Raw genomic sequence first — 144,179 nt, 5'->3', positions numbered from 1 at the left:
CAATTAAAATGGAAATAGAAATATCCTTTTCACCATTATGCCAAAAACTATAGGGTATATGAATAAATTAAGAATATATTAAAATGTTTTATAATAAATTAAAAATATGTTAAGGTGTTAAAGATATTTAATAATATATTAAGATGTTTTATAATAAATTTAAGAATATAAGATGTTTTACTTAAATATCATAAAGCATTATAAAAGAATATAAGGTAACTGAACGAAATAGTGAGCTATATCATGTTTAATCATGGGATGGTACAATACAATTCTGTACAGGGATAACTTTCTAAAAGCAAGGCAAATTCTTTATCTTCAGTGTAATGATTTTGACATGCTTGAAGGATACAAAATTGTATGTGGGATTATGTGCACTGTTTAATACAGATAGGAAATAGAATTAAATTACTTTGCATATAAATGGGATCAAGCCTGTTGGGGCAATGTATAGAGGAATACAGTACCCTGGAAAGGAGGAAGGAGAAAGAGAGCAAAAGAAAAAGAGAGAAAAGGCAAAGTGTATGACTGAGAGGAAACACTTGAGAGAGGAAAACTAATTTAGCTGTTGTAGGGCTGTAGTTGTTTGTTTTTGTTTTTGTTTTACCATTATAAGGCTGTGGTTCCTGTTCAGTACATCTGTCTTCTCTTTACCTATCACAGCTTCTATTATTTCTACCTTACTCACTGATGCTGTTGCACGTGTGAAATTTTATTTGGGCAAAGCTTGCAACTGAGGAGGATAAGGTGACTGATTATCGGTTACAAATATAAAAATAAAGAAGGACACAGTTTATTAATAGATTGGTGTTGTGCTTCCCCTACTGTATCAGGATTCTTAGAGAAACAGAACCAATAGTATATGACTATATATATATACACACACACACATATATATATGTATGTTTCATATATATGTATATGTGTTTCATATATGTAGGAAACAGAACCAATAGTGCATGAGTGTTTGTGCGTATACATATATATGATTCATTTTAAGAAATTGGCTCTCATGATTGTTGGGACTGGCCAGTCCAAAATTTGTAGGGCATGCCAGCAGGCTGGAAACTCAGGAGGAATTAACGTAACAGTCTTGAGCATAATTTCCTCTTCTCTGGCAAACCTTAGTTTTTCTCTTAAGGCCTTCAACTGATTGGATGAAACCCTCTCACATTATTGAGGGCAATAGCTTTTACTTAAAGTCAACTGATGGTAGATGTTAACCACATCTACAAAATACATTCACGGCAACACCTAGATTATTATTTGATTCAATAACTGGGTATAGGCTAGCAAAGTTGACACATAAAACTAACCATCACACCTACTAAATAACATTGAATACATAGTTAAGAAATACCCCAGATTACCTGTATATACCAATTAATATATTCCATTCAGTTATCTAAGTAATTTACATATTTTAACCATTTAATCCTCACAACAACCTCATGAGATGATTATGATCCCCATTTTATAGAAAAGAAAAATGAAATTTAAAGATATTAAGGAATATACTTATGATGACAGTTAATAAGTGTCAGGGCTGAGATTCAAACTTAGTGTGCAAGCTTTTCCAATCTTAGAGCAGCTCTGTACACACACACACACACACACACACACCCCTCACATTGGAAGAAGAATCTATTGGAATCCTGGTTAATTAGGGTTTTCTTTTACCAACAGTTCTCCCCTAACCTGAGTCCGATCATTTTAGAACATTCTTTGGATAAGACAATGCCTGGCACATAACAAGTGCTCCATAAAAATTTACCAAATAAATGCTTGCATAAACAAATGAGGGAACAAATGAATGAATGCCATGCTAGTGGGTTGTGCCATTTTCTCAGTGAGAGACACAGACTACAGCTTTAGCTAGACATTCATCCTTTCCAAGGAAGAAGGGAAATATTTTGCAATATAGGACAAAATGTAATTCCATCAATTTGTGGCTGTGTCCAGATAAGCTAAAATTACAAAACTGAAGGAAATATGTTAAACCTCTGTACCAACATTTCATTGTGCTAGAATACATGATATCTTTGTGTAGCAGAAAACCTCCACAAAATTATCCTTCTTTCCACCTCCTATCTTAAGTTATTTTGATAAGGAAAAGCACATTTCACTTCACACTTTGAGACCAAAGTATTAAAATGCATATATAACTCACTGAGAAATAAGCATAAATGGCTTTTACTCAGAAGATGATGCTGTATCAGCAAGTCCATTGTTTTTTTTTGCAGAAGTGGTAGATTAAAATGTTGGAAGGTAGAGCATGGAATGGTAATGAATAAAAAAAGACAAATGGGATACATTGAAAACTAACAACAATTATGCTAATGAATTTTTTAAAAGGTGCCTCATTTGGTGTGGCTCTGGGTGCACTATGTGCAAGGAATGTGGAGCAGCTCTAGAGCATAGGGTCTGAGCTATCAAGCCCAAATAAGCATCTGCATAATACATATAAAGAAAGAGCCAGGGTCCTTGTAGGAGTGGAACTTTTTTCTTGCACCAAAGCTGGGATGCACGTTTCTCTACGGTAGCTTATTTGTATTTGTTTTAAGTTTTAGGTCCTCTGTTTTACTTTTGGTCTGTGGTTTTAGACTCTGTTTTTGGGGACTGGTGGGAGATTTCTTTCAAGTGGCATTCTTAAGTTTAAAATGGATTGATAAAGCTAGTTGAAACAATAAGAGTATATCTATATCTATATCTATATCTATATCTATATCTATATATCTATATATCTATATCTAATCTATCTATCTATCTATCTATCTATCTATCTATCTATCTATCTATCTATCTATCTATCTATCTATGTCCTTGGAATAGATATACCGAATTCACAATAAGTAATTTATTTCGTTGAACATTGCAGCATGACATACATCTATATTTCTCATTTTCCCTTTTATTTTCAATTTTAATTAAGCTGTGTGCCTTCTGACTCATAAGAACAGAAATTCAAGAGCATATACGCCATCCCCTTTAGGATGCAGCTTCTGGCGGGTGGGTTCTGATGTGCAGGGGTAGTCGACAAGATTGATGCCCAGCCTGAGGCTCCTGCACAATGACTATAATAGTAGAGTCTGTTCTTTTAATAGTCCCTGCAGCTGTTGCTTTCAGGCCCAACACTCTATTGATTTTGCAAATAGTATAATTGTTTCCTTAAAAAGAATGTCTGGCTGACTTGTGAAAACTCGGATAGAAAATTTCCAAATTTCCCTATCTGGAGCCAGAATTCTAGGTTAGGTTGTACAAATTCTCTGCACTGAAGATCAAGATCTTATTTTTCAGCGTGCCTTATTTAGAAAGTTCAGCTGTGACTTCTGTTGCATTTATATTCATAACCTAAATACGACTAGTCAGGTAAACACTATTGTTGGTAACTTGCTGAATATTTAAGTTTTATGCGAAACGGGGCCCTGGAGTGGACAGTATCACTAGAAGAGAAAACGAAGCATGAATGCATTGTTGAAGTAAAAGATGTGCTCAATCTGGTCTAGAATTTCTTCCCAAATTGAAGCACTTTCGAGAACTGCCTAATCCCAGGTGAGCCTCATTGTGATTTTTTTTTTTCTTTTTTTGAGAAACAGTCCAAGGGAATGGTTTTCCTAGTGCTTCTGCTCACCCACTCTCTAAAAATGAGTGGTGATAAAATAAATAGACTTCACAATATGTATTTTCTCCCAACCGTCTATTTAACCCGGTGAAAAGATGGCAAGCAGAACAGGTTTTAATCAGCATAGGGCAGTACACGGAAGAATAATCAGAAAAATCTGAGGATTATTTCCTGGCCATTGAAATCTTGGCATATGCTGGCTATTTAAAAACCCTTTCTGATATTGACTGAATGACTAAATGGAAAAAGAATATGGCGACTCTTATTTCTGGTAAATAAAACCAAATCTAATCAGTTCCATCATTTCAGCCAGCCATATTTATGAAAAATGATGAAGCTGTTTGTGAAATATTTCTTCTCAAGTACATTCGTAAGATAATCTTGAAAAGAGCAATTGAAATGAGTTTGCTTTTTCTCTTAACACTATTTGGAGGGGAATGATATTTCTTTAGCTCTCATTTTCCCCACGAATGCTATAGAAAATATGTAGTTATTTTATTTGAATTCTCCCATAAGACACCATGGAGGCCCTTAAAGTGAAACGAATTGCTTCTTTTCAATTAGAGGGTTTTGATACCTAAATGATACAGCAACTTTCATGCTTGATGTTTGAATAAACACGGGATAAACTTAAAAACAGGAACGTATCTCATCTGAAAGGATGCCAGACTCCATTAAGAAAATTGAAACAGAGAGTTTGGTATGCACTTGAGGTTGGGCTTGCTTTTTATCAGTGGTAGATGCTTGTTTTTCTGTTTTTCCACCTCCCTGCTGTGAATCTAGATGTGGTTTTTCTGAATCTGTTCTCCATAAAGTGGAAAATTAGGCTGTGTAAAAAGGCATTTCTTAATTATGATATTCCTGAAGTAGTTTTAGCGTGACTTAGTAACTGTATACATTAACCAATTTCCTATATTTTATAATCTTATATCATTTCACTTTTGAAATGCTGGTCTATAACACTGTATTTGCATTTCTAAAATTCAAAAAGTGGTGGTAAAAACGTTTTTTTTTTTTCATAAGTCATTTAGCAGCAAAACGTGATCTGACTTGACATGGATCTATTCATGGTCTTTAATCATCTCATGTAGTGTGAATATTTACATATTTATCTAATGAATGTTACTGTAGTCTATTACAGTGTACTGCCCTACACTCCAATGTATAGTAGTTACGTCATATTAGCTTTCTAAAACCCAAAGAGGACTCAATTCCACAACATACCTAGTCGTGAAGGTTTTCTATAAGAAGTGTAGAATTTATATTTTCATTTTCCAAATTTTTTGGTGCAGTTTATTGTGAGCCTAATTAACTAATTTTGGTAATTATTTTTGAGAGACTCTCAGTGTTATTATTTAACTTTTCATTTATTAACACTGTGACCATTTAACCCCAAGAATATCTCTTTGTTTATGATTTGATTTGAAGAGGCACCGTAATTCAATATTTTAAAAATGGGAAAACTTGAGGAAACCTTAGTCTATCCTAGTACAAATGGATCTGAACCATAACACTCAGATTTGACATTAAAGGTCTGAATTTTTATAGTTGACAGGAGGAAAGAAAAGATGCCTTAATCTAGAGTTATTTCATGATTTAGATAGCAAAAGAATTTGTCATTTTTTTTCAGTCCATTCATCTTTGACATTTCTTTCTTTCTGCTCAAATACAAAAAAAAAAAAACAAAAAAAAAACAAAAACAAACCAACAAGAAAGAGTATTAGTATATTAGTACCTATTTGAAAAGATCAATTGTATTTTGGCATGTTTACTTCTATTCAATTTAAAATTTAGAATTAGGTCACATTTTTTATCTTAACATAATTAAAAGCAATTATCCTTGATAGAAGGAAAAGAACGAGGTATTTAAATTTTTTTTCTTTTTAGTGACAGGATTCATGAAAGATTAATAATTGTTATTTGTATCTACATTTACTTCATTTCACTTTGAAATATAAGTTAACAAGTTATCCAAGGCATTTGAATGAAAAGTAACATAATCTTAAATAAAGTTCTGGTAAATTTTTATGAGCCAATTTTCAAACATCTTTACCTTGGTTACCAAAGGGTAATTTTCACCAATAAAGATTCAGAATAGATTATTAATTTTTTCCTTTACACAAATGGGCAGCAAGATGGATTTTTCATAGAAATGTTAATAAGTATATTTAAAATAGTTTTACATTTGAGTACTCTCAAAGAAGTCATTCGTTATTTCAATGATGCTCTCATCAATGGTTTCAGAGCATATATTTTGAAGTTGCAGTACAAGAACATCTATATTCTGTTTTAGAAAAGCATATGTACATTTACAAACCAGTTTTTGTTTTTTGATTAGCCTAGTTAAACCTTTATTTACTGTATTTGCCTCTCAGTGACTTTTATAAATTATCAGCCTGAATTTTCTTTCTTTCCTTTTTTTTTTTTTTTTACTGGAAAGATTCATCCTGAACTAACATCTGTTGCCAATCTTCCTCTATTTGTATGTAAGCTGCTGCTATATCATGGCTGCTGACGAGTGGTATAGGTCTGAGCCCAAGAACCAAACCTGGGCCGCTGAAGCAGAGCACACTGAACTTAACCACTAAGCCACTGGGCCAGCTCCTGGATTTTCTTTTAAAGGAAAAAAGATTTGAAATAACTGAGTATTTTCAAAAAAATTCATTCGTTTAATGAGTATTTGTTGAACATCTACTTTATTCTGGCACTGTTATATCATTGGGAATACATCTGTGAATGAAACACACAAAACAAATTCTAGCTTCAATGAGATTAACATTCTAGGAGGGCAGGACAGTGTGCAAGACAGACAGTGCACAAAATAAGTAATGCAGATAAGAGGTTAGGTAACGGAAAGAGCCTTAGAAAGAGATAGAGAATTCCAAAGTGGGGGTTTGTAATTTTAAATGGAGTGATTGGGGAAGACATTACTGAAAGGGTAACATTTGAACAAATATCTGAAGAAAGTCAATGAGTGAGCCATATAGATAACTGCAGCAGAGAGAAATCATCAAGTGCAAAGACCCTGAGGCAGGAGCATGCCTTCTGAGTACCAGGAAGAATATAGGAGCCTGCATTCATAATTCATGTTTCTTTTTTCACAAAAATTTGAAATTTCAGTTTCTGAAATGTTGTTCAAATTGCTATTTATAATTAATGCATCAATAAAATAAAGTTATACATATTCTCTGAAAGAAAAACCTTTGATATTCATTATGGAGGTTCCTACACTAGAAGAATAACACCTAGAAAAAAGGGAAGTGAGAGTCTCATGCTGGTCAATACTAGTCAGTCTGCTTGTGAAGTGTTGCATGAAATTTTACACATTTTGTTTTAGGAAAGCTATGAATAACTAGGAGCAACCCTGAGGAAGAGGTCAATATAGTGAGGCTACTAAAAGCTATCACATAAAGAACAATGGAATGATCAAGAATGTTGGGTCTATAGACAAAAAGCCTTCCAAGAGGGAGAATGAACAGAGAGGAGATGATAGCTCTTCACTATTTGATGTTTTGCCAGAAATAATCATAGAACTTGAAATCTGGAAATTATACTTGAGCTGTATAGTTCAACTTTTTATTTGCATGTTGCTCTTGTGTAGCCGTAATTAGACTTTCTACAAGTGGCCAGAGAAAGTATGACTGAATAATTACTCTATAAATGTAATGTTTCTAGAGCCTTTAATAAATGCTTAGCACCTGTATTCTTCATCTCAGTTAGTCCTTACAATAACCTGATGAAGTTGTCATCATCTTTATTTTACAGCTGAGGAAACTGAAATTTCAGGGCATTAGTCGCCTCTCCAGAGTCACACTCATGTTGAGTATTGATCATCTCCAAACTTCACATTCCTAAACCCTTCACTGCCACCCAGGAATCCCATTATAGTGCAATTTAAGGAAGAGCTTTCTAACCATGAGAGCCATCTCAGATTGGAGCTACTAACCTCCCAAGGAAATAAAAGCATTATTACTTTAGGTGGTCATTGACGGACTATGTGACCATTTATTGAGGATTCATAGGTTGAATAAGACATTTCACTAATGTATTTCTAAGATCCCTCCTATTGCTAATGCTTTGTGATTGTGAGCCGTGTGTGTGTTAAAAGAATCAGAATACTTTATAGTGAAAACTTGTAGATAGTCTTGTTTGTATCTTGTATATATTTTTTAGTCCACTTGATTTTATTTTTATATATTACACTCTTAGCTGTTAGGCCTATTTCCCCAAATCAAAATTGATATGTTAGTTACAAAACAAAAATCAAAGCTAAACTTTTGAATATCTGTTTATTATTTTTGAATTGTATCAGAACATAAAGGCATCTCCTGGTGAATATGCATCTTAACATCTAATGATAGCTACTTTACAAAAGGTTTATTTTTCATATTATCTAGGTTATTTGATTTAACCAAAACCTGCTACAAAATCTATTCCTTACATCTATCGCTTCACATGGTGCATTCCCTAGAGATATAAGGTGTGATGTTCAAACTTTTGCAGACCAAAACATTTTCCACTAAAATATTAGAATATATTTTCCAATGTATTTTTAATAAATAGAGACTTGCTTTATGATGTTAGCTTATGATTCCCTCTGTTTCTAAATGAACAGCAGCAGGAATCCTTAACTGCTGCTTGGATTCACCCCAGAGAATAGAAACCTCAAAAACTCATGCTTTTAGGTTTGACATAAAAAGGAGACATAGGTACATATTTTATAAATGGTATTCAACCCATGCATGCCAGATTAGAGCCTGATAGACATCTCATTAAAAATGTCCTTGCTGCTTGGTTTTATCAAAATATTGATGTCATAAAATGTTGATTTTCATTTGCTTTAATTTTCCCAAGCTTGTCTAATTATTAATAAGTGTTTCTACCTCCCAGATGTATGTTCTCATGTCTTTTTCATATATGACAAAAATAGCCTCTCATTAAAATGAAATAATATTCATATTTATAGTAATAGCTAATACTCATTGAACTTATTTTGTGTGAAGAATTACTTCTATTGAACTTGTTCCTATTTTTGTCCCTTGCTTATATGCAAATCTATGATGTCATCTACATTTTTCAAATGTTGCCTTGTCACTAAGCCCTTCCCTAACCGCCTTATTTAAAATCACAACTCTTAATACTTTCTACCCCCAATTCTGCTCTTTTTTTTTTCTTTTTGATGAGGAAGATTGGCCTTGAGCTAACATCTGTGCCAGTCTTCCTCTATTTTGTACATGGGATGCCACCACAGTATGGCCTGATGAGCGATGTGTATGTCCACGTGTGGGATCCAAACCCACGAACCCCAGACCACCAAAGGAGAGTGCATGAACTTAACCACTATGCCACCTGGCCAGCCCTAATTTGGCTCTATTTTTAATCAAAGGTATTTATTACTTCCTAATCAACTGTATATATATATATGTATTTTATTTTTATTTATTTTTTTTGCTGAGGAAGATTTGCCCTTAGCTAACATCCACTGCCAATCTCCCTCTTTTCTTTGTATGTGAGCCACCCCGACAGCATGGCCACTGACAGACGAGTGGTGTAGGTCTGTGCCTGGGAAGCGAACCTGGGCCACTGAAGCAGAGCACACTGAACTTAACCACTAGGCCACCGGGGCTGGCCCTATATATATTTTTTAATATGGTTTATTTTTCACTTCCACCCTCTAGAACATGCTCTCTTGTCCTTTTGTTCAAGGGGCAAGTGCCTCAGAGCCTGGCAAGTGTCTTGCACATGGTAAAAGTTCAGTAAATATTTGTTGAATATCCCCATTTTACCTGTGAGGAAAGTGAAGTAAAGCAAAGAAAAATGATGTCATCAGTTTCCTCAACACCTCTGTGTGCAAGGTACCATGCTACCACGCCAGCAGGAATGGGAACAAAATGGTAAGAAAAAGAACTGATATGTGTCTCGCTTTCTCACTCCCTTAAAATTGACTCTAAAGGGGAAGACATTGGGACCAGCCTGGTGGCCCAAGTGGTTAAGTGCGTGTGCTCTGCTGTGGTGGCGCGGGGTTCGCAGGTTCGGATCCCAGGTGCCCACCGATGCACTGCTTGGCAAGCCATGCTGTGGCAGGCGTCCCATATAAAGTGGAGGAAGATGGACGTGGATGTTAGCCCAGGGCCAGTCTTCCTCAGCAGAAAGAGGAGGATTGGCAGATGTTAGCTCAGGGCCGATCTTCCTCACAAAGAAAACAAAAAAGGGAAGACATTAATCAAATAGTTGTAGGTTTGGTTGTGTGTGTGCGTGTGTGTGTGTATGCGTGTGCTCACACAACTGCAATAAGGCCTAAAATAGAGAGGCATAGAGCATTTAGACAGCCTGAGTGTCTCACCTACTATGCGGGCAGTGAGGAGTGGGTGAGAGATTAACGCCTCTGACACAGTGATGAAACATTAGAGGACCCTTGGCGGCAAAGAAAAAAAGAAAAAAAGAAAAGAAAAATAGCCTCATTTTATAAAAACCTTTGCTCATATTCTGGTGCATGTTTTAAACAGAGTACAACTGTGACCTTAATGTCCATTAAGTCGCATATAATAACACTAATTCACGACTTCTTTATGTGAACTTTGGAAACTCTAATTACTTCTTCCAAGGTTTCTGATAATTTCTGGATGTCTTCCATTTTCAGGATCACCTTTGGCTCTGAGCTCAGGGCGTCTACCTACTGATTTAGTTTAGGGATTCTCCACTAAACTTATTTTTTCCTGTTCACACTATGTCAGCCTAGATAAGAAGCCCTGCCTCTTTCCTTAGCTGTCATCAAGGCATTTTGTATGTATAGGAGGTTTCATGGAGTTATTAGGGAGACAAGGATTTTTCCTGCAGCAATGAAAATGCCATAATGTTAAATTCTGGGTATCCCTGTCCCTAACAGCTATTTGGTTGTTTAAGCAGCTGGGACTCCAACTTCCCATCATATTGCTTGGTCTCCTTGCTCTCAACTCTGCTTGGTCTCCAATATTGCCTTCTATTTTCTCTCTCTGAAATCCCTGTCCATTCATACAGTGATGGCATTTAGGTGTCTCTCTCTCTTTCTCTTTCTTTTTTTTGTCCTCAATTCCTAGTGTTCTATAACACGGGGTTCCACTGCTCTCTCAAGAGATTCTTTTAGCTGTCCAGTCACCTAATTCAGTGTATCTAGGGTTTTGGGTTTTGTCTCAGTTTTAGTTATTGCAAGTCATGTGATGATGAACATCTTTGTGTGGTAGTAGGCTCTCTTATAAAATTAAATGGAAACCAATTTCTTTGATCTTTATTTCTTCAGACATCTTAGGTCTTCTGAGGCCGGTTCCTTCCTTCCTGGATTATATCCTTCGTAAATTATTTTAAGGAGAGGCTAGTGAACTCTTGTTTTTTAATATGTCTGAAAATATGTTTACTTTAATTCTGAGGTTTGGTTGGTTGTGCAATTCTAACTTGATGGTTATTTTCTCCTAATACATTAAAGATATTATTTTATCATCTCTAGCTTCCGATGTTGTTGTGGACAAGTCAAAATTAGATTCACTTGTTCTACAGGTACTCTGCCTGTTTTCTGACTACTTTGGGATATGAAAAAGCAGTAGCAAGGATGGTAGAAATAGGCTCATGTAGGGATGGGCAGAACTTTCCTAAAATTCCAGTGTGGTGGATCTGCTTAATGTTGGCCAAATTCCCCCTTCAAGTCTGAGAAGCTTACTGTTCCAGATGCTGGGAGTGTTGGCAGCTAGAGCTCTTAGTTAAGCTCCTCTCTGGGAATTGTCCTTAAGTAAAAAAAGCATCCTTGACAAAAGTCATACCCTCTGCCAGGAGCGTCCTCTATCCAAAGCTCTGTTTTTCGGTCCTTTTCACATAGCAATTGCTATGTCTTCTTTCAGGGGGTAACACTTTTATCATTTTATAATGCCCCGCTCTCTTTCTGGTGATGGTTTTTCCTCTGAAGTCTACTTATCTGATATTAGTATAATCACTTCTCCTTCCTTTTTTTTTTTTTTTTTGTGAGGAAGACTAGCCCTGAGCTACCATCTGTTGCCAATCCTCCTCCTTTTGCTGAGGAAGACTGGCTCTGAGCTAACATCTCTGCCCATCTTCCTCTACTTTATATGGGACACCGTCACAGCATGGCCTGACAAGTGGTACATTGGTGCGCAACCGGGATCCGAATCTGCGAACCCCGGGCTGCTGAAGCAGAGCACGCGCGCTTAACCACTGTGCCACCGGGCCAACCCCACTTCTGCTTCCTTTGGATAAATGTTTGCATGGTGTATCTTGTTGCATTCTTTTACCTTAAAACTGCCTATATTATATTTGAGGTGAGTTTCTTATAAACAATATATAGTTGGGTCACATTTTTTTTCATACACTATGCAAATCTCAGTCCTTTAATTGGTGTATTAAGAATATAATGTATAAGATATATTAATATATTATAAGATTATATAAATTATATATTAATTATATTATATTTATCTTATATCTTAATTTGTTATATATTACTTAATTTCAATTATATATTATATGCATCATACTACATTTTATATATCAATTATTTACATTATTAGTAATTATATAGATAATATTATTATTGAAACAAAATATTATTTATAATTTTAATTAATACTCCTAATTAATAATATAACATTTATATTATATAAAATATACACAAATTTTTATTATATTACATAAATTATATAAAAATATATAAATATAAATAAATATATACATATTTGTTTTAAGGCATTGTGGGGGCTGGCAAGTCTGAAATCCGTCAGGCAGTCTGTCAAGCTGGAAACTCAGATTAGAGTTGATATTGTAATCTTGAGTTCAAAATTTTACAGCAGCCTAGCTGATTGGAAACACAGGCAAAGATTACTGTGTTATAGCCTTGAGGCAGAATTCCTTTCTTTCCAGGAAACTTAAGTTTTTCCTCTTAAGGTCTTCAACTGATTGGCTAAACCCTGCCCACATTATCCAGGGTAATCTCCTTTATTTAAAATCAACTGATTGTAAATATTAATCACATCTATAAAATATGTTCACAGCAACATCTAGACTAGTGTTTGACTAAACAATTGGCACCACTGTCTACACAAGTTGATACATAAAATTAACCTTCACAATATACGTGTTAAAAGTTTTTCTTCCAAAGGCAAATATAATCTAGAAAACTCAAAAGGAGTGGGAAAGTCTATTTTATTTATCCATATTTTTATTATTTCCATTGTTTGCTCTTTCTTCCTGGTGTTTCAATATTCCTTCTTTTACCATTTCCTTTCTGTTTAGAGAATTTTCTTTAGCAATTTTTTAGGTTAGATATGCTGACCAAAATTTCCCTTAGTTTTCATTCATCTGAGAATGTCTTGATTCCCCTTCATTATCAAAGAATATTTGTTTTGGATTTAGCATTCTGAATTGACAGTTCTTTTCTTTCAGGACTTGAAAAATATTGTGCCATTTCCCTCTGGCCTCTGTGGTGGTTTCTGATAAGAAACCTGCTATCATTCAAATACTTTTTGCCTATAGGTAAGATGTCATTTTTCTCTTGCTGCTTTCGAGATTTTTTCTTTGTCTTTAGTTTGCTGAAGTTTGACTCTGATGAGGTGTGAGTTTGCTCAGCTTTTTGCCAAATTTGGGGAGATTTATTCATTATTTTTTCAAATACTATTTAGTCTTGCCCCTTTTTGCCCCTCCTGTGACTCTGAAGGCATGAATGTTTGACCTTTGTTTTAACCCTGTGGTCCCTGTGCATTGTTATATTCAGGGCACCTGGAATAGTGCTGTGTATTTAGTAAGCACAAAACAAATTTTTGTTGAATTGAATTAGTTACTATTTTTTATGAGCAAGCATTTTGATTTGTTTTAAAGTGCAAAGCACAACTGAAATAATTTCACGGGGAGGAGGATGGGCGAAATAAGAGGGATCTGTCCATGTGGAGCACAAGTATATGCCCATGTTGGCAAGGCATGGTGTCACAATAACTGCATTTTTGTAGATATTATTATTTCCAGTATGTAAGTGAAAAAATAAACCTTAGCGACATTAAGAATATTATCTATGTTCACACGTGAGTTAAATGACTATCATGGTATTTAAGTGGTATTTAAGTTTGGGACTTTTGGAGTGCCAATCCTGCCTACCATGCTATATTAATTCTCTTTCATCCCTAGGTCAGAGAAAGCTGCCTAAGGGGCTTTCTTTGCCTTACTTATATCATATAAAATTTTAGTGGGTTCTTTCTTTGCAATATTTTAATAGCTTTATTGAGGTATAGTTGGCATTCTCTAAACTATATATGTATAAAATGTCCAATTTGATGAATTTTGACACCTGTGAAACAATCAAGGAAGTGAACATGTATATCACCTCCAAAAGTTTCCTTGTACCCCTTTGTAATTCTTTCTCCCACTGCTTGCCACTGCCCAACCCAAAGCAACAGCTGAGCTGCTTTCTGTCACTATAAAATAGCTTATTTTTCTAGCGTTTTGTATAAATGGATTATAAATAAGCATTTTTGTTTGGCTTCTTTCATTCAGCACATTATTTTGAGATTCACGCAAGTTGTTGGGTGTATCACTAGCTATTCCTTTTTATTGCTGAGTAACATTCTATTGTATGAATACAACACAGTTAATCCATTCATCTGTTGATGGACATTTAGGTTGTCTCTACATTTTAGCTTTTACGAATAAACCTAGTGTAAACATTCATTTACAAGTGTCTGTATGAGCGTTCATTTACTTTTCTCCTGGGTAAATACTTAGGGTTAGATTGGCTAGATGATGAACTTTTTAAGAAACTGAATCTTTTTTAAAAAGCCGGTTGTACAATTTTATATTTTCTCCAGCAATGTATGATAATTCAGGTTCCTTCACACCCACTCCAACACTTGGTGTGGTCAATCTTTTTAACTGTACCTATTCTATTAAGTATGTAAAGGTATCTAAGCAGTTTAAATTTGCATTTCCCTAATTATCATTATGTTGAACATTTTTATGTATTTATTTGGCATCCATATATCTTCTTTGGTGAAGAGTCTGCTTATATCTGTTGTCCATTTATTATTAGGTTGTTTTCTTATTATTTGGTCTGGAAAAGAATTTATATAATGTAGAGGCAAGTCCTTTATCAGACATATGCTTTGTAATTATTGTTTCCCAGTCCATTCCATGGTTGATCTTTTCATTTTCTTAAAATTGTCTTTTTTTTTAGGTGAGGAAGATTGGCCCTAAGCTAACACTTGTTGCTAATCTTCCTCTTTTTGCTTGAGGAAGAGTGGCCCTAAGCTAACATCTGTGCCCATCCTCCTCTATTTTTGTATGTGTGATGCTGCCACAGCATGGCTTGATGAGTGGTGTAGGTCCATGCCTGGGATCCGAAATCACAAATCTGGGCCACTGAAGCGGAGCACGCTGAACTCAACTGCTATGCCACCAGGCCAGCCCCATTAAAATTGCCTTTTGAAGAGTCAAATCAATTTATTCTTTTATGAATTACTCTTTGGTGTAAATCGAAGAAATCTTTGCCTAACTCACAGTCACAGAGATTTTCTCCTAGAAGATTTATAATTTTAGGTTTTATAGTTAGGTCAATCAACTATCGAGAGTTAACTTTTGTATATGGTTTGAGGAATGGAACAACATTTATTTTTTCTCCTATTGATATTTAGTTGTTTCAGCATCATTTGTTCCCTAAAGTTAGAGGCTACAGGGATCACTGGATTCTTATAACTTATTTACATCAGGGTCTAACACATCTCTAAAATATTTTAGCCAATCAGCATTTCATCAATGAGAACTATTTTTAGTATCCATTATTCTAATTCCAAGTCAGGGCCAAGCTCTGTCCTAAATTTCTCTTATCACTGCTGAGATCCAGCTGAGATTTTTGGAACATTTTATAGAGGCTCAGCATAATGGAAATGTAATTTAACTAAAAGATAACTTATAATGCTGGACTAGCTCCTTGTCTGACTCTATGTTGGTGATTCTCAACTCCATTCGATTGAATGCTCTTTTTGATAACAAATATTTTCAAATTCCTATTTAGTATATTAAACTGAAATTCAGGCATAATATAACATAAACACATACTTTCACAAAACATATTTAAAGACAAGAATAAAAGGAAAATAATTAAAATAAAGCATGCACCTTAAGTAGAATCAGCAGCTGTAATGTAGCCAGCAATGAAAGCAGCAGCTACAAATGCAGATGTGTTGTGTTACCATACCCTGGCAGTGTTGTCGTTAGTAAACAGCTGATGTACAAACTAAAGAACAATTGACTATGATTTTCATAATAGTGGCATTACAGAACAAAATATGTATTCAATTTACCAAAAAATGCCTTGGTTTATCAGTAAAATGGAGTAAGGTTCCAAACGCAGATGATGTAAGCAGGCTTTTGACTGCAGTGAACATCTCTCCATACTGTGTGTGTGTTACAGAAAGGCTAGCATCTCTGGTTTTCCCTTCTAACTGTCAAGGTGCTTGTGTTAAATGGCAACCGAGAAATTGTACTTTGTTCCTTTGCAAAATGCCCACTAAAGAGTAGTATGACTCCCAGTGAAAACCATCCCCACCACTAGGATTGCTCCAAGTATCCTTGACAGGCCCAAATACCATGACACACAAGGAAAGTAAAAACTCCCTCTCTTCCTCGACAATATGACTCACCTAATTAGTTCTCATTTTCTGCCTTGGAACCACGCCCTTCCCAGGACAACTGCCAGAGTGAATAATTCTTCCTTCAGGGGAAATTCTAGACCCTTACACTGTGCTGTGGATTTGTCCTCTGGTCCTCCAGAGGAAATTCCCTCCCCCAACCCACCACAGATCTCAATCTCTCTCTCTCTCTCTCTCACACACAAACACACACACACACACACAAACACACACACACACACACACACACACGATACCACTGAAAATAGATAAAGATAATAGATAGATACATAGATGAATAGATGATAGGTAGGTAGGTAGGTAGGTAGATAGACCAAGTATTATGGTGCCAACTTTAATTAATTCAAGTAAAAACATTTACCTTACCTAACAGAACAATTATCTTCTCAGCCTAAAATATTTACTTTTGAGTCACTCCAATTTTCTCTGGAACAGTGAGTATGCCCTTGCTTTACATTTATGTAAGTGCCTGCTCATCAGATTTGCCCAAAATAAAGACAATCTAATGGGAATTCAAATCTCAATCTTTTTAGATATGAAAACTTGGACGTGGCTTTTAAATGAAATATTTCTTTCAGCTTCAACCATTTAATACCTATAAGGCCTCAGTCTAGAAAAGAAGTCTTTTGTTTCACCCACTGCACACCATTATGTTATTATTATATCAAGAAAAAGGCCTTACTTAGACAGAACATAGTGTTATATCCCATTCTCATCTTTCTCTGAATGGCATCATTGATATAATATTTCTGAAAGTTTTAAAGCAGTTCCAGAGTACTATAAGGTAGCAGAATCATTGCTTTTTACTTGCTCGCCGAATTGCCTTGACCAAATCTTCTTGCTTACACACGATGTTTTTTTAAAGTGCTGCCAGTTCTTCATAGTGAGTCTTCAGGTTTACGGCCAACTGTTTGCTACAGTTTTAACTCTAAGTAAGTTCTGGGTTTCTTTACACATGGCAATGAAATTTTATCATGCTGTGAATTTGAATGCGGTTGTCAATTCTGTTGTATAGTCTCAGGTTTGCAATGTCCTTATTCACGTTTGATTTTCTGATGGTTGTTATAAATCAAGTTCCAATTTCTCCTTAATATTTAATTAGAAAACATAGAATACAGGATTTTTTACTTATTACTCAATATCACTGCTCACATATTAAGAAACAGGCCAAAAAAATTCTAACAAAATGAGTACTTTAAAAATTGAATATCTGGGGCTGGCCCAGTGGCATAGTGGTTGGGTTTACATATTCCACTTTGGCGGCCTGGGGTTCACAGGTTCAGATCTCAGGCGTGGACCTACACACCCCTCATCGAGCCATGCTGTGGTGGCATCCCATGTACAAAAAATAGAGGAAGATTGGCATAGATGTTGGTTCAGCGACAACCATCCTCGGGCAAAAAGAGGAAGATTGGCAACAGATGTTAGCTCAGGGCCAATCTTCCTCACCAAAAAAAAAAAAAAATTTAAATATCTTCAAAGCAGTGTCATAGAGGAAATGTAAGAATCAAGGTAAGATGGAAATTTCCACTATAAAGTGGCCCATTGAAGCCATCACAGGAGAGGACTAGAATAATGCAGTATATTGATCATCATAATATTTTGTTCTTCATTCAACCAAAATTACAATTGAGTGCTTAAGTTAAAACTTGATGACATATAAGATAAAATATTTGGAGTAATTATTGAGAAAGTTGAGGGAAGCATTTTTCCACATCTGGACTGCTCTCTGTATATACTACGACAAGATGCTAGCATAACATGGGTCAGGTCTGTGGGCTGCAGTGCATGGGGCTTTGGGAAATTAAAAATGAAACCAAATAAACACAAAACTGTCACCCATAATCGAATCACTTCAGTCTTTTGGAATCTAAAACCTGGGAGGCAGGATTGCTTCTAAGAAGTATTTTGTGAATCTGTGAGAGTCATCTGGTTTCAAGAAGCACATATACATTTAAATAAACATTATTTCATTTAAAATTACTATTCATGCTTTATTTATAGGTAAGGGGATTATATTCAATGTTTTTGAAATTATGTGTAGGAGGTGATATTATACATAGATTTCAATTAGGGAGATTAAAGGGAGCATTATGAAATATTTATCTTACAGAAGGGGGGACTTTGAATTTCATAAGATTGAGGATCATTGCACTACTTCAGACAATGTCTCCATCCCTTACTATGGTCCACTGCTATGAGCATACTGCTATAAGAGTATGCTATGAGAGCAACTGCTATGTGCATACTTCTGAAGAAAGTGCCTATATCTTACTCTTGTTTAAGACAGCAGCTTCTAGAACTGTTTCTGGCATACGGTAAATTCTCCATATATATTTGTTGATTTGGATTAATTGAGTTAATTACCTCGTGCCTATTAATTTAGCCAAGCAAATGAAAACATTATGTAAATTACTATTGGGCATTTGCAGACAGAATCAATATATTAGAGTACCAGTGTAAACCAAATGCTTAAATTTAAGACTCCTGGCTTCTTTAGGGCCAGCTCAAAATAAAAACATGGAGGAAAAGGCCTCTCGTTGGCTTTGATGGGTCATTTATGTTATCCTGAACCAATCACGATGGCCAGAAAATTGAGTACTAAAATTCAGTGAAACCTTGGTCAGGACTGAGACATAGTATGATTGGAAGTGTGACCAAAATCATGTGATTGTAGTAGAAGAGCATCAGTAACCCAAAGGAAGGTTGGAATGGGTTGTGAGATGGATAAACTATGAGAAACCTTTGAGAATAGTGCGAAATGAAAAATTTCCACATGTACTCACACAGAAACACACACAAATTATGTTTTATTACATATCAAAAATGTCTGTTTCAAAAGCCAGCTTCCCTCCCTCTCAACTAGGTTACAGAGCTGAATGAATGTGAAGGAGCAGCTGGTGGTATTCAGGCTCCTCTCCACATGAAGAAGCTTGATCTACAGAGAAGAGAAGGATGCTGGGCACAACAAGGCAGAACTAAGAGAGAGAGTGAGCTGAGTCCTTGAACCTAATTGTGACTGAGACTTGTTTTGCCCCACAATTTCCAGTTGTACGAGGCAATACATTTGGCTTTTGTGTAATTGGGTTGAGTTCTGTCACTTCAGAACCAGAGTATTCTGTTCAATACTGATTGGTAACTCTCAAAATATGAAATAGAGTAACTGCATTACCATATTAGCAAAATCATTTGGCCACAAAATCGACAAACAAAACTGCAAAACTCTTATCCTTTAGTAACTAATTTTAATTATTTTTGTTTTTAGCCAAACAGAAAAAGAGAATACATGTTGTGGGACATGAGTGCACCCAAATTCACCTTGAAATGATTATGGATCTCTTTTCTTTTATGACAGTGGTCTGCTAATTTTGTTATGAAGTATATGAAAACTGTTCCCAATAGGATATTAGAATAAGGCCCATAAAGGATAAAATATTTAAACTCAGCCTGGGTTGTGGAGATGAAGTTTATTGAATGCTGACACCTAGAAATATGCTGGCAAGTCTGTGTCTGCCTCTTTTAGTGGGGGTTGTTGTCTTGATTATTGTCACAATAGGATGTGTATAATTTTTTTGTCTATTACATGTTTATTCAAAATGTATTTTTTATTTGTTAACATTAAAATATGTGATGTTAAGCACAACAATTAAAACATGTTCTTTAATTTCTGAGCAGCTGTACTTTTTGGAGGGGTGTTGGGGGAAAGTAGTGTAACTTAAAAACTTCAAACAAATCATGAGCCTAAATGGTCTGCAAATCCAATGTTTCTGTGGCAATAGACCTTCTCAGGCACACCTTCATAGAGTTAGTGATGATTTTCTTTACTGATGTCTTAGCTATACATACGGAAAGTGCTTTCAGTTAGAAGCTGGTTTGCATGTTTTTTTTTTTTTCTCTAAAGAGAAATGTAACTATGATACTAAAGCAAAAAGTATAAAATAAAGGTGCAAAAGTTTGAAACATTTGGTCTTATAATAAATTAATTGAAACAAATTAAAATTTTTATTCTCTAGTTTTTACCAGTTCTTGAGATTCTGTATCGTGTTGAAGAAATAAATTCACACCATATGTATGTGTGTGGCTCTTATCATATTGTTGATCTTCACGGAAGATGATGGCTTCAATGGATCATTCATGAAATGTAAGTAAGTTATCATTACTTGACTAGACTTACAAAGTTACAGAGCAAGCCTTGATGGCCTAGGAGTTACAGTTTGGCGTGCTCCACTTCGGCAGCCTGAGTTTGGTTCCCAGGCACAGAATCACACCACTCGTCTGTCAGTAGCGATGCTGTGGTGGCGGATCACATAGAAGAACTGGAAGGACCTACAGCTAGAATGTACAACTATGTACTGGGGCTTTGGGGAGGAAAAAAAAAAAGAGAGGAAGATTGGCAACAGATGTTAGCTCAAAGCAAATCTTTCCCAGCAGAAAAAAGAGACATACTATTAAGAAAACAAAAAATAGAATTACAAAGTTACATAATAGACATATCCTTACACAAGATTTGCTAAGATCTTAGCATTTCTTCATTCTTTTCTTTCCGGTAGATGTTTTTGTGAGAACTTGACTTAGAAATAGGATGTCTTTCTTCAGATTTACAAAGACATGTATTTTTTCCAAAAAATTCAGCAGTATGTGAAGTAATCATTCAAGCACTGAGGTCAGACATGCAATAGCTTCTGTAGAGATGTCTAAAATCTACTGCTTCCCACACATTCCCTGTAGTCTTTAAATTAATTGAACTGCAAAAGCTGCAAGCAAACATATAGAAAATTATGTCAATTTTTTTTCCAGAGTTAATTTTCCCCCAAGTCAATTCCCTTTCATCTTAAATTCCAAGTAAGACATTTTAAAGAACTTTTAAGGTAAGTGTATTTCTTTTCTTCTGTTATATTATTCCATATCGAAACACTTAGATAACAATAGAGTCCCATGTTAGTTTTTTTTTTTAAATATGAACCATATGGTTGATGATAAAATTAAGTAATTTTAATTATGAGATCAGAAAAGCAAATTTTACTGTTCCTTTAGTCAGCCTAACACCAGTCTCCATTAGGTTCTTTAAATTAATTGAACATATCATACAAGTCAATTGCCTGAATGACTAAATTTTTATTGTTTTTACTAATTTAACTAGTTGGTTTTTTTGAGACATAGAGAAGCTAATAGTGTAGTAGGAAGTTGATAACTTGAGTCCCAGACAGAAATTCTCCATAGCAAAAAAATTAATTAATCAATTAATATTTCTGGCTTAAGTCTACAAGTATAACTATTTTGATCACAGAGATATTCATATCAAAGACTGCCCTCTTTTCTCTAAATTCCCAGGGTGTTTAACACACTTCAGTGATTTTTGATTGTCTTAAGGATCACAATGGTCAACTAATTGTGCACGTTGCCATGGTTACCAAGCATCTCTTCTTTGCCTGATTAAACTTGCAAGGTGAAAAAAATTATATTTCCACTGAATATTCATTATACACATTGGAGGCTGAAGGTTAAAAATATCACCCATATTCTTATTACTATACCACCTGGGGTAAGTAATTTGAGTATTTCAATGAGTGCTGATCTCATAGTTCCATTGGTCTTTATGTACAATTTGATACAGCCCTGAAAATGCTTAATATGTTTTATTCCAGTTGGTTGGTCAGTTGAGGTGGTTGAATACATGGATAATGTGATAATGAATTTCTTACTTTACCAAACTAACTTCATTTACAAATACCACATTCAGTGTTATCAGAAGAAATTTTGTATTTTGGGGGAAATCTTTTGTTTGAAATGGAGACAAAAGGATAACATTAGCTAATGTGGTTTAATCCTACAATTATGAACTTTAAAATATTGAAATCATAATGACCACAAAATCTCATTCTTGGAGAGAAATTTCATTTTTTTTTTTACTTTTAGTTGTGTTATGAAGGAGAAAAAATGCTCGGTGCTACTTTCTTTTCATTGTTTCCATGGGAATAAAAAGAACATATTAATAGATAAATGATCTTAAAGGTGATTATTTAGTAAGATTTTAAACTCCTCGAATTACAGATTTGTGAGTAGTTTGAATGTAAAAACTGACATCACCATTCTAACTATTTTCATATTGATATTGATGTATAAAGTCAAGAAAATGCACATTAAATAATTTTAATTGACAAAGTACTTCTTATGTTTAATATTTCTAAAAGGAAAACAGATGATTCTTTGTGTATTTTATACCAAGTCCATATGTGGATGGCTTTGAAAATGCACGTTAGGGTCTAGAAATTGATCTAAATGATGTCTACTGTCCTATTTTGTACAACTTCCACTTTTCTTTTTTAGATAATGAAGAGACTCTATCTCCACATTTTATCTTGCTTTTTTTTTTGGTAAAGAAAATTCTATTTGTGGGTTATGAAAAAAATTGTTTTTCAGGCCTCCAACATTTCAGTCCAAGTACCCAGCAGATAAGATCTGTGATGGTCACCACTCATCCCAGGCGTCACAGGATGTGAACATCCTTCTCTCCTTACACATGAGAAAGTGCCTATTCTTACAGGAACCAGTTAATGACAGTTAATGAAACTGTATCTGACAGTTAATGAAAACTAAATGGTGAGTCAATATTCCAAATAGACTTCTGTTTCAAAAGTGCAGTATCTTAAAATGGAATTTCATCATGTCCTCATACTTTTGCTAACGTGGCCACATTTCAGGAGCAGTGACTATTTGAATTTCATGTAAGACTAGCACCATGATGCACAAGCATCTCCATTAAATGGAGTTTAAAAAATGTCTTTTACATTGGTCATAAAGGAATCTTTTCAGATGACATGCCTACCCAGACTAGGGAAACTAAAGAAAAAATAAGCAAGTGGGACTTTATCAGATTAAAGAGCTTCTACAAGACAAACAAAACCAGAATCAAGATGAACAGACAACCCAGAAGCTGGGAGAAAATATTTGCAAAACATATATCTGACAAGAGGTTAATCTCCATAACATATAAAGAACTCACACAACTGAACAGCAAAAAAACAAACAACCCGATCAAAAAATGGGCAGAGGAAATGAACAGACACTTTTCCAAAGTAGATATACAGATGGCTAATGGGCACATGAAAAGATGTTCAACGTCACTAATCGTCAGGGAAATGCAAATCAAAACAACACTAAGATATCACCTCATGCCCATTAGAATGGCTATAATCACCAAGACAAAAAACAATACATGTTGGAGAGGATGTGGAGAATCAGGAACCCTCATACACAGCTGGTGGGAATGCAAACTTGTGCAGCCTCTATGGAACACCGTACGGAGATTCCTCAAAGAATTAAAAATAGAAATACCCTATGATCCAGCTATCTCATTACTGGGAATCTACCCAAGGAACCTGAAATCAACAATCCAAAGAGGCTTATGCACCCCTATGTTCATTGCAGCATTATTCACTACAGTCAAGAAGGGGAAGCAACCTAAGTGTCCCTCGACTGATGATTGGATCAAGAAGACATGGTATGTATATACAATGAAATACTACTCAGCTGTAAAAAAAGACAAAATCGTCCCATTTGCAACAACATGGATGGGCCTGGAGGGTATTATGTTAAGTGAAATAAGCCAGAAAGAGAAAGACAAACACTGTATGATCTCACTCATATGTGGAATATAAACCAACACATGGACAGAGAAAATTGTATTGTGGTTACCAGAGGCAATGGGGGTGGGGCGTGGCACAAGGGGTGAAGGGAGACAATATATGGTGATGGACAAACAAAAATGTACAACCCAAAATTTCACAATGTTATAAACTATTAAAACCTCAATAAAAAAAGTCTTTTATTTTTTTATTTTTATTTTTATTTTTTTTTAATTTTTTGTTTATTGCAGTAACATTGGTTTATAACATTGTAAAAATTTCAGGTGTACATCATTGTACTTCTATTTCTGCATGGACTACATCATGTTCACCACCCAAATACTAATTACAACCCATCACCACACACATGTACCGAATTATCCCTTTCACCCTCCTCCCTCCCCCCTTCCCCTCTGGTAACCACCAATACAATCTCTGTCCCTATGTGTTTGTTTATTGTTGTTATTATCTACTACTTAATGAAGGAAATCATACGGTATTTGACCTTCTCCCTCTGACTTATTTCACTTTGCATTATACCCTCAATGTCCATCCATGACTGGATTTCATCATTTCTTATGGCTGAGTAGTATTCCATTGTGTATATATACCACATCTTCTTTATCCATTCGTCCCATGATGGGCACTTAGGTTGCTTCCAAGTCTTGGCTATTGTGAATAACGCTGCAATGAACACAGGGGTGCATGTACCTTTGCAAATTGGTGTTTTCAAGTTCTTTGGATAAATACCCAACAGTGGAAGAGCTGGATCATATGGCAGTTCTATCCTTGATTTTTTGAGGAATCTCCATACTGTTTTCCATAGTGGCTGCACCAGTTTGCACTCCCACCAGCAGTGTATGAGAGTTCCCTTTTCTCCACATCCTCTCCAACACATATTGTTTCCTGTCTTGTTAATTATAGCCATTCTGACGGGCGTGAGGTGATATCTCATTGTAGTTTTGATTTGCATTTCCCTGATAGTTAGTGATTTTGAACATCTTTTCATGTGTCTGTTGGCCATCTGTATATCTTCTTTGGAGAAATGTCTGTTCAGGTCTTTTGCCCATTTTTTAATTGGGTTGGTAGTTTTTTTGTTGTTGAGATGCATGAGTTCTTTATATATTTTGGAGATTAAGCCCTTATCAGATGTATGGTTTGCAAATATCTTCTCCCAATTGTTAGGTTGTCTTTTCGTTTTGTTGATGGTTTCCTTTGCTGTGCAGAAGCTTTTTAGTTTGATGTAGTCCCATTTGTTTATTTATTCTATTGTTCCTCTTGCCCGGTCAGATGTGGTGTTTGAAAAGATGTTGCTAAGACCGACGTCGAAGAGCGTACTGCCTATGTTTTCTTCTAGAAGTTTCATAGTTTCAGGTCTTACATTCAAGTCTTTAATCCATTTGGAGTTAATTTTTGTGCATGGTGTGAGGTAAGGGTCTACTTTCATTTTTTTGCATGTGGCTATCCAGTTTTCCCAACATCATTTGTTGAAGAGACTTTCTTTTCCCCATTGTATGTTCTTGGCTCCTTTGTCAAAGATTAGCTGTCCATAGATGTGTGGGTTTATTTCTGGGCTTTCAATTCTATTTCATTGATCTGTGTGTCTGTTTTTGTGCCAGTACCATGCTGTTTTGGTTACTATAGCTTTGTAGTACACTTTGAAATCAGGGAGTGTGATACCTCCAGCTTTGTTCTTTTTTCTGAGAATTCCTTTAGCTATTCGGGGTCTTTCGTTGTTCCATATAAATTTTAGGATACTTTGTTCTATTTCTGTCAAAAATGTTGTTGGAACTTTGATAGGGATTGCATTGAATCTATAGATGGCTTTAGGAAGTATGGACATCTTAACTATGTTAATTCTTCCAATCCAAGAGCACGGAATATCTTTCCATTTCTTTGTGTCTTCTTCAATTTCTTTCAGAAATGTTTTATAGTTTTCGGTGTACAGATCTTTCACCTCTTTGGTTAAGTTTATTCCTAGGTATTTTATTCTTTTTGTTGCAATTGTAAATGGGATGGTATTCTTAATTTCTCTTTCTGCTACTTCGTTGTTAGTGTACAGAAATGCAACTGATTTTTGTATGTTGATTTTGTATCCTGCAACTTTACCATATTCGTTTATTACTTCTAAACGTTTTCTGGTGGATTCTTGAGGGTTTTCTATACATAAAATCATGTCATCTGCAAATAGTGACAGTTTCACTTCTTCCTTTCCAATTTGGATCCCTTTTATTTCTTTCTCTTGCCTGATTGCTCTGGCTAGGACTTCCAATACTATGTTAAATAGGAGTGGTGACAGTGGGCATCCTTGTCTGGTTCCTGTTCTTAGAGGGATAGCTTTCAGTTTTTACCATTGAGGATGATATTAGCTGTGGGTTTCTCATATATGGTCTTTATTATGTTGAGGTACTTTCCTTCTATAGCCATTTTATTCAGAGTTTTTATCATAAATGGATGCTGGATCTTGTCAAATGCTTTCTCTGCATCTATTGAGATGATCATGTGATTTTTGTTCTTCATTTTATTAATGTGGTGTATTACGTTGATTGATTTGCGAATGTTAAACCATCCCTGCATACCTGGAATAAATCCCACTTGATCATGGTGTATAATCTTTTTAACGTATCGTTGTATGCGATTTGCTAGTATTTTGTTGAGGATTTTCGCATCAATGTTCATCAGTGATATTGGCCTGTAATTTTCTTTTTTTGTGTTGTCCTTGTCTGGTTTTGGTATCAGGGTAATGTCAGCTTCGTAGAATGAGTTATGGAGCTTCCCCCCCTCCTCAATTTTTTGGAAGAGTTTGAGAAGGATAGGTATTAAGTCTTCTTTGAATGTTTGGTAGAATTCCCCAGGGAAGCCGTCTGGTCCTGGACTTTTATTTTTGGGGAGGTTTTTGATTACTGTTTCGATCTCCTTACTGGTGATTGGTCTATTCAAATTCTCTACTTCTTCTTGATCCAGTTTTGGAAGGTTGTATGATTCTAAGAATTTATCCATTTCTTCCAGATTGTCGAATTGGTTGGCATATAGCTTTTCATAGTATTCTCTTATAATCTTTTGTATTTCTGAGGTGTCTGTTGTAACCTCTCCTCTTTCATTTCTGATTTTACTTATTTGTGCCTTCTCTTTTTTGTTCTTGGTGAGTCTAGCTAAAGGTTTGTCTATTTTGTTGATCTTTTCAAAGAACCAGCTCTTGGTTTTATTAATTTTTTCTATTTTTTTTTGGTCTCTATTTCATTAATTTCTGCTCTGATTTTTATTATTTCCCTTCTTCTACTGATTTTGGGCTTTGTTCGTTCTTCTTTTTCCGGTTCCTTTAGGTGCATTGTTAGATTATTTATTTGAGATTTTTCTTGTTTGTTGAGATAGGCCTGTATCGCTATAAACTTTCCTCTTAGAACCGCTTTCTCTGTATCCCATAAATTCTGGCATGTCGTATTTTCATTTTCATTTGTCTCCAGGTATTTTTTTTTTCTTCTTTGATTTCTTCGTTAACCCAGTCGTTGTTCAGTAGCATTTTGTTTAATCTCCATGTATTTGTGGCTTTTCTGATTTTCTTCCTATAGCTGATTTCTAGTTTCATACCGTTGTGGTCAGAAAAGATGCTTGGTATTATTTCAATCTTCTTAAATTTATGGAGACTTGTTTTGTGGCCTAATATGTGATCAATCCTGGAGAATGTTCCATGTGCATTTGAAAAGAACGTGTATTCTTCGGTTTTTGGATGGAATGCTCTGTATATATCTACTAGGTCCATCTGTTCTAGTGTGTTGTTTAAGGCCAATGTTTCCTTATTGATCTTCTGTTTGGATGATCTATCCGTTGGTGTAGGTGGAGTGTTCAAGTCCCCTACTATTATTGTGTTACTGTCTATTTCTGTTTTTATGTCTGTTAATAATTGCTTTATATATTTAGGTGCACCTACATTGGGTGCATAGATATTTACAAGTGTTATGTCCTCTTGTTGGATTGTTCCCTTGATCATTAAGTAATGCCCTTCTTTGTCTCTTTTTACAGTTTTTGTTTTAAAGTCTATTTTGTCTGATATGAGTACTGCTACCCCAGCTTTCTTTTCATTGCCATTTGCGTGGAGTATCTTTTTCCATCCCTTCACTTTCAGTTTGTGAGTGTCTTTAGGTCTGAAGTGTGTCTCTTGTATGCATCATATATATGGGTCTTGTTTCTTTATCCAGTCAGCCACCCTATGCCTTTTAATTGGAGCATTTAGTCCATTGACGTTTAAAGTAGCTATTGATAGGTATGTACTTACTGCCATTTTTTAACTTTTTTTTTTTCTCAGTGTTTTAGTAGTCTTTCTCTGTTCCTTACTTCTTCTATACAGAATTGATGGTAACTTTAGTTTGACCTCTGTCTGAAAGCTGTACTCTTTAAATCCCCTCCTCCCTCCTTTTATGTTTTTGATATCATATCTAACCTCTTTTTTGTGCATTTGTATCCATTACGTTCTTATCATGGAAATAGATAATTTTTCCTATTTGTGGTCTTCTCTTTTCCCCTTAAGTCATTCCCTTTAACATTTCTTGTAGCACTGGTTTCTTGGTGACAAACTCCTTTAATTTTTGCTCGTCTGGGAAACTTTTGATCTCTCCTTCCATTTTGAATGATAACCTTGCTGGGTAGAGTATTCTTGGCTGTAAGTTTTTTCCTTTTAGCACTTTAAATATATCATGCCATTCTCTTCTAGCCTGTAAGGTTTCTGCTGAGAAGTCAGCTGATAGCCTTATGGGGTTTCCTTTGTATGTAACTTGACATTCTCTTGCGGCTTTTAGGATTCTCTCTTTATCTTTAATTCTGGACATTTTGATTATGATGTGTCTTGGTGTGGGCCTCTTTGGGTTTATCTTGTTTGGGGCTCTCTGTGCATCCTGTACCTGGATGTCTGTTTCCTTCCTTAGGTTAGGGAAGTTTTCATCTATTATTTCTTGAAATAGATTCTCTGCCCCCTTGTCTCGCTCTTCTCCTTCCGGGACACCTATAACACGGATGTTAGTGCGCTTGATGTTGTCCCAGAGGTCCCTTAGACTGTCCTCACTCTTTTTAATTCTTTTCTCTTTTACCTGTTCACCTTGGGTAATTTCTTCTAGTCTTTCTTCCAGCTCACAGAGCTGTTCTTCTGTATCCTCTACTCTGCTTTTGAGTCCCTCTAGTGAATTTTTCATTTCCAGTATTGCATTCTTCATTTCTGATTGGTTCTTTTTTATATCTTCCATTTCTTTGTTGACATTCTCACTGAGTCCATCTATTCTTCTCCCCAGATCAGTGAGCATCCTTAACACTCTTAGTTTGAACTCTCTGTCAGGTAGGTTGGTCATTTCTGTTTCACTTAGTTCCTTTTCTGGGGTTTTGTCCTGTTCCCTTACTTGGAATGTATTCCTTTGCCTCCTCATTTTGCCTCTTTCCCTGTGCTTGTGTCTACGTATTAGGTAGGTCAGCTACGTCTCCTGCTCTTGGATAGGTGACCTTATGTAAGCGATGCCTTAGGAGGCTTCCAGTGTGCTTCCCTCAGTTCTCAATGTTCCATGGGTGGCCCCTATGTGGGCTACGTGTGTCCTTCTATTTTGGCCTGTTAGCTCTCCCTATAGGCGCCCAGGGAGGCTGAGTTATGCTCCTGGCCAGCTGTTGTTATGCTCAGCTGCTTGTAGTTGTTGTGGGCCCTTCAGTCTCTTTATCAGGTGTGGGGAGCCCCAGCACAGTTGGCTGCAAGTTCTAATACCACATTTGTGTTGCAGTATTTCTTTTAAGTGAGTAGGCCCCCAGCGTGGCAGGTTGTTAGGCTCAGGGCCTTACAATTGCTGTAAGCCTCTAGACTATTAGGTCTCTTGTCAGCTCTCTGAGGATTGCAGCTGGGTGGGGCTGGCCTCAGGCACAGGAGCACCCAATTGTTTCAGGCTTTGGGAGGTGGGGCAAACCTCCTATGTGGGTCTTTGAGAAGCACAAGTCTTCTGCAGCTGACAAGCCCTGTTGCCCACAGGTCCACACACACAGTCAACACAGTCCTGCCCCGTGCGAGCGCCCTGACCTCCCCAAGCAGACCCAGTCTCACCACAGTGGGAGCCCCACACACTCCGCCACCACCCCACGCTCTCCACCCGCTCCTTGTGCACACCCTGCCCCACTCAAGTCGGCTCAGTTGCCAGGCTGCAGAGAATCCAGTCACCAATCTATGCAGGCCCACACATTTCCTGAGGGCTTGTTGTTGGGTGGGGCCAGTCTCTAGGGTGGGCTGCCCGCCCTGGCTGAGCTGGATTAAATCGGTGCTCTTGTGGGTGGAGCAGACCCTGGGCTAGCAGGCCCCAGGGAGAACTCCAATGGCCTCTGTGTCAGCACGCCCACACCAGGCCACAATAATGGCCGCCGCCAATGTCCCAGTCCCTGGAGAGGTCTCACCCCTCACCGAGATGCACTCAGGGCCTATTAGGTGAGTCTCTTTTCACCGTAGCACTGTGCACCTTTCTTTCTGGTGATTTTAGGATGCTTTCTGAAACAGGTGAGTTTGTGTGCAGGCCCTTTAAGAGCCAGTTTTAGTTTCTTTGTGAACCGGGTTTTCTGGGGGTGCTCCCCATGCTTTAGTAGCCGGCAAAGTCAGATATTATGCCACTGGTCTCTACTGTGCTGGGTCCACAAAATGCCCACAGCGGGGGTGCTCCCGGCTCAGGACCCCGCGCCTCCAGGGAGGGTGCGTACCTGTGAGCTGCTCCCGGCGGCCGTGACGCTGGCGGCTTGTGAAGGCGACGTTTTTCCTCTCCGGAAGGGAGTCTCTGCCTCTTCCACCCCAGTTAGGATTGTCCGTTGTTGCAGGAGTTCCTCTTATCCAGTTTTCAGTGCTGTCTCAGGGGTAATTTTTCCACGAGTAGTTGTAAATTGGCTGTGTCCACGGGAGGAGTTGAGTTCAGAGTCTGCCTACGCCGCCATCTTGACTCCGCCTCCCAACCAAAAAAATGTCTTTTAAAAGAAAATTTTAAATGATGCTTTTCTCAAGTTCAAATTATTTTCTTGCCGTATTATACATCATAATGTGATCTCACTATTGAAGACTCCACATACCTGCAATGGCCAAGTGAAAACAATGAGCTAATCGCCTAGTGTCTGTGAGATACCCCCTGATGGCTATGTACTGAATTAGACCATCCTCAAAGATACTTATCCCTCCTCCGTTAAGGTTTCAGTTGGGTCATAATAATTTTAAAACACCCAGAACAACAAAAACAGTAAAAGTGCAAGTAAAAAAGTGTCATCCAGGACTTTATGTATAAATGTTTGCTCTTCTTCTCTTCTTTACTCGGATCTGAGTGGGATAAATTGCTTCATTGGGCAGGTGTAGGCCAGACGTACTAGGGATACATCTGAAAAAATGAGCTATCCAATCTCATGACCAATGGCTTTCTTAAATAGATTAATATAATTGGCATGGTGGTCAGGGATAAATAAATGATTATTTAGACAAGTAAGAGTAAAAGGAGTGAAGATAGTGGTAATTATAACAAGGAAACAGATTAAAGGAAAGAAATACTATAAAAGCAGTGCAGATAATGAACTTTATCTGAAAAGTAAGGAAACATTTGTCTATGGGAAAATATATAAATGGAAACAAATGCTATACATAGTATGAGAATTTTTAGAGGAGTTTATCATCTGATTTAAAACATAGCCTGTGTGCTTGGCACAAGACAGACGCAAGTAAGTACTGAACAAATGAAAGGAAATGAAAAACTTTTGCATAATTACAAAATGGGAAAGAGTCATAATATCTTCATATGTTTGTTTCTTAGCCAAAGAGGTGATACAGTTCCTAATAAAATTACCATAGAAATAATTTCTTTATATTGGTTTCAGTATGAAGAGTTTCAATATATGAAATAGGCTAATAGTGGGGAAACATAGAAGGTAATATGTTGTAAGTAATTACAGAAGAAAGTGGCCTTTATTCTCATCAGAGGTCAGTGTTAGTCATATCATTATCATACAAGTTTATTAATGATCTGGAAAACTCAGTAAATGATATATTTAAATTTACAGATGGCTCTAGTTATGACTATTTGCTCATAATATGGTGCAGTAATTATATTATTGTTACTTGAATTTAATGTTGATACTGTTTTATGTTGATATGATAATGCAGAACTAAAAAAATGAAATTGAGCAATGTATTTAGAAGGAAACAGAAGAACACAGTAAGAACAATTAAACATTTCTGGATGAATGCAGCTCGGATAACCTTTGATTCTAATCTCTTCTCGGAACCTTCACTGGATAAGTAAAGGGAAGATAGTATTTCCGCATTATACTAAGTAAGCATTTATTTTCATCTTTCCATATTTTACTCCATCAAATTAATCTCTATTTTCATTTCAATTAGAGGAAAGATAATGAAATGAGTGGAGCTCTCTATTTTATGGGGTGCCAAATCAAGTAATAATAGTAGTGGTGATGGTCATGTGGTGATATTCGTGTGGTAGTACTATTATTACCACTAGTACCACTACTAGATAACACTTATCCATACCTCTTTATGTGCCAGGTCCTGTGCTAAACATTCTGTATGCGTTAAACTGGCTTAATCCTTGCAATAATGAATATAATATTATTATTGTTACTTCTATTATTATTTAAATTGTTGTAGGCTTATAGCCTGTTTAATAGAAACACAGGAACACCTCTTCTAGATCTAATCATTATTTTGGGAGGACTGACACATCATATCTAACAAGTCCAAACATATTAAGGGCATCATAGAAGCAGGTTGTCCACAGCTTTCCACTACCAAGGATTTTTTTTGAGAAATCTTATTGTTATATATCTCATATTGAATGTTTACTATTTGGAGATCAATATTTTGGAAGAAAAACACCTTGTCTAAGGGAGATAGAAAACTCACTGTATGAAATAGGACATTCAGCCTGTGTCCAAGGCTGGAAATCTGTGGTTGATTAGAATGATGATTTGCAAATCAATTGCTAGTAATTAAATGCTTATACCTACAATTGATGAACTAATATTGGTTTCAATATGAAGGGTTTCAACATATGAAAACAGACTAATGGTAGGGAAACATAGCAGATAATAAGCTATAAATACTTAGAGAAGAAAGTGGCCTTTATACTTATTGGGTGTCTGTGTTAGTCATATTAGTCATATGCTTGTTAGTCAAATGCTCATTTAGACAATCATGCGAAATTGAGAAAAAAAGTTGATTGAATTATTTATATGTATAAACTTTCGAGCCTCTCACGAAGTCCTTTCTGTCTGCTATAATTTGGCATTGGCGTTTGGCATTTTCCTTATAGTATGGTATATTGTTAGCTTTGTGTTACTATCTTAAAATATAACTCCAAAATAAACTTCATAGTTCTTGACTTCTGGATATATATATAAAAGTAAGGCAGAATATGATATGCATTAAATGAATACCTGATCAATTGCTCAGTTAATACCAGATTGGATTTTATAGAATTTCTAGGTCAAACATTGAAAATTTCAGAGTAACAAAAGAGATAACCCAAATTTTATTCCTAAATTTATTATTAATACATTTTAATTTATATATGCATTTATGCAAATAGTAGACAGTTGAGCTAGTGTCAACAGTACTAAAAAATTTCTGGTAAAGGCAATGAGGAAGAAAAAACACTGTTTTTAGCCTTTTAGAGTTTTCTCTAGAATTGTCTGATCCACTGGAGTGTAAACATATCTCATCTTTTGCAAAGAGATCAGTCATGTTCTTAAATAGGCTATTTGCCAAGTTAATTTAAGTGATAACTTCCCTGAACTGAAGTTGGGATCTACCACTTGGCCTATATAGTATATAGATTTACTAAAATGTTATTTCAAGCATATAGCCCTGGAGGTCACTCAATTTAACTGTCCCCCAAAGTTATAATAATTGATTATAGTAGAAGTCAAATGGTTAGCATATGAAACTCATAGCCATAACTGAACTCCATTAAATGCATTCACAATGTCAAAGTCAATTGCTTCTGGCAGTGCCATTCCTGTTAACATGTTGATCAAAAGGTAATGGAAAGTGACAAACAATATCACACACTCCATCGTAAACAAAATACTCTGCAAACACTTAAGTGACCACGCTGATAGCCTGTTTTCATAATAGTCAGATCCAGCAAAGTCTTTTACAGCTTTCAGAAACATGCCTATGTTTTACAGTCATTTCCCTAATGACTTTGAATATGAACTGGTAAGGGACTCTGAAGAATAAAGGCAGAGAAAAGTTCGTGTAAGGAGTCAGTGTAAGGAACCCACTTCCATACGCAATGTAAGTTTGTCTGGTTGTTTTTATTCCCCACATAAATAAAGATGCTGGTATAGATGTAGTACCTCCTCCCTGCCCATATCATATACTTTCAGGATTTTATGAATTTATCATAATTTCCCTGCCTGGAATGACCTATACTCTATTCTTGTCACTGGCCAATGTCACCTCATCTTTCACGATTTGCCTCAAATATACTTTTCCTCTATTGCTCTCCCTAAACTTCTTCACTCCCAAACACGAATAATTGGCCTTCTATTTGTGTTTATAGCATTTTATTTATTTAATTTTTTTTGTGTGAGGAAGATCAGCACTGAGCTAACATCCATGGCAATCCTCCTCTTTTTGCCTGGCCCTGAGCTAATATCTGTGCCCATCTTCTTCTACTTTATGTGGGACGCTGCCACAGCATGGCCTGACAAGTGGTGCGTTGGTGTGCGCCCAAGATCTGAACCTGGGCCGTCAGTTGCAGAGCGCACGCACTTAACCACTATGCCACGGGGCCAGCCCCATTTTATTTAATAAATATAGTATAATATACCAAATATCTCAGTCTGTAACTCAAGGCACATTATACTCAGTATATGCAAAACTGAACTCAATGTTTTATCCTTCCCAAGCCAAATCGCTCATACTCTTGAATTATGTAAGTGATTGGAATTACCATCTATCTATCTTAGTCACCAAGTCAGAAACTTGGCAATTGTTAATAACTACATTCTATGCCTCATCATCAGTTGTACTTGTATAATTGAAATCTTGGCATTACTTCATAAAAAGGCATGTCTGAACCCTCATAAGTTTTCCGTGTCAACTCTGCCACCAGTATCAAATATCTATGGCCTTGCCAGTAGCTTCCTTTCTAACTGGACTGTCTGAAAACCGTGCTCTCTTTATTCCACTACTTTGCCATCGCTATTTTCCCAATAAACAAATATGATTTGATGGCATCATCAGTAGATCTAAAAATACAATATCAAAGTATTCATGGACTCCACATTGCCCACAAGATTAATTTTTTTTTCCTTGATGGAAAATAAATGTCCTGTCATGTATCCAACCCAAATAATTCTCCAGTCTCTTTACTTGATATTTGCTTCGGGTATATACACTCTCCTTATTATTACTCCAAAAATTAAATTATTCATGCATATATCCAACAGATATTTATTAAGTGCTCACTGGTGTTGGGCATTGTTTTAGGTTCTGAAGTTACAGCAGTGAACTCAATGCACAACTCATCAGACCTGACTTTATCTCTTACCTCCTTCAGATGTTACTCAGATGTCACCTTCCAATTCAGGTCTTGCTTGACCATTCTATTTAAAATTTCACTCTACAAAAACACACTTCCTTTCTCTCTTCCCAATTCAGCTTTTTCCCACAGCTCTTTTTTTGTGTGTGTGAGGAAGATCAGCCCTGAGCTAACATCCATGCTAATCCTCCTCTTTTTTGCTGAGGAAGACCGGCTCTGAGCTAACATCTATTGCCAATCCTCCTCCTTTTTTTCCCCAAAGCCCAGCAGACAGTTGTGTGTCATAGTTGCACATCCTTCTAGTTTCTGTATGTGGGACGCGGCCTCAGCATGGCCGGAGAAGCGGTGCGTCGGTGCGCACCCGGGATCTGAACCCGGGCCGCCAGTAGTGGAGCGCATGCACTTAACCGCTAAGCCATGGGCCAGCCCCTCCCATAGCTCTTTTAATCCTAAAAACACTACATATGTATTCTAGATAGTTTGTTTATATCTCTTCCTCCACCGTAAGGTAAGCTCAGTGAGGGCTGAGATTTTTGTCCTCTAGAAGTCAATAAAGAGAGTGAACCACTCTAATATGTGAATTTTCCTCAGAAGAAAAGTAAATCTGACATAATTCAAGCCAGTATTTTATAATCCAGTTACTGCTGTCCAAGTGGAGAGTTTTTTTTCTCCATTGTCAATCCTAAATGATCTTAGCTTTATTTTATTAACAGAGGTAAAAGATTTACGTAAATCCCCACATACCATTTTCCATATTCTAATTATATTTATTTCATATATCAAGCCCTATCCCAAATAACTCCTCCTCTATGAAGCCCTTTTAGATACTCCTGGTAGAATTGCTTTCTTACTTGTCTGTGACACCAAATAATAAGTAACGCTTCTATACAGGCATTTATCATAGTGGATACACAATTTATTTTAATTTTTTTCACAGTTATGTAGCATTAGGTGGGGTAAAGAAAGAGTAAGCAAGCATTAGCCTGCATAATCAGAAGTTCCTGGAGAATATTATGTTTTTTTTATCCTAGAGAAGAGATGTAAAAGTCACACTAACTATATTTGTCGCCTAGGCAAGAACATTTTAGTTTAAAATTTAAAATACCAATATGGGGCTGGCCCCGTGGATTAGCGATTAAGTGTGCATGCTCCGCTGCTGGCAGCCCGGGTTCGGATCCCGGGCGTGCACCGACGCATTGCTTCTCTGGCCATGCTGAGGCGGCAACCCACATACAGCAACTAGAAGGATGTGCAGCTATGACATACAGCTATCTACTGGGGCTTTGGGGGAAAAAATTAAAAAAAAAAAATGTTTAAAATACTAATATGATAAAAAGTTCAAAATATAGTGTTATTTTGAAAAATAATGAAGATATAGAACAATGCATCAGTTTTGCTTAATGAGAAAAATTGTAATGAGACTCTTTATTGCTTATTCTCTATACTTTTTTGATTTGGACCATATGAATATATTACATATAAAATGAAAACAAACAAGCAAATACAACTATACCCTCCCTTTTTGTATTGGTCAGCATAAAAAGCTAGAGACATATGCTTATTTCTAGAACAAGTAAAATTCTGATTCTTTAGGATGGTTGAGCTATTAATGATGAGCTGATATATTTAGACACCAAGTCCTAAGAGGAAATAAGCTAATGAGAGTTAAGTACTTGATTTGTATGTGTATATGTGGAACACCCTTGGGGAATATTTTAAAAAATGTTCATTCAATTAAAAAATACTTATTGAGCTTCCATGTTAAGTGTTTGGTATACAGTAATTAACTTGATGGCTATATTTCCCACCCTGTTGGAAATTACTGACTAAGTAGGAAAAAAAAATTACAAAAATGACTAAATACCGTATGTAACAAGTGCTATGTAAGGAAAGCAGAGGGGGCTGCAGTAAAGAATAGGTCTAACTGGGAAGACCTGTGAGGGGAGGTAATATCTATGCAGAATCCCACAGAATGACAGAGAATCATCCGTGAATAAATAGTGGGGGATCCATGTTCCCCGAAGAAGTAATGTCTTGTTTAACGTTCTGCGGCAGTAAGGAGACCGTTGTGGCTCTACTGATGTTGGAGAGCAATGAGAAAGATAAGGAGAGTAGCACAATATGAGGTTGAAGGTGTTTGCAGACACCAGATCCTGCAGGGTCTTGTCTTGTAGGAGTTTGGATTTTACTCCAAATTCAATGACCCTTATGAACCCAGACGCATTCCTGCTCATGATGCTGTTTCAGGCAATGTTTCGCAGTTCTTGCTACATCCTCATGGCACTTTCTCCTACACATCATCTATTCTTTATTGCCCTCTGTCAAATAAGCTAAAACTGACTTTTGGACTTCTAATCGTTGTTTCATCCTCAAGGAAATTAAGAGAGACAAAATTTATAAATCCATGCAGCCTTCACAATATTGCCTGGATTTCAAAGAACCAGATAACAAAGGTCATTTAATAATCCACAACAGAAAATTGATTCCCTGCAGGGCAAGGATTCATGGGTGCAAATGCACTATGGAAATCTGCTGTTTTCAGCATGTCTAAAATATATAGTTTATCAATTATATTATATTCATGCATTTCTCTTATAATAACCTATAGACACTGTTGAAATTCCCAGAAACCTTGTAAAATAAGATGAAACAAAACATTATTTTCCAAGAACAAAATTTAAGTTGGAAATAGCAAATTATATAATAGCCATCCTTTATTCTTATTATATAAATATAATTGTTGTGTGGGTAAAAATTTGCATATCATTAGCATTTATTAAGCATTCCATTGCTGGGTCTATAATTTTGTAATAATTGCCAACAGCATATAAAATATTATAATAATAATTGAAATCACCAATAAAATTTTTTATGTGTAAATTTCAATCACTAATTTGATAATTTCTTAATCTGATGAGTGCATCTAGTCTGAATTACATTACTATAGACCAATTTGTACTTTTCACATGTCAATGTCTCATTTCCACAGGAGTTTTTCTTTTAAAGAAAAAGAAAAACAAAAATGAAAAATGGCATTCAGTGAGCACATTAAAATTAGTTCTCAATTTTCACATCTCAAGGGAATAGACACATCTAATTAAAGTTTCCATCAAGTCACTTTAACTATGTGTAGCCTGTAGCAGTTTATTCAATTTACATGGAGGAAAAAAATAGTTCTGGCAGTATTTCCTCAAGTGTAGTATTAGGAGCACCTGAAGCGATTTTGACCCTGCAGATTAGCAGATATTATGGTTCCCTAGATTTCCTGGAATCTAGAATCAGAATTTTGATAAGTACCCTTGTGATTCTGCTTCAGACTCGGATGGGCTACCAATCAGGCACTGAGGAGTCCGTCCTCCAGTGAAGGCTCTCTAAGGTCCTGGCAAATACCCGAGAAAGCAGGATTTATAATTTTGCCTTTACATAGAGGCAAAAAAAAAAATATCCTCTGATATAAACAGTTCTCAACTTATTCTTCTTCTCTGAGGTCTACTGGAGGCCCACGGCTCTGGGCAAAGCCTGTTGGAGGTGCTTTTCGTTTTTCTCTTCTCTAGCTCGTGGCTGTAGAATGAAGGATTTATACTAAGTACCTTCAGCTATCTTCTATTATAGAAACTTAGTGGGAATTACCCATGTCCTGTTCAAAGTCAGACATGAAGAAAAATAACATTACATTATTGTATTGAAAATGAAAAATACACTCCACATAATTACAAAATATGAAATAGAAGCAGTCCATATGCCAATGGCCACATTAAAAATTTGCTCTACTGCTAAAAAAAGTATAACTTCCAAAGAAAAAGAGCCTGAAATGGAACAATCTAACAAACAAAATTTGAATTGTGTTAAAACAAGCGAACGCTTAACCAACCAGAACTTTTGGATAATAATAACTAGAACTCGTTTAGGCTTTACTCCATGCCAGGCGGTGTTGTAAGACTTTTTAGAGATTAACTCAGTTAATCCTCACAACTATCCTAAGCAATAGCAAATATTATTTTCTCTAATTTACCAATAAGGAGACTGAAGCATGAGAAGGTTAAATAAATTCCTGGTATGAAGCTTACACACGCTACTTATTGTCAGAGCTGAAATTGAACCTAAGCAGTTTGGCTCATGACAATTTCACTATACTGACTAAATAAATGTAACCCAAAACTTATTAACCACTTATGCACACATTTAAAGAAAAATTCCTTAATCATTTGTAGGTTTTACACAGATATATTTAAAAATCTTTCAAAATTTCATAGGAGCTAATATTCCCGGCTGACCAGTTTGGTTATTTATCTAAAATAAAAACACAATCCCCAGACTAATAAACCAAATGTAATGTTCATTTTCAGTCATTTTATGTATCTACAAATAGATAACAGCAATAAAGAGATACACATTATTAAAAAGGACCAAACGGACATTTGCCACTACTCAATTTCTCTGACAATAATGCCTTAGTTGATTCTACCCTCCATATCACGCCTGGAAAGTTACAATATTCCCCATCCCCTACTAGCCACCTTCCTCAATAGTTTATACACATCTTTCGTCTCCCTTCCAATCTTTTCTTTGCACTTCAGCCAGTGACCTGATCCAAAAGCAAATCGAATCAGCTACCTTCCCCTGACTCTTAGCATCTCACATCAATTCTCATTACCTCAGGAAGGACTTTCCTGTTCTTTCTGAACAGAACACATCTTGCAGTTATACAGTTCTCATTGCACCATATATCTCTCATTCATAGGACTGATCACAGTTGAAATTTTATTATTTTTATATGATTAAAATCTGTCTTCTATCCTAATGGAAAGATCCACGAGTTCAGAGACTGAGAATTTTTAATTTTTTGCTTGGCATTATATGTCCCATATTTCCCACTGGAAAATAGTGCTCCATGAATATTTTCATGTTTCTGTATGGTTAGTGCTTTCTGAGAAAACATTACTGGCAACCTGAGTTAAAAGATGATTAAATGATAACCATGACTTGGAAGTTAGAGATAGGGAATTGTGCTGGAGAGATATGCAGGTTTATCTGGCCTGAAGCCATTTATTTGCATTCCAAAGAGCTGTATAAAAATTTAGGGTTTTCCCCCTCCTCTACCTGGAGAGAATTTGTTTACATTAGAGAGTAAAGCTTTTTCTCTCCTCTTGGCAGAGATGAGGAGAGGCAGATCCTCTGGCAGCTTCTATATAAGTCCTGAAGTTCTGAGATTCGTGATTTTGGGGAGATCCTCTCCTGAAGTACAGACTCCCCACTACATGCAGGGTCTATCTGGCTTTCCCAGCACTGCGCCTGTGGGGGAGATACAGGGCATGGCGAACAAATTTGAGGATTGCTATGTAAATAAAAAATTGGTCTTCCTCCTATTCAGAACCTTCATGTTTATTAACAGGATATCAGGATAAAATAAATCAATATAAAAACTTATCATTGGTGTTTTGTACATGGTAAGTAAATTCTTTAACGAATAATTTATATATATAAATATAAATATATGAGGTTTCATACCAATTATATATGTGTAATTATATATAATTATATTCTTTTTCTCTAAATTATATATATATATATATTTGGAATGGAACCACATAATAGATTATATATATATGTAATTGGTATGGAACCTCATAATAAAATAATTATTTTATTTCTAAATAAATAAATAAACGTGTTTATTTAAATGTAAAGAATTATATTATTTAGATACATAACTATTTTACTTTTATATTTATTTCATATGCATAAGCATTGGTTATTTTAAATGTCACGCATTTAATTCTTTCTTAGATATTCAAATCTAGAAAATCTGAAATTTCTTCTATTAAATTAATGACAAAATGTCATTAAAACATTAAAGAACTGTGAAAAATCTATAAAATTGATAATACAATTATTGTATCAAATTGTCAAGAAATTTATGTTAACTAATGTAGAAGATAAATTCTGTCACACTACCAAGAATTGGTTAATAGACCAGATATAATTCAAATTAGTTTTTTAAATATTTTAACACTTGTATTTTGATCTAAAATGATCATTTTTCTTTATCATATACTTAGCAATATATCTTTCTCCTCCAAGAATTGGTTTTATTGTTGCTTCCCTATTTAAATATATTTCACGGTAGTATTTTTATACTATTTCATTTACTATTTGAAATAAGTATAAAATATTTATATCCATCCCAGCCATATTGGAGCTTATGTATAATATGTTGCATTCAGTTCTTCCCAAGTCCCATAAAACTGTGCATTATAACATTGAGAATATGCATTCTTACCCTTAAGATTACCTTGTCCTAGAGGCAAGAAAATATTAACACAGTTATTCATTCATTCAATAAATGTTTATTGACAGGCTATGAGTTTCCAAATATTCTCTTATATCATTAGAAGCTGTCGACTGTAATAGTATTTGCAGTCCTTACCCTCAGAGGTCTAAAGCTAGCATGGAAACTGAAGTTAATAACCACAGTATAAACCCGACATCACAGAGCTATTTGGAGGACTAAGTGGTATAACGCATATGAAGCACTTGGTTGACTATCTGCAGACATCAAGAGCTTAATACATGTTTAGTACCATCATTATTTTTCATATTCAGAGTACAGTGGGAGGTAGGTGTTCAGATGGAGTTAAAGTATAGCTGCCCAAAATACAGCTCATAGCACTTAATCCAGACTGAGAGCAGGGACTAGGGAAAATCTTACTGGAGGCAACAAAATGACAGGTATATTTTTCGTGATAAGTGCACAGCTACCATTTCATGCTTCTCATATCTGCTTCCAAATCTCACATGGTCACATGGACATCCATCTTTGGAGGACTCTTTGTCATACATAAAGCTTCATTGCAAGAGAATATTTTTTCAGATTTCCAGGTTCTATAGAATAGGAAGACAAGTTAGAAAAAGGGTTTTGAATAAACATCCATTGAACTAACTTATAGCATCTGCACAGTCTACAGTTTTGTCTACTCATACACACATACATATCTGCCTTATCATACTTGACTTTGAAATAGCAATAATAACGTCTTCACTTATCACAATACAGTCATCTATTATATCAGTGAAAACATACACACTTTTTACCCTGAAGTGGAGCTCCAAAGTTTTGTCGGTCACTGCATCCATCTCTGGGTGATGTTCGCTTCTTTAGTTCAGTTAAAATCTCATCTTGATAGATCGTAGCCCATGAAATAAATTATAAATGTAAGCACCTCCAACCCATCGTATATAAAATTATAGAGGGAAGTTAGTGAGAAAGTTTAAAATTAATATAAATATAAACTAGAACAAATGAAAAATATGGTATCTATTATGGTCCTTGCTCCTGCAACTAGGGACAACTTGATAGTTGGTCTTTACAACTTTCTTCCTCCATTATGCATTTTTTCTTTGCCCTCATAAAGTACCTCATGTGATCTGGTCTCTATCTGATGGAGTAACCGGAACCTTCATTTCTCAGGGTTTTGCTTTGCTGGTCCCACCTATATTAGCTTTCTGGATTCATCTATTATCTTTTACCACCATATATTACAGCATTAAAAGGTGGCTCAAAGGATTCCCCCAGGCCTCGGACATGATCTACTATGTAGCTACACTCAGTTTTCCATTAAATTATGCACCCCAGGCTACACAGAAGCCCTGTGCTTCCCTGTTCGTCCAGTGGAATGAGAAGTCTGAAAAGGTCAAGTGATAGGCTCAACTATTAACTTAGTGGACCCGTTCTTCTAGTGGAGGCATTCCTCTTTTGGGTTCTAAGATCTGTAAACCAGCATAGCTCAGCATCAGAGGCATTGACAATAAACAAACAAAAAAAAACAGAGCAAAAGAAAATACAATTAAAAATTCTAAGTGACTCATTGAATATAATAGTGAGAGATATCTCTACTTTATTATTCTTTATTTCCCAGACTTATAGATTCTGGCTGTCAGTTAATAAAACAAAGCAAAACACAACAAAACATATATTGTTAATTCTTGATGGAACAAGATATGGTATTTTGTGGAAAAATATTAACACTGAAAACGATTCGGAAGACAACTGCGAACGTCAAGTATTTTAATAAGAAATGCAAATAATAAGAAAGCGCCATGTCATAGGTTTATTGGTGGTGTTTTAAAAATTTCTTTTAGTGTTACATAATGTAATGGTGCAATTACAATAATTGGCATTTCAATTTTGTGATGTTTGGTAAAAAAATTCATCAGTCCTTGTGGCAGCCATGCGCATGTGCCACTTAGATCTGCCTTTAAGACAGCACCTACAGGGGCCAGCCCCGTGGCATAGTGGTTAAGTGTGCGCCTTCCACTGCTGGCAGCCTGGGTTCGGATGCCAGGCACGCACCGATGCACCGCTTGCCAGGCCGTGCTGTGGTGGCGTCCCATATAAAGTGGAGGAAGATGGGCACAGATGTTAGCCCAGGGCCAGTCTTCCTCAGCAAAAAGAGGAGGATTGGCATGGATGTTAGCTCAGGGCTGATCTTCCTCACAAAAATAAAAAAAGAAAGAACCTCCTGTTAGGAGTGTAGTTGGCTGACAGACTCCAGCTGTGGCAATTTTGGTATCCATTTCAGTTTTTCTTCAGAGGCCAGATTCTCTAAGCTCCTCTCAGTCAATGCAGAGCATGGTGGGTTTACTAGGGATGGGCCATTTCTGCCAGATGTGGAATTTCTTTAATGAGAAATCTTTTCTCTAGGGTTCTATTGACTTAACCAAGACTTTCTCAGATTAGTACTCTGTGTCCCTCTTTCAAGATGACAAAAACTACTTTTAGGCTATCAGGCTAGAGTGGGAAATTCAAGTCTTTAATCTGACCTTTGCTGAAATATTGGGATTTACATGGGCCTTTGCTACTAAAAAGCATTCTTAATCTTATTTTTCTCAAAAATTTAAGTCTAGAAGCAAACAACTTTTACAATCCCTTGAGGCCCTATTTTCTGAATTCTATCAATTCCCTTTCCTTTACTGTTGAAAACCATTAAATTATCACCCAAGCTGGGCCGGTCCTGTGGCTTAGCGGTTAAGTGCGCACGCTCCGCTACTGGTGGCCTGGGTTTGGATCCCGGACGCGCACAGACGCATCGCTTGTCCAGCCATGCTGAGGCCACGTCCCACATACAGCAATTAGAAGGATGTGCAGCTATGACATACAACTGTCTACTGGGGCTTTAGGGGGAAAAAAAAAAGGAGGAGTATTGGCAATAGATGTTAGCTCAGAGCCGGTCTTCCTCAGCAAAAAGAGGAGGATTAGCATGGATGTTAGCTCAGGGCTGATCTACCTCACAAAAAAAAAAAAAGAAAATTATCACCCAAGCTTATCTTTTTCTTGTATTTTCTTGCCAAATGCAGACTGTAGTTGCCAAAACTACATGTTCGTTCTTTCTAATCACTTTTCCTACAGCTTTTGGTTCAATACACTCAGGATTTGCCTTTCAAGTTATCATGATCAACAGTTTTACTAAGTGGTTTTCCACTGAATAACGCATATTGTTCTATATCCAGTCTGATCTGTGTTCCTTTAATGCCCCCTGTATGACCATTACGCCAATACCATTTGAAAGTATTATTGTCTTTAGTAGTCAGAGTAGGATAAATGCAGAAACAAACAAGCCCAGTTCTCAGTGACTTAATAAAATAAGATAATTATTCCTTACTTACATCACTGTTTAATATGGTTACTGAAGGGGTCTCTGCTCCCTAATCATACATGTACTCTAGCCCCTTACATCCTATTATGCTAACATCTTCAACCATATAGCCTTCATGGTCGAGGTTAGTGGGAAAATGAGTATTGAGGGGGTATACCCACTCTTAACTCTCCACAAGAAGTGATGTTTCACCTCACTGTTGGTGAGAGTTAGTTACGTGTCTGAAGTTAAATGAAATGGAGCTGGAAAATGATACCTAACTATTTTTCCAGAAAGAGGAAAACTGCTTTGTTGTACATCTAAACAATAACCATTATGAAGAGGAAATTCTTTTTGTTGAGCCCGTAAAAAATCTCAATTATTGCCTTTGTGGTCACTTTGATCAAGAGTCTATTAAGGAAACACTGGGGTGACTGAGGGTAGAAGCCAGCTGGGAAGCAGATAGGTGATTTTCATCCTGTTATTATTGAGAGCATTTTGTGTGGAAAGGACCTATAGGTGAGCATTCTAGGCTCATTTCAACAGATCTAGCCACATAATTATTTATTACACATTCGGGTCACCAGTCTTATCTCCTTCCTTACAAGTAGCCAACCATCCACATAAACCATTACCACTTTTCATATATATTCATATATATTCATTCATATACATATATATATCCACACACATACACGTATACACCTCTGGCCATCTCTTTTTCCATGAAAATCGGTCAGTTAAAGGGATAGCTTAATATTCTGCCAACTTTAAAGATTTCCCTTCTGTACTCTCCATCAGAGTAAATTAGTGGGACTCCAAAGCTACCAGAGTTCACTTCTGGCTGGTGATAGCATATTCTGAAGAGCCTTTTGTAAACCAGGCAGAATTATTTTTTTTCCTTCACAGTCAATTGGATATAGAGAACTCACATAGAGATTGTAACTATGTGTTGAAGTAGGAGTAGATGCACTGAAAGAGTGAGCTAACTACTTGTGGATGATGTACTGTTGATGGTGTCTGAATATACGGCTCAATGGATCAGATATCATCCAGTTGATGAAGGGAACCTCAGTTTCTGGGGCCACTTCGTTTTCCAGTGGAAAGTATTCACCCTCTACCGTGGTTCAATAGCAAGCAAAATTTATTTCTGTTTTTCAGAAGCAGAATAGTTATTTGATGAAGAGGACATAGCTTTGTTCTAAAATCCTAGGGTCGGGGCCAGCCCCGTGGCTTGGTGGTTAAGTGAGCGCGCTCCACTGCTGGCGACCCGGGTTCGGATCCCGGGCTCACACCGACGCGCTGCTTCTCCGGCCATGCTGAGGCCGCGTCCCACATACAGCAACTAGAAGGATGTGCAGCTATGACACACAACTATCTACTGGGGCTTTGGGGGAAAAAAAATAAATAAATAAAATCCTAGGGTCATTTGCTGTTATTCTACAGTTGAAGCTTTCCATGGGCACCAACCAGAATTACAATATATGAAAAATACTTTGAGAAACATTAAATCATCTGGGTCATAAAAGCATTCTTTCCTGGATCAGCTGATGAACTTTCTATTTTTCCAGAACCCATTCAAAACTGACAACCTCAGATAATCTCTGAATGGTCAAAACTTTTAATGAGTGTGCTTCCTTTTTCATGCTAGAAAGTACAAGACATAGCAACTTGTTTTTAATTAGAAGAGGACATCCTAACATGTTCCAGATGTTTCAATCATCAGGCATTCCCTGAAGTGAAGGTCATTGAATTCCCAAGGAGTTTATTTCCTGTTTTCTGACATGCATAGATCGTCCTATGGCATTAAAATATCTCCTAGTTCTTTACCGCTAGATTCTATTAGCCTGATGTCATCAATGCAGTGGATCAGAGTGATATCTTCTGGTATGGTGAGATGATCAATGTTCCTGAAGACTAAATTATATACAAGAATAGGGAATAGATGTAGTTCTGAGACAATATGGTAAATGTGTATTGTGAACCATGCCAAACGAAAGCAACTGCTTTTCAGTTCTCTTCTTCCGGAAAATAATGCTTTGCCAGATTGATTGCTACACACCAGGCACCAGGGTTTTAATCGTTTCACACAAGTAATGAAACCATATATGAGACTACATTTGCAATTCATTTTGCTACTTAGCTATATATTATTAATCAAGACCCATCTGTTATATCAATAAGCTAATCAAGCAAATTTAAGTTGGATATAATAGTGATAACTCTCCTCGCATTCTTCAAGTCTTTAAGGATGTCACTGATTTGTAATCTTTCAAGGTATGTAGTAGTGCTTTTAATGTACAATTCTGGTAGGACAAGAGAGCAACAGTGGGTTCCCCACATGGTGCTTTCTTTAATGGAAGCAATGGATTTACGGGTCAGGAGCCAACGTGAGGTCCAGCCAATATCTGAGTATGTCTACTGCAACCAGATATAAAGGTACCGGAAAATAAATGCAAAATGAGTTCTGAGATCCACTGGGCCCACTGCGAAGTAGATTTGGTCCAAAACTACATTTATTAGTTAATCCCATTAGACCCACTCTGACTGGGAAAATACATTAACTTTCAGTGTTCTCTGTGATTAGTGTATTAGCTCAGAGGATGGTTCAATAATCCCCCAAATATCAAGGTATTTTCTTTTCTGCAGCACATAGCTACCCTAGTAAATGGTTGCATGTCCCTTTAGGGAAAGACAGGAGGAAGATTTATTATATATAATATATTAGTGTATAATTTTAAGAATTTTCTCAAGAGTACCAGGCCTTCCTTTTTTTAAAGTCCTCTGCATTTATGAACTTGCCTAGTCCTGGGAATCAGATAATTACACATAACCCTATTTTTATGGTAGTTTAAAGTCAGGCTTAGAAAGTTCTCATTTTTTTTCCCTAGGAAAGATTCGCCCTGAGTTAACATCTGTTGCCAATCTTTGTCTTTTTTTTTTTTTCCTCCTCAAAGCCTCAGTACATTGTTGTATATTCTAGTTGTAAGTCCTTCTAGTTCTTCTATGTGAGTCACCACCACAGCATGGCTGCTGACAGATGAGTGGTGTGGTTCCACAACCTGGTACCAAACCCAAGCCACTAAATTGGTGAAAGCACCAAAATTGAACCACGAGGCCATCAGGGCTGGCTTGAGACAGTTTTCATTTTTGTCTATTATTCCAGCTTATAGATGAAAATGAAATTTAGTTGACTGCCCCTTGATTTTGGTCATAGGAATGGAATCATCAATTGCCATTGCCAAATATCCATTTGGGTCAAATAATTGTTACTATCAGTCTAGTCTTGCTGCCCATTATGGTAATCATATCAATATTATTTTTGTAGCTAAGTGTAGTGTGTCTATTTTGGTTACCTGCATACCTTGGCTAAATGCTACTATTTTGGTGTCAGCCACTTAGAATACAATCACCCATGGTAGCATCACCCACCATTATCCCCACTCACAAAAAATAGTCACTATGTCACTTCTCAAAGAGACTGGAAAACCTTTCGCCAGTGCAGCTCTTAAAAATTTTGTCAAGGACCTATTCTCAGTTAATATATATTGAATAAGTCCACTCAATGTTAATCTGCTTAAGTGTTTAACTTCTTTTTAAGGAATTTCTGTCAACGCTATTTACTTAGATGCCATTGATTCAAAGTTTCAGTTAACTAACTAAGCAAACATTCCCAGCTATATGAGTTAAAACAGTGAAGGCAGAATAACCTGTGTGATCATATCAATGAATTCACTTCAATCTAAAATTGTATTCCACCTTCCCTCAGGTAGCACCTTCAGAATCCATTACATAAATATTCCCAAAGACTTGCCAATATAAATAAGCAAAATACTGCAATTCCTTTGGTATATATGTCTTTTCCTTCTGAATTTAGCTTTGGATTTTGTCCAGTGGGATACAGAGAGATATGTTCCTAGTTCTAGGTCTAGAGGCAGTAAGACATAAAAGAGACACTGAAGGAATTGACATCTCTTGCAGGTTAACTGCCTCAGGTTGCATCATTATAAGATGTTTAAATAAGGCATGATAAGCCTCAGAGGACAGAGAAAGGGCTGCAGCACTGGCTGGCTGTACTCAGAGGCTGTATCCTATGAAGTATTTCCATTCAAATTTTGGGGTTGCTACTATTTCTTACAAGTTTCCTGGTGATTCTGTAAATTCAACCTATGCTATATTTGGTAACAGGATCAGAATCTACATCTGATTTTTTGCTGTCTTATTCTGTGGTTATGAGAGAAAGGAATTATTTTAGGGTAGACAAAGAAATCTCTGTTTTCTATTACTAAGTATTTAGCTGAGATTTTTAAGCTTTCAGTTTGATATTTTATTTCTTTAAGATGTCCAGTGCAATTAGACACAATCTGCTAATTCTGAATCTTTACATTACTCACGCCTTTCACTGTGAGCTATAAAAATAAGTACACTATTCACCAAAGCTCTACTTTTAATAAATGCTTCATTTCAGTTAATAATTTAACTGTTTCATCACAGTATGTCATAGATTATCAGTGTACCATCATCAAAAGCTAAATGGATCATCACTAAATTAAAACTCAATCAGGTGAAGTAATCATTCCTAGATTCTCAATTTCATAAGTGTATATTAATCTATCTCCTCTGATAATTCTTCTACCATGAAAGCTTTTGTAGTTTAAGACATCATAACCCACCACTCCGACCCCAAATAGTTTATACAGGAAGAAGGTTAACATAAAGAAATTCGTTAGATTTCAAAATTTCTGAGAGGATCAGGGAATCAGGCTCTGCTGTCACATAGCAGCAATTGTAAATATGCTACCATGACGCATGATATTCTAAAGGCTGCATCATTGTTACAGTTGTCCATCCTTCAGCACCTAAAATATTTTACCAGGTCTAGAACAAGTTTACACCATCATGCTTGACAGAATATCCAATAACTTTGCTTGTTGTCTTTGTATGTTGCTTATGTCTGCTTCCAAATCTCATGGGGATGCTTCTCCCTAGTGGACCCAGATCATCTGCAGAATCCAAGCTGCTAGAGTGTCTGGGAAAGATACTTTTTAGCTTTTTTTGGGGTCTCTGTGTTATAGATAGGCAAGTTCAAAAGGGGTCCAAATAGGTTGTGACTGAGCCAACTTTTATATTTAGCATAGTTAGAAAAAGGCATTTCAAGCAGGATTGGAGATAAAAGAGAGTGTATTCTATCCAAATGTAATGTGGCTAAAACAGCACTACTGAAGATGCTCCACTAAAAAAAAAATCTAGTCAAATAGTTGAGGAAATGCTTTATATTCTTTTTGGAGATTTACAGTGAACACTAATTAGTCTGGGAAAAAATATCGCTTTGAGAATCTTTTAGTCCAGGTTTTTTCAATTATATTTATCCAGATTAAACTTGTTTTGCATAATATCTATTAATATGCCACAAAATAGTGTCTGTGGGAGACGCTTGAGGAAACTTGATGCTAGACTGAAGGCATTGGAGTGGTGGACAAAGATAAGGCTGGAGATGCTTGTTGTCTTGTTAAGGGACTTGGAACTTTATATCAACAAAGGGAGAATCATTGAAGAGTTATAAGGAGAAAAATGGCAAAATAAGATTTAATTTACATCACAGGCGTCTATGTAAAGCACGCAAGCCAGTTAAGAGGTTTTCATTAGTCTAGATGAGAATATATGAGATTGAAATATTAGGTGTTAATATCTGTGGAAAGTTCTGCAAAGACATTATGAAAATAAAATTTAAAGTGCTCAATTGAAACTAGTATGAGGGTGAAAGGTCATTTGCATTGCACTGTCCAACCCCACATCCCCCACCTCTCACTTGTCCCTATTTCCCTGTCTTTTGTGGAAGCTCCAATTTAGCCCTTGATCACATCAGAAAACAAGGCGAAAACGAAAATTTCCCTGAACGCCAGGGAGTAGCAGAAGCCATAGAATACTTATGTAGCAAGAACTTAGGCTCCAAGGGATCCTAATAATAATAGGGAAGCAAATTCTAGAGCAGTTATAGACAAGGAAACGAGACTAAGGGATATGTCACGAACAGTGTTGAAATGAAACATAGGTATAAGAGTAAAGTGTCCCCAAGTGATAATGTTGATATAAATTATAATTTTACCTTGATTATATTTGAAAATTGGCCTTTTCATATTTGGGTACATTGGGCATAAAAATGCAGAATTTAGGCATTACCATGTAGTGAGAGGGTTAGGAGACACAAAGAGGCCACAACAAAATTAACATTACAGACACTTAACAAGCCGTTGTTGGTTGGGAGGGGAAAAAGAAAGCGCAGAATGGATAATAATATCTGATCATATATTAGCTAGTATAACAAAGCACCTTTAAATATTTACAAGACGTCTATATCTTAATCTTCTTGTTATTAGAGACTGCTCAAAGATTACTATGATTTGTTTCAGTTCCAAGATTTTTGTTATTATTATGAAAATTACCCCATTGTCAGTAGAATCAGTATCAGTATTCTGAAACTTTAATAATATTACAAGTAAGGAGATTATAAATTTCTATGCTAGTTTAATAACGCTTTTTTAAGATTTAGCTCCCAGCAGGGAAAGCATTTTAATTTGGCAGCAAAAAGTGATATTGAACCTCTAGCTTATAGCTGGATATTTTTCCCTTAAAAGTTGATAGATTTGAGATGAATGGATAAAACGTAAAACCCTCAAGTCAATGTTTCATATGTAAGTTGGGCAAAATGTGTTGAATTTTATTAAATAATTGATGAAAACTAAAACCACTATTAGTAACATATAATTTGTATTTCTGACTGCACTCTTACAATATCACATCCTTGCTTTTTTTCTTTATAAAATCTTTTGGAATAAACCCTAGAGTTAACTACTTAGTTTAGTTATACGATTCTCTATCAAAATTTATATTTATTGTCTTAACAATATATATATATACATACATATATAACTCATTATATATACAGATTTTAACATTTTAAATGTAAAAATTACTTTGGTGTATTTTTGGTGGGTGAAGGAGGGGTCGATCACAAATTAAAATATGCTGGCCATTTCTATAGCAAATACTTGGGCACTTTTATCCTTAGAGACTAATAAATAAAGCAAGAATCTTTTAAGAAAACATATATTTTTAAAATATCCTCTAGTCAAATAGTATACTTAGAGTACACACACAGGCTAATGATAGACTTCTCTGGTTATCTGAAACATTACTAAAACAATTTTTTTAAAATCATGTAAAGTTCACTACAATGTTTGGAAAGATAGCATGGCTTTTTATTGATAATAGTTTGTCCACTAAAGTCAAGAATCAGAATGTACCCAGGTGTTTTTTAAATTTTGTTTCTCAGATTTAGTCAGAGAATAACCTTTAGGTGCAGAGTGAAAATTGTCAGCTGATTATTAATTACCAAGACATCTTGGGAAAATAGCAGTTCTAGACATATCTGTGTCAAATGGTTTCTAAAATGTATAGATTAATGATCTTATTTGCATTATAGGAATGGATTATAGTAGGGAAATATATTTGGATGTAAAATTGAACATGTTTTATGACGATTTAAACATAGTATTTCCCTTGAAGTAAAGGCTTATGTATGTAATTATTTAGCATCTCTACTTTGAAATCAAATTGTAAACTCAAAAAAGAAAAGGACAAAAACTAAGCTCCCGAGAGGCCCTATTTAACTTAACTTCTTTCATAATTTTGCAATCACAGTATTGGACACTCCATGTTTCATGTGGCTCAACAAAATCTCGAAGTTATCCCTAATGCTTCTTTTCCTTTCATAACCCACATCAGATCCATCAGCAAATATTATTAGTTCTATTTTCAAACCTAACTAGAATCCATCCACTTTCCCTGCTTCAAATTTTGTCTCCTTAATTTAATGCTAAAGCCTCTTTGCTCTCCTCCTGACATCTGCCTTTGGTCCCTTTGGTCTATTCTCAACAGAATAGCTGTGAGTTTTCCTTCTGACTGTGACAGTGTAGCCGTATCATATAAACCTTTTGATGAGAAAACTATTAAAGTTAGATAAAGTTTTTTTTTTTTTTTTTGCTGAGGAAGATTCGCCTTGAGTTAATATGTCTTGCAATCTTCCTCTATTTTATATGTGGGCGGCCGCCACAGCATGGCCACTGATAGACGAGAGGTGTAGGTCTGTGCCTGGGAATCGAACTTGGCCCGGCAAAGCAGAGCGCACTCAACTTAACCATTAGGGCACCAGGGCTGGCCCAGATAAAGTATTTTTTTTTTATTGAGGTCATAATAGTTTATAACATTGTGAGATTCCAATTGTACATTATTATTTGTCCAGTTGTACATTATTATTACATTATAAATGCACACCTTCACCCCTTGTGCCCACCCCCCAACTTCCTTTCCCCTGGTAACCACCAAACTGTTCTTTCTGTCTGTGTGTTAGTTTATATTCCACATATAAGAGAGGTCATACAGTGTTTGTCTTTCTCTGTCTGGCTTATTTCCCTTAACATAATAGCCTCGAGGTCAGTCCATGTTGTTGCAAATGGGATGATTTTGTGTTTTTTTATGGCTGAGTAGTATTCCATTGTATATATATACCACATCTTCTTTTGGATAAAGTATTTTTTTAAAACTTAAAAAAAAAACTTTTTCAAAGTGCTTTTTGAATGCATTGGAGTAAATAATGAAGGCAGCATGATCCTGGAGAGAAGGGAGGTGTATTGAAAAGGAAATTAGGCGAACAATTCCATTTATGATAGCACAAAAAGAATAAAATACCTAGGAATAAACTCAAATAAGAAGGCTGCTGTAGACTGAATTTTTGTGTGCCCCACTCTCAAAGTTCACATGTTGAAAACTAACCCTCAATGTGTTGTTACTAGGAGGTGGGGCCTTTGGGAGGTGATTAGGTCACAAGGGTGGTACCCTTGTGATTAGGGTGATTAGTACCCTTATAAAAGAGATACCCTTATAAAAGTTGTAATGGTCTTTTTTATGTTCCTACTTGGCTAGGCTATAGCCCCTAGTTGTTCAATAAAGCATTTAACCTAGGTGTTGCTGTGAAGGTATTTTGTAGTACTGATTACAGTATATAATCAGTTGACATTAAGTAAGGGAAATTATCCTAGATAATCTGGGTGGGCCTGATTCAATTGGTTGAAAGGCCTTAAAAACAGAGTGGGGGCTTCCCTAAGAGAAGAATAAATTCAGCCTATGGACAGCAGCCACAGCCTATTCCCATGACTTTCAGTCTACACTTCCTGATGGCCTGCCCTATGGATTTTGGACAGTCCTAGTGAGCTCTCACAATAACATAAGCCAATTTCTTGCAATAAACCTCTTGATATATATCTCCTTCCTGGTTCTGCTTCTCTGATTGAACTCTGGCTGATACAACTATCAAATACAAGATGTCCAACTTCCAACCAAAACTTATGAAACATACAAGAAATCAAGGAAGGAAAAAAAGAAAATCAACATACTGTCAAGAAAGAAATCAATCAACAGACCAGGGTCAGAAATAACCCAAATGTTCAAATTAACAGACAGGGAAATTAAAATAATTATGATTAATATGTTAATGTCTCTAGTGGTACAGATAGACAACATATGTGAACAGATGGGAAATTTTGACAAAGACATAAAATCAATAACAAAGAAGCAAATGGAAATATTAGAAATGAAAAGCATGTTAAATGACGTGAAGAATGTCTTTGACAGTTTATCAGTAGACTCAACACAGCTGAAGAAAGAATCAGTAAATCTGAACATAGGTCAATAGAAATCATCCAAATTGAAATATAGGGCCGGCCCTGTGGCTTGGTGGTTAAGTGCGCGCGCTGCGATGCTGGCGGCCCGGGTTCGGATCCCGGGTGCGCATCGAGGCACCACTTCTCCGTTCATCCTGAGGCCGAGTCCCACATACAGCAACTAGAAGGATGTGCAGCTACGACACACAACTATCCACTGGGGCTTTGGGGGGAAAAAATAAAATAAATAAAATCTTTAAAAAAAAAAAAAAAAAAGAAATATAAAGAGGAAAAAAAAAGAGTAGAAAAAGCCAAACAAAGCAGTATCAATTATCCAAGTGTTGTGGAATAACATCAGTCAACATTTTATAAGTGTAATTAAAATCTAGAAGGATAAGAGAGAGATTCAGGGCAAAAGAAATATTTGAGGTGTAATGGAAGATTTTTCCCCCAAAATTAATGTCAGACACACACAGATATCATATTTAAACTGTTGTAAATCAGTGATATGAAGAATACTTTGAAGACATTCAGGAAAATAAAACATATTACATTCAGAGGAAAACAAGATAAAGATTACAGCACATCCTTTTTAAAAACTATCCAAGTCAGAAGACAATGCAGAGATATCCTTAATGTACTAAAAGTGAAAAACAAATGTTAAGCCAGATTTTTATACATATAGCAGAATATCCTTGAAGGATAAATAATTAACAAAATTTTTTTCATACAAAAAAATATAGCTAATTATCAACAGAAAACAAAAATTATTAAAGTTCTATGATATGTAAAGCTATTAGGTCAATTTACTAAACATAATTGCCAAGTAGTTGAGTTCTCATTCTATGTTTATAGGCAAACCTACATGGAATGTCAAATTTTAATCAGAAGGCTAGTTGGTCATCATGACATAGAACAGAGGAGGTTAAATTAACAGAATATTTAATGCATCAATACATCATGATTAATCATGTATTAATTATGTATTAATGCCCTCAATACGTCAAAGGCAGCTTGCTACATTCACGATCTGAAAAGTCAGTAGTGCCAACTGGAGAGGGACGTCATATACTTATTTTTCCAAGAGACCTACTCTAGTTGATAGCTTAGTACACACACATTTCAATAGCTAGTGTTTCAAGTCTTCTCTAACTTAGGCCGACTCTTCTATTTTTTTCTCTGTTTTTTATCCTTTTTAATGATTCCCTCACTGATCTACGAAACTTTTAGTTTACATATGTTTTATTTTAATATATTAGCATATGCAATATTTTTACCACAAATACTTATTGACTTAAGAACCACTCTATTCTTTAACATAGCTTTGAATTTCTCTACTGTATGCCTTGTTTTGGTTTTATAACTTGACTCTAAGAGAGAAATTTAATTTCCCTTACTTCTCAAGATTATATTGGTTTTAAGACATTCCTCAAGGAAGATATTGCTAACAATTTTGTTTGCCTATCTGCTACCTGGATAAGAATATACAATCCGCATGATATGCACCACCTAGTTACCTATCGTTTCTCTGATCTCACTTCCAGTCATTTTTTAATTAGCACATTGCTTGCTCTACCAAAGCTGCCTTCCTCACCATTCTCTGAACTCATCAACTATTTATCTGCTTATCACCTTACTTTTGTTGTTTCATCTCCCTGCAATGCTGTTCTCTCTAAAAATCTACATAGCTTGTTCCCTCACTCTTTTTGGTCTCTGAACAAATGTCATCTTATCATAGAGGCCTTCTCTGATTCCCTCCATTCACTGCAGATCCCCCTTATTTTACTTATTTTTTGGCTGACACTTATCATCACCTGACAACTTATGATTTTTTTATTTAATCATCATGAGAGGAGAGACTTCCTTTGATTCACAGTTGTATTCCCAGCAAGTAGAAGAATTCTGGCACAAAACCGGCTTCAGAAAATATTTGTAAAAGGAACGAATATGTGTATGTCAGACACTATATTAAATCCTTTCCCATTCTACTATTCCACTATATTTCACTAAATTCAGATATCAACTAATTTTATAGATGATGATGCAGAAGCTCAAAAAGGTTAAAATAATTTGTTTGGTGTTTCAAATTTTAAAAAATTACTTAAATTCTGCTAACCTGCGGGGAGTAATCAGCCACGATGTTCAAAGACTATCTTCCCTGACATACGTTGTACTTGATGAGCTTTGAAAAAATGAGGAAGTGAGGTAAAGATCAAGGGGAATATTGGAACAAAATATATAATTCAATGAAGGCTGACCCAGATGAAACTCCCAGGGTTCTCAGGGTGAAGGTAGGATTGAGAGTAGAGAATAGGGATTCTGGACTGAAATTAATTAGAGACGTGGTATCACATCGTGGTGGCAGAGAAGGGTGAAACAAGTGTGAAGATGAAAAAAAGAAAGAGTGCATGCTTTCTTGTTAATGAGAATTTTCCTTACAAGAAAGACTATCTTGTGAGCTTCCTGTCTTGAGATGTATCAGAGGACAAGTGGCTGTCTCTGTCAAGGATGTTTTAAAAGGCATTCCTACTTTGCTTGCGTGGTTGGATTTATTAGTTGAAATAAAGACTATTTTGTAATATTTATGTCTGTTGATTAATGTTTCTAGTATGCAGAAGAGAGAGTGTTCAGGCAGGTTCGCTCTTTTTATCCAGGTCTAGTAACTAAACCTCAAATCTAGTAAGCATTTAACACATGATAATTTATGACAGTGATGAGATGATTCAGTAGACAGCTGGCCTTTCCTCTTGAGTCAAACACTCATTTTATCAGGCTCCACCTACCGAGAAAAATCCGGTGTTATGGAAAAAGTAATAGCCACTGAGTCAGAAGAAGTCAGACTCTGTCTAATTCTTCCACTCCACAGCTGGTGAATCTATTTACATTCTCAAGCCTACAAGGGAGATAAAATATATTGTCCTGATCATCTCAGAGCATTGTGACAAATGATTTAATGAATGTGAAAGTACTTTGAAACAGTAAAGTCTAATCAGTTATACGGAATTTACATTCAATAGATATCAATTTTCTTCTACTCTGAGTAGATGCTTTAATTTCTGGATTTCCCTGTTGTTATTTATTGTTTTAAAATCATATTTTCCACAACCTTGTCTTCCAGATTAAAATGAATCCCAAAGGTTGTGCAGCATAGATCCCATATGGCCTTTCTCAGAATATTAAATTGTTTATCTTCCACATTTCAAGTCACACAGACTAAATCTTCACATGGAAGTGTCAGGGGATTAAAAGAGGAAAACAAGTATTTTAAAAGAATACTTCATAAGTGTCATATTTTCTTTTCAGACTTTCAAGGAATTGTCACGTATATCTGTCCCATTACCATGCCAATCTGATAAATATATCTGTTCATTACGATGCCAATCTAATAAACATATCTCTTCCATTACCATGCCAATTCTTACCTCTGAAAAATAAGACAAAAATACCTGCATGTGCAACTTTGGGATTTCTGTAAGGTGACCTCACAGCTACTTATGAAGCTTTTGTTGAGGGATTACTGGCCACTGAAAAATAGAAAGAGCCACTTTGAGTTTTGAGCTATGCGGTATAAAGGAAATCCTCAAGCTTATTGTCCCATGTGCAAACTTTTGGCTTAAAAAACTTGATCAAGACTAGTTCTACCAAGTATGTACATATTTGGATAAATATTTTTTTCCTGCCTTACATACCTCAAGATTACCAATGAATCAAGCAAAAGTATTTTAGCACTTTCAATGCATAATACTTATAATTCAGCATCAAAAAAAAATATATATATATCTAAAGAGTTGATTACTCCAGGATATATGAAATTGAATTTGAGACATATTAAATGACTTGAAATAAAGGCTATACAATCTTTCTAAAATTTCTTTCTGAAATTATAATAGTCTTTCCATATTATTTATAGAAAATTTCCATTATCTATGGAATTAGATATTAGTACTGCTTATTAACACTAGCAGTTTAGCAGAGGTGAAAGGCTATATTATAAAAGCAGATAGGTACCTCCTTAGTACTACATAGGGATAGCAACAGAAAAACATACTCGGGGAATCTGATCAATTTTGTTTTAAAAAAAACACTACAAAATATTGTAGTTTAAGACCTAAGAAGTATGTATTGTGGGAAATGCTCCGGTGAAATTCTGGCCATGTATTAATTTTGTCTTTATGTCTGAATTCATCATTAACTATGTTAGTAATAAATTAAAACTGTTTTATTTCCTGAATGAAAGGAAAAAGGGTGTGAGAACTTCTTCCTAAGAAAATGGGATGGAATATATAAGTGAGAAAACAAAGCAGAGATAAAAGATAATGTAGGAAAGGGGCTGGCCCGGTGGCGCAAGCAGTTAGGTGCGCACGTTCCGCTGCGGCGGCCTGGGGTTCGCTGGTTCGGGTCCCGGGTGCGCACCGACGCACCGCTTGTTAGGCCATGCTGTGGCGGCGTCCCATGTGGGGTGGAGGAAGATGGGCATGGATGTTAGCCCAGGGCCAGTCTTCCTCAGCAAAAAAGAGGAGGATTGGCATTGGATGTTAGCTCAGGGCTGGTCCTCCTCACAAAAAAAAAAAAAAGAAAAAAAAGAAAAAAAATATAATGCAGGAAAGTAAGCAATCAAAAGCAAAAGAGAGAATATTACGGAGGGAAAAAAAACATTGGCATCATTTCATAAAGATGTTATTATGTCAAAAGAGGGTGAATTTTGATATTCTGAAAATTAATAAGGATTCTGTATTTCACTATACAATAAAGTGGATTTTCTTATAGTCAGGAATTCTGTTACATGTTTACTGATGTTTGATTACTTCTTTAAAAAGGTATAGATAGAGACTGCTCAAAGTAAATTTGACAAGGTTAATTCAAAAGTGTGGTGAATATCATGAACATGTATCCAAAATATGATAGTATTCTCCATGCTCCTATTCATCTCATTCATTGATTTCACTTAATTCTGCTGATTTAAAGAGGAAAGAATAAATAATTCTTCAAGTCAAATCCAGGTCAGAACTCAAAAGGAGGCCCAGATCGATTCTGCATTCTTAAATTTGAAATACATAAATTTGGCATACAGGAATGATTCAGTAGCTATTTTAATAAATGGGATCTACTCTCTGGACCATGCATGACTCACCATCACAAAATAATGGGCCCTGAGCTACGGACACGGGGTATTTCATAACATTTATTGTGTAGTTTGTAAATGTGTGAATTTCTTGCTGATCTTGTGAAAAGATTTTAAGGCGATAAAGAGGAAATGTCACCATTGTAAGATAACCTTGAATAGAATTGGAGGAGGTCAAGTATGACAAAGTGCAAATGTCATGCTGAAAATGGGGAGAAGGAAAAGCAGCAGGGAGAAGGCACGCATGAAGGATCTCTAGGTGTCTGGGGTGCTGGCCAGTAGAAGCCAAGCATCATCGATTTGCCTTAACTCAAATTACTTTCACATCTGCTCCTAGACCTGTGCTCTGTTTTGTCTCTATCTTTCATATCTTAGTAAAAGACCTTTTTCTTTTCTTCTCCAAGAGAAATTCCACTCCCGGAATGTGAGTCTATACCATCTTGCCATTTCTAGTATCTCATCATGCTTAAGCCATTTTCCTATATTTCAAAATCATTTCCCTCAGCATGTTCAAGTTTCTGCCAGTATAGAAAAAATTCTGAACAATCATATTAACCTTCTTCTGATTAGTATTCCATTTGTCTACTTTCATTTACAGCCGAGATTCTTTAAATAGATTCCTTCATTCATTGTCTCCAAATTTTCTCTCCCCAATTCTCTACTAAAAAGATTTAAAATTTAGTTTCTTTACCCACTACTCCACTGAAAATGCTGTGGCAAGCTATCAGTCATAAATAATTTTATACTCTGTTAAAATGAATTGTTTTTAATCCTTATTTTATTTGCTCTCTCCGAGGGGTTTGCAGATAACAATTCCCTCTAAGAAGCCTTTCGTTGTAGTTCCCCTGACACGATTTTCAGGTTCCACTTCTCTCACTTGTATTTTCCTCAGACCCTGACATGGTCTTCTGTTTTTCTACAAATTCTTTAAAGGTTGATATTCCCCGGGGTTATGTCCTTGAAAATAATCTCAATTTCCACTTTCTCCTTTGGGATTTTCATTCATCACATGACTCCCATTAATGCTAATGATACCCACTTTCAAATCTATTTTGAGAACTTCAGATCCACTTATCTGACTTTTTCCAGAACAGTCATGATATGAAATAAATTAAAGAATAAATTAATAACTAAGGTTATTTTCAGGCCTCGGCTATTATTTTTTGCATATTCTTGGGCTTGACATATAAAATTATGAGACATTCTTCTATTTATAGTCATTTTACATATGGAATCAATGTTATTGAAACAAATTTCTCAGCAGTGATTCTCTTCTTTTATATACAGGGAGGTACATTCTTAAAATCATCAGTCCTTGCTCAGTGCAATGGAAGCTGGATGGTTTATATACAAGTATCCACCCAAATGCTTAAGTTTGTTGGCTATTGACAGCTCACATGAAAAACTGCATTTCGTCTTATATTGTTATTTTGAATAACAACTCCTGCAGTGAAATCTAGGAGTTTCAGTATTGGAATACCTGACCTCCTCTATTTGTATCTCAACTACAATTGTGTTTGGGGATTGGAGAAACATAACTTGTTCCATTTTTTCAGACCATGCATTAAATATACAGTGCTCAAAGCTACAGGAAACTGAAACTTATAAACCTCTAAATTTACACTATATAACAGGTTAGTTTTCTACCTTTAAGATTGAATTAGAGTATAATTTCACATATTGCTTTTCTTTCATTTTTTTCTTTCCTAAAGAAGGAAACCTTCATTTTCTTCCTCCAGTCTATTTTTTTTTTCTAGCTGGCTCTGTTCAAAGATATCAAACTGAAAAACATCAAAAATGGCACAGGAGCTAAGCTATTCTCACAAGAGAATTGCTTTCTTGTTGTGATTCTTATGCAGAGAAAGAACTGAACTTTTGGAATTTAAGTTCAGTTTAGCTTTCCATAGCAATAATTTTTTTTTCCAAATTTGTCTGACATCCCCAAATAAATGCTTGGGGAAAATTGACTTTCCAAAAGAAACCTGAAGTGTCTATTGAACTTTGACCATGGAGTTTAAAACAAAGGAGTATGACAAATTCTGATTTGTTTGTTTTGATTTATCAAAGAGCTTGACCTAAGATAAGACAGGATTGAATTTTCAAATTCTTTTAAAATTATTCAGGTGCCAGAAAACATAAGAATTGCCTTTTAATCGTTTTGACTAGAGATTCCATGTACTTGAATGGATATTATACCTCATTCCCTACAGGAAAGGATGAGAATTAATTTAGTTTCACTAGCTCTTGCCTTTAATAACATGATTGCATAAGTTAAGTTATTTGAAAGAATGAAATATAAATGCTAAAGTACAAAATTCGAAGGCTTTGGAATTCATTTTTAGAAGAAACAACAATGAAAAATCCTGCCCTGCTTTCATGGTTCAGTTTTGTCAGCCTAGGGTTAAAATACAGAGTAGAGCTCCAGGATACAGCTTTTCTGCTTATATATGTGTTGACAGATTGTGCTTATCAAAGTCTAGAGGTTCAAGAAGGGTGGCACGGCAGTCATCACTGGTTCAGCCATGGCTGTCTTCAGCACTGCAGTGGTTTTAACAAAAATGCAAATTGACCTCCAGTTGCCGTTGCAAGTTGTGAGCTGAGGTATGGCAAACATACAGGCCACTAGATCTCAAACCTAACCTGCAAAACAAGTACGAGTTGGTTGCCCAGTAAAACTATTAAAAATGTATTCTTTAATCAATTAAATAGATGGAATGAGTTTATATACCGAAGTATTTACTATTTAAAACGCTTTGGAAAGTGATTGCAAATACTAAACAAGAATATGGAAAAAAAATCTTTTTAGTATTTGAGGCTAAAGTGATGTGCTTTCTTAGAACAAATCTTAACTTGAAAATCAGTGTTAGCGCAAAGCTATTTATTTAATACAGATGAAAAAAACCTCTTCATTTTAAAGTACTTGCTTCAGCAGACTGTATTTTCAATTTATCTGAGATGACTGTACATTTTGCTGAACATGGATAACAAAAAAACTTGTCAATGCTCAGAAATATTGTCAGTGTTTCCGTGGAGACCCAAGAAATTATAACCCTTGAGTTCAAACAATTTGAGAAAAGCTAAATACCTCACCACTCATAAGGTGAAGAGTGAATGGGATGAAATTGAATAAGTTATGGAAACACTCTTTTACGTATGCCATGCTCAATATGCATAAACTGAATTCTTTATTCTCCTAAATTCCTCCAAATAACTAAGGTTATGGTATTGGTGTAGTGATCCTGAAGTCAGAATACTTGGGTTTTAGAATTGAATCTCTCTTAATAATTGCTTGACTTAGGCCAAGTAGCATAATTCAGTTATTAATTACATTCAAGAAGCTTAAAGAGGGATAATCAATCAGAATTGAGATGTGCAGTGGAAGGGTCAAAGGTCTAAATTCAGCAGATATTCAAACTGACTTGCCTGCCTTCTTTTTTCCTTTTTTGCCCTTGAGACGATGCCTTTTCAACTTGCTAATATTATGCATTTCTTTAACCTCAGTTGTTGACAATCTGCATCTCTTTGTTTTAGAATCTAGTTCTACTTTTGTAGGGTGGACTATAGCAGTGTGTTGGGATTCTCCACTTTTCCTCTTGTGTGGCTGGTGAGATTTATATAAACAAGAAACTTAAAAAGAACATTATTTCAAAAACTGATACCAGAACTATCTATGAGGGAACTATTAATGAAGAAACTGTCATTGTTTGGAAAAATTCTGTCATAAACACCTTGAGTAGAAAGTCGGGCCCAAGAGTATGGATATCTGAAGGGACAAAATAATAAAAAAAAAAAAAAAAAAGAAAGAGAGAGAGAAATGTATGAGAAAAAGAGAGGAATTTGATTTTCCATTTGAAATGGAAAAAGTGCTTAGAATAAGAGGAGAAGAAAAGAGGGGGAGAAAAGACAGTAGATGGTGAAAGGAAGTTCCTCAGAGGTTGAGTAGCCACAATATACTTAAAAGGAGTTCTGTCTCCTGTTCAATTTGAAATTGTCTACATTTCCGTGATAAAATCCCTATCTAAATCATCCCATCTCAATCTTTAATAAAATCTACTAGATTTGAACATACATCCAAATGCTGTGTGGGGGTGGGGGTGGTGAGGAAGAGGGGTTGCCTTGTTACTAGTAAAGAATTTCTTCATTCGCAAACATTTATTGAATATCTTCTGTGCCAGGCATTGTGCTGGATGTTAGAGACACAGTCATTTTAGGAAGAGATGTGTAGGAGTTTATAAGCTAATTGGGCAAGCATTTAAGGTACCCATAATAAGTGCTATAATTGAAGTATACATGGGTACTATGGACACATGGGGAAGGGGCATGTACATCACACAACTGAGTAAAGAAAGATGTCTTAGAAGACACGATGCTAGAATCTGACTTTTAAAGGATGGGTCTCTACCTCTTTGTCTGTAAAGTAGAGAATGTAGTAATTGCCCTAATTGCCTCACAAGAATATTGTATGGATCAAATTTGATAGTAGAAGCACTATAAGCTACACAAGCACTATATAGATACGTATCCTTATAATTATCTAGATATTAAATAGCCCTTTAGGAGTAAGACTAGAATCAGGAAAAATCAAATAAATATGAATTTATCAGATAATATCAATGAGATATTATTTAAATACTTATTCTACATTTATTTGATGGAAATAAACCTGTTTTCTTTTGAAAAATTGCATTTATCTTTTTTAAAGTGTTAATTAAGGGTGATAATATTAAGTTTAACCATATGAAATTGCTATTTTTGGTTCATTAAAAACAGTTGAATGTTAGAAATTTCTTTATGCTTCAATCTAATATATACATTAGACATACTAGTTTAACTTTTTTGAAATTGACTGTTATGTTATATTTAACCCACACTCATAACTGCATGGTGCTGATAACTCATACTGATTATGGAAAGTAGTTAATATGATTATTGTTACAAAGTCTCTTTCAAAAATATTCTTGATGCAAGTTGGCAAAATCTTTTGTACTCTTCTTTCTTGTTCTCTTCATTTAATTTTGCAGTTGTATGAACTAATTTCTTACAAAGTCTATCAAAGGATTTTAAATTTGTATACTAAACCAATCACTTGTTTCCTGTCAACATATATCATTTGTTTTTGGAATTTTAGCTGATTGCTAGAGGAAACTTCTAGTACTTGCCTGCTGGCTAGTCTTTATATTTGGACATCAGACTAGTAGTTGCATGGAGAGTTTTGTACCCAGGTTTTTCAAAAAGCTGGTCAAAGAATGATAGCTACTAGAGAGAAAATTTTGTAAAACCGTCCAAGGATATTCTCTCTTTCTATTAAGGTAGACTAATTTTTCCTTCTCAGTCTATAGACTCAAATGTTGGGAACTGTCTTAACTGTCACCTAGATTTTCAGTCAAAAATGTTTTAGTATTTGCTATAGAGTGAATGTCTGTGTCCCCCCAAAGTTCAAATGTTGAAAACTAATCTCCAATATGATGGTATTTGGAAGTGAGGCCTTTGGGAGGTGATTAGGTCATGTGGGCAGAGCCCTCATGAGTGATAATAGTGCCTTTACACAAAAGACCCCAGAGAGCTGCCTTCCCCCTTCTGCCTTGTGTGGACATAGCAAGATGATGGCCAGCCACTGTGAACCAGGAAGGAGGCCCTCACCAGACACTGAATCTACTAGCGCCTTGATCTTGGACTTCCCAGCCTCCAGAACTGTGAGAAACAAATTTCTATCGTTTTTAAGCCCCCCAGTCCATGGTATTCTTATTATAGCAGCCTGAATGGACTAAGAGAGTATTCTCTTTTTTTGGCACCCAGGTGGGACATGAAAGAATAGTATTCTTCCTTCTACATAGATGGATGAACAGGCTAGTTATCCATAAAAATTCATTATTCCTTGTTCCACTATAATATAATTATAGTCATGAATATGGCTAGACTTTATTTCCTAAACTCTCTTGCAGCTAACTATGGATTTATGACTAAATTTTCTCAAATGAATTAAGAGTGGAGGGGATATGTGCCAGGGCTCTAAGAGAACATATAACTGTTCTCTGTCATCTCTTTCCTTTTCCCTCAAATCTGAGCATAGAAGTTCCTGTATTCCACTTTTAGGTGCACCTGAGGACCGTACTCTAGCAGATGGCAGAGGAACAGGATGGAAAGAATCTGGGTTCCTGGAGCAAAGTTATGCCCTGTCTTAGAACTTTTACACTTGAGAAATAATTTTATGTTTTGTTTAAAAAGCTTCTGAATTTGGGGGGGGATTTCTTTTTTACAGCAGTCAGTGTTACTCTAAATAATACAGTGATCAACTCTGGCTCTGGTGAAATCCCTCCACCGGGACAAATACGCGATGTGCCATAAGATAGTTTGGTCCTAGCTCCAACTCTTCAAGGACATGGAACAAATATTTTAACAATTTCAACTATAAATCGCTAGCTTTGGTAGAAACTTTTGCTGCTCTGCCCAGACCCAATCTGCAGGCCTGGTGGGCCCAAACCCAGTTGCTGCTAATAGAGCTATTCTCCTGACCTGTACACGTTTGTGAGGTTATGTTCTCTCCCAGAGGCAACTCACAGCCAACTAGTCCCAGTCCTTTTAATTCATTGTGGTCAATTATGGTGTGGTGTTTATATGCAGACATTTGTTGAGTATCTGCTACATGACAGGCATTGTACTAGGTGAGACTAAGCTGAGTATAGGCTTCAACCAAACCCACCTCTTTGCCAAGGTTCTTTCTCTGCCCTGTGCTTCATCTCTCACTCCCATACTGCTTTCACCTGAGAGGACTTTCTCATTAAATCATTTGAACAAAAATCTCCAGTTAAAGTGCTACTTCTATTGAATCTAGCATAAAATATAGAGTTCATATTAAATGATTACCAAGGTCCTATTCATTTAAAAATAGGAATAATCATAGAATTTTAGACTTATAAGTGACTACGTGATCTGTTGGTTCATTTTACATTCTAAGGTCTTACAGCCTCTTTTTTCCAGTACATGTTCTTTTGCATTTATTGGGAGACTTTGGCCACCATTTAAATCATTCTTTAGTTTATTTGCAAAATATATGTGATTGTGCTGGAAAAAGAATAATTATTACTGACAACATGTGATCATATTTTAGGACCTCTACAATAGGGGAGAACTTTAGCAGTTGTATGCAAGCCAGTACAGTTAGTTACATTTTCTTTTTCATTTTTTAAATAATATTACTTTTTCTTTTCATTTACCTCTTATTTGCTTTGTTAAAACTAAACCATTACTGGCTGAATTATCTCAAATAGAAATGTTTCTCTCCCTTAATATGAAAAATAGACTAGTGTAAGATATTCTGGAAAAGTTTTGAAATCTAATTTATGAATCAAAATATTTTATAAGGGAAATCCAGTCATGTAATGGCCTTTTTACTAATTAGTACTTGAATCTTTCAGCTCCAAGATTTTAATGTAAATAGCTGGAAATGGGGACCTAAGAAGTTTAATCTTGAGTTGCTAGGGAATTTTTTAAATGTAGAATTCTAGAATTCTGTTACCTGGAGAATTAAAATCTAAGCCTTTCTATTGATAACATTATATATTTAGATTTATAGTCAACTAAAAAGAACTTTAAATAATGTTCTTTGTTATTGATAAACCTATGATTTATCATGTTGAAACATTTTGAGTTCACATTATAAGGACATTTATTTCAGCTATATTTTTCTTTTTAATGACCATGGCTTTTAATCTCAAATTCTGCCAGTGAATCAATAGTTCCTGATTACCATATTATCTATCTAATGAGAATTTATAGACATTTATCAAAAAGGGAAGTAAAACAGTAAAGCATGGGTATTTTCTTGTAACATTTCTTGTCTGGAATTTAAAAATGTATTGGCATTTTCAAACAATATAATGAGAAGGAATATCTGGAGAGCTCAAAATAAAATATAAAATCGGTAATTGGAAACATCTACATGTGGCCTGCTTGCCTTGTCTGAAAAGGGATTTTTCTCCTTTATTCAAATAGATCTCATAATCAGGTATGGAATCTAAGAGTGAATGATAAAAGTGACAATAAAATAAACCCCCATTTGATTCATTTTATTGCAGTTAACACAAAATTACTTAGCACTTGCTATTTTTAAAAACTACATTAGGTTCCGAGGTTTTGAGGTTGGCATTTGTGTATATGTGGGGAGGAATGAGCAGCACAGGTAGTTCTGCAAAGAAATTCCTGTTCGTGGAGAGAAATAACAATCCACCAAAGGAAAGGCAACATTTACAAGTAATGCCAGGTAGTAGAGATGAGCAAGGAAGGGAAGGAGGATGTTTTTAACGTGAACCCAATATGGATAACGGATAACACAAGTTTCAGAGTTCCAGTGAGACACTGGATCCATCAGGAGTGGGCCTTGCACATTTCTTCTCAGATCTCTGGTACATATCAGTATCCTCCTGAGGGTGAGGTTTTTCTGTAGTACCGATAAGCTCAAATACAAGAAGTAAATCCTGGTAAGGAAAACTTCTTATATCTGGCGTTTTATATCTGGGTGGCATTATCGTTCAAGCCTATGTTTTGTTTTTTGAGTTCCTGAAGGTGTACACTATGGTGTTTTAGCCTGTGGTTTGTTGTTCTAATAAAGGACTTTTGGGGCCAGCCCGGTAGAGTAGCAGTTAAGTTCGCATGCTCTGAGTGGCCTGGGGTTTGCTGGTGTGGATCCTGGGCAAGGACTGACGCACCGCGTGTCAAGCCATGCTCTGGTGGCGTCCCAAATAAGGTAAAGGGAGATGGGCACGGATGTTAGCCGGGGGTCAATATTCCTCAGCAAAAAGAAAAGGATTGGCAATGGGTGTTAGCTCAGGCCTAACCTTCCCCACAAAAAATAAAAAAATAAAAATAAATAAAAAATAAAGGACTCTTGTTGGAGTCCTACTTTCTGTCTGTTTGTCTGTGGTTCCTCCAGCCTGACGTAGCCATAGCTGCAAGAAAAAGCAAAGCTCCTGTTGCCTCATGGAATTTTTATAGGCAATACGAGATAAAATAAGAGTAGGTAGAAGTTAATGGGGTTTTTTGGGTGTGAATGTTCATTTTTAGTACATGCATGGCATCTTTCCTACAAACTCTTCAAAAATATCACTCATGTTTCAATAATGTAGTCCCTATGCTATTTACATGTGTGACACCATTTTATATGAACGACATTCATAAAAATTAAAAAAGTCTGAGAAGTCTAAGAATTTCTGCAGATGTGGGGCCATGGGGTTTTATACATTGCTTGTGGGATTTAAATTGGTACATTGGAAAGCAAATTAGCATTAACCAGTAAAGAAGAATATATGAATAACTCATGACCCATAAATTCTACTCATAGATATATACTTTCGGTAATTTCTTGTGAACGCACGTCAGGAGATGTATACCACAATACTAACCACCATATAGTTTGGAAAAGCAAAAGTTGAAATAATCAAAATACCCATCAACATAAAAATCAATAAATGATGAATATTTATGTAGTAGAACACTATAAGTAAATCAAATTAAATTAGCTGTGGTTTTACATATCAAGTAGTATGAATTTTAGGCACATAGTGTTAAATTAAAAAGGTATATAAAAGAAAATCACACAACATATGAGTCAATTTGTATAATGTACAAAACTGAGCAAAATTAAACAAAATATTTCTTAGGAATACATATTTAGAGAATTTAATATGTACCCCCAATATACGAAGAAGTTATATGATTGACAGAAAATTAGATAGATAAATAGAAGATAGATAGATAGATAGGTGTGTATGTATACACACATGTACATACACGAACAAAACGAGGGAATGGTAAACACACACTCTAAGATAGTGCTTAACTTCAATGCAAAAGGCAGCACTGCAACCAGGGAGGTTAAACACTGTTGGTCATTGTCATTAGCTGGGTGGTAAATTCACAGTATTTATTTTATAAATATCTTCCATAGCTTGCTTATAAACTACATATATTCTTTTGTATGTATGAAATGAAAATATATTAGTGAATGAAAAATTGCAAATTAATATAAAAGCTACAGTTTTGAGTTTTTGGCGATGCCTCTTAGCTGTCCTTTCTGAGGTCTTGGAAAGTTCTAGCCTGATCAAAAAAGGGTAATGCCCTGAGGGATTCAAGGGGGCAGTGTGTATTCATGGAAGAAATCCACAGATATAATTCCATTTAGGATGTACAGCTGATGTGTTTTCATCCTTATGACAAAACCACACACCTTAGAAGGTCTGAAGGACTTATGCGATCTGCCATAGAGCCAATAATTTCTACTCATTTTGTCTTGAAAACAAGGAAGACACTTACAAGCACCCACTTGATTTTGAATTTAGTGTACAAAAATTGTCCAAAATGCTGACCCTCGTCTCTGCCTTAAGAAAGTCTTTTCCTGATGAAGATAACAGGAATCTGCATTTTAAACTAGCATCTCCAGAAGAAGTGAGTGATGTAGACTTCTGATGGAAATTAAGAATCCATTCCACAGAAATGGGATTGATGTAGTAATAGCGAAGAATGGGTATTGCTAGTTTCATTTTGTCACAATCTTCTCGCGTCCCAACCTTGTCATCTGTAAGAAAACATTGGGCCTCAGTAAGCATGATTTTCAACATAGTGATTCATTCTCCACCATGAAAAAGTTTGTTGGAATTCCAGATGGATTTTTCATAGCCAAGCTATTCTCAGGGAGGCATCACCAGGTCTACAATTACATATATGTCAGTGACTATTCTCAGGGAGGCATCACCAGGTCTACAATTACATATATGTCAGTTACAGCAACTGATCTTATTTTGCTTTTAGTCTGAGGCTTGAGCTCAAGTCTCAGCTTTTTTTTTTTTTTTTTTTTGGTGAGGAAGATCAGCCCTGAGCTAACATCCATGCCAATCCTCCTCTTTTTTCCCCCTTTTTCTCCCCAAAGCCCCAGTAGATAGTTGTATGTCATAGTTTCACATCCTTCTAGTTGCTGTATGTGGGATGTCGCCTCAGCATGGCTGGACAAGCAGTGCGTCGGTGCGCACCCGGGATCCGAACCTGGGCCGCCAGTAGCTGAGCGCGCGCACTTAACCACTATGCCCTGGGGCCGGCCCCTTATTTTGCTTTTAAAACTGCACATTTGGTGTGACTATTATCAAAGATTAATAAATATGGAAAACCACAATGCTGTTTTCTAATCATCATTACAGTATGGTATGTGGTGAATACTAGTTTCAGAAGAGATTCCCGGAGTCTCTTAGCCAATACTGTCATGACAGTCATGATGTGTGGTGGTCTAACACAAAAATATTTCTAGAAATACTTGGTACAGTTTAGTTTTTCTTGTTGTTCTGATGGATATACTCTTCACCCTATACTCTTATTTTGCGTGATTGTCCAACTTGATGACCTTTCCCCTTAGCTAAGAATTAAAGGAATGATCCAGACATTTTAAATTTATTTTTTATGTTACAACCTTAAGAATTTGGAAAATGCCTGAGACTATTTCTGATATAACTAATATCTGTCCACAAATTTCAGAGATTCATTCTAAAATATTTCCTCTTCCGTGTATAATGGAATCCACATTCGTTTTTTTTTGGTCCTAAAATATAGGAGAAACCACAGAATACGCCATTATTCCTATTTCAATACTTATCAAAAAGTGCCAGCAAACCAATTGGAAAGAAATAATCACACACGTTATTTATCTTGGTAAGGCAAGCTTTTTTACAGAAAATGGCTTTTAAATCTTACCTACACTGAGCAGCCTAGATGTGACCCAGAATTGCAATCACTTTCAATGCAGAAAAGTAATTGGACAGGGTCAAGTTTGGAGCTATGTTTTTAAAATTTATGAGAATCTTGGCTCCAGCCTTAAACATTGTCAGTGAATCAGACACTGTCATAACTTAAATCTCAAGAGTTTCTGTAGAGAACTATTTGGTAAGTTTTTATGGTTCTAATCACTACTGAATTTGGGGACTAAAATAAGATTCTTCATCAAAGTTTAAGGGAAACTGTCCTACTATTCATTTTCAATATTGCAATGAAAATGAAAATCTAGACCAAGGATCCAACCTGGGCCTGTTTGGGAAAATCTAAAAAAACTCAACTTAGTAGCAACTATCCATAGCGTGTCTAGTAATATTAGTTTTCTCTTTAGTACACACATGCGCACACACACACAAACACACACACACAGAGCTTACTTTTTTAAAGTCAGATACATTGAGATATAATTCACATATAGAAAACTCATCCTCAGTTGTATGAGTTTTGACACATACATATAAATCAAATACAATACAAATATTTACAGTTATGTAACCACCATCACCATCAAGATGAGAACAGTTCCATCTCCCCAAGAAATAACTTATGATCCTTTACTGTCAACCCTTGTCTTCACAGTCTGTGACAATCGCTGGTCTGCTTTCTGTCCCTTTGTGAGCATGTTTTGCCTTTGTGAGCATGTTTTGGCCATTTTTAACATTATTTCTTTATTAGAAATGTTTATTGAATATCGACCACATCAAAAGCATCATTACTCACAAAATAACACCAAAGTCTATTAATATTCAACATCCATTTCTAGTCGGAGTTCAGTGTGGTTCAGAATAAAATAAACATCAACTTGCAAAATAGCCACATGCAATATGCGAATTTCTCCCATAATCACTACACTTTTTTTAGCATTATAAGTCTAAAAATGGAGACAGTGATTGGTGGCAGGTGAAGTTAAGCTTGGTCCACATTAAGATTTCTTAATCAGTGAGTGATGGTAATTAGTTTCTGGAACTTACATTGACTTTCAAAAACACAATGCCTTTAGAGCTGCTTTGGCCATAGCTTTCATCTGCAGTCTGTCTCTGCGTTGAAGGAACTGAAGATTCTAGCTTGGCAATTCCCTGCTGATTGTGCTACCATGTAGCTAGACCTCAGCTGATTGATTTAGGTGAAATTGGCTGGAACAGATTTGTACCATTTATGGAGAAAAAAATAACTTCACAGTGTTGATACACATGATACTCCAAGTTATGCCTTTTCAAAATCAGAAGTGAAAATCAACCAAATTGGTAAGTGTTTCTCTTGAGCTTTCCTTTAGAAAGATTCCAGCTTTGCAAAATGGAAGTTTATTTTTTGGAATAGTCTCTCACCCGAATTTGATGAGCCCTTATTTTTGTCAATGAATTACTCACAATAAGTTGGCAGTAGTCTTTCTCTTGTATGAATCTAGGCAATTCCTTTTGGTTTTCCCTTTGGATGGACACTTCTTTTTTATTTTAAACTAAGGCTATTTTTCAGCATAAATGAAATGAGAAGAGTTGAAATATGGTTAAATTATCCTTGTAGTCAAGGAAGTACTCAATCAGATTATTCAAAATTCTATTGTGTTATTTTATTACCAAATATATTTTGTCATCCACATGAATTAATATTCAAGCCATTTATGACTTGAAATACTTAAATCTATTCCAAATAAAGAAAAACAAAAAAGTTTTAAAGCTTTTTTATCAAGTATCTACATTCTCCTATCACCAACCAGTCTCTTGTCAAACAGCAACCAATGAATCTAAATACTTCTTAAGCTTTTGAATTTCATGTATGCATGACTTTCTCATCTCTCCACTTCTATAAAATTACAGTCGTCTCTATGGTAAATATGTTTATTTTTATCTGCCACTGTCTTAAATGTTATTCCAAGCACATTAGTATCTCTTCTTAGACAATTAACCTTTAATTAAGTTTTGCAAGGTACAAATAAAAATCAGATATTTTAGTTGTAAGCCTGGGAGAAAAAACTGCATGAGGCTGTCAAATGAAGTAACTCATTGACAAATTTGTCTATATGTAAAGGCAGCCTCTGTTCTAGGAAGCCTTATCTTACTCCCAATCTAGGCTAGTCTCTTAAACACTGTGGTATAGTAATCTACTAATTTGACTGTTTCATTCACTAAACTGAAAATTCCTTGAGATTATGAATGTGTGGCTTAATCATTTTTGGAAGTGTGCATATAGAAAGCATCTACTAAATGTTTGTTAAATAAGGCAATATACATTGAAAATATTTCCTTCATACTATAGTATGCTGTAAAAAGAGAAGCTATCTAAATATGCAAGTAAAATATATATGCTAGGTATACAAATTAAAAACACTAACTGAAAACTGAGTTTTCATTGCTTCAGGAAGTTATCAAGAATTTAAGGCACCAAAAGTGGAGTGTAGAGCAAATGTGCTTGGAGCATCCATAGAGACTGGACCCTAGCTGTTGAGTCCCAGCGGGCTTCCTCAAATGTTTGGCATTATGTCTCCCTAACCCAGTACAGTACACTGTGGAAGTGGCAGTGGCCAGATAGGTCTTGCTGTTTGTGCTTTTGGTGTCATCTCCAAGAAAACATTGCCAAATCCAATGTTGTGAAGTTTTTCTCCTATGTTTTCTTCTAAAAGTTTTAGAGTTTTAGTTCTTACACTTAAGTCTTTGATTCATTTTTAGTTACTTTTAGTTACTTTAGTTACTTTAGTGTATGATGTAAAGTATGGGTTCAACTTCATTTTTTTTTGCATGTGGATATCAAGTTTTCCAACACCATTTGTTGAAAAAGGCTGTCTTTCCCCATTGAATGTTCTTGGCACCTTCATCAAAAACCATTTGACTATATATACAAGGGTTTCTTTCTGGGCTCTCTATTCTGTTTCATTGATCTATATGTCTACCTTTATGTCAATACCACACTGTTTTGATTACCATAACTTCGTTGTAAGCTTTGAAATCAGAAAGTGTGAAATTTCCAACTTTGTTTCTTTTTTTCAAGGTTGTTTTGCCTTTTTTGGAGTCCTTTGAGATTCCATATGAATTTTAGGTGTTGTATCTAAAAAGTCATCTCCAAACGTAAGATCATCTAGATTTTCTCTTATGTTATCTTCTAGGAGTTTTATAGTTTTGCATTTTACACTTAGGCCTGTGATCCATTTTGAGTTAATTTTTGTGGAGTGTGTAAGGTTTGTGTCTAAATTCATTTTTTGGCGTGTTCATGTCCAGTTGTTCCAGCACCATTTGTCAAAAGACAATCTTTTCTCCATTGTAATGCATTACTCCTTTGTCAAAGATCAATTCATAAGTAATTTTTAAGGTAATATTTTTAGACTGTGATCCTATCTCCAACAAACTTTTATCCAATGGTTTTAATATTCATTGTTGATTGTCACTTGCATCAATTGTTATATTGGTGGTTGGAAAACTAACCTGATTTTAATTGTTATTTTTATAGCATAAAAATTTAATGGAATAAATTAATGCTATAATATTTTTTTATCCTCACTATATTAAAAATAAATGATATATTCCAAGTTGGGATATTTAAAAGGAAATGCAAATAAACGCTTAAACAAAGGAATAACTTGGATCAACATATAAAAATACACCATAATGCATTTGTTTTTCATTTTTAATAAAGCATTTTAATAACTTCTCATATATTGGTATAAAGGATCTTATAAATATTTTTATTTTAATGCCTTACCATGATATGAAATTTCACTCTTAGTTTGCCTATTAAAAATCATTCATGTATTCAGTCATTAATTACTCTAACCAAACAACATTTATTATGTAGCTATTTATTTGTCCAGAACCAGGCAAAATGTTGGTGGTAGAGAGATAAAAGACACTGTACTTGCTCTCAGGAAGATTAAAATCTGGTGTGAAAACAGATTATTTTAATATAGCATGAGGAATGCTACTCAGTAATCAATAAATGCTGAAAGAAGTGATTCACTGAGTATGGGCTTCAAATTATTTTTTTCTAATGTAATCAACCTCAGGTAACATATAAATTATTTAATAAATTTCTTAGAAAAAATTTGATAAGAAAAGCTTAACAATAACCAAATTGGTATCCTAAATACAATTTTTTTTTGCAGGGAAAGTTTCGCCCTGAGCTAACAATTGTTGTCAATCTTCCTCTTTTTTTTTTTCTCGCCAAAGCCCCAGTGCATAGTTGTATATCCTAGTTGTAGGTTGTTCTGGTTTTTCTATGCAAGCCACCTCCACAGCATGGCAACTGACAGACAGGTGGTGTGGTTCCACGACCAGGAAGTGAACCCGGGCCACCAAAGCATTGAGCACCGAACTTTAACTATTAGGCCATCAGCGCTGGCTGAAATACAATTTCTTTTTATTCCTTTATTTAATAGGGTGAAAATTCTATAAGAGCATAGGTAGAAATCCAGAGGTCTTAGTTCCCTATGCAGAGTTATCAGTTTCCTGTTTTATAATTATATAAAAATTCTTTTAACGTTTTTTTAATTTTAAAAATAAAATTGCTTTTTCTCACTATTTTAATGGGATATTATTGTGTGTAAAACTGATAATCAAAGACTTTGTCCTCCTCAAAGTATAATTATTGTGATTTTTGCCTACAAGGGGTTTCCATCTATTTTCATGTATTTATTTAACACCCAGGATTATAATATCCATATTATTTTGAAGTATTCATTCAGCTAAATCTTTTTTTTTTTTCCTAAAGCTTCAGTGCATGGTTGTGTATCCTAGCTGTTAGTTTAATTCTGTACGTGAACCACCTGGTTCCATAACTGGGAAACAAGCCTGGGCCGCGATGGTAAGAGCGCCAAATCTTATCCACTAGACCACTAGGGCTGGCTCAACTAAATCTTCTTTTTAAAGATAGAATGGAGGCAGGTAGTTTTGCAGTACATTAACTTCAGATAAAGAATTATAACCTCCATGCTCTAAATTTTGAGTCTGTTCTTTGGCCAACTACTCTGGAGGCTTCATTCCTGATTGTGGAGGGAATCGATACCTTTGTTGTTCAACAAAAGCTGTAACACTTTTATGGAGTAGCAGATTATGAAAGATAGCATGAAAGTATCGCCTTAGTCCTATGTGACTTAAGACCCTAACTTTCCAGGCTCTTATATTCCTCTCTGATACTTTATGAATAAGAATGATGTTATGGTTATGTAAATAATGTGGCCACCAACATGGCCATTCCCAAATAGATTTGTAACACCGCAACATGCATCTCTATTCCCTAGTTTCCTTACATTTTAGAACTTTGACACTGAAAGTCCCTGTTAACAGCATGCATGCGTGTATGTATATGTAAATGTGTAAATATTTGTATGTATATATGTGTGCATGCATATATAAATATAAATACATATTTAAATAGATATAATTATATGTAGATTTCATATACTTATGTCTGAAATATAAATTTATTTTTATATAAACACACATAAAATAAATACACATACGTATATTTACTTTTTTTCCTTTTCAGGAGACTTTAGAGCAAGCCATTGTCATTTACTAGTACCACAGCAAAATTGTTCAATTAATTAGCCAGTACCAATTAATGTCTTAAGAGCACATAGAATAGCCAATTTGACAGTGGTTGAGGCTCAAAAGTCCTTCAACCTTTCTCTATCCTTTACATTATAAGAGCAGTGATGCTCTGGTAGGAGACAAGAGTTTATGGCCTCAATGACCTATTGACCTTGGACAAGCTCCTTAACATCTCTAGTTTTTGGCTTCTGTGAAACAATAATACTACCCACCAGTTTGTGGTGACAATTACACGAGATAATGTATGTCTATTGCTTACCATTTGTTAAGCGATTTAGCATTTATTAAGTGATAATAAATTCCAGTAATTTTTCTAAACTCCAAAGTTTTTAACTAAATAGTCTAACTCTTAATAAATGGACTCTGCCTGGTTCTCCAACCTTCCCAGTGTTTCCTACCCTCCTTTTCAATACTTAGTGCTCCAACCATAATGAAATTCTTGCAGATAAGTATGCTTACCAGTTCAGAGCCTTGGGAATTTATACGTGCTAGTCTTTTTTTATTGGAATGTCTTTTCTTCTTAATCTCCTGCAAAATCCCTATTCTCCTTTCAAGGTTTAAATCCAGCATCCTTCCCTGGGGAAGCATTTTCAGATTGATTCCAGGTAGCATTGACTATTCTCACCTGTGTGCCTACAAAATCCACTATAAACCCTTATCACAGCACCTAAGTTATTGTGCATGCAAAGGACTTTTGTGAGTCTGATTCCCATTCTCAAGAGTTATCTCCTTGTGAGAGCAAGAACCATATCTGTGACACTCTACAGAGAATAGTGGCTGCTGGATAGCTGGTTTTCAAAGAATGTTTGATGAGTTATTCATAAAAGCTTCAAGATGTTATATCATGCATGTAGTTGGCAGGCCAAAAAAAGCGATATAATGAGGAAGGACCCTTAGAACACAGGATTTACAGATGAGGAGCAAGGAGCCTTGGTACGGGCAGCACTATAAAGAGGAATTTCAGATCCTACATAAACACTGCCTGTTTTAGAAATGACATTTAGGCTTGCCTTGTTTCTGTTTAGGTAAGGGCTGGCACTATGGTTTGAATGTTTGTGTCCCCCCACAAATTCATATGTTGAAATCCTAATGCTCGATGTGATGGTGTTAGGAGATGGGGTCCTTGGGAGGTACTTGGGTCATGAGGGTGGAGCCCTCATGAATGAGATTGGTGTTCTTGGATGGTAGTTAGTCTTTGGGTGGTGAACATGGTGTAGTCTACACAGAAATCGAAATATAATGATGTACACTTGAAATTTATATTATGTTATAAATCAATGTTACCTCGATTAAAAAAAAAAAGACCTCACAGAGATCCCTTGACCTTTGCACCATGTGAGGACACAGCAAAAATGTGCCAAATATGAACCAGGACGAGGGCCCTCACCGAACCATGAATGCACCCCAATCTTGGACTTCCCAGCCTCCAGAACTGTGAGAAAATAAATTTCTGGGCCGGCCCCGTGGCTTAGCGGTTAAGGGCACACGCTCCGCTACTGGCGGCCCGGGTTCGGATCCCAGGAGCACACTGACACACCGCTCCTCTGGCCATGCTGAGGCCACGTCCCACATACAGCAACTAGAAGGATGTGCAACTATGACATACAACTATCTACTGGGGCTTTGGGGAAAAACAGAGGAGGAGGATTGGCAACAGATGTTAGCTCAGAGCTGGTCTTCCTGAGCAAAAAGAGGGGGATTAGCATGAATGTTAGCTCAAGGCTGATCTTCCTCACACACACAAAAAATAAATAGATAAAATTCTCTTGCTTATAAGCTACCCAGTCTTTGGTATTTTATGATAGCAGCTCAAATGGATTAAGATAGAAACCCCACACTTAGTATCAAAATCTGTATTAGGGTTCTCCAGAGAAACAGAGGATTGATCTATCTATCTATCTATCTATCTATCTATCTATCTATCTATCATCTATCTATCTATATATCAATCATGTGAGGAGATTTGTTCTAGGAACTGGTTTACATGATTATGGAGGCTGAGAATTCCCATAATTTGTCATCTGCAAGCTGGAGAATCAGGAAAGCTGATGGTATAATTGTCTGAGGCCTGAGAACCAGGGAGGCACCGGTGTTAGTCCCAGAATCTGAAAACCTGAGAACCAAGAGCTCCACTGTCCGAGGGCAGGAAAAGTCAGATGTCCAGCTCAAAAAGAGAGAGAGGGAATTTACCTTTCCTTAACCTTTTTATTCTTTTGGTCCCTCAATGGATTAGATGATGCCAGCCCACATTGATGAAGGCAGACCTCTTTACTCAGTCTACTGAATCAAATGCTAATCTTTTCCAGAAACACTCTTAAGACACACCTAGAAATAATGTTTTACCAGCTATCTGGGTATCCATCATCCCAGCCAAATTGACACATAAAATTAACTATCACAGGTAGGTTATAAAAATTCACTTTAGACTCAGTTGATTTCTGGTTTCCCAATGGAAACATTGGAATCAGGTGTGTCTCATTATCTAAGCACTCTTAGATCTCAAGAGTTTGAAGGGATTTTAAATGCACATTTATCTTTGGTTGCAAAATATGCACAGATTTCTGTATGCCAAGAAATTTTTGATACTTTATTATATAAAAAATAGCATGCCAATGCACACATCTTTTGGCCTCCTCTATAAAATATAACAAAACAGTAATATTTTACTTGTAAGGCCTGGCTGTAAAATAAATGATTTTGGTAACTTAGGAGAGTGCAAATCATCAGTAAACAATCCTCTGCTTGAATATTCTAGACTATTTGATGACATAGAAGACAACTCTTCTGATTCTCAGATGTACGATGACAATGCAGCGTGAGTCTCCAATCTGCTTGCAGCCCATGATCCACCCTGCTGAGTGAGCTCTCTGATTGCCTTTTTGACGACATTTTATTGTTGATCACAATTCAAGGCAGCATATTATTAATTTCTTTGGTAACTTGATTTTGCTATGCCTTTGTGCCATTCTTTTTAAAATTCTCTGTAGCATTTACATGAAGGGGGCTAAATGGAGGATGACAAATACATCTTGAGCATTAACTCCACAGGTGGTCTTGTTGAATGACTTTCTTCACTGTTCTCTGGGGAATTATGTCATTTTTCAGAGATTGAAAGTTATTTTTTAAAATTGAGTTATCATTTCTACCAGCTATAACTGTTATCTCCTACAAAGAAGGCCACATCTGCAAGAGATCTTACTCAGTGTTCCATCAAACAATATCAAATGATACTGTTTTTTACAGTCTGCTTGAATCTCACTTAAAAAATACATATTTGTTTGGGGTCCTTGATATGATAAGAATATTGAGTGATTCTTATTACTACTGATAGAGGCATTTTTCCTATATTTGCAAGTCAAGGATAACTGTTAAGTTTAATTTTATATCAGTAAGGACTCTTAACATCTGTAAGATATTTCATCTTTCATAAATCCAGCATGAAAATGTAATTAAAATATTATTACAATTGTCAAAATTAATTTTAGAAATAACTACTTATAAAGAGTTGAGTAATATTTAGGAGCAAGTTGAAGTTGTAGTCAAGGTTATTTTCTATTTGTTATCTCCTATTTAACTGTTATTTTCCCCCATTCTGCTTGTATGGACAGTACAAATAATGTCTCATTAAACACACATTTTTCCTCTGCATCATCTATTTTACTTTCATAACATTGAAAACTGAGGAATTATAGCATATAGTCATATTTTTTGCCAATAAATAAAATAGGAACACATTTGTGAAACCTACTTTTACATGGACATTCACAAGCAAGGAATATAAAAAAAAAATAAAAAAAAATTATGCTAAAGAGTCTATAGTATTAAAAATGATACCTAGATCCATCCTTAAAGAAATCATGATTTGGGAAAATAGTTAAAGTCTCTGAGCCATAGTTTCTCATCTTCAAGTGGGGATTATAGTGTCAAATAGTTGTGAAGATTAAGATGCGCTGAAAGTGCTTTATAGGGTAAAATCACTATATAAAAGGGAACTCTTTTGATTGTTACATCTTCCATTTGCCTTTATCAACAAATCTCTCTTTTTTGAAAGACAAGCCAGAAGTTATACAACGACTCCCCATTTGTGTTGTATCACCTAAACATAGACAGGTAAGGTACTTTGTCAGTGATGGACACATCAGAGAGCCCAGAAATAAACCCATACGTATACAGTCAACTGATCTTTGACGAGGGTGCTAAGAATACACAATGAGGAAAAGATCGTCTCTTCAACAAATGTTGTTGGGAACACTGGATATCCACATGTGGAAAAAAAAAAAAAATGACACAGGACCATTACCTTACACCATACACAAAAATAGACTCAAAATGGACTAAGCTTTAATGTAAGACTTGGAACTGTAAAATTCCTAAAAGGAAACATAGAGGAAATTTTCTTGACATTGGTCTTAACAATGGTTTTTGGATCTGGCAGAAAGCACGGCAACAAAAGCAAAATTAGACAAGTCGAACTACATCAAACTAAAAGTTTTCCACACAGAAAAGGAAAGAATCAACAAAATGAAAGTCAACCTACTGAATAGAAGAAAATATTTGCAAACCATAAATCTGATAAGGAATTAATACCCGAAATATAAAAGGAACTCCTACAACTCAATAGCAAAAAACCAAATAAACCAGTTAAAAAATAGGCAAAAGAACTGAATAGACATCTTCCAAAGAAGACATACAAATGGCCAATAGGTACCTGAAAAGATGCTCAATATCACTAATCATCAGGGAAAAGCAAATCAAAGCCACAATGAGATATCACTTACAGTTGTTAGGATGACTATTATCAAATAAGCAAAAGGTAGTAAGTGTTGGAAAGGATGTGGAGAAATAGAACCCTCGTACACTGTTGGTAGGAATGTAAAATGGTAGAGATGCTATAGAAAATTGTATAAGAATTTCTCAAAAAATTAAAAATAAAACTACCATACGATTCAGCAATCCCATTTCTAGGTAGATATCCAAAACAGTTGAAATCAGGATCTTGAAGAGATATCTGTACTCCATGTTCATTGCAGCATTCATTATTCACAATAGCCAAGTTATGGAAACAACTTAAACGTCCATCAACAGATGAATGGCTAAAGAAAATGTGGTATATATATATATACAATGGAATGTATTCAGTCCTGTAAAAAAGAAAATCTTGCCACGTGTGACAACATGGATGAACCTGGAGGACATCATTAAGCTCAGTGACATAAGCCAGTGACAGACAGACAAATACTGCATGATTCCACTTTTATGGGGTATCTAAAATAGTCAAATTTAAAGAAGCAGAGAAAAGAATTGTGGTGATCAGGAGCAAGGGGAAGGGGAAAATGGGGAGTTGTTATTTAACGAGTATAATGTTTCAGTCATGCAATATAAATAAGTTCTAGAGATCTGTACAGATCTAGAGTCAACAATACTATAGTTAACAATACTATATTGTAACAATACTGTATTGTCTTATAGATAACAATACTATACTGGTTAACAATACTATATTGTACACTGAAAAATATGTTAAGAGAGTAGATCTGAAGTTGTCTTCTTACTACAAAAAAGGTGGCAGCAGGAGGAAACTTCTAGAGGTGATGAACATGTTTATTATTTTGATCGTGGTGATGGATACATTAAATATGTGCAGTTTTTTTTTGTATTTCAACTGTACCTCAATAAAGCTGTTAAAAGAGCACACGAGGACTTAAGGAAATTTTCACATGCCCTGGAGCCAAGCAAACTGAGTGGACAGACATTTTTATGTGATTAACAAGAATGCTCAAAGAATGAGGGGTTCTAAGTTTTTAACTTAAAATTAATTTGAAAGAGGAGAAAAAATTACTTTTGGTTTAAATGATGGCTGTGGAAAACATTTACCACATACCTAATTTTCTTAGTAATTAGAAATCTTTGAGTCTAATACAATACTAGTTTGGTGAATAAAGATTATTATGTACTTTCTATCTATGAAGATGAACATTTAATTCTCATTGTAATGGAAGTAGTGATAAATTGTAGACAATGGTGATAAATTATTGATATCAAGATGCTATGAGGAATTTATTTTTTTAAAGCAAAAACATACTAATCATTTATTTATTTATTCAAGTAATTAGTATATATGAAACATAATATATTGACTATGATTTACATTTTGTTTTGGTTACTGGTGGGATTGTTTTCCCAGTTAGAATTTTCTAAGAAATATTCCTCTCTTTTGCACAAGGGTACCATATTTTTAATACAATGTGACACTGACATTCGCACTTGTTTTCAGTTGATTGTTCCAGAGGAGGATAACTAAACTAATTATGATCAAAAAGTTTCTGGTCTAGGATTATTAGACTTGGCCTGACCCAAGAGTATATGGTAAAGCTTTTTCCAAGAATTAAAGTTGTGAGATGTAAAATTCAAAAGCCATCAGAGGACACATTCTGCATTTTGAGGAGAAAGACTGAGTTGAGTGAAAACAAGTGTATTCAAAGAGAAAAGCAGAGAGGAGGACTATCAAGCCTTGACCTTGTTCAAGTTCCTGGTTGCAGTTATTCTGAGGATTAGCTGTGCCCGTAAAATTTCAGGTACAGTGTTGCTCACTGCTTTGTTTATATTCAATACAATATCTTTCAACACACTGAAAGATATATACACTGGATTTCTGCTAGTTACAAATAAGAATTCCAGTTAACATTGTTCTTAAAATTTCTCTCATATTCATAATGAAAAGAAAATACTCCTGTTTGGAATGGAGATAAGTAATTCTTATTTATTTAAAATATGATTCTAAGTTATTTGGTGGACCCAGTAAATGGACATTGGAAGTCCCACTGTGATGACTTACATAGGAATAATTGTATTGCAATTGAGAAAATACTGCTTATTATTTACATACATGGAAAATATCTATAGACGTCTCATTTGGAAAAACACATGCAAAGCCAAACAAAACAGAGGAAGCAAAATCAACCACTGTGATAGGCAGAAAAATTGTCCCCCCAGACACATCCATGTCTTAATCTTTGGAACCTGTGAGTATGTTAGATTACAATGTCAAAAGAAAATGAAGGTTGGAGATGGAACTAAGGTTGCTAATCATCTGACCTTAAGATAAGGAGATTATCCTGGATTATCCAGGTGGGTCCAAAGTAACCACACAGATCCTTAAAAGTAAAAGAAGGAGTCAGAAGAAATCACAGGAAAATACGGCTACGGAAGAAAGTCACAGAGAGCTGCAACCTTGCAGGTCTTAAATATGGGGGAACAGGGCCTCTAGAAGCTGGAAAAGACAAGGAAACAGATTCTCCCCCAGAATCTCCAGGAAGGAGTGCAGGCTGCCAATATATTGATTTTAATCCAATGAGACTGTTTCTGACTTCTGACCTACAGAACTGTAAGATAATAAATTTGTGTTGTTTTAAAACACTAAATTTGTGATAATTTATTATGGCAGCTATAGAAAAATAATTCAACCAAATAGTTCAAAAGTAATACAGAGAAGATTGAGTAGTAACCCTCATAGGAAGCAAATCTTTTCTCTAATACTCAATGATAAAAAAATCATTTTCTTATATCTTTTAAATAATTAAATTAATAAATATTTTACACAATGTAGTAAGAATACAATGGTAATGGAGATAATTTTTGAATACTGACCTCACAGAGGTAGACACTTAAATATATAATGTGATATGTCAGGGGAAATGAAGAGCATTATAGAATCTAACAGAAGGGTACCTAACCCAGATTTGGTGGAGGGAAAAGCTTTCTAATCTAAGTAGTAGTGATATCTAATGCGGACTCAAGGAATGGCTAAGTCTTAGTCTGTCACATGGGTGGAGATGGGGTGTTAAAAGAACAAACTTTCTTGTGAAAAGACTGAGCGTTTAAATAAAGCATGACAGTCAAGAAATAAATTCAAAATAACTGGATCCAAAGTGGCAAAATGGCGTGCCACTATAAGGGCTCCTTTTAAGAAATACTTATTGTGTCCTTAAGTTTTTCATATCACTAGTCCTTGTACTTTCAAGATTAATTACATGTAGGTAAGGTAAACATGAGGAGAAATGGCTAATTTCCCCTCAGTAACAGATCATGAAGTTATCCAGTTTTCCTGATTATGCACAACTCACTCTAACTCCTGCTATCTATCTGTATTTCCAACCAAGGATGCACTAGAGTCTTATGACATTTTGTCTATTTTAAGAAACTGATGTCACCAAATTCATTTCTTTATAAACAAAATCAAAGCACATAATTATAATTTCAGAGATTTCCATCACATTAGCTATTCTGAACACTCACACCATCATTCTGGGAACACCAAGTTGCAACAGAAAAATAGTAACCCGTTAAATTTGTAAGTCCCAAAATACCTGAAGCATCTGCCTTTTAAGAAGATGAACTTGGAGGAGAAATTACACAGAAGATAGACTTGAGTGACAATCCATCATCAACAGTAACCCAAACACATTAAGTGTTTTTATATATGCTTTTTAAGTGTCAGTAAAGATGACACATTCCTGGGCGTCGTATAGAAGCTGCCACCGATGGAAACTGCCTTACATCATCTTTGTGTCTTTGGTTCACTCTTCACTGACCAGAAGTTGTTACAGCAGCAGCTGTAAGAAAACCATTTAAAGAACTGAATACCTTGTAAACATTGATTCCATGGAGAATGCTTTTCAGTTTTGTGCATGTCCTCTGTAGTTTTAAATCTGAGTCAACCTCATCCACATGCCTACCTATGAGAGCCATCTGATAGCCAAAATTGTTAGTTAACATCAAAATTGATATTGCAAATGGAAGCTGAAAGGAAAGAACAGTATAAAGTTTGCTTTTAAAATAAATGATCTTATGTTTCAGGCAAAGTAAGTTTGGGGCAAACAGCACTACATCAGTAGTAAGAAATCTAAACAATTTGATGTGGCAAAAATTGGTCAACCCAACACCTGGACATGGATTTTGCTTTAACAATATACATTCTAGCTACAATAATTTTTTCCTCTCTCATGTTTCCAAGACCTTCCCAGAACCAGTGAAATGAAAATTATGAATAAGATAGGTTTTCAGGGTACCTGATGCTTGTCTTCTCTTCTTTTCCCAAACTCCCTCTTTCCTGGCCCTCATCTCTAGAAAGTAGGAGTGGTGTACATTTTTATTTGTTTTTACTTTAGAAAAATACAAAAGAATGATTTCACTCATATATTTCTTTTTTTATTCTAGTGTTTTTTTTCAGCAAAATCTAAATGGTTGTCTTGCTACTAAACAAATTAGTTCTGGTAAATAGCTATGCCAAGTATGGCATTGTGACAAAACCATATGATTTGCAATGGCTGAAATCATGAGAATATTGACTTTTATTAGAAGTCAAGGTTGGTGTGTTATCTCAACAATGTCAGCAGGATCCCCAGGCTCTTTCTACATATCCATGCCTCTATCCTCATTTAAAGCTTGTAATCTCAGGCTTGTTTTCTGATTGATTGCAAAAAGGCTGCCACAGCCCCAGACATCATGCCATCAAAAAATAACAACCAAATAGGAAGCAAGAGAAGAAAGCAAAATGCATCTATTTTATCAAGAAGGTTAGTGAGTTTTTTTTTTCTTTTAAAATTTCCTTTTATTTCACTCCACTCTCTTCTTGCTTTCTGGTTTCTGAAGAAAATTCCAATGTAATTATTATCCTTGTTCCTCTGTAGATAAGGTGTGGTTTGTTTTTCCAACTTCTTTCAAGATTTCTCTTTACTTTGGTTTTCTGCACTATGAATATGATGTATCTAGGTACAAATTTTTCAGAATTTATCTGGCTTGGTGTTCTCTGAGCTTCCTGGATCTGTGGTTTGGTGTTTTTCATCAATTTTGGAAATTTCTCAGCCATTATTACTTAATTGTTGGCTCCCCAACAATGGCCACATCTGAATCCCCAGAATTTGTGAATATATTATGTTATATGGAAAAAAGGACTTTGCAGATACGATTTGGTTAAGGATCTCAAGACGGGGACACTGTCCTGGATTTCCATGTGGGCACAACGTATTCACAATGGTATTTATAAGAAAAAAGGAAGATTCAGAGTCCAAGAGAAGATATGAGAAGGGAAGCAGAGGTTAGAGATGTACTTCAAAATTGAAGGAGCCACAAGCCAAGCAATATGGGTGGCCTTTAGAAGCTGGAAAAAGCAAGAAAACAGATTCTCCCTTAGAGCCACCATAGGGAGCACAGCCCTGCTAACACCTTAATTTCGACTCACTGAGACCCACTTTTTATTTCTGATGTCCACAACTGTAAAATAATAAATTTGTGTTAAACCACTAAGTTTGTGGTAATTTGTTACAGCAGCAATATGTACCAGAAGCAATTTTTAAGATCCTAATAATCTACTCTACTACTTTAATTAATAATTTCCCAGGTTACGTGAAACTAATTAATTCATTGTTCAAAAATTCCAGATTCTGGAAAAGATCTCTCTCTCTTCCCTCTTAGCTTAACTAGATAATTCTCAAAAGTAGGTTCAGATGTCACTCCAAGCTATTTTTTTAAATTTATTTTATTTTATTTTTTTGGTAAGGAAGATTCGCCCTGAGCTAACATCCATTGCCAATCTTCCTCTCTTTTTTGCTTGAGGAAGATTAGCCCTGAGCGAACATCCATGCCAATCTTCCTCTATTTTGAATGTGGGATGCCTCCACAGCATGGCTGATAAGTGGAGTAGGTCCGTGCCCAGTATCCAAACCCATGAACCCGGCTGCCAAAGTGGAGCACGCAGAACTTTAACCACTTGGCCGTGGGGCTGGGCCCTATTTATTTATTTTTTGTTGAGGTAACTTTGGTTTATAACATTATATAGATTTCAGGTGTACATCATTATAATTCAACTTCTGTATACACTGCATTGTGTTCACTACCAAAGGTCTAGTTTCCATCCATCACTGTACAAATGACCCCCTTTATCCATTTCACCCTCCTCCCATTCCTTTCCCCTCTGATAACCACCAGTCTGTTCTCTGAGTCTATGTGTTTGTTTATTTATTGCTGTTTTTATCTTCCATATATGAGTGAAATCATATGATATTTGTCTTTCTCCATCTGACTTATTTCACTTAGCACAATACCCTCAAGGTCCATCTATACTGACAGAAATGGTAAGATTTCATCTTTTTTATAGCTCAGTAGTAATCCATTGTGTGTGTATGTATACATATACCACTTCTCTATCCATTCATCTGTCAGTGAGCATTTAGGTTGTTTCCATGTCTTAGCTACTGTAAATAATGCTACAATGAACATAGGAGTGCATATATCTTTTCAAATTAGTGGTTTCATATTCTTTGGATAAACACTCAGAAGTGGAATAGCTGGATTATATGGTAGTTCTAGTCCTAATTTTTTGAGGAATCTCTATATTGTTTTCCATAGTGGCTGCACCAATTTATGTTCCCATCAGCAGTGTATGAAGGTTCTGTTTTCTCCACATTCTCTTTAACATTTGTTATTTCTTGTCTTTTTAATAATAGCCATTTTGGTGGGCATGAGGTGATATCTCATTGTGGTTTTGATTTGCATTTTCCTAATAGTTAGTGATGTTGAACATCTTTTCATATGCCTGTTAGCCATCTGTATACTTTCTTTGGAAAAAAGTCTGTTTAGATCCTCTGCCCGTTTTTTTGTGTGTGTGAGGAAGATTGGCCCTGAGCTAGCATCTGTTGCCAATCCTCCTCTTTTTGCTCGAGGAAGATTGTTGCTGAGTCAACATTTGTGCCAATCCTCCTCCATTTTGTACGTGGGACGCTGCCGCAGTGTGGCTTGACAAGTGGTGCCTAGGTCCGTGCCTGGGATCCGAACCCATGAACCCTGGGCCACTGAAGCGGCGCACACGAACCCAACCACTATGCCACTGGGCTGGGCCCCTCTGCCTATTTTTTCATTGAGTTGTTTGGTATTTTGTTGTTTAGTTGTATGAGTTCTTTATATATTTCGGAGAATCATCTCTTATCAGATATACAGTTTGCAAATATCTTCTTCCAGTTGGTAGGTTATCTTTCTGTTTTGTTGACGGTTTTCTTTGCTGTCCAAAGCTTTTTAGTTTGATATAGTCCCATTTGTTTATTTTGCTCTTGTTTCCCTTGCCTGATGAGACATATTCAAAAAGATACTGCTAAGACTAATTTTAAAGTGCATACTGTCTATGTCTTCTTCAAGGAGTTTTATGGTTTCAGGTTTTACATTCAAGTCTTCAATCCATTTTGAGTTAATTTTTTTGTATGATATAAGGTAGTGATCTAGTTTCATTCCTTTGCCTGTGGCTGTACAGTTTTCCCAACGCGATTTATTGAAGAGACTTTCCTTTTTCCATTGTATGTTCTTGGCTCTTTTTTTCAAAAAATTAGCTGTCCATAAATGGGTTTATTTCTGGTTTCTCAGTTCTGTTCCATTGATCTGTGGGTCTGTTTGTCTGCCAATACCATGCTGTTTTGATTACTATAGCTTTGTAGTATACTTTGAAATCAAGGAGTGTGATAACTCCAAGTTTGTTCCTTTTTCTCAGGATTCCTTTGGCTATTCAGGGTCTTTTGTTGTTTCATTAAATTTTAGAATTTTTGTTATATTTCCATGAAAAATGTCATTGGAACTTTGACAGGGATTGCATTGAATCTGTAGATTGCTTTAGGTAATATGGAAATTTTAACTACATTAGTTCTTCCAATCCATGAACATGAAATATCTTTCTATTTCTTTGTGTATTTGATTTCTTTTAATAATGTCTTATAGTTTTCAGTGCACAAGTCTTTCACCTCCTTGGTTAAATTTATTCCTCAGTAATTTATTCTTTTTTGTTGTGATTATAAATGGGATTTTTTTTATTTCTCTTTCTGCTGGCTCATTGTTAGTGTACAGAAATGCAACTACTTTTTCTGTGTTGATTTTGCACCCTGTAACTTTACTGTATTTGTTCATTATTTCTAACAGTTTTTTGGTGGATTCTTTAAAGTTTTCTATATATAAAGTCATGTCATCCACAAATAGTGACAATTTTACTTCTTCCTTTCCAATTTGGGTGCGTTTTATTATTTCTTTTTTTTGCCTAATTGCTCTGGCTAGGACTTCCAATACTATGTTGATTAATAGTGGTGAAACTGGGCATCCTTGTTTTGTTCCTGTTCTTAGAGGGATTTTTCACCATGGAGCATCATGTTAGCTGTGGGTTTGTCATATATGGCCTTATTATGTTGGGGTACTTTCCTTCTATACTCAATTTATTGAGAGTTTTTAAATCATAAATGCATGTTGGATCTTGTCAAATGCTTGCTCTGCATCTATTGAGATGATTAGGTGATCTTTATTCTTCATTTTGTTAATGTGGAGTATTACATATATTGATTTGCAAATGTTGAACCATCCCTGCATCTTTGGAACAAATCTCACTTCAGCGTGGTGTACGATCCTTTTAACATATTGTTGTATTTGTTTTGCTGATATTTTGTTGAAGATTTTTGCATCTACGTTCATCAGCAATATTGGCCTGTAATTTTCCTTTTTCGTGTTATCATTGTCTGGTTTCAGTATTAGGGTAATGTTGGCCTTGTAAAATGAGTTAGGAAGCATCCCATCCTCCTCAATTTTTGGAAGACTTTGAGAAGAATAAGTATTAAATCTTCTTTCAATGTTTGGTAGAATTTGACAGAGAAGTTGTCTGGTCCTGGACTGTTGTTTTTTTTGGGAGGCTTTTGTTTATTGTTTTAATTTCCTTACTAGTGATCAGTCTATTGAGATTCTCTGTTTCTTCTTAATTCAGTTTTGGAAGGTTGTACAATTCTAAGAATTTATTCATTTCTTCTAGCTTATCCAATTTGTTGGCATATAGCTTTTCATAGTAGTCTCTTATAATCCTTTGTATTTCTGTGTTATCTGTTGTAATTTCTTCTCTTTCATTTCTGATTTTATTTATGAGCATTCTTTCCTTTTTCTTAGTGAGTCTAGCTAAAGGTTTGTCAATTTTATTGATCTTTTCAAAGAACCAGTTCTTAGTTTCTTGATGTTTTCTATTGTCTTTTTAGTCTCTATTTCATTTATTTCCACTCTGATTTTTATTATTTCCTACCTTCTACTGACTTTGGGTTTTGTTTGTTCTTTTTCTGGTTCCTGTAGGTCTAATGTTAGATTGTTTACTTGGGATTTTTCTTGCTTCTTCAGGTAAGCCTGTATTGCTATAAATTTCCCTCTTTGTACCACTTTAGCTGCATTCTATAGATTTTGGTATGTCATATTGTCATTTTCATTTGTCTCTAGGTATTTTTTGGTTTCTCTTTTGATTTCTTACATTGATCCAATAGTTGTTCAGTAACACATTGTTTAGTTTCCACATATTGTGATTTTTTTCAGCTTTCTTCTTGTAGTTGATTTCTAGTTTCATACCATTGTAGTCAAAAAAGATGCTTGATATGATTTCAATGTTCTTAAATTTATCGAGACTTGTTTTGTGGACTAATATGTGCTCTATCCTGGAGAATGTTCTATATGCCCTTGAAAAGACTATGTATTCTGCAGTCTTTGGATGGAACCTTCTATATATATCTATTAAGTCCATCTGGTCTACTGTGTCACTTAAGGCCACTGTTTCCTTGTGGATTTTCTGTCTAGATGATCTACCTATTGATGTAAGTGGGAAATTAGAGTCCCCTACTATTATTGTATTACTGTCAATTTATCCCTATATGTCTGTTAATATTTACTTTGTATATTTAGCTGCTCAAACACTTTTAATCTCTTGGTTCTCTAGTTCTTCTCTGTTTTGTGCATTCTCCTAGTGAGTTGACATGTGCATATGCTAGATCTCTTCTAGTTACCAAGGATTCAAGAGTAAACAAACAAAAAAATATTCCTTATTTCTTTGTGTTTACAATGTAGGAAGTTGGAAATACGAACTTATCTTGACTGATTTTATTAGGAGAATATGAACAGTTTGATAACATCACTGAATATAAACTACATGTTGAACGTCTTTTAAAATAAAAAGTGCACATAGCCTTTGATTTGGCAATTTCATCTTTAAGAATTTATCCTATTAATACATGAAGTACAAAGAGATAGGTTAAGTGATAGTAGTACCCTGGCCACCTGCTCTTAATCCAGTATATCAGGTTGTATTCTCTCAAATTAAGTGTTCTTTTAGTTCTGTCTATTATTTCATTTTAAGTAAGATAATTTTCTTTTCTCTACTTGAATTTCTAAGCCTTCCATTATTCTTTCTCCTCCAGTATCCTTAGGTTATAGTTAATGTATATAAGAATAATAAATGTGAATTTTTAATCTTCTCCAAACTTTCTTTGAGTATATCTGAACATTCTAGGAATATGTGATAATTTCGGATTAACAGTATGTATTAAATTTGTTTCCTTAATATCATCTGTGCTTGTAATGTTTAGATTAACATTGCTTCGTGCTTTGGAAAAGTAACATTTTATTTGACATTTTCAAAGAGCAGAAATAGTTCTTTGCCTGCTGACCTTTAAAAAAATGATGAAGTGTAGGCTTGATGATGTCATTTTGACTAGTGTAATCATTCCAGCAATGACCCTTTCCACTTTAATGTACTTTTACCTTTAATCTGAACAAAACTGGCACGTTCTTTGTATTTTTCTAACACAATTATTTTTTTTCATAATTGTTCACAGTTTTTTCATTATGTCCTTCAGCTGAAGCTGTCTCTAACATTTTTTGAGGGAGAAACAATTTATACCATAGAACATAACGCATTAACATCTTTGAACAATATTATGTGGTATAGAATGTTTATTAATGATAAGGCTTTATTTACATTATACCAAGTCAACAAGTTGTTTAGGTTAAATGATCATAAAATAAAGTGAAAAGATAATTCTCATAAAGGTTAGCTGGGGATAGCGGAGACAGTCCATTTGTGATTTTTTTTCCCCACACAGGTTAATGTGAATCATACACTCATCCTAAAAACCACTTGGTAAAGTACTACTTTATTTCAAATGAACACTACAAATTAAATATTCTGAACCAAAAAGTTTAATATAATCCCTTTCACTAGACATTTTACAATATCAACTTTTGAATACTAATTACTAGACAATAGCAGAGAAAAAGCTAAAGGTCAGTGGGATTTGGAAATTCACAAGCTAATAATGAGAATAGTAGTAGTAATAATAATAATAATAATAACAACTCCAAAGAGACATGAGGTTTAATATGAAAGATTTTAAATAAATAAATATTTTTTCATGAATACCATATTCAAGTTTTTGTTTATTAAACTAGAAAATAAAATAACAGAATGTGGCAGATTATATTTTCCAAAAATGATCATAGCAATATTTTAGTTCACAAATTATCTTTTAGGACCTTGTAACTTCTCGAAAAGTGGTAGACTCTATTTCTTCCCCTCTTGAATCTGGGTGGGACATTGTGACTTCCAATAAATAGAATGTGCTAGAAGGGATAATGCTGAATGACTTCCAAGGCTAGGTCCAAAAGGGCCATATAGATATCCTGAAACTCTCTCTCTCTCTCCTGCGGCTGAAACTATACACCGTGTTCTGAGGAAGCCCTGGCCGTATTGAGGCTGTATGAAGTTCTTCAGCCAATAGTTCCAGAAAAGTTTCAGTTGATAGCCAGCCTCAAATATTAATGAATGAATCTTTAGCTGATTTCAACACCTAACCTCTGCCCCACCTCAGTCTTGCACAAATGTCAAGCTGATGCACAAAATAAAGTTTGTTATTGTTTTAAGCCACTCAGTTTTGAGGTAATTATGTATGCAGTCATAGTAATTAGAACATAGAGCAATAGGCATTCTTATTGTTTTTCTGCCCCTCCAGAATATAAATAAACTCCATAATAGCAAGAATGTAATCTGTCTTATTCACAGTTGTTTCTCCAATGTCTGACACATAGTATATACTAAGTAAAAACCAGGTAAATTAATGAATGGAATTTTTACTAAACTGTCCCAATACTGAAACTTGCAAGAATGCCGTGATGCCTCTCAAAGTATTTCTTGCCTCAAAATGCCTTAAATATTTATACTAGAAAGAAAGGTTCCCTATCTCTTTGTTTACTGTTATGTGTTGGATTTTTCTTAGAAGCCAAATTGTTGGGAAACATTGATTAATAATGGTCATAAAAGGCTCAAAATTAACCCTCTCTCATGTCTTTCCTAGCCTTGGAACACATTGTTCTTGCTTGGGAAGCAACTTCATCTCAGCCATTTGCCTTCTTGAAATCATCCTGTTCTTGAGCTTCTCTCCTCTCCCTGAAAGGTAACACCACTTAAACCTCTCACCTACCCACTTTTTTACACACCTTTACTGCTTCGTAAGTACATTCATTTATTATTGTGGTTTGCTTAGAATTGATTAATTTAAACTTTTTTTGCACATCTTTTTTACATTTTTTCAGTACTTTTCAAATTTAGAAGACATTAGGAATATACAGAAAGTCAGAATGGATCCATGTGTCTCTATTCTGCTGTCTCCATCATGTATCAGACTCCTCTGGCAATGAGGCAAATTGGGTAACATTAGTATTTTCTACAGATTTTATGTAGCATCCCAATATCTGCCCCCAACCCCAATGGTCACATTCCTCTATTATATGTAGGATAAATGGTTTCTATCATATTTATTCCTGAGTCAGCCTGTACAGCTTCTTGCTTTTCTGCTTTAACCAGCTCATATACTGTTGTCTTTTGCTAGATTTCATCACTGTTCTTACACTCCCCTAAATTTACCCTAATACCAGGCAGTTTTGTGCAACAGACCTTTCTAAAGGTTAGAAAGTAGCACAATGCAATTACCACATAGGGCTGGAAATAACTGCAAATCCAATGTCAGACATCACTCTTTCTAGAATGCATCATACACTTCCCAGGGAAGGTGATTTTTCACTGCCTATTTGTTCTCTTCAGACTCAGGTCCTTTGTCATGTTGCTAGGGGCTCTCCTTTCCTCACTAAGCCCCAGTCCACGCTCTAGTTATCTTATTAAACAGAGCATTTCCATTTTCCTTCTCCCAGCCATGTGTTTAGACTCTGTATCCTTATCTTAAAATCCACAAATTATTATTATGATTCTCCACTTACAAATAAGAGTGAGATTCATGTCCTGGGTGTGGCTGGATGCCTTAGCAATACAAAAAAGCTTGTAATGGTGGTTTTTAGAGGAACAAAGGGGATGAGATCATTTTCTACTGTGTAAAATTAATGGCAATGATATAATCAATGAACTATAGAAATGTATATTCTGCTTCTTTTGTCATCCATCTCGTGCACTGTCAAATATGTTGAGTGCAATAAATATTTGAAAAATAATAAATGACTAAAAGAGAAAGATAAGTCTAGAAATACCCTAGAAATTTGCTTTGTGATTCTAGTTAATATTGATATTATTGAAGAGTTTCACTGAATAGGAATTGATGAAACTATTCTCAATCCTTAACTATAGTTTATCAGCTAGAATTTGAGAAAGAAAAATCATTTTTCAGGAATTTCCCTTATATATTTATATTATGAATTTGAAAATGAGATAATTTTATAGTTAAAAAAGTTTTTAATGCATTCATTTATATAAGAGTATAATATGTGGAGTCTGTGTCTCAAGTTTTAGAAAAATTTTACATGCTTTTATTAATATTTACACGTAGGAAATAAGGGAAGCACTCACTAGCCTGCAGCTGGCTTAACTATCGTCCCTTGTTCCTTAATACACCCAATTAGAGTTCTTTTTATTCATGGATCTAACTTCTGAAATTACCCTGTGGTCATCAGAGAGAGAAATCTTGTGACAAAGTGGACAGAGGAAGGACTTTGGGACCCTAAGGCCATAGAAAAGACTACTACATTGCACAACTCCAAATACAGCATTCACATCATTGCTGTAAGCAATGAATATGGATGAACAAACTTTACAAGGCTTTTTATGAGAGGTTTTAATAATAAACTTGCATATGATAATATTAATCGTAAAATAAAACATTAATGATCTATCAGTTTTGGAGACTAACTTCCTTCCTCTAATTAGGAGGTTACATGGTGTGTACCTCTGTAATGGAGGCAAATTTCTTCATTAATGTCCATACGATGGAGCACACTACAAAATACACATTTCTCAGTACCAGTAGGCGTTGAAGAGAAAGAAGAAACAAAACATGACTCATTGAACTTGAATTGTAACTTAACATGCTAACATTAAAAATACATAGTCTAGGGGGCCAGCCTGGTGGAATAGTGATTAAGTTCGCATGCTCTGCTTTGGCAGCCCTGGGTTCGCAAGTTCAGATCCTGGTCATGGACCTACACACTACTCATCAAGCCATGCTGTGGCAGCATCCCACATATGAAATAGAGAAAGATTGGCAACAGATGTTAGCACAGGACCAGTCTTCCTCACACACACACAAAAAAACCCACAAAAAAAGCATAGTCTAAGTAAAAGAGAATTTACACATTGGGAAAACCTCTATTGCAGGATATAAACAGAATTCATTAAGCGTGAAGTGTCTCAACTCCCTATTCCCACTCACACATGTTCATTTTCTTCTATCTGCACCCACCCTTTCTTTTTTGCTCCGTATTATTACTAATTCCACCTGCAGTGCTATTTTTCTGACCCAAGTGCCATCCCTGTTTCTTATGTATTTTTAAACTCTCCCTTCCCATTGATTATCTCTTGATCGTGAAATCTATTCATAAATCCTTCATCTTAGTACATCCTTTTAAGCAAAACAAAATAAAACAATCTCTTTCCATTTCTGTCTTTTAGTTAGTACCATTTAGCTCTACGTTCTTACACAGTTAATCTTCTGAGAGTATTTTAGACTTACTGACTTTCTCATACTCATGTTCATTCTTCAACTCAGAATACTCTATATTTCTTCCTTCCAAGTCTGCTCAATCCACCTTCTTCAAGGACATCAGTCTTCTATGTTGCCTAATCACAGTATGAATGACTCAGCCCTGATACAAATGAAATCCACAGGATTTGGCACTGTGGACCAATTCTTCATTATCAAAACGTTCCCTTTCCTCATCTTCCAAGACACCACACTCTCTTCCTTTTCCTTTTCCAATCAGAATACTCCTTGGCTGGTGCCTTCTCTCTGTATCTCTTTCTCTACCTCCTTCCCTCAATGATTTTGCCCACTTCCACAGTTTCAGCAACCATTTACATGGCCATGACCCCCATATTTCTGCCTTTAGCTTGGCAGAGCTTGAGATAATGGCATTCAGCTTCATGATGGACCTCTCCATCTGAAAACCCTTCACATGGGAGCTGGCATAAATTGCTTATGAAACACCTTGAAAGAAAAAGTGACCCATTTGTTAGAAAGGAACATTAGAGACTGGAGGAAAAATACATGAGCAGTGACCTCTCTAAGAGAAGGAGACTAATGTATCTCTTTTTTACATAAAATTAATTTGCAGGCAAAATCAGGAAAGTTTTCCATGTATATACTTTCACTGACCTGTTTGATAAGACTTTGCACAACTTTTCTATCATGTCACAAAAGCACAGCACTACTTTATAGAATAACTTCACTAGGGAGCTTCTGATAAGCAGAGTGAGTCAAATATTTGTACGCAAAAGCAATTGGCTACTCCTTAATGTAATTATTACCTAAATTTTGCCTTTCCAAACACAGCCTGGTTTTGATGAACTTTTTAGTAGGTGCATATACGGAGCAGAATCCAAACGAACAGTAGTTAGTTTAAAAAAAACAGAAAGAAAAAGAAAAACGTAGTCTTAGACATCCAAGTGTTGGCTTGATAAACCAAGATATGTTATTTCTACATATGAGTAAATGGAAAAGAAGAGCTACAAATTAAATCCAGAAATCCAGAACCAAATCCTTGTGCAGAGAATTATAAAACCTCAGACCCAGAATGGGTCATTTAACAGAGAATAATGTTGGGGAAAACGAACTTGCCAAGTCCACAGTCACACTGAAGAGCACTGGAATTTATACCCCCTGCATCCCAGTTCATTTTTAAAATCTCATTTATCAGTTATTGAATAGTATTTAATTATTCTCCTTTACCTTACGAAGATAAATACAATTGTACGGGAACCAAATTTCTGAAAAATACCATTAGCAAATTTTATCTTATGTAAAGGGACTATATTCATCCAATGAAATCTCTTAATTGGATCTCTAAATCAGAAATTTCTAGTTATCAAAACAATGAAAAAGTTGTGGAAGCTGGCACCCTTTGTATTTTTGGTTTTATATAACATCTTTTACTGTACAAGCTGGAATGAATATTTATTCTATTTAAGATTTTTCTTCAAATTAGGCATTGGTGCAGCTAAAATGTATTAATAAACTAATATGTAAAAATGTGATCACTTTTATCATAAAAGTGTATAATTTCTATAACTTGCTGTACACTGACAGGTGATAAATATAAACTCTATTGATAATGAGCAGGAACTGTATGACTGTTTTGAACATCAATTATAGGATTTCATACATATTTTCATTTGTAATTTGAACTAAATTAAAATATCATTGCATATAAAAAGAATCTAATGTGATCTCTTGCTCTCTCCTTCTCTCTCTTTCTCCAAATTCCACTTCTGTCTTGGAGCTTTTCCTTATTAATCAGAATGAAGTTACAGCCTTATGACATAGCAACAAATATTTCTGACACCCTCAAGTATTATTTCACCAGTGATTTTGCCACCCAGTGTGTAATACAATTACATCTTATTTATCAAAGTTAATCCTAAATAATTGATATATAGATACATCTAAATGTGACTCTCAATTTTATATAATAGCATATAGGCATATTTGTAAAATTGTGTAAAACAAGACAACAGAATTGCCTAGAATAATGCAAATTTCAAGAAGTTTATAACTTGTTATAATGTGCATACCTATTTAGGACTCAGTGAGTCTCAAGAAAGAAAAGAAAGAAAGAAAGGAAGAAAGGGAGGGAGGGAGGGAGAGAGAGAAAGAAAGAAAGGAAGAAAGAGAAAGAAAGAAAGGAAGGAAGGAAGGAAGGAAAGAAGGAAGGACAGAAGAAGAAAGAAAGAAAGAGAGAGAGAGAGAGAAGAGAAAGAGAGAAAGAGAGAAAGAAAGAAAAAGAAAGAAATGCCAAGTCTGTAGGTAATAAACCATGTCCGGAAATAGTAAAATAAATCACCACAGGAAGATGAAATGTTGAATGAAAGGTGAGAGAACTTTTCCTTGTACAACAATCAGGAATTCACTGAACAAAACAAATTATCCTCTGTCAGCCATTTGAATGGTGGCCTCAGAGAAATAAAAGAGTTTTAAATATAAAAGATGCCTGTAAAATGTGTGTAGGCAACTGCTTTGCACATCAGATGGTACGATAATAAATTTCCTATTTCTTAAGCATACTCCAAATAACATTTCATTGGTTTATCAATTTTATAAAAATAAAAAGACACTAAAGCTTTTTTTATATAGGAACATTTCCTTAAATTTGATTTATTCCTGAATAAATAGATACACACGGATTTGGAAGAAAGAACTCATTATGCTGTAAAGGTAATGGCAATATGAGCTAACTATGATTTCTAGCTAACAAAAAAAGTATAACTTTTACCTGTATATGTTTCTCACAGTTAAAATAAATTTGGTTAGATCACCTAAAATCACAGAATGTGAATTTCTTAAAAGATGTTCTAGAAATATACTGGCTGACTAGCTCTTTTAAATAAATGTAGTGAAATTAGAATTTCCATAAAGGATAAAACAGAAGGTTGCAAAAACCTTTGCATTAAAACATGAATGGTCTCATGTCTGTTTCTACATTTGCATAGTTATTGAGGACTACTTTTATTTTAATTCTCTCAAATTGCATTTTGTCACTTTTGGGAATACTAAAATATTATTTTGTGCTCCATTAAAGGACAGATATAAGTTGCACTTGATTCATAAACTAAACTCATTGATCTCAGGCTTTTCCATATGGGTTTGGATAAGCTTGGGCTGTGGCAAGCATTTAGTCACTGTAAAATAGATCTGGGTTTTCTGCCTCAGATTTAGACTGACCTTGAGTTCTGTAGAACTCCTGAATTGAACAATCAATTACGGTGCTCCAAAATCACCTTGGCTCCCTCTCACACTATCCTCCTTTCCCTCTCTTTTATGCCCAAACATACACAGGCAGCTAGACAGGATACCTTGAGAAGCCAGACAGGATGTCAGCCAGCCGTAGCTCTTTTGAGCTAAGCATTCTAAATGTGAAAGAGAGAAGATATATCACCTGAATACTGTAAGTGTCCTGCCAACAACCTCTTCCACCTTCCTTCTTCCCTGAAATCCAGAGGGATGTTTCCCTTTTTAGACTTCTACAAAATTTGTTGCCAGGCCAATAATTCTCAACATTTGTAATATCATGAAACACATAATATGTATATGGAACGATAGAATAAATGGAGAGCCCCTGGCTTTTCTGAGGCTAGGGGATTAATATCTCACCCAGTTTGAAAAGCTCTGATTTAAAACAAATGATTGAACAATATGTTGCATATGTTTAGATTATTTCATATATAACAATTTTGTCTTCCAAAAATGTATTTGTTGAGAGCATGCTCTATATTTTTGTCATTGCCTATATTCACTTATACGCTACTTGTTCAAAAAAAAAAAAAAAAGAGAGAGAAGAATAACCAACTCTTTGATTAACTGGTTCTGCTTCATGGGCACATTATAAAAGTTCATTGCTTTCTCTAGTCAGCACCTGTACTATAACTTTAGGAATCATATTTTTGTGTTTGTTTTATCAAAACGAAAATATAATTTTAATGAACTTTGTTTTCGGCTTTCACGTGTTTAAAATCACTATAATTATATTCTCAAGAGAAGATTAAGTGTATTGTCTATATTCAAAAGACCTACAAGTTCATATTACAGCTGAGTAGAATGGTGTTACCATAAATTTTTATCCTCTCCACTTTCCCCTCCCCAGTAAATCTTCTGATAAATGCCTTCACTGAATGGTCATAAAATTTACACCTCGATCCTTCTATCAAAACTGATTATGTAGTGTGTAATACTCAGAACAATTTCCATCTGATTATTACAATGACATTTATCAAAATAATGTTCCTTGACATTTACCACAGATTGTACTATTTAGATTCTGTACTCTGGATCTTTTTTTTTTAAAATAACCCCACAGTATTTGCTGTCACAGTAAATTGTACATACTATACATGTACTTTGATTAGTTTTACAATTTCTTTTTTTAAGTTTGATAACTTTTTACAGGAATCTATGGTACAAGGTTAGGAAGGATTTTTATTGAAACTGGCATTTTTCTGACAAGCTTCTCCATTACTTAGAATGTAGCCAACTTTCTTATGTACATTAATTGTAAAATGCCTAGGAACTTATCTTGCAAGTGTAAAATACAGACAGGGTAAAACATGAGAATTCTCCCTCAAAAGCTGTCAAGGAGAAATAATGAGAACTACTTTGATGGTCCATACATTCCGTGGCATCGCTTTAGAGCTTGTTGCATTTCGTTGTGCTGCTGGTTTATTTATTTATTTTTTTTTGAGGAAGATCAGCCCTGAGCTAACATCTATTGCCAATGCTCCTCCTTTTTTTTTTTCCCCCAAAGCCCCAGTAGATAGTTGTATGTCCTAGTTGCACATCCTTCTAGTTGCTGTATGTGGGACGCGGCCTCAGCATGGCCGGACAAGTGGTGCGTCAGTGCGTGCCCAGGATCCAAACCCCGGCCGCCAGTAGTGGAGCGCGCGCACTTAACCGCTAAGCCACGGGGCGGCCCCACTGCTGGTTTTTAAAATTGGCAATAGTCTGCTTAGTCTTTTTATTATAGCACTATACACAGTATGGTGGCATTTTGAACACTCTGTGAACTTATTCTTTGACAATAACAGAGTTTCTCACAGAGACTCTTGAACATTCAGGTGTATTCTAGCAAATAATAAACTGCATGGGCTAGTGAAAGTCAATGGGATACGGGAGGAAGAACAATAATCTGAGGCCTTGAGCTCTGAATTCCAGATATAGAATTGCTTTACTAAACTCTTGCAATTTTATCTGAAAAACAAGAGTTAGTCACATGGTCCCTACCTTCCTTAAAACTGTGAATCTAATGCTTACTTTTCTCCAGAGGCCAAAAAATGTGATCAAATAATCAAAATGAATCCTATACATATCCTTGCTCTTTAAGGAGAAATGGGAAAGTAACTATGCCAGAAAGAATAAGCAGTTTGTTCCATGGATCTAGGAAGATAATTCAATTGAGCAAATGCTTATTTGTAACCCTCATGTGCTTAGCCTGGTCAGAGGCATGATAGTGGTCTAAGCCGCTATTCCTGGGTCCTGGGAAAATTTTTGGCTCTGCCATAGACCCTGTGGATGATTTGAAATAAAAGGCACTTTTTTTTGCTGATTTCACTTCTGAAGGATAATGGAAACAATATCAGTTTCTAATTGCTCCACAGGAATAGTTAGAAAATTCAATAAAATGACATTGGAAATAAAATTTGAAATGCATATTGAAGAAATTTAAAATATGCTATGGAAAAGTAAACTAAGAACTAAAATTGTATTGCTTTGTAGAAAATTTAAAAATTCTCATTGTTGTTATTTTCCCCCTAACATTATAGAAAAAATCATAATATTCAGATTTAAAAAAAAGAATCAAAATCCAAGTTCTCCGCTTACCAACTGTATGATCTTTGACAACCTATTTAATTTCTCTCAGCCTAATTTCCTGCATCTGTAATAAGAGCTAATAAAAACATACTTAAGACATGGGTGGACATAAAATATAAGTGTACAAAGCTCCTTGTTTTTAGCAAATAGCTAGTAAAATTTCCATCACCTTCTTCCTTGACTTGAAAATTATGTGGAGATGGTGAAGGACTTTTTAATCTGTTTCAATTTCAAAGCAATATAGTTTTATAGTTTTAGAGACTTCCAGGGGAAGTTCACACTCACTCGTAGTCACTTGTTGCAGTTTACTAAACCACAGAAGTCAGCAGTTCTTTCTTATTCCTCAGATATATTAAATTTACAATAAGTAGAACATATTATTTTTCTGCATTGCCCTCAGCTTGTCAGATCCCACTTTACAATGACTAGTGTTTATTCTCCTAAGGATATGTTCATACTGACAGTCTTTTTAGTATATAGTCAATTCTTGAGGTGATAAAAAGAAGCAGTAATGAGTTAATCCAAACATCATCTATATTGATTTTGGATTCCACTAATTTTTGCTTTTCTTCAGATTTACATTCTTAATAATGTTTTGCTCAGGTTAATACTCAAATTAGGTGATTCCCTGAGCATAATTATCAAGGGTAGAGGAAGACAGCTTAGAAGAGTGCAGTTATTGAAAAATACCTGTATTTTACACACATAATGCAAACATGAAAACAAGGTAATTACATGTAATCCACACATCAGATTGCCCACATGTAGTGAATAAAAGGTGAGTGTCTTCTATCAAAATACCAATAAAATATACATTTCATCATGTAATTACTACTCAGAACTCAGAACTAATCTGATGTGATGCTGTAATCATTCCACTATATTAAAAATCCCAACCCCAGGAGAAAAATCAGCTCTTTGTGCCAATAGAAACTGGTATTAGCACAGAGACACAGTCATGTGCCACATAACGATGTTTCAGTCAACGAGGAACTGCATATTTGACAGCTGTCCCATAAGATTAGTACCGTATAGCCTCGCTGTGTAGTAGGCTATACCATCTGGGCTTGTGTAAGTACACTCTGTGATGTTCACACAATAACAAAATCGCCTAATGATGCATTTCTCGGAATGTATCACCTGTCACTAAGCGATGCGTGACTGTACGTTTTTTTCTTACTGTGTGGTTGTTTCATGCTGAGCAATCATATCATAGTTGGAGCATCAGACTCAAGCTTTCAACTCACAAGGTGTTGGGCTGCTTCGGGGAAAGTATTTTGATAAGAGACAAGAAAAGAACTCAAGTGCTGAGATTTGATAGAAAAATTTTAAAAAGGTGAATGGTTTAAATATTTGAATGATTTTCTGCATATGAAATTTTGGTTTAAGAAATAGGCAATGTGGGGCCTGCCCCCTGGCCTAGTGGTTAAGTTCAGTGCGCTCTGCTTCAGTTGCATGGGTTTGGTTCCCAGGCGGGGACTTACACCACTCAATCAGGGGCCATGCTATGGTGGCAACCCACATACAAAATAGAGGAAAACTGGCACAGATGTTAGCTCAGGTTGAATCTTCCTCAAGCAGAAAGAAGACTAGCAACAGATGTTAGCTCATGACGAATTTTCCTCAGCAAACAAATAAAAAATAGACAATGTGTTGAGTAGGCAGTGACTAAGGTTCACATTACTGTCCACTAGCATTTATTCTAATCAATTTATGATCTGGCCAATAAGGGCAACATGATATAGCAAAGAAAGCAAAACACATTTCTAATTCCAGAATTCTGAGTCATATCACACACAACTGAAATTCCTCTTCCCAGAGTACAAAATGAGTGTACAGTTCCTATGTCAGCTTTCACTGTTCCTCACTGAATTACGCTGACTTCATTTCAATGTCCTTGAATGCTCATTTGGATTCTTGCTCTTATCTTAATTGATCTCAAATGCACTGCAACAAATAATCACATCGAGATAGAAGTAGCAACCTAAGAAGTGGATCTCACAAAGAAAAGTTAAAGTCAATAGCACAGACATGAAGGTGCTTTGGTCTTTGGACAAAATTAATTCCAAACCATGTGATTTCATGTTGTCACAGCCAGCTTTACAAATCTTGGACAAAGTAAATATATTCTAGCCCTCAATTTCTCCATAGTTGTGGAGGCTGCAAGTCTAAGATTAAAGTGACAATAGGGTTGGTTTCTGGTCAGGCCTCTCTCCCTGGCTTGCAGATGGTGACTTCTCATTGTCTCCTCACATGGCCTTTTGTCTGGAAAACAATCAAATGACCATATATGTGTGGGTCTATTTCAGGACTCTCTGTTTTGCTTCACTCCCCTTTATTTCCACCTTACACCAGTATCATACTGTCTTGATTACTGTAACTTTATAATATGCCTTAAAATCAGGTAATGCTGGTCTTCCAGCTTTGTTCTTGTTTTGACTACTGTGCCTTACCAAATATACTTTAGAATCAGCAGATCAATTTCTTCAAAAAGCCTATTAAGATTTTGATAGGCATTGCCTTAAATTTATGTATGAAGCTGGGGAGAATTATCTTAAAAACATTATATTTTCTAAACCATAAACATGGTGTATCTCTTGAATTATTTAGTTTTCTTTAATTTTCCTCAGCAAAGTTTTGGCATTTTCAATGTACATATCTTGCATATTTTCTGATAAATTTATCCCTAGTTTTTTTTATGCTGATAACATAAATGGCATAATTTATATATCAATACTTATTTTATTAATATGGAGATACATAATTGAGCTTTATGCATTGACCATGTATTTTGAGATTTTACTAATTTCACTGTTAAGTTTTATCAGTGATTTTGTAGTTTTCTTAGTGACTTCTACCTGCACTATTATATCATTTACAAATAAAGATAGATTTACTAATTTCTTTCTAATATGTATAAAATTTATTTAATTTTCTTTCATTGGTCATTGATAAAGACCTCTCGTATAATGTTACATAAAAGGATGAGATTAGTCAACTTTGCTTTGATCCTCATTTTAGATAGAACACATTCTCCATTGATTATGAGGTTGGCTGTAATTTTTTCATAGAAGCTCATTATTAGGTGGCAAAAATCTCCTTTATTTCTGAGAATTTTTATCATTAATGGGTCCTGCTTTTCATCTAAAGTGGGATTTTTTTTTGTATAAACTGAATTCTTATATAGTTTTTGATCTTTGATTCTATTAATATGACAAACGCCAATGATTGATATATGGATATAAAATCAATATTTCTTTCTAGAATAAACTCTACTTGGTTACTCTATATTATCATTTTTTTTCTTGGTTTTTTTTGGTGAGGAAGATTAGCCCTGAGCTAACATCTGTTGTGAACCCTCCTGTTTTTGCTGAGGAAGATTGGCCTTGGGTTAACATGTGTGCCCATCTTCCTCTGCTTTATATGTGGGATGCCTGCCACAGCATGGCTTGATAAGTGGTGCATACGTCCACGTCCGGGAACGAAACCCCTGAACCCCAGGCTGCCGAAGTGGAGCGAGCAAACTTAACCACTATGCCACCAGGCTGCCCCCCTGTATTATCATTTTTATACATTGTTCAATTTGATTTGATAATGTATTTTAAGGATTATTGCATTTATGTGTTGGGATATTAGTCTGTAGTTTTCTCCTTAGGATTGGTGTATAGGTTTTGGGGATCAAGGTAACAGAAAGATGTTGATACTGCCTTAATATCCTTTTAACGTCTGTAGGATTTATAGTGCTGTTTTTAGGCATATACACGTTTATTATTGCTATGTCTCCCTGCTGAATTAACCCTTATATCATTATGAAATTTTCCTGCTTATCTCTGATAATAATTTCTACCTTGAAATCTTTTTTACTTATTTATTTATTTGTTTGTTTGTTTGTTTGTTTATTTATTTATTTTTGTGAGGAAGATTAGCCCTGAGCCAACATCCATTGCCACTCCTCCTCTTTTTTGCTGAGGAAGATCGGCCCTGGGCTAACATCTGTGCCCATCTTCCTCTACTTTATATGGGATGCCACCACAGTGTGGCTTGACAAGCAGTACGTTGGTCTGCTGCTGGGATCCAAACCTATGAACCCCAGGCTGCCAAAGCGGAGCACATGAACTTAACTGCTACACCACTGGACTGGCCCATTGAAACATTTTTTATCTAAACTTAGTATAGCCACTCAAGATTTCTTATACTTACTGTTTATATGGTGTATCATTTTGCAATTTCTAACAATTAATTATTCGTCAGCAGAGAATATATTCTCTAGTATTTCAATACTTTGAAATATTTGATTTATTGAGAATTATTTTATGACCAAATGTATGGACTACCTTAGTAAATGGACAGGTATACTTGAAAATAATCTGCACTTTTCAGGTTTTATTTAATTAATTAATTTATTTATTGTGAGGAAGATCAGCTCTGAGCTAACATCCACGCCAATCCTCCTCTTTTTGCTGAGGAAGACCGGCCCTGGGCTAACATCTGTACCCATCTTCCTCCACTTTATATGGGACGCCGCCACAGCATGGCCTGACAAGGGGTGCATTGGTGCACGCCCGGGATCCGAATCCGGGCCACCAGCAGCGGAGCGCGCGCACTTAACCACTATGCGACAGGGCTGGCCCCTACTTTTCAGGTTTTAGATATAATATTTTATAAAATTCACTAGTTAATTGACAATGTTCAAATATTCTATATCCACACTGATTTTTTCTTCTATCCATATATAAACTGAGACATATATAAACATATATAAACTTCTAAACATATATAAACTAAGAGAGTTTGATTATAAAACACTACTAGATTTTGAATTCACTCTTTCTAAAGGATCTAAACAGGACTGAGGAGAGCCAAAGAGGGGGGCATCTCTTTGCATAACATTAGAGTGGATCTAGATGTGAAAATGCCTCTGCAGATGGAGAGTAGAGACATTTCCTGAAGGAAGGATTGTGGGAGCTGGGGGCGCTAGACTGAGGAACTTGACAAAGGTAACACAGCAACTTCTTTTCTTCTTAGACTATACTTATTTTCTCAGATTTACTTAATTTATAATTTAAAAATAGTGTGAACTGCAAAGCAGGCTGGTGTTGGGGATCTGGGGAAGATTGACTAGTTGGAAGAGACAGCAAAGGGACATTTTTCATCTCAGACGTCCTAGGGAGGAATTGGTAATGATAAGGGTTAACACAAGGCCCAACGTGGATTCCTCGTCAGAATCACAATCACTACCTGCTAAAGGCTGCTCCACAAAAAAGGTACCACCTGGTACCAGAAGAAACTAAAGGCAAGGAAGATAATGAGACTGAATTTCCTACATGGTAGCAACATACATACTTTCAAAGGAATAAGAAATCCATCCATATTCAAGTTGTTCCTGTTATCTCCCTTAATCCTCAGAATAAATATATCACGTTATTTATTTATTGATATTTAATGGTAATGTTATTATCAATAATTTTATAGGAAAGGAAACTAAAATTCAGGAAGGTTAAGTACATTAAAGTCTATAGTTATTAAGTAGTAATACTGAATTTTTGACTTAAACACTGTCAGACTCCATATTTCATTTTTCTTATACTATACTGCACTATATACAAAAGAATAGTCTCTTAGGCAAAGATCCGAAATGCATTCTACTTTCCAATAGTCTTTAACTGTAAAACTAGATAGTATTTTGTATCTGTTAAATATTGGAATTATTTCGTTAATTGTGTTTAAGAAATTAATGGCAAGATAAAGACATTCTCAGTAAGTGACCAATTCTGTCTCCAAGCAAATAGTACCATTGTTTCTCTGTTTTCTTTTTTGAGGGAACATGGTTTAATTGTGTATATAAAATAGCACAGAATTAGGTCAGAAAAATTCAGATAGCAAGGAGTATTTGAAGCCTTGATTTCTTTTCCAAATCAGTGAGCTGCTTAAATGTTTCTTTAAAAAAAAAAAAACAAAAAAAACAACACTTTATTGATGTATGATTGATATGTAAAAAGCCATACGTTTAATGTATACAACATATACAACATCTCCCAAAGTTTCCTACCACCCACTTTATTATTATTATTATTAATGTCATTATTGTTTTTGTGGTAAGAACATTTAACGTAAGATCTACTCCTTTAGCAAATATTTTGTGTACAATACAGTATTTTTAGCTCTAGATACTATGTTGTATAGTGGATGTCCATAGCTTATTTATCTTGCGTAATTGAAACTTTGTACCTTTAGACCATCACCTCCCCATTTCTCCTACCCCCAGCCCCTGGCAACCACCATTCTCTCTGCTTCCGTGAGTTTGACTATTTTATATTCTACATATAAGTGATATCACGCAGTATTTATTTTTCCCGTGTCTGCAATCAAAGAAATTATTTTGGAAGTTGAAGGATTCCAGGATCTAATGCAGAATGGGACAAAAAATTCTAACTGTATTACAAATGTATGAAATAACCTCACTGTAGGTGGTGTTTGTGGGGAAAGTGCTGACCTGAGTACTTTTAAGTCTAAACGCAAAAGAAACTGTACATGAGCAGTGTATTCCAGTTGACACAGTTGTTTTCCACGGGGATATGTGTTAATTCTGATACCACTGTACATGTATACTGGAACTGAATAATTAAATAAATAGTGAAAGGTGGGACCTCTCACTGTTGGAGAGGGGAGTGCACAGATAAGCGAGGGGAGAAGACGAGAATGGTCCATGTAGTAATGGGTTAGAGTTAGTGACATCAGTATGAACTCACGTTTAAGTAATATAGATGCAGAAGGTTATACATAAAAAATATGTATAGATGTTGTATATACATGTTTTAGTATATTTATTTTAGTATATATGTTCATCTGTCAGCTGAGAGGATCCGGAAGGAACAATGCATCATCAGCAATGAGTATCCTTAGTAACCAGATCTTGGTTTCTAATGCTATTCTTTAATAAAAGGGACCAAGGCTCTTTGGAAACGTGGCTGATCCTAGGACTGGGGCAGGAAACACAGAAGACGAGACTAAAGTATCTTGTAGCCTCAGAGTAAGAAAGTGCTCAAAAAATCCGTAATGAAGAGAACATATCAAAGGGTCACCGGATCCAAATAAAAGAGCTCCCAAAGGGGCCAGCCCCGTGGCTTAGCGGTTAAGTGCTCGTGCTCCGCTGCTGGCGGCCTGGGTTCAGATCCTGGGTGCGCACAGATGCACCACTTCTCCGGCCATGCTGAGGCCGTGTCCCACATACAGCAACTAGATGGATGTGCAGCTATGACGTACAGCTATCTACTGGGGCTTTGCGGGGGGGAAAAAAAAAAAGAGCTCCCAATGGCCACGGCTGAGACACTTTAAGCAACAAAATGAATTAGTTGTATTAGATTATAATACAGTGTAAAACAAATACCTATGAGCTCATAATTGTACAAATAAATGATTGAATAAATACAAATGGAGGAGAATTAAAGAGACAAACATCTTGTGGAGAACCATCCCCCAAAATTTATATAGAAGCTGTACTCTCAAGGAGGTAGAACATAACTCACAGCTCCTTAAGTATGGCTGCACATAGTGAATTCCTTCCAAAGAGTAGAGATACAAGGGTGGCGGCGGGTGGGAGAATGACTTTAGACTGGAGAAACCTGACAATCACTATCTCAACCAGGAGTCCAAGGCTGACATGCAGTGATGTCATGTTGACTGTATGTACCCTTGATGTGATGGGATGGGAATGGTACTTTCCCTCTGTGGTCCTCCTCCCAAAAACCTGTAACCACAGTCTCCTCAAGAGAAAAACAGCCGACAAACCCCAACTGAAGGATAGTCTACAATATACCTGGCCAGTATTCCTCAAAACTGTCAAGGCCATCAAAAACAAGGAAAGACTGAGAAACATCAGATCCAAGAGGACCCTAGGGAGATGTGACTACTAAGTAATGTAGTAATGGAACTACAAGTATGTAGTATCCTGCCTAGGATCCTGGAACAGAAATAGGACACTAGGTAAAAAACGAGGAAATCTGAATAAAATAGTGACTGTAGTTAGTAATAATGTATCAATTTTGTCTCATTAATTATAACAATTATGCACAACTAACACAAGATGTTAATAACATAGAAAACTGTGCATGGGGTATATGCGATCTCTCTCTACTATCTTATCAGTTTTTCTGTAAATCTAAAACTGAAGTAAAATAAAAGTTATTTAGAAGGGAGAAAGAAAGGAAGGGAGAGAGGGAGGGAGAAAGGCAAGAGAAAGGGACAGAGGGAAACAATTCAGGAAAGCAAAGTATCCTTTTTTATATCAAGTCTCTCCCTGTGTCGCTTTACAGCACACTATCTGGAAGAGTTGTCTATGAATCACTATGTCTATGTCTTCATCTCCCATTTGTTTTTTAACTTACTCCAGTAGAGTCCCTACTCATCACTCCAATACACTTATCTGTGACACTAGTAATGTGCATCTGGCCAAATCTAAAGGTACAGTTTCTGTCCTTGCTGCCTTCTCTTGCTCAACAGTATTTTACACAGTTGACTACACCCTTTTCATAAAAATAATCCTTTTTTTTGGTTTCCTTGTCCTCATACTCTTTAGTTTTTTTCCCTTTTCAATAGCCACTCCTTTTCTACCTTTTTGCAAAATGATTATTTTTTCCTACTGGACTAGTAATTATTGGAATGTCCCAAGGCTTATCTCTAGCTTTTTTATTCTTATGTGTCTATATTTTCTCTAGGTGGGTATTTACAAATAGCGTTTATTTATCTCCAGCCCAGGTCTCTCTCTTGTGCTTCATACTCATATAAACGTCGCCTCTTCAGAGAGGTTTTCCCTGACGACCAAATCTGAATATTTTCCTCAGTCTTTCTACTTTGTCATTCTATTTTTTATTTTATGGCTTTCAATAGCATTTAACACTATCTAAAGATGCCTTGTTCCTTTGCTTGTTTCTTGTAATATCTGTCTCCCTCCTTCCCGAGATCCCCACTGTCAGCACCCCACTGAACATAAGCTCCAGAACTACTACAGCTTGGCCATCTCCTTCACGACTGAGCCCTTAGGGCTACTGCAATACCAGGAACATAGTAGGCATTTAATAAACTGAATATACAAGTATGATATTAATTAATCTATACACTTATTTGTTAGTTAAGTAAACATTCAATATCTGTGGAGACAAGAAATCACAGAGATTGAGACTGAGACATTTGTCTACCGTATTCTCATTTTCCAGAATTGATAACTTTTCCAATTAATACAATAGTATATTTATTATATCATAGTGTTTAGTACAAGAAATGCTTTCCAGTATCTGAACGATGTCTCTCAGGTTGTGAATTTTGCTGACTATTCTCAGCAGGAATGTAGAAGTGTTTGTCATAATGAATGGAAAAGGAATTTAGCTTTGGAGCCAGATACACCTAGTTTATTTTCTGCTTTAGTAATCTTTGACTTTATAAAGTTAACCCAAACTCTCATCATCAATTCTTTTCATTTGCAAAGCATATGAACATATGATTATTGTATACAAGTGCTATAACTAAAATATGCATAGGATCCTATAGGAACCCAGTAATGAGGGAACCACTTTGCCTGATAGAATAGGGAGCCTTCATAGAGTAGGTTACTTCTGAGCAAGGTCTTAAACTTTGAGTAGAAATTTAGGAGAACTTTGAAAGCATTGGGAATGCAGGAAAATGACATACTCAAACATAAAGTGTCCTAAAAAATGAAGGTTTGTTCCAGGGACACAAGATTGTCCCCTATAGATAGAACACAGGTTTCATACAGTTAGAGATTGGAGTAATATAATTTGTCATTCCAAGATTTTGGATTAATTCGTGTAAGAAATAAAGCAAAGCACTTATCATCTGTCACCTATCATCATAATTTGCTCTTAGTTGTTGGATGCAGGATGTTTTCAGCCAATAGAAGGAGTGAGAGAGACTACTGTCTGTCCCACAGAATCCATTATCTCATTATTTCTTTAATATTACAGTGCATTAATTTTAGCAGAGTATATCACTACCCAGCTGAAACACTACACTGCCCCCAAATTCTTGAGGCTAGAAGTAGTCATGTGGCTAAGTGTTGTCCAATACAATGTTGCTAGGTTAGAAAAAAATGTGTCACTTCTAGACATGTTCTTAAAAGGAGTGGGCATGTCATCCATTTGCCCATTTTCTCCTTCTGCAGGACTAGAGGGTGGACATGAGAGTGGGTGGTGAAACAAGCATCTTAGAATTCAAGATGGAAGCCACGTATTTCAAGAAGGTAGAGTGAGAAGATAGAATTAGTCTGGATCCTTGAGCCACCTCATTTTGCAGAGCTTTCTTGCCAGCCCTGGACCAAGTAGCTCTGACTGTGACATGATAGAGAAATAAAATTCTCTCTTGTTTAAACTATTGTATTTTTTTGTTTTTGCTTTGTTTTTGTGATTATTGCAGCTTAGACTCTACCATGACTAATACAAAAGGAACAATCCAAAGACTACAACAAAAGTAGAGACTGTTAAATTGTACTTTTCCCTCTGTCCCAAAATTGAACACCATGGCCCAAATTTGGAGTTGGGAAGATAATAAACACCCTATATTCTTAAGGAAGCTATCTAACAATTGGAGTTGGATATTTCCCCTCGAGTTTACCAAGAGGTAGCTAAACTGGTGCTACTACCACCATCTACCACTGCTGCAATGAATCTTCTCAGACTGTAAACAAAACTGAGAAGTAGAGAGAGAGTCAAACTTTGTCAGCATTGTTTGTGCTAAGTCTTTTTGTTCCTTATCCCATAGACTATCTTCCCTGAAGCCAAGAGAAGATGGCTCCAAGAAAATAACTTCTAAGGTTTAGGTCAGTCCACAATAAAAGGAAACTTTTTTTATTGTTCTCTGTTGGAGTCTACATAAAGCTGGAGACCTGCTCATTTACCTTTAGTCTGTCTGAGCTGTGACATAGGTCAACAAACCAATTATGCACATATACATATTCACACAAAGTAGAATTTTACCCTAAAAACATGTTTGTGATTCATTGTAGACAGGCTTAACCATTTTGATACTTACCAGATTGCAAATTCATAAAGTAAATTGCAATGCATGCATTTCTAAGTTGTTCTAAAATCTGAAAATCATTTCGATTTTATCACTTTTCTGTATTTTGAAATAAACCACAAATTAAAGTGTTAAATGAGTCAACAGTATACTGATGAAGTTCAAAGATCTATGTAATGCTTTGCTTGGTCTAAGATTATTACAAGAAGCCTGGTGACCAAGGTCAATGGAAAATACTACTGTTTTATTTTAAGAAAATACAAAGGCTAGCACCTTTTTAATTTTAGAATAAATTAGCATATATGTGTGTTTCTTAGCATCTTGAATTCTCTTTATGACAAAGTCATTTTGAGTAGAGAGATAAAAAGCTGCTAAAATTTTTCCCCTTATCAAAATAAATAGCTCTTGATTAATTTATTTGGCAATTTATTGGTTAGATTGTATTTATAACCTTAACCTTATTATTTTTCAAAACATTACAAAAATTTGCTAAAGTTTTAAAGTAGTTTTGCAAAATTGATAGGTCATTAAAAAGTAAGCATCTACAACGAAGGGAAAACTTATTACTAATTGGCATACATTTGAAAAAATAATTTAAAATACCGCAGAGAATAAGGATGAGCAATTGAAAGGCATATATTAAAATGTTTTACTCATTTCTCTCACACACATGAACTACTTTTTACTTTTAATATATTAATTTGTTACATTTGGGATTTGTTTAATAGTCATTTTGAGCAAAAGAAAGACTTGAATTTTCTTTTCCTCAAACAACTTCAGTGGATAAGTGAGCATTTCCTTTTTTTTTAATTGAGGTAACATTGATTTATAACATTGTAGGGTAGGGGGAGGGCAAAAGGGATAAAGGGGCTCATTTGTACTGGGACAGATGGCAACTAGATTTTTGTGGAGAACACGATGTATTCTATATAGAACAAAATGATGTACAACTGAAAGTGAGCATTTCTTAAAACAGCAAAATTATCATTTAACATAATGGTTGGCATTTGCTGGGACATTTCTTAGCTACCTAGATCCAGAGTGATGTGACTTAGGGAATAATATGTTTGAAAAGAAAACAGGAAGCTGCCGAAATATCTCTTCCCCAGTAATCTATTTTCAGATGTCTATATTTAAAATCACCAATGGTTTAGGAACAAAGATAAAAAAATCATAATTTACATTTCCACATGAGTTCATCAAAGCCTCTGGATTACCAAAACATCAGTAACGGTATGTTTTTAAATGGAAACAGTGACGATATATAAAGATTGGCATTAGAAACTGGTATGAATGAACTTTGCCAGAAGAGATGCAAATTGGAGTACTGAATAAAGAATTTAAGGTTTAAAGTCTTAGCAAAATACCTAGTATATTTTTGACTCTTAGTAAATGTTTGTCATAATAATAAAGAGTGAAATAACAATGATTGTGTCTCTATATAAATTTGATCTGATCCAAAGAAATATCAGCTCCATTTAGAATAAAACCATTTGGTCTAGCATCCATGATATCAGTTGGCTCAATCAGGAAACCCATCATCTCGCTTGAAAATACTTATAGCTTCTTTTCATTAGCAATTACATGCTTTAATAATAGCCTTTAGGAGATTCTCTGAGAATTAATCTTGAGTAGGACCAAAGAAAGACTGAGAAATTGTGTTCCTAAATCATTTTTCTTTTTTTCCACTCCCACTCAGAAATGTATATATTTTCTATGCCCCTAAAGGGAGAAAAACATACACTAATTTATGTGAATCTGATTTTGATACCCACAAATCAATTCCCATTTTATGACATGTATCTTGTATTCCAGGTTCATAATAAACACTGAAAATGAGTAAATGACATTTACTTGAAATCGTCAATAGATAAAATGAGACATTGAATGATAGAAACTACTTAAATCCTTGGATATTTAAACAATTACCATAGTCATCTAGTACTATATGGACATTAATTACTTGAAACTCACTACTATATTCATTTATCCTATTACTCCTGTTACCACAGGCATAAGTATTGATGTTCCATAACATGAAGAATTTATTTGCTAAGATCTAAACTGATGGCTGTGACTAGTTTCCATTCATCAATTCCAATTTTCATTATGTTTGAATTTCAGATAAATTTGATTCAAGATCAGTAGCCTATGGCAATTTCGCTGAGAAGAAGGAAGATGAAAATAGAAAGATGCAAAATTGAACTGACAATACTGTGTGGAAATTTTGTGATGTACAGTCACTAAGTCCTCTATCTGCTGAATTTCATCAACAGCTCACAGAAGAGGTGTACGATAGAAGACAAGCAACAGTGATTCATTGGTTGATTATTTAACTTGCATTTTATAATGTAACATTTAAATACCTATTTTAAGAGACTTCACTTCAGAATATTTTTAGTATAGGTAAAACAAATCTGTATTGAAGAAGATATTAAATACAAATGTATAGCATTCCTAAATCATTAAGTCATAAATAAAAATTTTCATCTAGAGAAGATAATAATTAGAATTCATATACATCAGTACTGGGATAAAATAAATTTAGTTAGAAAATTTATGTGTGTGTGTGTGTGTGTCTGTGTGTGTGTGTAATCCTTTAAAGAAGTTCTGAAGATAATGATATATAAACAATTTAGGAAACAAGTGAATATGATTTAATCATTTATTAATTCATTTACTCAGTCCATATTTAAGGAGTGCCTAGGACAAGAGAAATACTTAGATACTTGGATTCAGTGGTGAACAAAACGGACACTGTCTTTGCCATATTGATCTTGCAGTCCAGTGAGAGTTACAGAGTATAAACTATCAATTATGGCCAAGTAGGATAAGTAGAGAAGAGGTTATGGGGTGCTGAAGAGCAGGGGACTAGGTCACCTACCCATGATTCAAGTGGTAGGAGAAGAGTCAAAGACATCCCCTGATGAAAGTAATTTCTAAACTCAGACTTGAATAGGAATAAACGTTGACTAGACAAAGTAAGAAGATCAAATGTTGCAAGCAGAGGAAAGAAATTTCAGGGCCAAAGACCAGGGTAAAGAAAGCTTGGCCAAGTGGGAAAAACTGAACAGTACCCTTCTTTCTAGAGGATAGAGGGAGACACTGGGTCAATAAAAGGCTGGAGAATAAGATCGAGCCAGATCATGAAGACCTTATAAGCTACATTTCTTACTTTTGTACTTTAACTAGAGAGTACATCCATTGAAGTGTTAAAAACTGAGACATGGGACCATTTTATTAAAATTATTTGGCTGCAGTTTAGAAAAGTTGAGAGGAGGTGATCTACTCTGATGGCAGGGATATCAGTTGAGAAGCTGTGAAAATTTGAAAGATGATGGTTATCTGACTTTGAAAAGAGCAAGAGACATGGAGAAAAAGGAACAAATTCAAATGATAAACAGACATTAGAATAGACAAGACATGGTGATTTGGTAGACGTGTATGGGATTGAGACGCTATAAGAGAGGGGGCAGGGAGAATGTAGCCCAGGTTTCCTAGCTAAAACAACTATAGAGACTGTCCTACTGATAATGAAGTCTGGAGAAAAAATAGATTGGAGAGGGGAGATGAACTGATTTTTGTGCATATTTTCAGAGAGCCTGTTGTATAGAAGTTCTTACTGGGGCCAAATTACCTGGGTTTATAATACAGGACTGTCATTTACTACCTATGGATTTGGCGTGTGTTACTTAACCTATCTGCCTTTTTGTTTGTCAAGGAGGAGTATTGATCGTAATAAAATCATGGAGTTTCTGTGATTGTTAAAGGAGCTAAGAGAGTAAAGCATTTAGGTTAGTGCCAGGTATACAGTAAGCACTCAATGAATTTTAAATATTGTGTCATTATTAGGTGTCTATATAGTATGCAAGAAGATTTTCTCAGAAGGAGAATGGACACATAGAACTTAGGTAGACAGTGTTTTGGCTTAGAGACATAGATTTAGGGATTATCGGAACATAGCTGTTACTTGATATCATGGGAAAGCAGAGGAAGAATATATAAAATAATAATAAAAGAACGCCTAGAATAGAATTTTGAGACACACTAAATATTGAAGGGGCAGAAGAGGAATGAGGATATTGGAAGACTGAAAATGAACAATTAGAGATGTAGGAGAAAAAAAGAATATGAGACAACAAAATAAAATGAAGAAATATTTAAAAAGGGTATGTTTCAAAGGTAGAATCCTAGATATGCTGAATGAATATGGGTTGAAAAAAAAGGGAGTCAAAGTAGACTTCAAAATATTACACAACATGGCAAAGGGTGGTGTCACCTTTTAATATTTGACAGGAGATGATGTTTGAGGTGAGTAAAAATAAACCTCAACAAAATCTTCTAGGCAGTGAAGAGTTTTTAGGAGAGAAGAGTTTTTAAGACTGCATAACTTCAACATTTAAAGGTAGAGAAAAGAAATGCCATTGATTTTTTATGTCGATTTTATATTCCGTGACTTTACTGAATTTATTAGTTCTAACAGGTTTTTGTTGAGTCTTTAGGTTTTTCTACATATATAATCATGCCATCTGCAAACAGATAATTCTACATCTTCCTCTCCAATTTGGATACCTTTAATTTCTTTTTCTTGTCTAATTGCTCTGGGAGAACTTCTAGTACTAAATTGAATAGAAGTGATGAGAGTGGGTATCCTTGTCTTGTACTAGATTTTAGAGGAAACGCTTTGTTTTCCTCCATTGATTATAATGTTAGCTATAGGCTTTACATATATGGCTTTTATTCTGTTAAGGTTTTTGTTGAGAGTTTTTATCATGAATGGGTATTGAATTTTGTCAAATGCTTTTTCTGCATCTCTTAAGATGATTATGTGGTTTTTATCTTTCATTTTGTTAATGTGGTATACCACATTATTGATTTTTATACAAAAATCTGAGGTGTTTCTATTCACTAACAAAGAACCATCTGCAAAGGATATTAAGAAAACAATCCCATTTACAATAGCAATAAAAATAATAAGATACTTATGAATAAATTTAGACAAAGAGGTGAAAGATTTCTACCCTGAAAATTATAAAACATTGAAGAAGGAAATTAAAGAAGACAGACACATGCAAAGACATCCTGTGTTTACAAATTGGAAGAATCAACAGTGTTAAAACGTCTGTACTACCCAATGTGATCTATAGATTCAATGCACTCTCTATCAAAATCCCAATGGCATTCCATACAGGGATAGAAAAAAAATCTTACAATTTGTATGAAAGCACAAAAGACCCCAAATAGCCAAAGCAATCTTGAGAAAGAAGAACAAAGCTGGAGGCATCACACATAGTGACCTCAAAATATGTTACAAGGCTACAGTAATCAGAACACTATGATACCAACATAAAAACAGACATATAGACCTATGGGACAGAATAGAGAGTCCAGAAATAAATTCACGCAACTTATACAAAACAAGGGAGCCAAGAACACACAGTGGGGAAAGAGTAGTCTCTTCAATAAACGGTGTTGGGAAAACCAGTTATCCACATGCAAAATAATGAAATCAGCGTTTTATATTACACCATACACAAAATCAAAGTGGATTAAAAACTTAAATTTAAATGAAATTAAGTGGATTAAAAACTTAAATTTAAAAGGAAAAGAGAAGAAAACATAGAGAAAAAGCGCCTTGACATGGTCTTGCTAGTGGTTTTTGGATATGACATCAAAAGCGCAGGGAAAAAAAGCAAAATTAAACAAGTGGGACTACATCAAACTGAAGAGCTTCTGCACAGCAAAGAAAACAGTCAACAGAGTGAAAAGGAAATCTATAGAATGGGAGAAAATATTGCAAATCATATATCTGTGTAGGGATTAATACACAAAATATATAAGGAACTCATATAAATCAATAGCCAATATAACAATCTGATTTAAAAATGAGCAAAGGACCTGGATAGACATTTCTCCAAAGAAGACATACAAATGGCCAACAGGTATATGAAAAGATGGTCAACACCACTAATTATCAGGGAAATGCAAATTAAAGCCACAATAACATATCACGTCACAACTCTTAGGATGTCTATTATCAAAAAGACAAGAGATAAGAAGTGTTGGCAAGGATGTAGAGAAAAGGGAACCTTCATACACTGTTGTTGCGAGTGTAAATTGGTACAGCTACTATGGAAAACAATATGGAAATTCCTCAAGAAAAATAGAACTGCTATGTGATCCATCAATCCTGCTTCTGAGCATATGTTCAAAAAAATTGAAATCAGGATCTCAAAGAGATATCTGCACTCACATATTCTATGCAGCATTATTCACAAGAGTCAAGATATGGAAACAACCTAAATCTGCATTGACTGATGAAGGGATAAAGAAAATGTGGTTTACACATACAATGGAATATTATTCGGCCTTAAAAAAGAAAGAAATTCTGCCATTTTTGACAACATGGATAAACGTGGAGGACATTATGCTGAATGAAATTAGCCAGACAGAAAGACAAATACTGCATGATATCACTAATATATGAAATCTAAAATAGTCAAACTCATAGAAGCAGAGTAGAATGGTGGTTGCCAGAGGCTGGGGGGAGGGGATAACGAGGTAATGTTGGTCAAATGGTATAAAGTTTCAGTTAGGTATGATGAATAAGTTCTGGAGATTTAATGTACAGCATGGTGACTGTAGTTAACAATACAGTATTGTACACTTGAAATTTGCTAAGAGGGTAGATCTTAAGTATTCTTACCACAAAAAAAAGAAGAAGAAAATGATAATTATGTGAGATGGTGGATATGTTAATTAGATTGATTGTGATAATCATTTCACAATGTATACATATATAAAAACTTTAAGTTGTACACCTTAAAATATATAGTTTTTATTTGTCAATTACACATTAATAAAGTTGCTTTTGAAAAAAAAAGTAGAGGAAAGAAATAGGATACAACCAAGGAAAATGCAAAGAAGTGAAAGTGAGATAGCAGGAAATCTCACAGAACATGGTATCACAGAAGCCAAAGGAAGAAGGGAGTACGTAGTGTCAGTGTTGATGAAGATGAAGACATTGGCAGAAGCCACCAGTATCAGAAGGAACCAGGCAGGACCAGAGGCAAGCCAGGGTGGCTTCATCTCACGTTCACAGTTCTCAAAGAACACCTTCTGCTTTCTATGTGCCTCTTTCCTGCTTCCAACCCAGGATAACTTAGTTTGGAGAAGAGTAATGTAGAATATGGATTCAAAACAAGCCACATCTGATTTTCCAAGTACCCAGTCTCATCATACCTACGTACACCCTCTCCTCTAACACATGCTTTACACAGCTTGACCCTTTAATCAAGGGAAGAAAAAGATCAAGCTACAAAACAAGTTGAAAACTAACATTTTGAAAATGTCAGAATATATCTTAATATAAAATAAGATTTTTCTAATAGCCAAGAGTTACAGGAAAAGCATGGAATGAGACCAAAATGTAATTTAAAAACGTGTAATCCAATAGGAAGGAAAAGTTCAATAGTAAACAGATGACAGCAGTGTTTGGGATGAAATAAAACCAGTTTTCTTGACTTCATGGAGGTTATTCTTTACCCTTTAAAGTATATTTAAATTTTTATTTCCCTCTGTGTGATAAAAATATATTGCCACTTCGTTTAAGATGTTTCATCTTTAGATATAATAACATTTTTGGATTTGGTAGATTAATTTGATGAAAATGAGAAAGCAAAAATAGAACTCATACAATTATAATCCACATTATCTTACTTGTTTAATTGGAGAACATGCTAAGATATATAACTTAGTCTCGACATACTTGAAACTTAAAGCTGATCTTTTCTTTATATTACTTGCACTAAAATAATAATATTTAGTAATTCAACTGATACATTCTAATAAATATTGACTATTTTAGTAAGACTAGATATAAACTACTGTGTGCATGTGTATGTGGATGTGTATATGTGTGTGATCCAAAATGATAAAATCCTGTTGGTTAGAACCAAAAACCAAACAAAAACAAAAACTAAAATATAAGAGGTCATGAAGCCTAATGTGTTTTCTGAAACAACCATGTTAGTTCTTGATCAGAAAGCATCATAATATGAGGATAATTGGTGGCAAACCATCTAGGCCATATATACTTGTTGTTACAAGCAGTTTCATCTCTTCAAATCTCACCTTCCTTGTCTATAAAATAAGATACTACGTTATGTAATGATTTGGGTGTTGTATTTATCCAAGGAAAGCCGTTTATAAACCATAAAATACATCAGATGTCTTGATTATAAATGAGTAATCAGTATCGCACAGCACGTGTACTAATTTATGTACTTATTATCATTTAAAATGTATATGTTTAAATGCACCTAGAAGCTAAACAACGACAACTACAAAATAGGTTTTCAGTTAGATTTTTGCCACTTTTTAAAGCACTTTCATTTTTTTCTATACTCTTCAGCACTTAGAGTCTTCTACACTATTCTTTGACTAAGTAAACAAGATAAGTTAAGGGTCATGACCTGACCTCATTAAAATTTTTTTGAAAAATATTTCCCATTTAAGACCTATGCACTTGTATTTTTCAGGTGAATTTTCTTAATTGAATAAGAAAATTGATAATATTATTCTCATACTTTATTTTATAACTTATTGTCTGTTGTTCCTATTTTTATCACGTTTTTGAACTTTTCGGAAAAGAAAGGATGAAGTTGTATGTTTCTGCTCTTCTGAGAAACATTATTGACTAAGATGTTAGTCATCATACTTTATTTTACAACTTATTGTCTGTTGTTCCTATTTTTATCATGTTTTTGAACTTTTCAGAAAAGACAAGAGCAAGCTGTATGTTTCTGCTCTTCTGAGAAACATTATTGACCAAGATGTTAGTCTTATGCATCATTCCTTTTGAGTAGTCATACCTAGGCCAATTTTCTGCTAAATTGATTTTAGTCTATTTCTTGGTGTAACACAATATTGTTGATCACGCAGTTTTCTCAATTAGACGTGCTGTGCCTCTCTGTCCCACTGTTTCTCACCTCACTTGTTGTACACACTTAAAAGATAATTATTAATCAAAACATAGTCCTTTTGCTTTTCATAACAAACAAGAAATGAGTCTAGGGGGCTGTGAACTCTTTCCAACTAGAGTGAGTGAAAATGAGTATATACTATAAATGTATTTTTGGATTTGGTAGATTAATTCGATGAAAATGAGAAAGCAAAAATAGAACTCATACAATTATAATCCACATTATCTTGTTTAATTGGAGAACATGCTAAGATATATAACTTAGTCTTGACATACTTGAAACTTAAAGCTGATCTTTTCTTTATATTACTTCTTTATAATATTTCTTTATATGACTATATATACTTTATAATATTTCTTTATATTACTATAAATGTAATATATTCTACACTTAGGGACCACAGCTATTTCCCTTATGAAATAAAAGATATTACTTATTCAGATACCTTAAATTTGTTAAATGTTTCCTATTTCTGTATGTTTATGATTAAGGGCACTTATGACGTGAGAATAAACTCATGAAAATAGATTATTAAACACTTTTTATTCTATATACTAAGTTATTAATATAGTATATTTCTTTTCTATAGCCATTACCTTAGGAAATTATGACATTAATGTAAATATGATTATATACATAATTTATTTTAATTTTTCTTTCTGCTGATACTGAATTATTCTTAAAGATTTCATAAAAAATTAATTGTAGTATATTTTATCTATCATTAATCCACTGTTATTAGTCCACTTGTTATACCAAAAAAAGATTAGTCCAATTCAAAATCTCAGAAACTACAATCTATCAGTCTTAAACTTAATTTGCACCAAATAGAAAAAATATCCACCCTTTTACATAAGCCAGAAACTTTTTTCTTCTCAGCTCTTGAAATGAATGTGTATCCAAATTTATTTGATTTTACCTCATGAATATTCCTTGAACCTATTCATTTTCTCTAGCTCTACAATCAAGTTCAAGTTTCCGTCTGTTGACTGAAACTTACTCCTAGTTAACCTCCTGTATCTGTTCTTGCCCCTTCCCAAACTGTTTCTTACACTGTAGCTAAAGTTAATTTTTCTGAAATGCACATCTAATCATGCCATTGCCAATACTCTTAACCTATAAAGAACCATATGTCTTCTGGCTTCCATGACCCTGCATGGTTGGGTCCCTTACTCTCTATGTTCCAGAAGCACTGGCTCTCTTTCAGTTTCTTCAACTTGATAGTTCCTCCCTATCATAACACTTTTACCCTCTGCCTAGAACACTTAGTAACTACTTATCACACATGGTAAATATACATGAAGTCTTCGATTAATATCTTCTGCCATCATCCCTACTGAACTTTCAGCTTCTACTGAAAGGACATGGACCATGTCTATATTGCAATCATTGGGAAGTTGTGTGACATATTAAGACATTGTTGGAAACACCGATCATATGGAAATGAAATCAAAACACCAATGAAAAAGGAATTTATCCAATTTTTTCTTCAATTAAGGCTTTAAACACAAGCTTTTCAGAGGCATTTATTTAGATAGATAGACATAGATTTTATTAAATTTACAAAGCAACATACAAATCATTGAAATTTAATAGCTCAAACTGTACTCATACTCTAAGGAAAAATAGGATGCAACAAAAAAACTGTAATAATGTGGGGCTTACTTATTTTAGAGAAAATAAGACAGAAATTTTCACTTTTCATAAAAATTAAATCCACATGATCAGAAACCCATATGTGTGTGCTCCATAGATTATTCTTGTTACTTCTCATAATCATGTATTTATTCATGTTAAAATACTTTTGATTGATTATTGTATTAGTTAGCTTCTGTTGAGTAGTAAATGATCACCAAAAAAAATCAGAGATCTTTAACATTAGCTATTCACTTTTTGTTAATGGGTCTCTCTGTTTGTCTGGGCAGTTCTGCCATATGTCTGCTCCATGTGTGGCTACCAGAAGCATGTTCTTATAGAGGAAGAGAAGAAGTCCCAGAGGGGCCCCTCTTCTCCCTAAATGTCATATGTATATATGGCATATATAAATATAGATAATACATATCGGTATCTTCTTTAAGTTTGTGATACGAGGCCTAAAATTAATATTATGTGCTGTGTTGACATTTGGTAATGGGAGAGGGTCTCATATTTCCTAACCACAAGTTTCACATCCCCTCTACAACCACGAATAAGGTCGCCTAGGCAAACAAACTTTTTCTCAGAGACAAGTACAGTGTCTGCTTATCCATGAGTAGTGGGTTTCAGTTCCCTGTTAACTCACAGAATTATGCAAGCAAGCCAATCACATTGTCCCAAGAAAACCAAGGGAACTCCCCCCTCTTGATACTGCAAAGCCTGCCTTCCACAACCCTGGTTGTTCACCCCATTCCCAAGTGCAACTGCCACGTGGCCCTGCATGGCATACAGTGTCCTCTTCCGCGAGACTGTGAATACCAGCATACCATGTTTTATTGCACTTCACTTTATTGCTCGTTGCAGATATTGAGTTTTTTACAAATTGACGGTTTGTGGCAACCCTGTGTTGACCAGGTCTATCGGCACCATTTTTCCAATAGCATTTGCTCACTTTGTGTCTATGTCATGTTTTGGAAATTCTTGCAATATTTCAAACATTTTCATTATTATTATATTTATTATGGTGATCTATGATAAGTGATCTTTGATATTATTATCGTAATTGTTTTGGGACGCCATGAATTGTGGCCATATAAGGCTGGGAACTTAATTGATAAATGTTATGTGTGTTCTGACTGCTCCACCAACAGGCTGTTCCCCTGTCTCTCTCCCTCTCCTTGGACCTCCCTATTCCCTGAGATACAACAATAATGAAATTAGGCCAATTAATAACCCCACGATGGCCTCTAAATGTTCCAGTGAAAGGAAGACGCACGTTTCTCACTTTAAATCAAAAGCTATAAATGATTACTCTTAGTGAGGAAGGCGTGTCAAAAGCCAAGACAGGCTGAAAGTTAGGCCTCTTTTGCCAGTTCACCAAATTGTGAATGCAAAGAACAAGTTATTGAAGGTAATTAAAAGTGCTACTCCAGTGAACACATGAATGATAGAGTAAAACTGCCTTATTGCTGATATGGAGAAAGTTTTAGTGGTCTGGATAGAAGATCAACTAGCCACAACGTTCCCTTAAGGCAAAGCCTAATCCAGAGCAAGGCCCTAACTCTCTTGAATTCTATGAAGGCTGATAGATATAAGGAAGCTATAGTAAAAAAGTTTGACACTAGCTGAGGTTGGTTCATGAGGTTTAAGGAAAGAAGCCGTCTCCATAACATGAAAGTGCAAGGTGAAGCAGCAAGTGCTGATGTAGAAGCTACAGCAAATTATCCAGAAGATCTGGCTAAAATAATTAATGGAGATGGCTACACTGAACAAGAGATTTTCAGTGAAGACAAAAGAGCCTTCTATTGAAAGAAGATGCCATCTACGACTTTCATAGCTAGAGAGAAGTCAAGGCCTGGCTTCAAATCTTCAAAGAGCAGGCTGACTCTCTTATTAGGGGCTAATGCTGCTGGCGACTTGAAGTTGAAGCCAATTTTGCTAAATCGACTCTGTCTGTGCTTTAGCAATGAAATAACAAAACCTGGATGCCAGCACAGCTGTTTACAACATGATTTACTGAATATTTTAAGCCCACTGTTGAGACCTACTGCTCTTAAAAGAAAGATTCTTTTCAAAATATTACTGCTCATTGACAATGAACCTGGTCACTCAAGAGTTCTGATGGAGATATACAATGAGATTATTGTTGTTTTCCCACCTGCTAACACAACAGCCATCCTGCAGCCCATGGATCAAGGAGTAATTTTAACTTTCAAGTCTTATTATTTAAGAAACAGATTTCATAAGGCTATAGCTGCCATAGATAGTGATTTCCCAAGTGGATTTGGGGAAAGTAAATTGAAAACTTTCTGGAAAGGATTCACTATTCTAGATTAAGAACATTCATGATTCATAGGAGGAGGTTAAAATATCAACTTAACAGGAGTTTGGGAGAAGTTGATTCCAACTCTCATGGATGTCTTTGAGGGGTTCAAGACTTCAGTGAAGGAAGTTACTGCAGATGTGGTGAAAATAGCGAGAGAACTAGAATTAGAAGTGGAGCCTGAAGATGTGACTGAATTGCTGCAATCTCATGATAAAACTTTAACAGTTGAAGGGTTGCTTCTTATGGATGAGCAAAGAAAGTGGTTTCTTGAGATGAAATCTATTCCTAGTGAAGATGCTGTGAAGATTGTTGAAATGACAACAGATGTTCAGAATATTACATAAACTTAGTTGATAGAGTGATGGCAAGGTTTGAGAGGATTGACTCCAATTTTGAAAGAAGATCTGTGGGTAAAATGCTATCAAACAGCATCACATGCTACAGAGAAATCATTCACGAAAGGAAAAGTCAATTGATGCAGCAAACTTCTTTGTTGTCTTATTTTAAGAAATTGCCACGGCCACCCCAGCCTTCAGCAGCCACCACCCTGATCAGTCAGCAGCCATCAACATTGCGGCAAGACCCCCCATCAGCAAAAATATTATGACTTGCTAAAGGCTCAGATGATAGTTAGCATTTTTTAGCAATAAAATATTTTTTAATTAGGTATGTACATTGTCTTTTCTAGACACAATGCTATTGCACACTTAATAGATTACAGTATAGTGTAAACATAACTTTTATATGCACTGGGAAACCAAAAGATTCATATGACTAGCTTTATTGCAATATTCGCTTTGTTGTAGTGGTCTGGAACTGAACCTGCAATATCTCCAAGGTATGCTTGTATATATGACTAACAATTGTTGGTAATTTCCTCTGGCCACAGTCGAGTGTCATGTGTTTGATCATCTCTATAATTCTAGGGCAAGAATCCTTCCCTTACCAGTGTAGTGAATAGGAGGAGATTAAAATATAATATATTATATATAGGTTTATAAAAGCATGAAATTAAATGTTGCATATTATACATTCAGGTTCTTTCCCAGATTTTGTTCTGACATGCATTCAATGCAAGCATACATAAACAAGATTAACACATGAGTCAAGTAACAGAGAGAAACACATATGTAGCTTTAGAGTACTAGTTATCGCATTTAAAAAATAATATTATACCTCAGCATTGCTTGTAACCATACCTCCTCCTTAAATTCTCCCGCCTGCCCTAGTTCTTTTCTCAGAGTAATGATTCGATACTTTTTCTTGTGATAAAATCCTTAAAAGTTAATGGTATTCTTAACGTGTACTGCAAAAACAGCTTTAAGCCAATATATCTAAGAGTTAAGTTTTTACTAACTTAACCATAGTTTTGGAAAGAGTGCAAACTGGTTACCATCTGGCAAACAATCTTGTTTTACTGCATTATTTTTGTCATTATTAATTATTTTTAAAAAAGCTTACTTTACCAGACAAGGAAGAACCACTTGAGGCTCTGCTGTGTATATTATTTTTTAGCCAGTAAATTAAATAGTGTGTAATGTGTTATAATGCACTGTAGAAGTTATCTAGAGCTGTTATAAACAGTAATGTACTAATATGATTATCAATCTTGGATAATATTTTAAGTGTAGTTTTATCTATGATCAACATTTATAAACAAGTGAGGAAACAATGGGTGTTTTTCGTTTGTTATGCTTGTACAAGTTTCACAGTCGAAAAGCTGAGATTTTATAAACCTGTCCAAAGCTGATCTTTATTATTTTTTTGTGTGTGTGAGGAAGATTAGCCCTGAGCTAACATCTGTGGCCAATCCTCCTCTTTTTGCTGAGGAAGACTGGCCCTGGGCTGACATCCATGCCCATCTTTGTCCACTTTATATGGGACACCGCCACAGCATGGCTTGACAAGCAGTGTGTCGGGTCCGCACCCGGGATCCGAACCCAGGGCCGCGGCAGCGAAGCATGTGCACTTAACCGCTACGCCACCCGGCCAGCCCCTAAAAGCTGTTCTAAATGTAAATCTTGTACACGTCAAAATTATTTTACAAAAATGTACATGTATTGAGTCTCCTGACCTCCAGACTTCTGTATCAGTATCATCATCTAAATGTCTATTAGTGACATCACTTTGTCACTTTGGTCTAAAGTGCCATTATCTCTTTCCTGTATTATTTCAGTAACCTCCTAACTATCTCTCTATATCTTCTCCATACTCCCTAGAGTCGATTCTCCATCTTGATGCTATATTAATTTTCTTTTGAAGTGCAAATCATATTATGGCACTCCTGTGTTCAAAATTCTCCGGTAGCTTCCTATCTTAGAGAGAAAGCCAAAGTGCTTATACTGTGGTTTTCAAACTTGACTCTGCATTTTTGTCACCTACGTTGTTTTTTGAAATTGTCCATGGCTGGACCTTAGCCCAGACCAATTGAATCAGAATTTCCAGAGTTGGTGACCAGGCAAGAATATTTTTTAAAGTTCCCCAAGTGATCTTGATGGGCAGCTGGGGTTGAGAACCACTGACAATTATGGTCTAACTCCTACTTCTCTCTGACTTTATCTACACATTCTTTCTTGCTCACTCCACTCCAGCCATGATGGCTTCCTGGCTAGTTCTCAAAATACTACTGCCATTAGACCCAGGAAAAAGGATTTCCTGCCTTGAGATTAATATTTTAAATGGTTCCAGTCTGGCCTTCCTCTGGCTGCACTCCTCCCGCTACATGGGAGTTTGTGGAGATGGAGAATGTTCCGACACACATCCCTATTCTAGATCACACTATGGACACCTGGAATCCCACAATTACCTAACAAGAAGGCCCTAATCCCAGGTCAAGGGCCTGCATAGGCCTCTTCCCTAGATGATCCTCTCAAGGATAGTCCATGGCACAGGCGTGATCACCTATTGGCTTGAAGAGTGTTCATGGGGAGGGGAAAGAGCTTGAATGTTCAAGGTGGATATCTACATGCTTGCATGGCCCTTTGTGCTGTGGAAGAAAATGCCAGAGTGGGAAAAGAAGGGAGGTGACCATCAGACTGGTGTCCTACTTTTTGGGCTTGCTCTTTCCACAGTGTTATATGTTCCTGTGTGGAAATTCAGAGTCCCGAAGTTCTATATAATTATGAAGGTTTATTCGAAGAGATTTTAATGGTTTTTAAACTTGATTTATAGTTTTAAATATTTAAACATAGGTTTGTGAACTTCTTTGTATTTTTGTCCACTACCCTGCAAATGTTAAGGGTGGGCGGTCTCAAAAATACCAACCATGTTCTTGCCTTGAGGTCTTTGCACTTTCTGTTCTCTCTTTCTGGAATCCTATTTTCCAGATTTCCAAACCATGCCCAGGATTTGGAGAAGGTGAAAGAGGATATTGACCAGTCGGCAAAGGACCTGCAACTTAGCTGCTTTCTCAGGCCTACAAGACATGTCAACACAATCTTGACAATGTATATAAGAGGCAACAACACTTAACCCTACTTGCTAAGCATTAACATGGCTGTTGCTTCACTTTGCCTCCCAAATCTGCAAATTTCTCTGGGCCACTTTACCTGAGAACTATGCAGGGAATTCAGAAAAGAAATAGAGTTCTAGCTGAGTTAAATCGATACCATTTAAAGCACTCACAATCATTCCTTGTCACCTTGGCATATATATGCACTACTTTAAACTATACAGAACTTCTAAATAAAAGCAAAATGATGCTTCATCTATAATGATGCAACTATCTGTTGTAACGACGGAAAACAGACTAACCTTATGCTCAAAAGAGGATACAAAATCACTTTGACCATCTTAGTATAAAATATATCCCTTTTCCAGTTGAATCATATTCCTTGATTTCTTCTAACAAACATTGAGATATGAAATCAGCTTCTATTAACACTTCTCATGTTTGATGGGAGGAGAATGGGAGATGGGAAGAAATAAATGTTTTATATATACTCAACTATGTTCGTATCAGTATAAGGAAGAAATATAAATAGCTTTTAAAGTCCTTGTTTCTGCAACTGTTCATGTGATCATAGTTAGTATGCATAATTATCTTCTTCTCCTTTCCATTCCTGACTCTCTGCCCTCAGTTACCACCTTAGCTAGCTGTGTTTTCCTGTCTGACAGGGAGACGCAAACTTCATTCTTGAAGGTTCTGGACCATTAGCAGTCCTACTGAATTTGAGTTGTTATACCTGTAAAATGACTTAAAGTACGGGATATAGGAATACTAAAAGGCACTCCAGAGAATCCCCTACATTCCAAACATAATCTTCTTTACACCATTGTGAAGTAGCAACCTAGTTTCCCAAGATAGTACAGTAACCCTCATTCTAATCATCTCACCTAGTAGGGTAACCTCCTTCTTTTATTTTTGAATCACTGGTATTAGGACCCCATAATGGCCAAGTGGCAAACTCAAATTCCAATATATTGGAACCATTGTTGAGTCCTCTGGTAAAGGTGTTCTCCTGTGGGAACTAATACCTCTGTGTCGCAGAGCCCAAAGTTCTGGGCACTTGAGGACGGAAAGCAAAATTTCACTAGTATATCACCAGGGGTAATAGGAATGACTCTCATTTCCACTCTTGATAAAACAGTTGGATTAGCAAGCCCAAATGAAGTACTTGCTCTCTACTAAATTAAAAAATCTCGATAAAATCATGCCTCTCTCTTAGTAGTAGGAGGGGCCATATGCGGCAATTCTTCTTTGTTTTGGAAATGATATCTTGAGTTACCCCAGATCACTAAACCACTAGAAAGTGAGACCAAACAGGTAGCATGTCTTTTGCAACTCTAACTCAATTCTTGACACCAAACTCTTCTTTTAAGGCAGTTAAGCAATAGCTCATTTAGACTTGTACATTTTAACTGCATCCACAATAACTTAAAGAATTACTTCATACTCATAAAATATATGATGAAATTAAGAAATATTCTGAAATTCTGACAAAATAATCATAAAATATTTTTAGAATTGTTCAAAATACACATTGGCTTCTCAGTGAACTGTCAGTGCATGACCCACTTAACAAATGAATATAATCTCCACTGGTCATTTTAACAATTCACAGAATACATTTTTTTGATTTCTTTCATTTATAGATTGACTACTAGGTGCCTGATATACTGTGTAACAGAGTTTACAGTAGTAATCAAGATAGGCAAGGTCCCAATTGTAAAGTAACTTTATTCTGAAAGGTAAGGGGGGAATAGGAAAAAAACAGCAATAAACAAGTAAAGGTACTTTAGAAAATTTCAAATAAAGTGCTATGAAGTAAAGAAAACAGGGTAATGCTAGAGAAAATCTGTAAACGCAGGTACTTCGGATAGACAGAATTATCAGAGGCTTCTTTGAGGATGTGATATTTGAACTGGAAAATAAATGACAAGAAGGAGACCACTAGAGGAAGATCAGAGATAAGAGAGCTCCAGTAAGATACTAGAGGAAGACCAAGCTTGGCACGGTGAAGGACAAAGAAACCAATGTGAATGGAGCACAATGAGACAGAGAAAAGCGATGCTGCCTGAGGTCAGAGAAATAAGCTGGACCCAATCATGTAGGGCTTTATAGACCATGATGAATAATCAGCATTTATTATCTAAATTTGATAGGGAGATGTTAGCTGTTTTAAGCATAGGATTAGCATAATATAATTTAGATTAAAATATCCATCATCCATTGACTAGAATGGACCCTCCAAGAGTCATCAAGTGTAGAGACAGAGAGACTGGTCAAGAGAACACAGTAGTAGCTAAGATAAGAAGTGAGGATGACTTTAACAAAATTTTATTCTTTGAGAAGGAAAGAAGAGGCTATGGGATATATTGGAACTAGAAAAACATTTCACTTATTAATGTATTGAATTTAGAAGTATGTGAGGGGAAAATAAATCAAGAACCTCTCCTTGATCGTGAGCAACTGTAAGAAATGTTTTATCACTTACTGAAATGAAAAGCCTGAATTAGGAGTAGTTTTGACTAGGAGTTAAAGGGGTGGGAAGTCATGAGTTATGTGTTGGAAATGTTAAATATGAGATTACTATGTAACATCTAAGTGAGGATATTTATTAGTTTGAACTATATGAAATTGTCTTTTTTTTGTAAGCTAAAAACAGTCAAATGCCATCAATATCATGTGTTTCTACCTCCTAATGGTATGTAGTTGTATATATGAGTGTGGAGTTCAAATAGAAGTTCAGATTTAGAGAGAGATTTGGAAGCATTTGCATATCGATGTCATTTACAGCCATGAAGCCAGATGAGATCGTATAAGAACAAAGTGTAAAAATCATAAAAATGATCCCATAGGTAAGTTAGGAGCAAAATAATGTTTAAAGATCAAGAATACATGGGAAGCACAAGAAACCTCAGAAAAAGTAGCTAAATGAGTCAAATTTTTGTATTTCTTTGAATAAAATAGCAAAACATTTTCTCGAGTTTGATCTTTTGGCATTGTTGTTTTCCATTTCCTGTCATGTTAGTAAGATAAATACAATTTTCTCAGCCACTGTGAGTCTGAAAAGTTGGCTCCTATCTAACAAAAAACTTTAGTAAGTCTTTTCAAATTTTCACAGCCCTAGGATTTATCTACCTGCAATATTCAATGTTTTATATGCTGCTCCAACTTCCACCAACTATTCCATAAAGTATTGACAGTTTAGGGTAGACTCAAAAGAAATACACAACCATAATATCTTCCTATATTATATCCTGCAATGAATTTGACATAGAGTTTCCAAACCCATATTTACCTGATAAATGGTGCAATTTAAACTGAGAATTTCAACTTTCTGTTTGCTTCAATAGATTAACTTTTTCATCTTTATATTCAGAAGCTCCATCTAGAGCAAGGGTATACTTGTTATCTGTATTTAAGGCAGCATCTCTCAAATTTCTTATACGTGGTTGCAAAAACAGAAATGTAACATGGGAATGGAAATAATTTATCAAGATGATATAAAATTGTTCCAAGGATGAATCTGGATAACCAGATTGAAAAAATGAGCAAGAACAAAGTAACTGGTTAGCAGACAACAGGCTACTGAAATGGACTAAATAGATGCCACTCTGGGCATTTCGGCACTGGAAACTCAATCCCGCCACCTCTTATTAATCCACCATTGAAACCTTGACTCTGTCAACTTGAGTAACCTCTAACTTTTCTTGAAATTTGTGATTCTATCTTAATACTCAATGCCCGGGGAAGGAAGATCTGATTTGCCAACCCAAGCTCACATGTCTATGCCCTATTAGAATGTGAGTGTAGGATGGGCCCTTGCTTCCCACAAGCTACACCATCAAGCTGGGATTCCTTCTAAATTTAAGAGGTATTTAAATGATGGATAATCAACAACTGGCAAATATCTATTATAATCAAACATTTTTTTTCCCCAGCATCTACATATATTTCTCTTTTAACGCTTAGAAAAAAACTGATTCCATTTGACATAATGCAAATATTTCTTATGTCAATGAAACAAATTCCATTTCCAAAGGAAAATGACCTATAATTTCATCAATTTTTGCATCCAATTCTAAGTCTAGACTCTTTAGGAAATCCTTATTCTTTTCTATGGAAGGAAGTTTGCTACAATATAGAAATAAGTACAAAAATTAACAAGGAATTAAAATTGGATAAAGGCCATTGTTCTTGGTGTTTAAAACTTAACATGAGGCCATAGCACATATTTACAAATTGCCTCCTTTACCATCCGTTTCAAATTCTTCTGGCTTTCAGACAGCATCTCTACTTGTCAGGGGTCTCTACTCAATGGTATGATCCAAACTTTTATTAAGGAGAGATCTCTGATTTTGGTGGTGCGGTCTGTATAGATGGCAATAACTGTTAGTACTCCATGTAGTTAATGAAATAAAATTAAATCTCCCTAAAACTAATCATCTTAGCCAACATAAATACCTCTTTTTACCTTTTGACCTAATTGTATAAGAAGACGAATTGGCCAAGAGACAATCTCAGCCTCTAAATCAATGCAATGACAATCAATCAATGCAATTCAATGACTATTTTTGAAGCAATCGTTAGAACCCAAACTTCCAAACTAGCAGAGTCCCGAATCACGGGAGTGAGGATACATTTTTCTCTAGGGACATATTTAGGGATAATTTAACTTCCATCCTTTGTTTCCTACTATATTCTGCTTATGGGAGGAAATTTTCCAAATATTGATTGCTAATTTAAAACACATTTTACAGCCTGCAGGACAGCATCGTAAACTGTAAGGTTCTGTCCCACACGTGGCTCCATACTGAATCTTCAAAAATGCAAATGTGTCTATAAAGTCATTCAGTTCTCTATAATAGGATATATGACAGAAGTGAACATCACGGACACCAGTTGATATTTCTTTTGTCGTAAAGGTAATTATTTGGTCAGATACATATTTGAGATAACATAAAAAAAGGCATAACACTGGGCCAGCCCTGGTGGCCTAGTGGTTAAGTTCAGTGTGTTCCACTTTGGCGGGCCGGGATTCGGCTCCTGGGCGCAGAACTACACGACTTGTCTCTCAGCGGCCACGCTGTGGCAGCAGCTCACATACAAAAAGAGGAAGATTGGCAATAGACGTTAGCTCAGGACAAATCTTCCTCAAGAACAAAAACTAAAAAAGGCATAATGCATTCATATGCATACAGTTAGCAGTGCTAGATGAATGATGATGGGTAAAAAAAGCAAATATAGATTTTAATACTCGAAGACTGGTATGGGAATACCTGATCGGAGAGGTCTAAATCTGGGATCTGTGCCCTAGCTATAGAAGAATGAGATATGGGAAATAAAATATGGGAAACTTTTTATTGTACTTAGAATATTTGTCTTGAGTGGAAGAGGAAGAGATATTAAATACCTAAAACTACTCAAATTGGGTAATGCCCTGGTTGCTTTGGACAACAGATAGAACAGAGGCCCTGGAAATAACAGAAAGGTGACCAAAAGGAGGGGTTGTAGAATAACACATGCTATGCTTATTTTTAAAAAATGGTTTTCAGCTGCTATTTTAGTCCATAGCCCTGGTGGGCTAGTTGGAGGGCACTTTTAGGAATTTATTCTAGTTTGCAAATATCAAGTAATATGTGCTTATCCTGATCATCTGTGTGGTACCATACCTCTGAGATAAACTCCAGTGGCCCCCCACCTCGTATTCATACCACTGTGTATTCTACTCCCAGCTTGTACTAGGGTTGATCTGTGTAACCAGTAGAATATGACAGATTGATGGTATTTTAATTCTGAAGTTAGTTTATGAAAGATATTATGGTTTCCATCTTGGTCTATCTCTCTTTTTTGCATCACTCACTTGGGGAGAAGCCAGCTGCCATGTAGCATGGCTCTGGGGTGGAACCCATGTGATAGACAACGGAGGCCTTCTGCCACTGACAAAATGAGTGACCTATCATGGAAACAGATCCTCCAAGCCCTGTCAAAGTTTCATATGACTGCAGTCCTGGCTAACAGTTTTACTAAAACCTTACAAGAAACCCTGAATCAGGATCAGCTGTTCAAACCATTATTAGATTCCTGATCTCAAAAACTAGGTGAGACAATAATATTCACTGTCCTAAAGTACTTGAATTTTGGGGCAATTTTACACAGCAATAGAAAATCAATTAAATTTATTTGATAGATTGTCTTGAAAACTCTATAGAGTTTGTTGATAACTGCTGCTAGGGGCCCATAGCCCTGCTTAGGATTTTTGACTATTGCCTTCGAGTCCTTGTGATATCAGGCTTAGTAAAGATGATCAAATATTAGCAACAAGCCAAAGAAAGTGGGATAAATCTTTGACAGAAATTTTAGTATGCCACAGCAAGAAAAAAATGATAGCATAATTAATGTCTGTTAGTATAAATAGGAGCTTTAGAAAACACACAGCAGAATCAATTGTTTGATATAGGAATAATGGAGAAAATTAAAATTGAGCTTCTGGTCCTCACCATGATTAGCTTGGGTACTTAACCAGGGCTTTAATGCCCCTACCTAAGTAGTGCATTATATCTAAGAAGATAGTTTAAGTCATGGGTTATTTAATTACGATATAATTTTTAAAAACTCTCTATGAGTTGAATTTTCTTTCAAATCGAACTTTAACATTTTAGTCAGTGCAATGCACAGAAATATGGTTTTCTGTATTTTTTTTTTCCTTTTAGTAATAAGTACACAGACAGGCACCTCTATTGTGGATGCATAAGCCTGTGAGTAGGGCATTATTTATCTGTAGTGTTTACCATCTGATGCAGTTTTGCAAATTATACCAATTTAGCTCAGTGCCTTGCTCTAATTAAGTCCATTGTAAATACTTTTTGAATGAAATTTAATTGTATTGCTAACCTCTGATTGACATAGGATTACTATTATTTTAACAATTGCCATCAACTCCCTTCAAGTCCGTTGGGGGAAATATGTTTTCCCAAAGACTGTGTGAAAGAAACATCATCTGAAAAGCAGAATGAATTCTAAAATGCCAACTCCTACGGTTTCTATTTTAAAGACATCTTAATAGTTGTAAAGAACCACCTAGGAAAGATATAAATATATCTATCTCGTCCTCCAGGTCTACTAAGCAAATTAGCCATAATAATACCTGAAGACCCCTCAGCTGAATTATGACAAACAGCTGAATCATTTACAGATGTGTGTGTGTGTGTCTGAATGGTGTAAAAGCTGAGATACTGGAAAGTCTTTATTTGAAAATTTTTTTTGCACGTTTTAGAATGTTTTAAAAATCAGGTGACAGATATGAGAAAGTATCTGTGAGCAGCAGAGAGCCTCTGAATTCTTGACAACTTGAAAATATGTACTGAGAAAAATGCTTCAGTGACATGGGTATCTTGTCATTGAGTGATCACATCACAAGTGGTTTAGATACTTAGAAATAATGGAGAGCAAAATAATGTCTTGGGTAATTTATGATAAACAACAGAAGAAAACACACTAGAGTCCAAGTGTTTGCTCTTCCCACCTAGTCTTTGGTCAAATACAGAGATTTGATGGTGGTTAGATGATTAGGATAGAATGTATGCTTGGAAATGAGGTTTTATTGAAAACAGGTACCTATTGTATTATCGTAATTCTATTTTCTGTAAAAGATAATATAGGAAAAATTTGGAGACAAAATGTTTATTATAACAATATAATCACAGCAGTAACCACCAGCTGGCCTTCAGAAGCAATGGCTTCTTGCACCTACCGTTTACAAAGCCAATTTTGCATTCTCGTTAATGGAAATCTACAGCTGGAGAGAAAATGCTAGGTGTTGTAATTAGTAGTATTCTCCTATCCTCCAACAGCACAAGAGCATTTCAGTTTCTATTTACTCATCTGTCAGAGTTTTGCAGGTACGTTTATTATTTTTTTAACCATGACACCTGCATCTAGAGTCTTACAAATGTTTGTTAATGTAAATATACTTAAGCGTTTCAGGTTTCTGCACATACACTCAAGATATGTGTTCAATGTTAAATAGCAGTAGGGACAGGTGTCCCAATTAGCCTGTTAAGTTTGTCGAGCTTAAAACAAAATACTGCCATGTGTCTTTCGCATTTTAAAAACCTAACAAATACTAAGCTTCAAGGTGATTTAATCTGGAAATCTATTTTTAAGTGTTCCTCCTCTCCTCTTTGCTTTTCATTCTGATGGAACACTTCCTGCTGCTCCCATTTCTATCGGTATTGTCCCTTGCAGGCGCGTGAATGAGAATGTTTTCTACCTAAAACATCCCTTTTTTTGGGGGGCCGGCCCGGTGGCACAAGCGGTTGTGCACGTGCTCCGCTGCGGTGGCACAGGGTTCGCCCATTCCGGATCCTGGGTGCGCACCGTGGCAGTGCTTGTGAAGCCATACTGTGGTGGCGTCCCACGTAAAGTAGAGGAAGATGGGCATGGATGTTAGCCCAGGGCCAGTCTTTCTCAGCAAAAAAAGAGGAGGATTGGCAGATGTTAGCTCAGGGCTGATCTTCCTCACAAAAAAAAATAAATAAAAATAAAAACTAAAAAAAAAAATAAAACACCCCTTTTTTTTTTTTTAAGGAGCTTTGGCTTGAGTTTGCCATAATACTTGTTTGAATGACTGATAGTGGTTAAAATGCTGGGGTTATGTTGAGAAACTTAATGTTGTATCAAGCCACATTTAAATTTCTTCTTGTGTTTCTTTTACATGTTATATGGACATTCAAATGTCTGCTTCTTCTGCTAGGGAAGCTCTGCCAACAGCAGCACAAGGCGAGCACTAACATGGATTTTCCTACTCACCTGGATTCTGCATTCTGTGTGCCTGACAAATTCAAATTATGTGACTTTGGGGCAAGAACTGAATGTAATATTCTGTATTTCTCTATTGCAGCATCACGTTAGTATAGACATTATATGTATATGTGTGTGTATATGTATATTTCAGAAAGAGATGATCTGTGACAAATTTATAATATAAATATAAAAATTTCATCTTGCTTTTCCTCCTCCTTTTTTTCTTTCAAAATTTTGAAGGCTTTCTATGTATTTTATTTTCAGATATCTTTTATATGTATATTTGATCTGAATATTTCTGAAACCAGTATTAGATTCTGGCCATATTTAAACTTACGAGACCCAGAAAATTGAACAAGATTTTTTAAGTCTCAGAAATATTTGAAGATAACAACAATAAAAGTTTTAACTAAAATTTTGTTGTTTCTCCCCAATTGGCCTTTTCTCCTGTAAAGATGTGAGATGAATCCTAATTATTAAGCGATTGGGTTTTTAAAAGTCTCCTCCTTGGTGGAATGGCCGTAGAAAATAAGAAGAGAAAAGAGAAAACAGAGAAGTTGAAAGCGCAACATTCAGTACTTCTGTTTCCTTTCAGCAGGTGTAATTCTACGTAGTATAAATATTTCTATTCAACTATTTCTAAGATAGAAAATATTACTTCAATTGGATGTAGTTAGAGCCAAGATAATTTAAAAATTTTTTTTCAAGCATTTATAGATTGCAAATAGCAAAAAAATCCAAGAGATATGTAGAGGTAAATTTAATAGTGAACAAATTTGAAAGTTGAGAAAAACAGGAAGGAAAATAATCTTCAAGGATCAGAATAGGGATGAGCCTGTGTACTTTGCTTTTCAGGCTCTGGATATCTGAAAAGAAAAGCACCAAGGAAGCAAGTGTTCTACTAGACAAAGAGGAGAAAACAAATCTGGAAGCATGCGACTTTCACTGATTTCAACCACACGTGAACGCCTGGATAAATTGGGATTGTAGCCAAATGGAACGGAACAAGGCAACAGAAGCGAATCATGCTGTGCTTCACTGAGCCTATTAGCAGCTTGATAATTGCGCCTGAAATGCTTTCCTTTGTTTCCGTCTAATTGCTATTAAATTCATCTTTTCATACGGAAGTTAAGGCCAAGACTCAAGGAACATTTTGAGTCACGTCAGTTCATTTTAGGACTTGTTCTGTCTGCTTAAAATCAAGCCAGTTTTCCACCTTACAAGTCATCCATCTGAAGGAAATGATTATAAATGACCTGAGAAGTTAGAGGGATGAGTGCTAGGAGCTTAGTACTGATGCTTATTTTTCTATTATCCTTTTATTTCCAGTGTGAATTTTGAGAAACATATTTTCCTATTTTAAAGATGGGAATATAGGTGGGGGATTAATGATAATTTTAAGGTATAGCTGCTAAATGGCCATTGAACCCCAAATTTCTGATTCTAAGTGATGTGTTCTTTCAACCATTGAATGAGATTGAAGCAATAAATGGCCCACACAAAGTAGCTTTTAAAAATTACCTCTAAGGCTTGGAGAGGAAAGAGAGTGCTCTTCTAACAGGGATGTTGGCACCAGACGAAGGAGGCTGATATACTCAGTAAGTGTGCATAGTTATATGTGTCCTGGAAGTTATACTCCTGGAAAAAAGGTAGTGATGGTAGGTAATAACATAAAAAATAAAACTGGTATTTTTAGTTTCAGTCTACTTATGTTTTCCTATGATCTATACCAGGAAATGTAGTTTTAGCCTCAGTAAGAGAACTGAGTTTTCTGTAGTGCTTCTCCATGGCATTAATGCAGGATAGCACACCTCGTCTATGTTAAACAGCATGGCCAACTAAGTCTCTTTATCTCTTCAATTCTCCAGATTTTCCTAGCTAACATTGGCACCTGGTACAAAGTAGAAAACTAAACAGCCCTAAATCTCTGCCTATGGCAATCTGAGTCCCACTTGTATTGCAAATCTAAATCATTTACGAATTATTTCTTTACCAAAAGAGAAAATGCTTTATGCAACTGATTTATTACAATAACTCTCTTCCCACATGCATATTCTAGTTAGATTATCAGCTTGGAGGTATGCTATTCTTTATTTGAGTCCAAATAAATCATATTGCTGTTCTACCTTTGCAATTTACTCATGTTTGGTATTTCTCCCAATATTATGATGTGGTTTAGAACTAAAAAAATGAAAATTGGAGAATTTACTACCTAAGCTACCTACAAGAAAGGAATCAATATTTTCAGAGTGTGTCAAATATACTATGGGATTCATTGCTCATTTTGTATCTCTAAAAATCGTTTGAGAACAATGACTTTTATAGGGACATAACTGACTCATGTTGGAGCATCTTTCAAATATAACACTATATTACTAACAGCAATTTCTGAAATGCTTGTAGGCATACTCCATTACTTGAGTGAACTTATTCTTATTTAGAAATAGTAATACATGGGGGCCAGCCCCGTGGCTTGGCGGTTAAGTGCGCGGGCTCCGCTACTGGCGGCCCGGGTTCGGACCCTGGGAGTGCACCCACGCACTGCTTGTCTGGCCATGCTACGGCGGCATCCCACATACAGGAACTAGAAGGATGTGCAACTATGACGTACAACTATCTACTGGGGCTTTGGGGAGAAAAAGGGAAAAAAAAAAGGAGGATTGGCAATAGATGTTCCTTAGGGCCGGTCTTTCTCAGCAAAAAGAGGAGGATTGGCAGGGATATTAGCTCAGGGCTGATCTTTCTCAAAAAAAAAAAAAAAAAAGAAAGAAAGAAAAAGAAATAGTAATACATATTGGGTTGTGCAAAACCATTCCGATCCAGTCTTCCTTCAGTCCATACAAAAGCCTCATTGGAAGAGGACACAAAGAGGTCCTTCTGTCCTTAGTTGGCCTGCCTTCCTCCCTTTCTTCTTTCTTTCCTTCTTTTCCTCCTTCCTTTCTTTCTTCCTTTCTTCCTTCTTTGTTTCCTCTTTTCCTCCCTTCTTTCTTCCCTTTCTTCCTTCTCTGCCCTTTCCCTTTAGTTGAGATTCAACTTTCCACCATCCCATGGTGGAGGCTGGTGGGAATCAAACCTCACTCTGAAAGATCGAGAAAGGAGTCTAACATACTTCGAGTGGGAACATCTACAAAATAAACCTCGTCTTAGCATAACCTTATTTCAATATGTAACTAAGTGATCGTTACTTCTAGGGATAAGTTGTAAGGGAACAAATGGGGTGAAGGGAATAAAAAATATAAATTATGACCTCCTGGGTTTATAGTCTGCAACTTCCCCCAACCTTATGGGGCAATGAGTTATTATTACTAAGGGAAGCACTCATATCTATCATTCAAATGTTTGGCAGATTAAACAATTGAGAAGGAATTTTTTAACTGCCTTCTCATACTTGGTTAACTAGAAAATAAATATGCTTGTCCTTTCTCAAGGCAGGGACTATTTTGCTCAATTCTTTGATATGGATTTGAGAGACAAAGAAGGAGAACTTTCAAGACTGTTGCCTTATTTATTCCATTCCATTTTCTACTTTTCTCACTAGAAAAAAATCCATCTGAATAAACAGCTTTCAACAATTGGAGTCAGGACGTGTCAGTTCACAGAGTTTGGCTGGGTGGTGAGAAATATTCATGTGCCTAGCCACCTTGCATGAACTCGAGATAATTCTGAAAGCCCATCCCAGCTGCTGAGCTCCCCATGGGGTCTTCTGAGACTGCTTTGCAGTCTAGCTTCCTGCTCTACCCAATCCTGTCTCCTTTCCTTCCCTTCTACAGGTGATGATCTGAAGATCACTACCTAATAAGTCTCCTGCACTCTTCTCTCCAACTCAGAGTCTGTTTCTAGGAACTTGCAATAGATTTCTATAAGAAAGCAGGCTTCTGGAGGAATCATAAGGCTTATGTCTTCTGGTTGCCTTCCATGCCTGCAAGATCAATGTTATGAAGTTTTCTCTTACTTTCAAGGAATACTTGTGGTAGGATAAGAAAAATACCCAGAAATCTAGTGTGAACAATAGTGAAAATAACCATGGGCTTGGGGCCTCGTGTCCTAGTCCAGTTCTCCTACTCTCTAGCTGAAGCACTTGGAGAAACATTGAGTGTAACATTCCATGTCCTAAACAAGATACAGCACAATATCTGCCATAATAATAGTACTTCAATATATTTCCAGTATGCCAAATATTATAAAACCTTTTATCACAAAATAATCACAACTTCTACCTTATAACAGCTCAGCAAATAACAATTAGAACACTTATAGTGGTATTTGGAAGAAAGGGTATAGAATAGAGAAAGAAAAAGAAAACTATTCAGAAGCATGTTAGTTATAAATCTCTATTTCATGAAGACTTCATTTATTTTCTGGGTTTTTTTCTTTTACAGCTTTGTTGAGGTATAATTGGTGTACAAAAGAAACTGCACCATGCAAAAGGATCATATTGGACTCCTGTCTTATACCATACACAAAAATCAACTCAAAATGGAGTAAAGACTTAAACTTAAGACTGGAAACTGTAAAACTCCTAGGGGAAAAGCTTTATGACACTGGTCTTGGCAATAATTTCATGGATCTGACAAAAAAAGCACGGGCAACAAAAGCAAAATAGGCAAGTGGGGCTACATCAAACTATAAAGCTTCTGCACAGCAAAAGAAACAATCAACAGAGTGAAAAGGCAACCCACAGAGTGGTAGAAAATATTTGCTAACCATATATCTCGTAAGGGGTTCATTTCCAAAACATATGAGGAACTCCTACAGCTTAATAGCACAAAAACAAATAACCCAATTAAAAAATGGGTAAAAGACTTGAATAGACATTTATCTGAAGAAGACGTACAAATGACCAACAGGTATATATAAAAATGCTCAACGTCACTAATCATCAGGGAAATGCAAATCAAAACCACAAAGAGATATCACTTCACACCTGTTAGGATGGCAATTATCCAAAAAAAAAGAGAAAAACCAGCTAAGCATTGGAAAGGATGTGGA

The 144,179-nt window shown here is 35.5% G+C and overlaps 1 long non-coding RNA gene across 1 annotated transcript; it reads left to right on the top strand.

Annotated features, from left to right (window-relative positions):
• The first annotated feature begins 30,205 nt into the window (after nt 1-30,205).
• Nucleotides 30,206-116,459, top strand: LOC147913994 (uncharacterized). The gene is made up of 4 exons (XR_015555928.1): nt 30,206-30,363; nt 80,044-80,223; nt 94,466-94,564; nt 116,120-116,459. It is a non-coding gene; the product is annotated as an uncharacterized LOC147913994 (long non-coding RNA).
• The last annotated feature ends 27,720 nt before the right edge of the window (nt 116,460-144,179 follow it).

The sequence above is a fragment of the Ceratotherium simum genome, chromosome 23 (genome assembly GCF_057802395.1).
Source record: "Ceratotherium simum simum isolate JZ-2026a chromosome 23, ASM5780239v1, whole genome shotgun sequence".
Lineage (NCBI taxonomy): Eukaryota > Metazoa > Chordata > Mammalia > Perissodactyla > Rhinocerotidae > Ceratotherium > Ceratotherium simum.
This window is presented reverse-complemented; position numbering and strand designations above follow the sequence as displayed.